The 138551-nt window shown below is 38.6% G+C and overlaps 6 protein-coding genes and 1 pseudogene across 9 annotated transcripts; 4 read left to right on the forward strand and 3 right to left on the reverse strand.

Moving 5' to 3' along the window:
* The first annotated feature begins 10156 nt into the window (after nt 1-10156).
* LOC103695541 (RNA-binding protein Y14A-like) lies at nt 10157-21145 on the forward strand. Its single transcript, XM_008776903.4, has 4 exons — nt 10157-10540; nt 11930-12066; nt 19086-19231; nt 20832-21145. Exons 1-4 carry the CDS (start codon nt 10240-10242, stop codon nt 20878-20880), a joined length of 633 nt encoding a protein of 210 aa, XP_008775125.2. The 5' UTR covers nt 10157-10239; the 3' UTR covers nt 20881-21145.
* Nucleotides 21146-22513: 1368 nt separating this feature from the next.
* On the reverse strand, nt 22514-50679 carry LOC103712329 (SUMO-activating enzyme subunit 2-like). 3 transcript variants are annotated; one of them, XR_604923.4, is made up of 12 exons: nt 50437-50679; nt 50242-50331; nt 44289-44372; nt 43954-44172; nt 40988-41089; nt 32408-32863; nt 32094-32323; nt 31690-31783; nt 31385-31567; nt 31197-31294; nt 23546-23697; nt 22951-23250 (listed from the first exon to the last, which is right to left on the reverse strand). XR_604923.4 is itself a non-coding variant. In XM_008776899.4 (11 exons), exons 1-11 carry the CDS (start codon nt 50467-50469, stop codon nt 22902-22904), a joined length of 1938 nt encoding a protein of 645 aa, XP_008775121.1. In that variant the 5' UTR covers nt 50470-50674; the 3' UTR covers nt 22514-22901. The 3 variants fall into 3 exon arrangements, 2 of the variants coding, with proteins under 2 accessions (XP_008775121.1, XP_026656367.1); XM_008776899.4 differs by lacking the exon at nt 23546-23697 and having other exon boundaries at nt 22514-23250; nt 50437-50674; XM_026800566.2 differs by lacking the exons at nt 23546-23697; nt 43954-44172; nt 44289-44372 and having other exon boundaries at nt 22514-23250; nt 50437-50667.
* Nucleotides 50680-59317: 8638 nt separating this feature from the next.
* LOC103712330 (protein trichome birefringence-like 11) lies at nt 59318-69158 on the forward strand. Of its 2 annotated transcripts, XM_008798818.4 has the most exons (4): nt 59321-59935; nt 64014-64403; nt 66541-66699; nt 68234-69158. In XM_008798818.4, the coding sequence occupies exons 1-4, from the start codon at nt 59328-59330 to the stop codon at nt 68622-68624; spliced, it is 1548 nt and encodes a 515-aa protein (XP_008797040.2). In that variant the 5' UTR covers nt 59321-59327; the 3' UTR covers nt 68625-69158. The 2 variants fall into 2 exon arrangements, with proteins under 2 accessions (XP_038971817.1, XP_008797040.2); XM_039115889.1 differs by lacking the exon at nt 66541-66699 and having other exon boundaries at nt 59318-59935.
* Nucleotides 69159-70544: 1386 nt separating this feature from the next.
* LOC108511492 lies at nt 70545-71117 on the reverse strand. Its single transcript, XM_017844083.2, has one exon. It carries the CDS (start codon nt 71115-71117, stop codon nt 70545-70547), a length of 573 nt encoding a protein of 190 aa, XP_017699572.2.
* A 2970-nt stretch (nt 71118-74087) lies between these two features.
* On the forward strand, nt 74088-114340 carry LOC103712331 (NEDD8-activating enzyme E1 catalytic subunit). The gene is made up of 9 exons (XM_039115890.1): nt 74088-74316; nt 74398-74561; nt 86270-86472; nt 90368-90600; nt 90684-90746; nt 90827-90883; nt 110137-110258; nt 111761-111878; nt 113586-114340. Exons 1-9 carry the CDS (start codon nt 74215-74217, stop codon nt 113874-113876), a joined length of 1353 nt encoding a protein of 450 aa, XP_038971818.1. The 5' UTR covers nt 74088-74214; the 3' UTR covers nt 113877-114340.
* Nucleotides 114341-116587: 2247 nt separating this feature from the next.
* On the forward strand, nt 116588-118581 carry LOC103712332. Its single transcript, XM_008798822.3, has 2 exons — nt 116588-116905; nt 118019-118581. Exons 1-2 carry the CDS (start codon nt 116786-116788, stop codon nt 118286-118288), a joined length of 390 nt encoding a protein of 129 aa, XP_008797044.1. The 5' UTR covers nt 116588-116785; the 3' UTR covers nt 118289-118581.
* Nucleotides 118582-124975: 6394 nt separating this feature from the next.
* LOC103712334 lies at nt 124976-130732 on the reverse strand (annotated as a pseudogene).
* Nucleotides 130733-138551: the final 7819 nt, after the last annotated feature.

A 138551-nucleotide genomic window follows, 5' to 3' on the forward strand; every position in this document is an offset into this window, starting at 1 on the left:
ACTCATAGAACAATATGTAGCATCTTCAACTTTGATAGTTGAATATGTTGAAAAACTTATTTCTGTAGTTGAAAGAAAATATGTTCAGCCACTATAGATTCCAGCATATCTTGTGGAAGAAAAAACCTATCTCATCCTCGTGAAGGATGAATCGGTTTTATACAGAAGCATTGTGGTCTATGAAGAACCTAAATTGAAGACTTTAGCTCATCAAGAGAAAATGACCGAAGACTCTTCAATAGAGTCCTTGGAATCTATTGACCAATATAGTGTAGAAAATACTCCGGCAAAGTTATGATAGACTGAACTCCTAAGGAATGCTTCGGTCAATACCTGGCCGATATTAGAGATTGTCGATCATGATGAATTGTAGAGGATCATTGGTGAAGTTGGCAAATCCATGCCAATAGTAGCTCAAGATTATTTGCCCAAAAGTAAAGAGAAAAATTGTAATGGTTTGTAGAATTGGTCATAAGCATCATGAGGGTTGGTACCTAATGGTACTTATAATTAAAAATCCTCATATGGATTATGGACAGTACGGATCTTGATGCTATACAAAAAAGCCACTGAAAGATTGGAGAAGTGATAAATTTGATCTGAAAGTGAGATAAAACAATGATATTATATTATCTAGTAAGAAAAAAATACATAAAAGTTTCAGCTAAAAGACTGATATAGATAATGATGCCCTACTATGATAGATTCCATTCTATAGACCTTTTGCAACTCTTTTAGTCTCTTCCACTTTTCTTGAAGAGTTTTGGATTCCTGTTCGCAAGGTATCCTTCTCTCTCCAGGAGTTGTACTTTTTAGCGGACGTCGATCAACTTTCTTCGAAGGACTTGATCCAGCTTTTCTGGGTTGGCCGATGAATGGTGAATGTCAAAAATTTTGGTTGACCTTTGCCAAAGATCATCGACCTGATCCATCAAAGGGTAGGTCAAACACTGAGAATGTTGATGCTTGAGTTCTTAATAGGAAGTTTACATTGAGAGAGAGGCTTGTGAGAAAACACAAAATTAGAAGCTTATGCTATTTTATTATTATCAGCTAATACAATTACACAGGTATAAGTACAAAGCCAAACGGATTAATGTTCTCAAGGTGCTCACTTCACTCCTAATGGCTCATAAAGCTTCAGGAAGATCTAGTGGTCTACTCACCACACATTGTCATCAATTGTAGCAGAGATAGATCAAGTGCAGCGAGCTCAAGGCTTAGGTGTAGACCCAATTGATAAAAGCAGAAATGAGAAAGGATCCACCCCAACCAGCCTGAAAAAGGTGAGGGAATGAGATTAAACAAAGTCTAGTTGAAAAGATGTTGACTTGCCGATTTGAAAATTTCGAGCCAAACAACTTGCCTTTGGTGATGGTATTCCAATTTGTAATGATACTCTAATTTGAAAACCATTTAGAAGTTGGTAAAATAAAAAAAATGGGTTGCTCTAGCTAATACTCAGTCCAACATACCATAATAAGTGAAAGGAGATCGAGAGAAGGCATGAATAGTTAGAAAATATGCAAGACCTATTTATGGAGAAAAAATATGCCTTATCAAAAGATAAATCCAAATCTTCATTAATATGGAAGATAGCATCGGAAACCATTAAATATAAGGGCCATTCTAATATGCAGGAGTATTTTCCGAAGGAAGATGCATGGGAAAAGCATAGAGTTGAGCAAAACCAAAAAAATGCAAGAAAATTATCAAAAATGAAAGTGATGGCTTTGGTAAAAGGGCAGTTTCGGTTAGTAAAACGGGAATATAATTATAGGACCGAGAGGATGACAATAGACATCCCGTCAGCCTCTTGATCGTGGGCCAATGAGATGTGAGGGCATTTCTTACACCTTATCTTAGCATCCAACTATTAACTAAGAGAAAACACCCTCTAGATCAAGTTTAATGGAATTACAATAGAAAAGGGTCACATGACTTGCTGAACCAAATAAGAGTTCGACCATGATAAATTTTACCAAGTAGGCGTAGACTGAATGAGAAGGGTACGATCATGGTGCTAATAAATAGGCTCAAAGGTTAGGACTTTATCATGATCAACCACAATACGTAGAAGTAGGCCAAGGTGACTAAAGCGATTTCAAAGATACTCCCAGGTACAAAAATTATATTGTAATCTAAAATAAAAGAAATGGCTAATATAAAACATGTCAGGATAAGCTAAGACGGATGAGATTATTGGCCTAATATTGAGGCAAGTGACATGCTAATAAACATGGATAGTGGAGGATAACCGGCATCCGTGTTGCCCAAGTACATAACTTGAAAGAGGGGGGACGTGAATTGGGTTCTTTTGAAAATTCTTTTGCAAGATACCCAATAGAAACACATTACATAGTGAAACGGTAAACAAAAACTCTAAATAGATGCAAGAATGGTAATTCACAAAAGAAACTAAATTAAGTACCAAGCAATTAATTTAAGAGAGCAAGAAGCAATAGCAAAAGAGCAAATACACACCAAACACACAAAATTTGTCAAGGTTTGAAGCCAAACCTAGATATTACATCCTCTCCCTGAGATACCCTCCTTGACAATTGAAACCCTAAGTTTATCCTAAGCGGATATTACATCCACTAATCATTCACAACAATTATATAAACTATCGGTTCTCCACTGACAATTAAACCCTAAGTTTATCCTCTAGCTTGTACAATCAATTTGTTTCAAGGTATGGTTAGGCCTATCCCCAAATTTCAATATCCGCTTGAAAAACTTGTACAAATCAACAAAGAAAAAGAAAGAAGATGTTACAAATGAGGTGCTCCTCGTTGTGAGCAAGATGGATCATTTTCAGCATTTTTTGAATGTGGAGGAAATCTAGAAATGTACAAATAAAGCTCCTTCCTGCTTGGATTCTTAATGCACTAGTAGTTGGTTGTTGTTCTTGTATTGAATGTTCTCCAATGATAAGTACTTAGAGTTTTTTCCCACTAAAGTTTTGATGTTTTTATATGAAGAGGAAGGGTTGGAGAAGGTCTCTCAACCATTGGAGTTCATAAGAGAGTTGTTGGAGGCCATTTAATGCACTCTGAACAACTGAAAAACTAGCCATTATAACCTATTTCATGCAGAGTTGTCAACTCTTGGTCATCGGAGGTCGACTCCTGAACTACTTCAAAAATGAGATTTTCTATCTTCTACCCCGATGGAAGTCTTCTTCCTCCCAACCTCATAGGAAAGAATCGGACCAAGGGTCGGATTCCAACCTTCCTCGACCCCATAGAGCCCTCTGTTCCTCTCTTTGATCTCACCGAAGAGCCTAGATCCCTCGATCAAAGCTGTCGCCAGAATCTTCGTTCTTTTTCCTCTTCGATAGTCGGCTGCCTTTTTGCACTTTTGCAACAGCCAACATCGCCAAGAATCAGGTAAGGACCCAGCCCCTTCAATTTACCCCTCTCCTATTTCTTCCGAACCCCTTAAAGCTTTGAATCTAGCCAACAATCGCCGAACTTTTGTGAAGAATCAAATGCCCTATTTTTGTGAGAAGTGGCTTCCGGCCACTAACGTCGCCACCTCTTGATGCCAAACCTTGATCGACTGCCTCGGCCTCCCACCCACCCTTCTCGGCAAAGCAATGGCTGCTGATGAGCAGCCAACCACCAAAAAAAAATGATTCTCCCATTTTGTTGGTTTTCGTGTTGTCGGTCGCCAGTTGACCGACCGTGGGTCCCTGACCCCGGGCACCACTTGCAGCCACCTTCTTTCCTTCCTCTTTCTTGATTAGAGAGAGAAGCTTATTCTCTCTCTTTCTCTCTCTCTTTTCTATCTTTTCTCTCACTTGATTCTCTCTCTCTTTCTTATTTTTTACTATTTTTATAGATCCAATGAATTAGCTTAACTTGGAGATTTATCATAGAAGAGCGATTAGGGACAAGATTTTGACATTTTTATTTAAACTAGATTTTGTTTTAAAGTTCATGCAATATTTTGGAATATTATTGATGTTGTAAGACTTTTTAGTTTTGTCATTTAATTAGAATTTGAACATTATTATTTAAATTATTTTCGTTGCTTGATTATGATATCATGATGAGATGCCTTGCATGCTTGTAGGAAGAGTTTTCTATCAGTGTGTGGCAGTTGCCGTGACTTCCGACTCACGATCTCGGATCGGACAAAATTATACTGATCAACCACAAAATAAATATCAAATATGTGTCTAGTAGTTCTCACTTTGTGTAATATGAAAGATCAGATTTATAGTACAATTTAGCTATTTCACTTCTATTTTAAAAGAATACCAGATTCGAGTTATTTGTGTTTTTAAAAACCAAATATGAAAATATTATCTTGATTCCAAATTATTTTGTTTCATATTATAGAGTTATCTTTATTTATTTAAGTATTATCGATATGCTTGATCCAACTAAAGGTGTTGGAGGCATCTTACTAGGTTGTTAACTCATCATTCTTCATTTCTTGCTATCTTTTAGATGCTAAGGAGTAGCTTGGATTTGAAATTATGGGTTGTGCACCGGAGAGACTAGGAATAAATCAAAGTTTCTTTTATTGGACCTTAAAATTAAAATTCTTGCCATAGCCGATTGGTGATCTTGAGAGACAATCGGTCTATGAATTACATCATGGATAGATGTTCTTCAAACATGATGCTTTTCAAATAAATTGGATGATGTTTAAAATTATTTTTTTAATTAGTTTTTTCCCTGATTGTGTTGTGATTATAATAACTCTTTCTTGGAAATTTTGTTATTAGATTTGAGAATTGCAAGTAGGCCTTACATGTTCTATGGGGCTATGCCCTATGGAATGTGTTGTCGATTATGACATGCCCAGCTTGCATATTGGTTAGGATGTGACGCCCACACTGTAAGAGGGTGCGACACTCCTTTGAAGTCACATGCATCGAGCTCATTGCATGCATTAAAGGCTCACTTATCTCTAATCATGCCCATCATATCATATCCTCCCATGCTTGAACTTATTCCTTTTCTCCTCCTTTCTTCTCTTCCTCTTTTCTATTTCCTCGGCTCAAAAGCCCAACGCCCTTATCTTTTAGTAGCAAAGGATGTAGCCACACATCCATGGATGGCCCATATCAATCAGAGGACCCCTTCAATGCTTGTGAAGCTCGTCATCGACCTCAGGGGCCACTTCCTCTAGATCTATGTGCATGTTTTGGGGTGTGTTTGTACTCATCAAAAGTGATTCTGGATCCAAAAGCATGCAAAAAATTTTGAGTGCTTGGCTCTAGCCCAAAATAATTTTGGACGGTATTGAAGATCTACCAAAATGTGGTTGACATAAAGCTGGCCCCTTCCCACTTCCTATAGATGCGGGCCGCAAACTAAATATCATGCTTGATGGAACTAAAAAAATAGCATACTATACTCAATCTGGTGCGGACACCAATGCCTAGTCACTCATCACTCGGGTCTACGCTCGCCGCAGGAGGATGTTCCAGCCAACTTGATTTTATTCTGAAAGCGATTTTATATTATTTTGGCTTATTAGGGTATTTTGTTATTTGACAGCTTTTAGGGCTTATTTTAGTATTTCGTTAATTTTTGAGAATTTTTTGTGAGACTAATTTTTTTTAGAGAATTTTTTTGCATTTTTTTTAGGTCTATAAATATGTTGGACCGCACATCGTTTACGATTATGCTGTGATGAATAAAAAATTGATTCTCTTTCTTCAAGCTCTGGCATGTAAAACCCTAAGCCGGGCTAGGTGCAAAACCTTGTTCTTCTACGTCTTCCCTCCTCTCTCCTTCTTCCCTATTTCTTCTATCTCTGTCTCTCCCTTTTCTCTCTTTCTTTCTCTCCCTGCTGTCCGGCATCACAATCCCCCTCACGTCTGCTTCTTCCCGACTCCTCGACATATCAGGACTCTCCCTTTCTTTCCTTCCCTTCACACAGAAGAAACGAAACCACTCGCCATGGGTCTCTTCTCGCCGAGGATCTCTGCTACGTCTCTTTCTCCTACAGGTCTCTAATCATCTCCATCACTAGTTTCTGCCTCTGGACATCCCGCTCTAAGCCCTTCGCCTGCATCACTGTCGCCCTCTCCACCAAAATAATTGAAGAATACAATAGCAGTTTACCTAGTGCCATGTATCCCAGTGTGCCTGCAAGTGTCTTGTATTTTCAGTCTGAAACATTAGTGTATTCTTGCACTTCCAAGTCTGAAACATAAGCGTTCAAGTTGGAATCTAACGAGATGTTTTTACTCAAAACACATCTCAGTGCACAATAGGAGGATTGCAACAAGATACATGCAAGATAAATCATTCGCAACATCTTCCATGATATTAATCTACTCTTGGGTGGTTTTTGCCTCCCTTACCCTCATATAAAGAAGATATTAATATACTCTTATTCCAACCCAACTCCATGGCTGCTTCTTGGCAGCTAAATATAGGTCACAAATTTTCCTTTTCCATGCACTCATCAAGGAGATCAGAACCCATAAAATGTCGATATGTTATGGTGACGCATCTTGGTTAATGCTTGATAAATCTCATTCGGAAGGCCTCTTTCATTGACTACATCTTCTTCTAGTGGGTGAAGCTTCTCTAGAGCTGCAACTTGATCAATCCAAAGCTGTGCTTTCTAGAGACTACCATATCCTCCCACCCAAATGCAATATTTCTCGTCAAGATTTTTTATGGCATCAATAATCTCTTCATATATGGTCTTCCCATCAAAATCTATTATGGAAATAGATTCTTGACTGTGATTTTCCTCTCCTCTTCCTTTATGGGTTTTCCTTTTCTATGCAATGGAATAACTACTTCAAAAATAACCCACAGCAAAAGCACAAACATGGTGGGAAGAACAATCAAAAGAATCATCTTGCAAGAATTGCTCATATGATGTTGGCTGATAGATGATAAGGCATGGAGGCAAAGCTTGCACATCCCTCCTGAGATTTAGTTGTTGCTTAAATTCAACTCGAGCAGCAAAGCTAGATCAGCCAATGTCTTTGGAGCCTCTCCTACTAGCTGATTGGAAGAGATGACAAGCGATGCCAATAGAGGCAGTTTGCCAAGTTCAAGTGGTATTTTTCCACTGATCATGTTCGTAACATGTATAGGGTAGTCAAATTATGGCATTTCCCTAGCTTGCCGAGAGATCCTCATAGAATCTATTATAATTTAGATCAATAAGGTCTTGATTTGGATACATCCCAACATCTTGGGAGACATCTGCTATCAATTGATTTCACTCTAGATGGACCCTGATCAACCTAGTACAATTTCTTAAGCTTTGCGGTATTGGATCCTCGAAATAGACACTTGGCACCATATAAACAAGAAAAAGGTCTCATGTTTCTCAGTTTAGATGTAGCAGTTAACCAATATAGGTCTAAATGAGGTGTTCAACCAAGCTCATACATCACTCTAAAATATTATGGAGCATATATTTAAAGTATAAAGACATACAGGGGTTATAATTAGCTGAATGCTTGCATATAAGCTGGATGCCCTTTTAAAAATTATTGGTACTAGCATGGCGATCTATAGCCATCGTATTGGAAAGCATGTAAAGCATGATGAGGAGTTTGGTATGGTTGATAATGGTGATGATATGTGCCATTTGTTGTGGACGATATTAGCCATGAGGATATTGTACAATAGCCCTTACCAAACATTGTGACATAAGATGATAGCTTCATGGTGCAAGTATGTGATGAAATACATGATGTGTTAATGCATACGTAGGTATTGGAGTAAGTTAGGGTAATCTTCTTTGGATGAAACATACTTAACAAATATTTCTTTTATTTTTTCCATATTAGCTATATGCAAAAAAAAAAGTTATATATTTTTATTATATTTATTTGCATCATGATACTTATTTGACTTTCATCCAAACAATTTTAAAATCATTTTAGGCATTTATCAACCACTAGTGAAGATCTAGTACAAGATGATGAGCTCGCTATTCCATCAACTGATGGATCCAACCTCAGCCCCATCACCATGATAGTCAACTTTCTCTTCTCATGTGCTCCAACGTCTCTACGATGTCAAGCCGTTGGAATGCAATTGGATCGAATATAGACCGGATACTAGCATATCCATATTTATATTTGTTTTGTTTAACAAATACAAATATGGATACAGATATTAGCCAGATATAAAAATTCATATTTATATTTATTTTAAACAGATATAAATACAAATTAAATATTGAAAGTATGGATATAAATACAAATATAAATCAAATAATTAAATTTATGACCACAGAATCAAGTATATTACAAGTGAATGATAAATCAAGTTAATAGCATGTCAATGTAGTTTTTTTTTTTAAAGTTTATGAGTGCTATATAAAATTAAATAGGATTATAAATAGAATCGAATATTCAGATATGGATCGAGTAGTTGTTTATCCATATCTGTATCCATTTCTCTTTGACGGAGATGGATGCGGATACGGATATGAGTGAGATCCTCAAATTTCTATCTATATTCGGATGGATTTAGAAACAAAAACAGGTTCGGATGGATATTATCCTATCCACTTTCAACCCTAGTTAAGGGCATAGTAGGTTTTGAACGAAGACAAATCACTCTGCTGGCGTAGTTGCTGCAGCAATTAACTTTTCTTACAGTTTTGTAGTTGCCTTGCAACTTCCTTCCCAACCTCGATGCCTCATGTGCAGTCCTCTCATCATCAATCCTGTGAGCATGGCAAGAATTTCTTTAAGGGAGAGGCATCGATCGAGTGCTTCATCGGAGCGATGGTGATCAAGATCAACAGAAAAACATGCCACTGGATAAGGCATTACTGTTTGATCAAATTAGTCTTATCCTCCATCTGCCAAGCATAAGTAAATTTACTTTTTGATCAAGTTTCTATTGCAAAATAACAAGATAAGTTTAGAAATTGTTGAAGAAGATGTATAGCAAAATCAAAGATTCACCGAAGCAAGTCGAGATAAGTGCAGATAGGTTCATTGCTTCATTACTATGTCCTATATAGCATGAAAATGGTCATTGAAAGTGTCATATGATGATTGAGAATATATCTACTGTTCTTTTGTTTTCTGCTAATTTTGATGATGAACTTGATTATATGAATAATATTTATATTGAGAATGTAGCGGACACACACACACACACAAGACAAAAACAACATGGATAATACAAAGAGTTGATTGATTTGGATAATGCAGAGTCTGTTGTAGATGAGAAAAAGAGCCTACAATACAAAATGACTCACCTATGCGAGCATCTGTGGTATGACAGTCATAGGAGCGGAGCTCAGGGCGGCATGGGAAGGCATCACCTATGCGAGGAGTGTTCTAGGAGCTGGTGAAATCACCCTAGAAAGAGACTCCGCTATTGTGATCAATTGGATTCGAGATGCTGAGTGACAGGTCGATGGCCATCTTCTTCTTAGAGTATACAACGGATGGTGGAGACCTTGACTCCTTTCAGATTGCTCATGTATACCGAGAGGCGAACAGAGCAGCTGATTGGATTGCCTCCTTTGCTGCCCATCACTCTGGAGAGATCTCATGGGCATAGGATAATACTGTATTCCCACCTTTGTGCCACGTAATGAATCTAGACTCAGTTGGTTGCACTCACGCCAAATTAATGTGAACAACCGTTGTACCAAAAAAAAAGACTCACGACTATGGTGTAGTTGAACAAATACCCTAGGATCTCTAATGAAATAGAAAGCATCTTTCCTTTATAACTGTACAGAGTGAGGCTTTCATCTCTACCACACTTGGCCTAAAATAGATACTAGCTAGTTTGCAATAGCACATTGATGGATGATGATATAATTGCTATCTCAAGCTTTATAGCATTAGTTGATATAAACTGATATATTGCAAAATATTGAACATGAGATATTAATATCATTTTTTATAATTTAAAGTCGGCTCTCAATTAACAAAAATATTCCGACTGAATCTCTCAAATTATAGTTAATTTTGAACTATCATATTGATTAAGATTTTAAAATATCAATACTTATAATGTCACCAATGGATCTAGAGAATCTTGATTTTTTTTTTCTTTTTTTTCTCCAAAGAGAAACAGTCCTTGATCAAAAATTCACAAAAAAACTTGTTAGCATTGGTTAATCACAGTCGCATGGTTGCCAAAAGTGGCCACTGGGCCTAAACCCCCCAAACCCAACCTAAATGGCTACGAGGAGTCCACCCTCATGCTCGCATCCTGTCGCTCTTCGTTTCTTTTTTGAAGCGAACGCAGAGAGGAGGCGGTGAAGATGGCCGCCCACGCAGGGGACGTCGAAGTGGTAGATTTCGAGCCGGACGACGACGACGACCTCATGGACGAGGATGCCGGCGCCGACGTGGACGCCACCCCCACGGCCCCTGCCCCCAAGCTCCGCTCCGCCATCACCGGCGGCGCCTCCTCCTTCGCCGTCGGCGAGTCCTCCGCCGGGTCTTCCAGGAAGACCAAGGGAAGGGGCTTCCTCGAGGAGGCGGTACCCAACCGAGGCAGCCGCCTTGCCGCCCGGGACTTCGATTCCGTCGACTCCGACGGCGGCCCCGGCCCCCAGCGATGTGAGTTTCATCCGTCCACCCTCCCTCTCCTTTTCTTTTCATTTCTATGTTGTTCGTTTTTGAGTACTTCTAATGTTGTTGTTGTTGCGTGTTTCTACTCTCTTCCTTTGGTTGCCATATTGTACTGTGGCTGGGGCTTATTTGTTTTCTATGGAATTGGTGGTAAATAAAGAAGTTCGCGAGGAATATCTAGTATTAAAGTTGTGTATTTTCATATCGAGACATAAATTTGGTGTATGTTTGTTCATTACATCATAAGTTAGACAACCTTTTTTTTTTTTTTAACTATCGCATATTCATGAATCTCTTTCTTTTTCTCTACATAAAGAATTTCAACTCAACATTGTTAATGACTAGAATTTTGTTGAAGTCGGACTTGTGAAAGAATAAATGAGAGAGATGGAGGGAAAGATTGCGACCTTAGGTTTCTTCAACCATTCTTTTTTGGTTTTTGGTAAGTTACAACCATTACTTCAAAGGGAGTGCTTTTATTTTTGAATCTAAAAGGTATAGCTTGTAATGTAGTGCCATGGAGAAGCCTTCAACCTAGTTCCATTTTAAAATACCAAGCTCTATATAAACGTGTTTGATGCTAGTTTTGGAATCTAAAAGGTATAACTTTCAATATAAAGCCATGGAGAAGCATTCAGTCTAGTTCCATTTTAAAATACCATAGATGGATGCTGTAGAGCTATATATCAATATGTTTGTGCTAGTTTTTATGCTGAACATTCACAAAATTGTGCCATCACTTGTAGGTGCCTGTAGTAGTCCCTTGCTGTTTATAATAGAAACAGCAGACTGTAACCTTTCATTTTGGCTATAGCATGCAGAAAAAAGTATGGAGCCTGCAAGTATCACAGTGGAGGGTAGAAAAGGTGGAAAATTTAGATTCCCATTCTTTGGATACAGCAGGCTGTTTTCTTACCTACAGTGGAAGAATTAGTTCCTACTTTATAATACAGTATGATAGCTGCTGATACTTGATAGCTTAATGACAAGTTTGACAAAATTCAACTTTTCAGGATCATTCCTTGCAGCGATCTAGTTATGTTTACCCTTGCTTCTGAGGGTCATTGTCTTGTCACAATACCTGCATGTGAATTATCGTGTGGCTCTCTTATTTCACAGCTTATTATCAGATGCATCTTTGCCTATATTCTAATGCTGTTGACGAACATTGCTAGTTTTAACTAGATCAGTATTTATTTTAAGTTTAGTACACAGAACTGTTACTTTTCTATTTTTCCTGCAAAAAGAAAGAATAGTAAGATGAGCTGATGCCATGACCTTGAGGTTGCATATTTTTTGTTGAACAACTAATTTTTGAAACAGATAGCATTAATTTAGCTAACCTGTAATACACAAATATTCACTTCCTGTGTACAGCGATTGAGGGATGGATTGTGCTGGTTACTGGGGTTCATGAAGAGGCACAAGAAGATGATCTCCATAATGCCTTCCGTGAATTTGGGCAACTCAAGAACTTGCATCTCAATCTTGACCGTCGCACCGGATTTGTGAAGGTAAGTAAATTTCATTCTGTTCTTTAGAAGACCCATCACTTGTATAACTGCCCTGTTAAGTATTGTTGACACTGGGATGTCTCTTCTACGTAGCTACATATGTAGAATATCCTTTTTGCTCTCCATGTTTCTTAAGTTGGGGGTCTCCCTAACTCTTTGTAAGTAGGAGATACAAGCCCGTGCCAAATGGCCCTCAAGCTTCAACTGCCACATGGAAACTCTTCAATTGGATTCTATCATATAGTATTCCAGCTTGATACATCGATACTTCTTTAGAAGCCAACTTTTTTTTTTCTCTTTACCCAAATATTAGTGGTAATTGATATAGTTTGTTCTTTTGTCATTCCTTTGATCATGTCTTCAAGATTTCTTTTGCATGGATAGGGAGTTAGGGACCTTAGGTAGAGGTGGCAATGCTTAACCGTTTAACCCATTTAACTTGATTTAATATGTTGTAGATTATTTTAGGTTACTAGTTTAATAATATGGTTAGGTTTGGATCTAGAGTTTGAGCCATTTAATAAACAGATTGAATTGGGTTTGCAGATTTTTAATCTATTTTGTATCCAACCCGATTCATATCTGGTCCAACCTGACCCAACTGCCACCCCTAACCTCAAGAGAATGGTTTCTTCTTTGCATGTGGTTTACTCTTCCTAGAGCTTTGTTGGGTAGACTGCCTTTGGAGGTCTTGGTCGACTCTAACAATACACATAATTTTCTGGCAGAGATGGTGGCCAAGAAGGTAGGGCTAGTGCCAAAAAGTAGCAGAGTGCTGCAGGTGGTGGTGGCTAGCAGCCGCCAAATCTCCAGCAGTGGAAAATGCATAGCATTGCCGCTGGAGTTACAAGGAACAACCTTCCTGATCGACTTTTTTCTTCTGGATTTTTAGGGATGTGATGCAGTCTTTGGATCTCAATTGTTGAGAAGTTTTAATTAGGACTTCAACACCATGGTCATGCATTTCTGCTAGGAAGGAAAAGAGGTGAGACTACAAGGAGCGAAAACTCCACCAGCATAGCTAGTTACAGCAAGTTCCTTCGACAAGGCAATGAAGTAGTCTAGCAACTGTGGGGCCTTGCTGTGGATGTTCTCTTTCAGTCGATTCCATGTTAGATCAGCCAGTGGATGGCAGGACCCAAGATGCATGGATGCAAATCATTGAGGAGTTCAGGGACATTTTCTTAGAACCCATAGGGTTGCCACTGGCTTGAGCTCATGAACATAGCATTTCATTAAAGACAGGGACATTTTGTCTATTTTCTGCCTCCAGTGCTTTCCTATTCTTCTTATTTTTTTCCTCCTATGTCTTGTCAGATTAATGTTTGATTAAAACTAGAGCTATAACAAACAACATCCTAAAAATTGTCAAAACCAAAATTTGTATGACCCTTTTGAACCGCGGACTGTGTTTTGGACCTTGGAAATGAATGTTCATGAGTTTTATAATGTTTATAACCTCATTTGTATCAAGGCATGAATACACTGTTCCTTTTTCCTGTTTTCTTTTTTAAGTTCACCCCATTTGATTCTAGTTATCAATAATCTAGTTACTGTTATACTATTTAATCAATTTTTGATGTTCATAAGGATCAAACATTACTCTTGATAAGATGATAGGTTATGCATGGGTAAGAATGATGTGTTCGCAAAAATTGCTCTCCCAAGTGCAGGAGAATCGCACAAGCAGTAAAACTCAGGAGTCTGAGGTCGATTCCTCAGAGAACGAAATATGGATTATTAGCGTAATTCCAGATAAACTTTGATTAATTAATTCAATAAACTTGTGGATTAAGATGATGTTTTCCAAATAGAAAATAAAGCAGTAAATAAAGAATCAAAGTTTGAATGGATTAAGATGGTGTAGGGATCTGGAATCTTCCTTGATAATATTGCATTCAAGAAATAAATTCTTCGGTTCTTGATTAAAGATGTAAAAGCAGAATAGATCAAAACATAGGATATATTTTATGGACATATGAACTCTATTTCTAAGCATTCATCGTGCCTATTATATCAACGACAAATCAAATACTAAAGCGGTCCATATGTCAATCAATATAAACCATTAAAGAACTATCTACAAAATAATTATGCAAGAATCCATAACACATTGAAAATATAAATCTATAAGAGTAAAGGTTCAGAATTTACTTCAAAGAAAGCAATACATCAAAGGTTCCTCCATCACCCTTCACCTAAGAAATCAACCCTCCATTAAAACATTAGCCTTTGCCTCTCTTATTCTTTTCTTTTCGGAAGAACAGGGCATCCCCTGTTTCTTCCTTCTCTTTTTTTTTTTTTTCCTTTCAACCGCAGCTCCTGTTTTTGTTTAAATCGAAGAGGCCGGCCGCTCCTCTGTTTTCTTCTTCAAATTAGAGCTCGAATGTCCTTAGGGGCCAACATCTAGTTGATTTTAGTTAAGCTTAGGATATTTATGCACTGGGGTGATTTTTGGGCTAAGGACGAGTGACGAAATTCCGATCTTATCTTTTTTAATGGGTTCAGCCCTTAGAGTATTTTATGCTGATGCCTTATACTATATGCAACAATCAAGAGATTTTTTTTTTAATGTTTTATGACATGACATTAAATTTCATTGAATAGTTGATCAAGCAAATTATTTCTTTCTTTCTTTTTTATTTTATTAGTTGAAGTTTGAAATTTGAAATTTAAAATTTGAAATTTTAGTTCTTCCCTCTTTTTTTTTAATTTTGAATAATCACCCTTGATCTTTTCTTAAAGTTTTTTTTAATCAATTTTCAATTAGCAACAAGGGTTAATGAGATATGATAACAATAAAATTCTGATTCTAAAAAAAAATAAACACAGAAAATTCAAAACAGAAAGCAGCAAAGTTTCATATTAATCTAATGGTCTTAAAAGTCTCAGAATGTCAATCAGACCGTTCAGATTATCGAACAATGTGTCTTGCACCAGCTGACCAAATTTAAGTCCAATCAGACGGCTAATTTTTATGATATCAGAGTTTGATGCAGACTGTGCAGGGAATTAAAAATAGTAGTAAAGATTTAAATTTTTTTTTTCAAAAGAAAAATACTAACTACTAAGGTACTAATTAAATCTAAAATTATACTAATAACTCAGCCGCTCCTCGGCAACGGCGCCAAAAACTTGATGTGTTCGCAAAAATGCTTTCGCGAAACTAATCTCCCAAGTGCAGGAGAATCGCACAAGTGGTAAAACTCGGAAGTCCGAGGTCGATTCCTCAGGGAGCAGTCTATGAATTATCAGTTTAATTTCAGATGTGATTTCAGATGGTTTATAGAAGTTTAGAGAAACTAATTAATAGATTAAGTTCGATAATATGGAGATAGCTAGGGATCCGGAATCCCCCTTGACAATATTACTTTCAACAAATAAACTCGACGATTCTTGATTAAAGATTAATTTGATAGAATAGTTCTAATCATAGAGTATATAATCTGAAAACATGAATTCAACATCCAAGTATTTATCGTGCCGGTTACGTCTACGACAAATCAAACATCGAAACAATCCATGCATCAATATATATAAACCATACAAGATCTATCTAATAAATAAATATGCAAGAATCCAAAACATACTAATGGATATAAATCAATTAGAATAAAAGTTTAGAGTGTACTTGAAGAAAGCAACATGACAAGGGTTCATCCATCACCCTTTGCTAAGGGAGTTAGCCTCCCATTACACACATCAGCATCTCTCCCTTTCTCACTTTTTTTTTTCTTTTTCTTTTCAGAAACCGGGCATCCCCTGTTTCTCTCTTCTTCTTCTTTTTTTTTTAATTTCAATCGCAAAGGCCTCCCAGCTCCTCTGTTTCTTTCTTTCCCCCCGGATGAGCCCCTCTTCCTGCCGAAAGAGCTCTCCTCATATAGATCCCCAGAGCCCATGGACAAGCTATGATTCCCCTGATCGCGCGTGGAGAGGAGCTGAGAACGGAGCGGACTCGGAGGGGTGGATCTGGGAGGTGATTGCGGGCGGATCCGGCGCTGATGGGTGCGACGCTTCACGGGATGCTGGGATCACGGGCTCGGACGGACGCTGTGGAGGAGGCGGACGGCTGGGAGGTGATTGCGGGCGAATCCGGTGCTGAGAACGGACGCCAAGGATCGTGCGTGGGAGGCTGAGGTCTGGGAGGTGATCGCTGGATGATCACGGAAGATTGCTTGCGCTGGGGGGTCTGATGCTGGTCCGGCGCGTGAGGCAGGCTCGCGGAAGAAGAGGAGGCAGACGGCTGGGAGATTGAAATGGATGAGAGCTGCGGCAGGTTCTTCGGATGCTGGGTAGAAGCTGGGACGCTTGGATGTGGGAGAGTGTATCTGGAAGGTGATTGCGGGCGGATCCGGATTCCATGAGCTGGGAGGTTGCTCACTGACGACTGCAGGCGAGATGGAATGCGTGAGGTGCGTGGGAGAAGAAGCTCGGATGCCGTGGATTGGTGAATCGCGAATGGGGCTCGGGCGGACGCTGGGATCCTGGGAAGCGGACGGGTTGATTCCTAATCTGGAAGCTGAGATGATGAGGAATGGACGCCTGGGATTGAGGTACGGACGTTGGCTCACGGATGAATCACGGACGGATGTGTGGGATGGTGGGCATGCTACTATGAACCGCACGGACCGTTGGACCCTCCCGGATCATGAATCTAGCCCCTTTGGTTGCTGTTCCATCAGGCTGAACTTGGTCTGCTAATGCTCCTTCTGGTGTGCAAATGGGGTTGACCCTATGCGCTCAGCTATTGGCCTGTGGTGATGCATCTTTATAGACCCAATGCGCATTTAAACTCTGATCTGTGCCAAATAAAAATATGAAATTAATGCAGCACTTTTATCATTATTTGTTAGAAATAATATTAATTTAAGCAGCGTGTAGATCGCACTTTTGTGCTCGCATCAAAGAAGAAGTTACAAGACATGACGGATTAGTCCCTTTTCTTACCCTATTGTATAATTAACGACTAAGACCCGTAATATCTTTATGTTCAATGACAAGTTTAATCTTGATTTTTCTGTTATAACAACAAAAGCTCCTTAATGATCTACATCTCTGTGCACCTTCTTCAAGGTTATAATAGTAGAATGTTTTAAAATTATGCCAACCATTTAACTTTAAAGAAGCAAGAGAATTAGTCATTAGTGGGACAGTTTGGATTATTCTATCCCATTTATAAATATTTTCTGTCCTAAATGCCTTTTCCTAAGAAAAGAAGCCTCACGGAATTCGTTCGAGAAAGGACTAATGTGTCTTAACCCCAAAGCAAGGGGCGTTTAGTATGAAAATGTACTTAAACAAATGAGGTCTTTTGGGTCCTAATAGGAAATCTTATGGATAATAGACTACGGACGTGGCTAGACAATATGGGGAGCTTGGGTATTCGAAGCCCATGTAACCATCTAGACGTTAGTTTGTTGTTTTCTTGTTGAACCAAGATAGACTTTGTTTTAGTCTTGTATGACATTTTTTGTAGTTCTTTTGATTTTAACTCTGATACTTCAAGGCTTTCGTCCCTATTATCAATTTAATGTTTAAACTTGAATTCCAAGACACTAGAGGTGTGTTTGGTGTTGCTTTTGTCTTTAAAATGTCATTATCAAAAAATCACATTCATTTAAGTTCTTAAATTTTAAATAAAAGGTACATTTTTGTATTTGGTATTTGATGATCACATATAGAAACCTTTTAGGATGAGCTTACATGTTTGGAAGACAAGGAGCAAGCTCACAAGAGCAAAAACCAAAAGCTAGTTTTTTCCAGTTTCTTCTAAAGGCCACTTTTTGGCATATGCTTCTTGTTGGACTTCCCAAATGTTGTTAGGAAACACTTGATTTTTTTAAGAAAGTACTTATTTGACTTTGAAAGTCGGAAAAGAACATTTTTTTGAGCAAAACCCAGCAAACTTCATGTTTCTCTCAAGGATTGAATGCTGGCGGCAATGTAAATTTGGCACTTTTACAGCAAGTAACATGTCATGCTGTGCTGTCCCATGTCAATGCTTGACAAGCATGGCAGCTCACCAAGTATTAATGCTGTTGATTTTGTGCTAATGGCATGTGCAGTAAGTTTCTGGCGTGTTACGTTTCATATGCCAAATGGCATGTAAAATTATGGTTCCTCAATGACTAGTACTGAGATGCACAAATGTTGTTAAAATCAGGATCAAATCATAAATCCTGGAGGGGGTTAGATTGGATTGGATCTTGGATCATAGATTGTAAGGTTTTTTCTGAATTCTTTGAAAAACTATAAAATATAATAGAAATAAGGACTGAAATATGAGTTTCTATTCCCTTGTTGCCTTCGCCCTCGGAAATGACTTGAAGATAAAAAGCCATACATGCAATAAGTCTGCTTTCCGCCATCATTAGCTTATGTGTAACGTCTGATGAAACAAACATTGTGTCTGGTTTTTCGAGATATTTGTATGTTACCTATAAATTCAATTATACTTTTATCTAGAATATATTTAGCAAAACAAGATTTTAAGATATTACTTGGAAAGATACGAAATTTGCCTCTTGTCTTTAACTCCTTGAACTCCAATTATGGGCTTGCTGATCTTACTACTGAAGACTTGTATAATTTTAGAAGTCATATAGTCAAATAAATTATAGCAAATGGACTTACACATAATGCAATATGTGAATAGCATAATTAAACTGGGTGTTATGATCAAATAGATTGTAGGCACCATAATACATTTCTATATCTTATGATCCTGATCTCAATCCATGGATGCGATTCAGATCATTTATTTTGATCTAGATTTGGATCTTGAATTGTAAGACATAACAGCAGTTGATGCATATGCGAGGCGTTTTTATAATTTTTTTCATTTGCGCATTTTAGGAATTGTTGATGACCACATCCACTGGTTTAGGTTCTTGTAGTTCATTGTGATTGCATTTGGTAGTGGGTTATATAGCCTCAACCTTCCACCCTTTGTGTTTGTATGTAATATCTGTCTTTCCTTAACTGCCACATGTGCATTAAAATTTGGATGTTTCTTTCAGGGTTATGCTCTGATTGAATATGAGAACTTCAAGGAAGCACAAGATGCAATTACAACGCTGAATGGAACTGAGCTCCTCACACAAACCATATATGTTGACTGGGCATTTAGCAAAGGTCCTATCAAGCGCAGAAACATGAGAAGGAGGTAAGCTTTTATTCTCAAGTAATTTATATTCTTTACATGTAGTATGTGTCATTTAATCAGATTTTCACTTTCAAGTTGGTTGCTCTGAGTTTTAAAATTTAATTTGATGTGCAAAGTTTCTAACCTCCAAGCTGGGTATTGCCCATATTGTACATTATTTTTGTTGCTTTATTTCTTTCTTTTCCCTTTTATAATGTGGATATTATTTCAAAACTCGAGTTTTCCAAATCTTCTCTATTTGTGACATTAGATAGTTTTTAGGCTCATGGTAACATTGCTCCATTGTGACCTAGGCATCACAGGATGTAAATAGCCTCTTTGTATGTAGAGTAAGGCTACGTGTATTTGACCCTCCCAGGTCCTTTAGTGGCGCTGGAGCCTTGTGCACCGGGGCACCCTTTTTAAAGGTGAGCCTTGGCATAGCAGTAAGGTAGCTCCACTGTGACCTGGGTATCATGGATTCAAAACACATACACCCTCTCCACACATGGGGTTAAAGTTGTGTGTATCTAACCCTTCCCAGACTCTGCAATGATGGGAGCCTTGTCTCACCAGGCCTCACTTTTATGGCTTTTTTATTTGTATGTGGTTTAACATTATCTCCTTTTGTTTTGTGGGCAAAGCATATGGAAGGTGGCTATTAGCCTTTTCGTTTTCAGTCATTAGGATGATGTCTCATTTGTAGGGGTGGTATTGGATGCCACTGGCCTGACCTGAATCCACCCAAAATCCGAGGTTTGGGTATAAAAACAAACTCCATAATCTACTGGTGCAGGTTTGGCTCCCCAAAATCAAATCTGAAACCTTGTTAGGTTGGGCTTGGATATAGGATGATTCAAACCCACGATCCATTGGCCAACTCAATTATATATGTGAATTTATGTATAATTACATGAAGAAAATCTCTCTCTTTTATTTAGTAATCTCGACTGAAACGACTATTTTATCTCTTGCCTTCCAAGAGTATCCCAGAATTTTTATTTCCTTCTCATGATGGAGACCATGACAAGTGATGTCAATGATCGTCTGTGCAACAGAGATGAGGACAAGGTTCAGCAATTCCAATGAGTATTAGGTTCCACCCACAGCACCTTGTGCTTGCAATTTTGCCTCACCTCATTTTAAGGATAGATCATAGAAACAGCCCAGCAGATCTATGTAGTAACCCGAAACCTGACCGAAGACCAATTATACTTTGGGTTCGCTATGGGGTATAGGATTGTCAATTGCATTCGGATCTGACACATGTAATTTGTGTTTGGATGTGGATAAGCAAAAGCCAACCAAAACCTGAATTATTGCCGCCCCTAGTTATTTAATTACCATATTGAAATTACCAAGATGAATTAGTGAATTTTCTTTGGTGTCGTTGTTGATTTTCTAGGTTTATCGAGCACCAGGTTACATGATGATAGTGATTCTTGTTATCTATTTAAGCCAACTCCACCTACTTCCATGCTGCAGCAATATTGCAACTTCCTAGTTTCCATTTTCAATGGTGTCCATTTAAGTTAGCTTTTCATTCAACTTTACATAGTGATAAGAAACCTCCAAGAAGTATTAAGCATTGCATGTATGACTACTTTATCTCTTTCCACAGGTCACCACGTGCTCACCGTTCCAGGAGCCCCCCAAGAAGGAGATATTGAAGCTTTGTTACTTATACTGTGAGCGACATTTGGATGTCATTAATATTTCCAACAGGTTGGAGGCCAGGAGGACACAGGGCCCAAGAGACAGGTGGCTGCACTGAGAGAAATTTGGAAACACAAACTGTTTGTAGGGGTTTCGGTAAAGAATGCAGTATGCTATATGACCAACCTTGTGATTATTCTCTAAGCTTCTTTCTCTGGCACTTGTCACCTGTTGAATTATATATTTAATGCATCCAAGATTTTCAAGGTTGGGTGTGTTTATTTCGCTTGAGTGGCATGCTGAATCTGCATTATCATTCACAAGTTTATCGGTCCTTTGTAGCCAGGTATTGTGTTTAAAATCTTTTCAGTCAAGGTAGACCAACCTTCATCACAGGAGCATAACTTGCTTCCATGCATTCCTTTCCTTGAACTTGAAAAGGAGGATGTTCCCTCTGTTAGTTCAACTGGGGAGATGATGCAGTTTTCTCTGGTGATGACCGAAACAGGTCATGGGTGGCGCTTGGGAGCATGGAACTAATGAGACCAAGTCTAAACTTTCGGGAAGAATATGACTAATGTCAAGATAATAAATTAGTAGAATGAGCATATAACTTTGTGGGAAACTCCTTGGATCAAAGATCCTTGAACTCAAAGCATGGCTGCCACTGCTGGGTGGGTAATGATGGATACGAATACTGAATAGATAAATGGTAGATCTTAGCCTCTGATAGTTGGGACATTTTATCTCAAATTTGCTTTTCGCTTTTGATTGATGCAGCCCTCTTGCATCTCTCAAAGTCTTAGGTGAACATAGAAAATCAAGTGAACCTACCATAAATATAGACTTTATTTGCAATGCGCATCCTTCACAATAGACTGCACAAGCTTCTGCGCAAACGACCACCCTCACCGGGGCGTAGAAATATTTCGTAGAAATAATTTAACTTATCCTAGTGCATCATAATTAGTATCTTTCTTCAATTACTTCAGACGGATGAAGGCAAACACACCCCGCGAGATGAGTAGTGTTAGGAACACTGGGGAACTAGTTAGCCACCCAGCTTTTGTGGCAGGTCCCAGCATTCCAAGCTTGCAGACCTGCAAGGAGAGCTCATTTCAAGTATCCGGTGCACCTGTTAAAGTGAACGAATATTAAAAGAGAAGCGAGCGAGCATGCATCTGAATGCTCACTGGCAGTAGAAACTTTTTCACTTACAGTGGAGCAGACCTTACAGACAACAAGAAGATAACATTTTAAGTATATTATGAGATATCCAGTGTGATCGTGCCAACAAATGCCATGGGGAATCCAATCATTTAATCTCGATATCAGATAGAAAATTTTCACGCTTATGCAGGAATCCATCATTCACTCCCTGACATTGCAGTAAAAAAAGCAGCAGAAAGAGGGTTTAAAACCAGCTGGGGAGGATACTGGTTAGAAATTCTCTGGTGTAATTCCCTAGATCAGTTCTGATAAAATTACCTATAATATTCATAGTCTACGCTATGATCCAGCATATGATAAAATCACAAACGGAACCAGGATAGCATTATTAAAGGATCATCAGGGTACTGAAAGTAATGTATCAGTCACTGCAATTTACAAGTACTTGATCCAACATTTTGCAACGGTTTGATCACATCTAACTGGAACAGTAAAAACAAATCCTTGCATACATAATTTAAAAAGTCAAAAAATTATCAGTAGTTAACACGTTACACCCATCAAAAAACAGATCACATCTTACTCCAACCAAAATGTCAAAAAAAAAAAAAAATTCCAATATCACCAGTCCAACTATGCTTACCAACCTATATGGTGGACACATAATCTTCACCATGCTTTTAAACATGCACTTCCATGTCCATGGACTTCGCCCAAGCAATTAATTACATTGACGATGCACCAGGAACAATGTGTTAGTGATGATATTAGAATCCTATAAGGTCAAAAGCTGTTAATAGATAACTGGATACCATCTATTCAGGTTGGAATAAGATGCATCATTTGAAATAATTGACAGTACATTCTATTGTAATTTCTTCCTCTTGCTTGGTCCAGGGTTCTCGTCAAGCATGACAATATCATCATCATCATCATCATTGTCTTCAACCTCTTGAGGATTTAGTTGATCACCAATGTCAAGGCTTGAACAAGGCTTCATATCATCAATATTGTCTATCATTTCCGACATCTCAGATTGTTTTCTCTTTGTCCCAGATCTGGCCGGAGCTATCCCATCCTCATCAGATTTTTCTGCCAGTTGCGCAGCTGATGTACTCTCACCATTGCTTACAAGCCGAGCGTCTTTCTCAGTAGGAGCTACCCACCCAGACAGGAGCATCCCATCAGGTTCTTTTTCCTCATCAAACTCCTCCCTGCAAATTTCAGCACAAGATATAGATCAACAAAAAATGGAATATCTAGAGTCCATAGAACCTCCATTACCAGAAGGGACTCCAGCTGTGGGAGCAGATAAGAGTGCAGATATGTGGATCTCTTTTTTTTAAAAAAAGAAAAAAGAAAACATTTAGAAAGCAGATGTGGCAAGAAGTCTCTGGGGAGACTATGAAGTGGGTACACCTCTATAAGTGGGTACACTTCCATATGTGGTATCCTTCTACACAAAAATAAAACAATAACTGTATTTGGAAAGGTAAATGGAGCATATACAAATCTGGTAGCCTTGCAATGCTCCCACAGGAGAACTCCAAAAGTTGCTCCTACCAATAGAGGAGAAATTTATCATCATGTATTGCACTAGATAGTTTTACATCAATGAAGATGATCTTCTCATTTGGTCCATGCATCAAATCACCTTTTTCCTGCAATGATTGCTTTAGTTTTTAGTGCATTGAATGCATAGGTTAAATCACAACTTTTAGAGCTGCTCTTATCTTTCTCTATTCAACATTTATTTAAAATTTTTTAAAAATTTTGGAGTACCAATACTTGGCCTTGGCGCAATGGCAAGATTACTCCATTTTGGCTTGGGGGTCACCGGTTCGAACACAAAAATAGCCTCTCTGCATGCTAGGGTAAGCCTGCGGTTTTAGACCCCGCAATAGTGGAAGCCTTAGGCATTAGGACATCCTTTTTGCAGTGCCAACACTTCTGAAATCTTGAATATCATATAAAACAGCATAACCCTATGAAACTCAAAAACTATGCTTACATCAGCTAGAAGTGTTGGCACTTAGCATGATTTTTGGGAGTGTATGATCCAAAAAAATACCTTATTACAACTGGGGGCTATTTGGCTGCTCGCAATTGGTAGCCTGCAGCTGCAATTGGTTGCAACAGAAATGCAAATGCCAAAAACAAGTGATCGGGTGCCTGCAATTGCAATTGCAGGCTGCAATTCAACTATTAAAAAAAACTTACAAATTGGAACTACAGCCAAAATTGGTTGCAGTTCCAGTTACAACTCTTAAGGAATCTAACAATTTTGAGAAAGCCAGTTGAACAGGTTCTATTCCCCTTCTTCACATTGTCATTGTAATTTAAAAAATTATATTATTATAAAGAGGTAAAATACAATCATAATATAGTTATAGTATTATGATATTATTATCCTATTATATTATGTCATATTATTATATTCTAATAGTAATATTATGATAATAATATTATGTATTATATCATAATACAAAACTATAATACTATGATAATATTGTCATCATATATTATATCATGATTGTATTATAATAATATTTATAATTATTGGAATGTTTATATATTATAACATTATTATGTTAAGATATTATTATAGAAAAGTATTATCATTATAACATGACATTACTGCTATGATAGTAGTAGACTATATTATATTAAATATTAATAGAATATTATAATAATATTATGATAATGCTATTATTACTAGAGTAACGTAGTATTATTTAATCTTATCATAATACTAATTGCCTATGGCAAATAATATATAATAACAATTAATTATCATAATGCATGTGATATTCATAGAATCAAGTTAGTTTATATTCATAGAATTACTATAGTAATTATCCGTATACTAATCAAATAATAATTTAATAGAAATATTATTTTTCTATAATATTATAAAAATAACATGATAAATATTACATTATAATTAAAAAAAGGATCAGTCTGTGTTTCTCAGCGAACCTTACCAGCTCAGCTACACTGTAACCATACCTCTTTCCACATCAAACAACCAATTTTTTGTAAATGCATTCCCAATTTTCAATTACAGACAACTAAACAAGACCCCTTTCCTACAATTGCAATTCTAATTGCAAGCAATTGAAGTGCAGCCTACTTTTGAATTGCATGCAACTAAACAGCCCAATGATGACACTATAATTCTTAAATATTTTACTACTAAGCACTATAATCTAAAGTGTCCGGGCTATTTTAGCAAAAGCATCAAACTTATTTCTTCCTTTTCTTTAGTGCTATTATGGCAACTGTTGCACACTTAAAGCGAACTTCTACCGCAAGCATGCAAGGCTTCCATTATACCTCATAATAGCGTAATGGAATAAAATCAGAACAATTTCCAATTTCTAATAATTAATAAACCCAAACTATAAAAAAAAATATCCAGAATTTCTTGTTCATAAGAGTCTTTACATCTACTGTTCTTCAATCACTAATTAAAATAAACTTTAGTAGCAATACCAGTTCTATGCTACATCGGTAAGGTTGATTCTCACTTCTAATGATATGCCCACAGTGGTACCCCATTAACAACTAATTTCCTGAATCTGTAAGGAAAGAAGAGACTAGATAATGAGCTCAACAACCCAGTAAGTAATGAGTACCTTAACTAGATAATTCAAGTAATAATGTAAATGAGTATTTTCAAAAATAATAATATATCCAAAATATCCAATACTATTCAAATGTTCATAATCATATTCATATGGTAATTCATATAATAAATATTCTTTACCAAAAATAAGCATATAAGTATAAAGAGAAAGAAGGAGGGGCGTACGCCCCTCCTAGCTAGCCAAATGATGGGATAAGGATGAGTTCCTAAAAAATAGGAACTCATCTTTATCCATTAGTAGTTCTAAAGGAGGAGGGATTTCGGCCCCTCCTCTCATGCTTTTCCTTGGCATTCACGGCAGCAAGAACTCCCTCCCATTCCTCCTTTCAGCCGCAAGAACAAGGGAAGAAAACAAAGGGTGGCGTGGCCTCCTTCCTCCTCTTCTTTTGGTTCTAGCGCAAGGAAAAGAAAAGGCTGCGAAGAGCCTTGTTTTCTTCTTCCTAGATCCCTCCTTCTTCCTTCTCTCAAGGCAATCAAAAGTTAATTCAAAGAAGAGGATATCGACCATCAAAAGCCATCTCTGCAAGGGAGCTAGCACCCCGGGGAGATCCAAAAGCTTCGATCGGTTCATTACCTTATGTGGATACCCGTAGAGGCCGGACGAGTATGCGGCTTCCATCGAACCTTCAACAAATCCACATAAATCAGATTTGCAGAGACCATCTACCCGCACAAGGTGAAGATCTGATCTTCTTAATCATCTAAAATGGTTTAAAATAATTTAATCCTAATCCATCTACAAATCGTTTTTAAAATACGTTCATACAATGAACGGGATCCGCGCATGCCCTTCCGCTGCAGATCTGAAAATTTTTGAAATTTTTCTGCGGCATGTGACAGATCCTAACAGTTTCATTTAAAACACAAATCCAAAAATATCCGTTCGTGCTACAGTATTCATATTCATATTTATATTCATAAGTCCGATTTGAAATTATCATGTTCAACTCAACAGCCTTAACTATAACCACACTTATTCTCTATGGCCAAGACAGAGAACCACACTAATACTTTGCGGAGTGGGCCGGAATACCTACTTATATCCTGCGGCATGGGCCAGAATAACATATTTATACCCTATGGGAGGCAAGAATAATGAACTCGATAATAATCAAAGTATCAATGCATAACTCCCAACTAGCAAAGTTCAGAACATAATCATGCCAAAAATCCAAACCCAATACGTATCAGAGCTCTTTTTACAGAATGACATATATAACATAATCCAATCAAAGTATGATATACCATATAAAATCAATATACATAATAATATTCCACAAAATATTACTTCAAAATTACATGTTTATTTTCAATTCAAAATGCAGTTTCATAAAATTTATAAATCATGTATAAACCGATTTACAATTTATTTGATGCCAAAAATAATATATATTTTAATGAAAAATCTAGAAAAGGTAGATCATTGCTTACCTCATGAGAACACAGACAGATCCAAATTATTTCTTGAAAAAATCCCTATAAACTTCGACTAAAGGACTATACTGTAGTACCCATTTCTGACCTCTTCTTGTCGAAACAATTGCAGCCCTACACGGATTCAAGTCCAGTAATTAAATAATATGGTGGTTGAAATCGAGGCAATGGTGGAAAAATATGATGAAAATGGTGGAGGAAGGACAAGGCCAACTAGGCGGTAGCATCCGATGCCCTAGGTCGATTCGATCTAGGCAATCCAATTGGTCAAATCACAGAACCAGAATCAAGTTTGAGTATAGATAATATAGCAGGGATCAATAATGATAGAGTTCCACGATTCGCAATGAGGGCCGAGCTGGGAGCCGATGTGCTGTCTGATCACTAGGGCAATTCAGGACCCCCCACACTGAGGTCAACCAAGGTCAAAGGGGAGGGGCCCTCTAGGTTCCACCCAACATCAGGGAGACAGAGAGCGCAGAGAGAAAAATAGTGGCATACAAGGATGAAAAAAATGGAAGGGGAGGAGGTCAGTGGCTAGGCAATAGTGGTGGTCGAAGGATCACAATCCACAATGTCAATGCACGACGGCGAACGGCCGATGATGATGGTTGGTCGGCGAGACAATACAAAAACAAGAGTTGGGCCAAAATAGGGGCCATCAAAGGGGCTCGGCATCAATTCGGGTTCTAGCCCGCTCGCTGGTGACTAGACTCCAACAACTGGTCATAAGAAGTTGCTTTGCTCATCGAAGGTCAGGCAAGGTCCCCGACTTCGAATCACGATGAAGGAAACGAAAGAAGGATGAGAATCAGAAAACATAGGAAGCAATGGTCTTGGCTCAATTTCCGACAATTCTTTGCCTCAATCTAGGTCGGTGTCGATGATTCTAGAAGGAAAAGATGGAGAAAGAGATTCTAAGGGGCAAAGGTGGCTCTTACCTCATCTCCAGCGAGAATCAACCGCGGTCACAATGATGGTACCCAACTGCGATGAAAATCGAGGACTAGAGGAAGAGAGAAGTTAGAAGCAAAGGCATGGGGTGCAATTCATCTTAGGGATGAGTTAGGGAATTAAATAGATGGTGGCCTTGCCAGAGTTGGAGATGGAGTTAGTCTCCATCCCAAATAGAGGTTCTTCCTGATTCCAGTTAGAAGCAAGCCGTTGTGAGCCTCGCTCCAGCACTAGGTCGGGACAAAGCCAGGCCTCATATGAACTAGACCAGCCAGTCAATTGACCGTGCTGGGCCTTACAAGCAGAGATCTAGAGATTGATCAGTCACAGGCTTTGACATTATCTGAGATAGTAGAGTTGTGGGGACTTTGGGAGAGAATGGAGACAACTAATGGACCTAGTTCTTGGTAATGGAAAATGGACCAAGCATCAAGACAACCCAAGGTACAAGCCGAGTACGAAAGGGTGCTGACCACGTATATACCCGATACCAGAAGGTAGACTGAACATAAATTAGATGCTAGGGCGTAGACCAAGTGAAAACCAAATACCGCAAGGTAGGCTAAGTAAGATCAAATGCTAGGATGTTGATCGTAACCGAGTGGCAAGAAGCCTTGTGATTGACAATCTTAGACCAAGTATCAACGAGTGCAAAGACTATGAGCGAGATAATGTAAGCTATCAATCAGGACACTTTTTTTTTTTTTTGCGCGGGGGGGGGGGGGGGGATGATTACCAAGACTAAGAATGTGCGAAGTGAAATGTTGCCCGAAGTTAAAGAGTCGTGGAAGAAACAGCAATTGTCACTTAGTAGTAGTGGTGGTGGACAACATGGCATGAACAGGCAAGAATAATCAACAAAGTAGAAGCATGACAATTGTCCAGACAATTAAAGATGCCACACATAAATACAAGATTGCAATAGTACAATGGATTTTTTTTTTTTGCAACTCAAACAAATTATTTTAATTTTCACCTTTTACTTTTCAATCAATTTTATGCAAGATTTACCGTACTAATCAGTACAGGTGCATACCACCATACCGTAACCGAACCGGTACATAGTACGAAGAGCATACTGACGCTCACTATGCCGAATAGGGTACCATACCAGACGTACCGATACTGCAACAGGATGGTACCGATATGGGTCCAATACCGAGATGGCGAACCTAATTTTGATCTTTCTTTAAGTTTCCTGCAATTAGTTTATCATTGTTGCCTATTTTTTATTGGCAGCATCCTAGTAATGAAAGTCTTTAAAGGTTCAAAGTAGTAGAATCCACACTCTCAAATCCATATCCCATTCTTCATCCTTTCCGGTGAGTAACCGATGGCATGTCTATGCATTGATCCGGCTAGCCAATCCATCTTTTTTCCTCATCCTCATTCTCAAGGGAAATAGCCATCAACATAATTTCTATGATGAAAGTGTTATTGACTAGTCAATTTACTGTAGTATACATATTTTGACATCGTATCCTGTGAAAGTGTTAGGATGTAGAGAATTTAGGGGATGAATTGGCAACACAATTGCAAACAACTGGATATTTCACATGGGAGTTACATATGGAGGTAATACAACGTAATAAACTTTGCCTTCTTCAGAATTTGACCAATGCTAAAGAAAATGGAGGTGAAACCATGACACAGAATGAACCATACCAAAGACCACTTAATATGCAAGCCCCATATGTGTCTGACGAATGGCTCACTCAAATAAACAGGTATTTTTGGTTCACGTTGCATGCGGATGATTAGTACCTACATGACAGCATGCATCTGTATGCAAAGCACAACTCTTAGATTATTAGCTTCATGTTAAACATATGGGTAAGAAAGAATAAGTTGACATGACATGATATAAATACTGACCTGAACAATGTCTGGGAATATATGGTTACCAAAATGACATAGAAATACAATTTCTAAGAAAAACATCCACATTACTAACACCCTATATATATATAGATATATAGATATATATAGATATAGATATAGATATAGATATAGATATAGATACATATTGATAGTCATCAAATTAATGTATATTGCTGTTTTTATTCTTCCTAAGACTATGCTATCGATACAAAATTGGTATTCAAGGTTGAATAACCAAACTAGGTTTGAGATGGAACGTTTACAGTTGGAAAATGAAAGCAGATGCAGATGCATTTATGGGACAACAAGGGCAGCAAAATTGGCACCTGCATGGAAATTTTATGCAGATCATTATGAACTTGGCCTTTCCCATAGCATTTACATGTAGAGACTAGAATGTTTTCGATTTCCCTACTTTTGTCTCCAAGAAAGAATTTTTTTTATTTGAGATGACTACCTGTTTAGGACATCCCTAATTTAGATATCCTCGTTCCAGACATTCCTTGAGAAATCTGTTACTCGAGATAACTACCACGTAGGTATTCAAATGCCTGCCTTGCATTAACAAGCCTTCAACCTGTTTCATTAAGCTTGAAGGACACAATTTACTAGCATCCTTGAGATATTAAATGCCCTTAAGTCATTGATCATAATAATTTATTGGCAACTATCCATTTCATTAGCCTAACTATTTCTAACAAAACTGTCTAAATTGGTCTCCCATTATTTTCTATAAGAGAAACAAAAGAAAATGGTGGCATGCTCTAGATCATCATTTTTTATCATGTCCTCAAAAGTGTTCACTTAAATGCATTTATCACTTAATTGCATTTAGACAATGTCAGCAAACAGTTAGACCCTCATTATTTAGTTAAGCAATTAAAAAAATGACTTTATTATGCCCTTTTCTGAAATAAAAAAGAAAGACTTCATTGAAATAAAAAAACCTTCAAAACATTGCCATGTCATCTTGTTATTTTCTTCCTTCCCATGTAATTTCTATATATTTGAAATAGCATGTCTATACAGACCCTTATGTACCTAAATTTAATCATGTGCCTATTAATCTAAGTTCGACTAAAGCTTGTGCAGACTACACATTACGCATATTAACATAAGGTACCAATGCAGACACCAAATGAAACTGACAAATAAGACAAGACCCAAACCTAGTGATAGCCATAAAGCTGTTATAAAAAGGAAAGGAAAGGCCCGGAATAGACACAATCATCAAAGATAGACCTGTGTTTGATGTTTATATTGCATGACAATTCCTGCTGCAAATCCTCAACTGTGAGCACAGTCCCACTGGTAACTGGAGCAGGAAGTTCTGCTAAGGCCTGCAAAAAATAGCCATGAAGGAATATTTTAAAGACCACAATAAAATAGAACCAGCTAAAGAAATCTATAAGAAAGAAATATTTTATAACCTTGTCAAGGTTCAACGCATAATTGGCAGCAACATCTTCTTCTAGATCATCACCAGCCTCAAAGATGAGGGTTGAGCCATGCATTATCAATGGTAAATTCATGCCCAGTTTGTTGTTCACTATCTTCTCAACGAAGTCCCGCAACTTTGAGGTTCGAGTATTTATCTCCAGAAGCAGGGGTGTCTGTTTCATATCATGTTATACATAATTATATTACAGCATTGAAAAGATATATGCATCCATAGAAACATATGCAAACACGAAGACAAACATACGCATACACATATATGAAGATATAAGAATACCTCAGAACAGACATAACATGATTTATTAGCCTCAAATGGCTGTACCGGCATTAAGAGCATCTTTCTTGATGGATGTTCAAGACAATATGTCATCCTGACAAATATAAAAACTATAATAGTAAGCATAAATTTAGTCAGCAAAAGACAGTTAGAGGTTGCAAGCAATTGGAATAAATAAAGACAGACCCATATTACTCAAGTACAACCAGGTGATGGAGCAGATATGAGAGTGAGGAAAGATGAAACAATTAAAAAATGCAAATGTGGAATAATACAAACTAACTAATCACAACTAGTGTCAAACAAAACATCTCATGTAACAAGAACTGCGAAGAATTTACTACCAAATGTAAAATGAGCAGAGAAAGGCAGCACAAAGTAGGTTTAGGTACATTAGGACACACCTGTAGTTCTGAAAATCGCTCTGGAGAACCTTGATTGCTTCAATTACTATCAAACCAGCAATAATAGCATTTGTTGTTGCAACAGCATGAACAATATTGCCAGCAATACCTTTAGCTTCAAACAGACTGTGCAAAGGAATGCCAAAAGAAGATGCCCTGATATTTGCTGCAGCAGTCACAAATTCTACAGCCAATTGGTCATCTTTGTCAAATGTCAGATTCCCAATATCCTGAAAACCAAAATCAAAGAGAATCCAAGGTAAAATAATGGAAAACAAAACTGATTAAAAATTCCTGAGAGAATGAAGATGGACCTTCTGTCGTTTTTCAATAAATAATCTCAAGGCCTCCAAAAAGATTCTTGAATTCTCAGCAAGACTCCAAATATCCTGAGGATTCTTCAGACCAAGAGATGACATAGCTGACACAGCTGACTCTTCAGTAACACAATTCTTCTCCAAACTTCCATTTTGCAGGATAAGTTTGTCTGGAAATACATCTCTGACATAGACAGGCCTAGGTTTGTTTCTATTCTTCCACGTTTCTTCATTAGCTAATGCAACTTCAATGTTATATCCAAAAACATGATCATAAATTTTACGACCATACTGTTCAGGATCCTCATCCGCCCTTCGCTCAAACACATTTTCAGTAGGATTCGTTGAATTAGTGCCATCACTGGGGCGCACGTCAAGATCATTCTCCTGATTTTTATCTCCAAACAACTTTGCAAAAAGCAGGTCCTTTGCCCAAACGATACAGTGAACAAACTGCCAATATAAGATACAGGCTTTAATATAACAACGGGAGAACAAAAAAAAAATAAGAACGAGCCAGGCATAAAGTGTGAATCTTCAAAAATCTAGCCACTAGAGTTGAAAATATAAGGCAAGATCACTATCTGTTAGTTTTATAATGTCATAAGGCATCAACAACTTGGCTTTGCACTTTCAAATTAAGCACATTTTTAGAGTCCTCTAGGGGAGAAAATGCTGATACACATTGCTCATGACCTTGCTGCAATTTAGAGTATCTTAGTTTATCAACTATTAAAATTCAGATGCTGGACCCTTTGGTCCACATTGTTTGCAAACAGAAGTACAAATATTAAAGTACAATAATCAAAAATGTGAATATCCCATTATTTTCTAATGGTACACAATATCATTTATTTTTCTCTCAAAAAATATTATTCTTTTCCAAATAATAGAAATTATACATCACTTAAATAGGCCCATCACTGCATATCAGCAAACAGAATTGATCTAAATTAGCATGGTGATCATTGACACAAATCCTCATGTATACAAGTAACACCGATACACCTTTAGTGTGTCCTACAATCAAAGTATTATTTTACTCTACAATGAGACTGCACAATGTTGTATAGTCTGCATGCATGTAACCAGTGTGGTGTCCTGCTTATAGGTTGAGTTTTTAATAACCATATATGATATCTTGAAGCCTTGACTGTAGTACATTCACTTCAACATCACCCCTTGAATTTCATGATATCATGCCTGCACATAGCTCATGCCCATCACAATAGTTTCAAGGACCTACTCATCCATCAATATACAGTCCTGGCATCACATGGTCTTACAGCAATGCCCCAACTAGTTATCGGTTACAATCAAAGAATCAATCTAACATCTCCAAAACTCAGCACACAAGCCATTAGCCAACACAAAACCACATCAAATTCTAGTGCACTCAGGGCCTTGTGCATGATAATTGGTAGGGAACAAGATCCTAGTTTGTTCTCTGATTCATCACCAACATTAACCTTTCATTGAAAAGAATATTCAGATGCTAAATTGTCGTTGAATTTAGTTGGGACGTGGGAGCATGTGCAGGTACGGGTGCAGGTGTGGATGTGAGGGAAGCAAATATATTAGAAACACTAATATTAAGGAAGCACTTGAAGTGGGTGTGCATTTTAGATTCAAGGAAGATTCTAGAGTGGATTATCCTAAGTAAAAGATTCTAACTACTAAGGCTTTGAATCGAAACCCCAGCCACACTCTCATTTCCAATTGCCCTTATCCCCTCAAAACAAATGGAAGGCCATGTAGATCTTCTCCACCCTCCTGCGGTGATTAACGAAGTCATTACATCGTCATTGAGGAGTGGCATTTATTTTGCAGACATCTGCATTTCTTTTAAAATGAATTTAAGCCAATTCCAATTTGGAACAGATTATTTTAAGCTTAGTTGCTTGCTAAGGTGTACTAAACTTATTACCCCCTTTCTGCCTGATGCAAGGGCTTTGTAGGAATTATAGTTCCTATGTTAGCTATTTATTCCATTATTTCGACATCATTAATCACTTCTACCATAAACCCCCTACAAACATTAGTTACTTTTAGCAAGGTCTGTAATCTCAATACCAATCCCCATACCAGTAACATGCCAGTACAGTATCAGTATGCCTAATAAAAGGGTTAGTTACCAAGAATGTTGGTACCGGAATAATACAGTACCGTCCGGTATGGGGCAGTACAAACAAGTACTGCAAACGTTAGCCTTATAATCCTAATTTTATTCACCAATCCTGATCGGTCGCATCAAAAAATCTTTCTTTAGGCCCTCTAGTTGATATTTTTGGATTTGATTCCTTGTTTTATATATATGGACCAGTATTTGGAGTCTACATCCTTCCAAGTGGTGAACTACAATCATATACCAATATCAACACATAGGGGCCCTGATGAACTCTGACATGGCTGACTTGCTTTTATTCTTGATTCATTGAATAATTCCATAGTTTTCTAGGCAAACAATTGCTTTCATGTAACCAACCTGTCTCCCATGAGTTCATTGACAGAAACCAATCTCTTCCAGTTCGCAACATCTATAAACCTATCTTCTTGCTGTTTAAAATAACGACAGTCTTCTTCATGACTCTCCGGCAGACCAATGTAATCTACTAGCATTGGACCTTTTTCCTTTTCATTACAGAGTTTTTCTTGCTATTTCTTTTCAACTTCTTCAAGTCCAAGCAAAACTAGATGAAACATATTTTCCCTGCTCTTTGACCAACTGGTGCATATAATGCAATGCCTCTATCTGGCATAGCCACCATGGGACGGGCCATGGTCTGCCGTACCGGTCGGTATGGGCCAGTATGGGCCAATACCGAACAGAACCGATACGGTACAGCTACATTTTTCGGTTCCGACCATTTGCAATCCGTACCGGTCAGTACCGGTACGTACCGGCTCGTACCGGCTTCAATTTTTTTTTTTGACTTTTGGTCCAAACCAGCCGAACCGGTACGGTAGTGGTTCAGTTCGGTATGGTACCGGTACCGTACCGGTACCGGTGCGAACCGGTACATCGGTGTGGTCGGCACGGCGGACCTTGACGGGCTCATAGCCATCATTCCATTTACATCCCTTTCACACGGCATTCAGATAGTAGGCCACTCTTGATTCATGCAAATCCTGATATTTTGACATCGGTGACATTTTCGGCCTTCCATCTGGTTTGATCTCCTTTCATGTGTCTTAAGATCATCATTGTACTTGTTCATCCTAGCTTTAGAATTGCTGTTCAAGCTCTTTTCTCACCTTGGTTCAACGAACATCTCCTTCATGTAGTGTTCTTTTGCAACTTCAGTCTTAAACCTTGGTGTTACTTCATGGGTTCACTTTGCCCTCAATTATGACCACAAAGTTAGTTGTATTAATATGTAGCCTCAAATTGTGTTATTGTAAGATACCCACAGCTTCTAAATGATCTACTTAATTGGCAGCGTCTTATCAGATCATGGTCCTAATTCTCCATCGCCTCAGCTGTAACAAAGTTAAGTTTTGGTCCCATGATGATTCTTAACATAGAAACTTTTCCCCACAATAAATCAAGGTTTGAGAAACTGAGCATACTGCAGTTTGTATCACCCGTACCAAACCCTGTACTGTGGTACATACTGGGCCATACAATCAACAAACCATGAGCTGATACAGGAGTGTATCATGGTAGATACTGTACCAGTATATGACTATTATGCACTCATACTGATTACTGAAGTATTTCAAAACCATGGGATAAATACAGAGGCCTTAGACTGCTGGACAGATATGTCGAACAAAATAGATCAACTAACAAGAACAAGAATGAAAAAGAGTGAGGGTGGACGTACAGACTAAAAAATAGGCCCAATTAATAAGCAGAATGAAGGTCACCAGGCTAAGCTTTCTTAAAAATTACTAATGAGATGCACAACACAAATTTATCAAATTTAGCATTATCAGCAAGCCTGAGAAACTGATGCCCTATCTAAAAGAAACAAAAGCTGAGAACTCAAGCAACGAGACCGAAATGATAATTGAAATTCTTTCAAGTTTCAATAAAAGCTTCCAGCTAGTAAATGACCATGCTAAACATCCTCCACAAACAAAAGGCAGCAGTAATCATCTGGTTATGATCTAAAAGTTATACGATGGAAACAATTCCTTATTGGAGTTACATTTTACAAATTGAGAGGCTGACTGTAAAGCATTTGTAGGTAAGAAAGTGCCTTAAACTAAAATATTTATAGACAAAACATTATATCTAAATCTTTAGAAAGTTGATACAAGATAATAGCCATACAAATTATGGCAAAGCATCATCCAATTAAGAAGGGTTTGATGGATCATTTTGGGGCATGAGCAATAGAAGTTAAAAAAAACAGACATTGAGCATACAGATGATAACACAAAATAACTACATAATGTCTCCTAAGACTTGAATGCTGACATTGATCAGAAGTAGGATAAGTGCACTAAGTGCTGAAAATAGACCACACCTAGCCTATGGTGTAAATCAATGACAATCTTGGTCATACATTTGAAATAGTTAAGAGTTTTACCTACCATCCACTCATTCCATTTGTTCCATAGCCACCACTGGAACTACTATTTTCGCACCAACCATGATCAACATTGTTATACTTTAAATCAAGGTAAACCGAACCGGACCGAGCCACCCGGTTCGGCCCGTAAAGAGCCGACCCGGTGGGAAACCAAGTCGACTGGCTCATCAAAAATGGTTCTGGCCTCGAAACAGCCAGAACGGGTTCCGAACCGATTAGAACCAGCCGAAAAAAGCCCGAACCGGACTAAACCGGCTAGTTCTATTAGAACTCGGTGCAAACCAGACGGTCCGTACCGAGTCGACCCGGTTCGGAATAGGGCCCCTCTCCCTTTGCTTTTTTTTTAAAAAAAGTTGCTTCGTTCAAGCCTAAATAAGGTATGCTTCCTCTTTCCTATCTCATTTTCTATATTTTTATTTGTTGTGGGCCTAAAAAATAGCTCAAAATTTGCAAAATAAGAAAAAATCATGCCAAATTTTCAATTTGGGCTAGATTTTATTATATGTTGTAGATCTATGGATGATCTACACGATGACATAAAAAAATTAATTTTCAGATTATATATAATTTTTAAAACTTAAAAATACATTTTTGGATAACAATAATATACATATATAATAAAAATCAAAAAAAATATAAAATCAAAAGCGCATTTAAAGGCATGCAAGCTACTCTGCAAAAAAAATGGTGTTCATTTATTCAAATTTTTGATGCGATCATGTGCGCAATGGCCTAGACTTAAATTTGAAAAAAAAATGAGAAATAAGTAGTCTTTGATGCATGCCTATGAGCCTAGAAAAATATGTAGCATCCATTGTTAAGTTCTACATGGATCTGAGCTGAAATTAATTTTTTTAAATAGTTATATTTATAAATTATTTTTAAATATAAAAAAATATTTAAAAATATATAATTAATACCAAAAATTATGAAAAATTAGTAGTACATATTACATAATTAGAAGTATTTTCTGAAGTAGAAAACATATTTTTTTGAATTTATGATATTTAAACATATTTTAAAATTTAAAAAATAAATAAATAAATAATATGAAAATTAGTATTATGTATTAGACAAATCAGATGTATTTTTGAGATAAAAAAATTATCTTCATTGTAACGAAATTTTACTGTTTTTAAATAATTGATTAACTGATATACTTGATAAACCTACAGGAATGGAACCATCAATGAAAAAGGAGCAAGAGCATAAAATTGGTAGGAATCATATGCAAATGCTCTCGGATCGGTACCATTTAAAGTGCAACTGGTGCAACATAGAGCTCAAAAAAGGAGGGATAACCAGATTGAAGCAGCACTTAGTTGGTGGTTACTTCCAACATATCTATATGCCGAAAATACCCAAAAGAGGTTCGACAGCTGATGAAAAAGCATTTCGCTAATTTTAGAGCAGCGAAGGAGAGAGTGAGTTTTCAAGAAAAAGGCAAACGTAGACTACCAAGCGGCAAAGCCACCTTCCTATCACTCCAGTGAGTCAGAGGAGGCATCCGCTTCATATGACGAGGAGGCACAGATCTAAACTACCATTCAGGCGAGCCTGGATAATTAGTGGCAGCAGGATGAGATGATCAGGCATAGGGCTCGATTTGGGCCTTCATACTACGACTCGGGCTCCAGTTCTACAAGCAGCAAAGCAGATCCAGAGTTTAAGAAAACTTCCTTAATGAGGGAGATCGTCAGCAGAAGCGGTGGCCATATTGCATCTATACGGAGGACTTTTGTAGCAAAAAGAAGTCCTCCAGAGAAATTCTACCGGGAGCCACCATCTATAAGTTAGATCCACATGCCTTCTCCAGCAGGGATTCAAAGCAACAAAGGGTTGGCACAATGTTGAAGAAGGATAAGAAGAAGGATATGTGGCGAGCTATTGGATCCTAGTTCCACTTCAGCCACATCCCAACGAATGTGGCAGACAATACGTACTATAGGTCTATCATTTCCTCCATACAGGTAGCCGGCCCCGATGCAAATCTCCAGAACCGAAAAACATTTACAGTGAACTTTTTGACAATAACGAGGAGATAGAGAAATTGATTGCCTCAGACAAGAGCAAGTAGCCCACATATGGACTGACAGTGATGCGTGGTGATTGGACCGGTCCTACCAGGCAGAGCATTATCAACTTTTTGACATATTGTGATACGAAGACTTTCTTCCATAAGTTGGTTGATGCTTCCGAACAAGTGCACGACGCTACGTACATCCTCAAATTGATATAGGTGATTGATCAAGTAGAAGAAGACAATGTTTTGCATGTCATCATTGATAATGGACCACAATATAAGGCTGCCGGAGAGATCTTGATGGAGCGACGGCCACATGATCCGTAATACTTTCATTGACGATGAGGATGATTCTATGATCGGATAGCTTGTAGGCCAACAGCAGAAGCCGGAGTTTGATGAGCGAGGATTGCCTCCATAACCGGCCAATTTCGTAGCCAACAAGACTAGAGTCGATGCAGAGCAATGGGCAGATCGCCATATTCCACACATCCTACAAAGATGACTGAGGAGCCAGTCATCACATAAATCCTTGTCCGAGATATCCTTTTAAAGATATAATCGAGAGATGCTTAGACGAGGCCACTACGCTACTCGATCGACTCGGTCAGAAAGATGACATCCATCCTCCCAATATAGCCAAGCAGAGAGGAGCATAAAGAGTAAGCATGCAAAGAGGAGCATTAAGGATAAGCAGACAGAGGGAGCAAGAAGGGTAAGCAAGCAACTACTCAGCAGACAAAAAAAGGAGAACAAAAAGCACTTGCAGCCCCCATGAAGAGTATGGAGGAGCCAGATCACTCAGATTCAAAGATCAGGAGCAGCAATTCTGGTGGTCATAGATATGCTGGCCAGGGAGGAAGTAGAGGACATAAGACCATCGTTTATGAGACAGCCGCAGGATGGTCTTCGATTCACCGATGAGTCCTAGTTTACGCATGTTACACAGGATAGAAACCACAGTATACGATCTGGTAGAGCCCGTGAGGATATGATTGCATATAGAAAATAGGCTCCTCAAGGTTATTCAGGAGGACACGATGCAGCTGCCAATGACCTCGCACGTAGACTAAGATTCATAGATGTATCAGGTTCTGAGTCGTATATGGATCCTATAACCCGCAGCCATAAGCAGCCTATGACCCATACAAATACGAATATGAATATGGTGCGTCTAAAGTATCGTCTTCTGGTGGCTACTATCCTACGTAGCCCGAAGCATTTTACGGATCAAATTTTGCTGTCGGCTTATTCAGATAGGCCCCTTTACGACCGTATTAGCAGCCAGAGGACACCTCTTAAAGTCAGAGCTTCAGCGAGATATCCGAAAGTGCTTATAACCCCGAGCGCATTCTTATGAAATAAATATACAAAACTACAACTGCTTGGTTAGAGGAATGGGCTGATGTGCCTCCTGACTATATTGATGATCCGAATATCTACGAGAGGCATCGCCACTCGACGAGATTTTAAATATTGGTATGTATGTTGTACTTTAAACATACGTAATTAATTGTATTATTTTATATTTTTTACCTCACTAGTTGATTTTATGATATTTCGTATTTTTTATAACATTCTACATCTCACTAATCATTTTATATTTTGTATCACTTTAAAACAACAAGATGCATCATTTAGGTTAAACCGAAATCATAAAAACATCAAAAAATATCAAAAATATCAAATTAGACTTAAAATCATTAAAACGTTGAAAAAAATTGATTACTAGATTATTAAACTTGAAAATTTAAAAAAAAATTGGGTGTGATGGTTCATAATCGGCACGCCCAAGCGTACTGCATGTCGGTATGGTACCAACCCACCCACCAACCGGTACAGATCCCAGTACCCGGTTCGACGAACCTTGCACAGCATTCTTTTAAAATAATACTTTTGTTTCTAGTAAAATGTTTCTAAGGAACAATATAAATTAAAAAAAACAATTCAACTAAACAAGCACACAGAAATCAAGATTAGGCATCTAGCCATAGTCACCAATAAAGATCAAACCTTTGAAGGAGTGCTGGTGATGGTGCAAACGGGATAGGTCTTTGGAGTTGGTTTTGGTTGGCATTCGTAGCACTCAGTTTTACCCTTGACATGGACAGTGACCTGATTCAATCATATTTTAAAATATATAAGAACATAGTTAGAGATGAAATGATACATAACCAGAATCACCATATTAGATTGTCAAACAAAAATATTCAATTAGTTCATACACAAGTAATTAGTGTATAAAGAATCAGGAACTTAAGCAATATCAAGGACATTAGACCAGCTCATAATTCAAAATAAAAGAATAATAAATACGATCATAAACTAGTAAAAGTTTAGAAACTTCAAAGTTACCAAACAGTGTAGTTCTTAGGAACAATCATTTGAGTATAGCATACATTTCCAACAGACTGAGAACAAGCAGTTCAACAACAGACTAGAGTCATATTATGCGAGGAAAAGACATAATGAGAGCATACTTCTTCACTGGACAATCAAGTATAACACTCAGGCAGGTCTGATGGAATGTCATTCTGTCAATCTTGGGTAGAATAGAAAACATTCTTTGGTGGAAGGCGGGGGGAAAAAAAGGAGCAGAGATTACTCAGCAACATGGACTTGAGCGAAGTAGGGATTGGAAAAACAGAAAAATGTAGCAACCTAGTGAAGCTACTACCACAAAAGGAAGAGTTAGAGCTTTGTGTATCTCGAGCTAAAGCTAATAGATAGAAGTTACTATTAGTAAAGTAATGATAGGGTTTATGCTTTATAATGTACCTACACCAAGGGATGTAAAATTTGCCTCTAAACTGAACTATTTTGTGCATTACAAGATGACGGAATGAAATAAATCTTGGTTTGATTTCAGGTTTATGTATTGTGAAAGTTTAGTTGCTCTGTATGATCAAACGCCCATTTATTTTATAATTACATGTCTCCAGGTTTAAATCGATAAGTATGTGCTTGTGCAAAAATTAATCAAATCAAATCTGACCATTGATTTGAATGAGATTGTAGTCACATTTGGGACTTGGCAAAGCCTGGTTTCGAGTCATGACAAAAGGAGTTCAAATAAATTGCTGACATTGACTCTTTCTTTATAGTATTCTTGTAAAAACAACGAAAGATGGTGCTTTGGTAGATTTGTTTTGTGCATTGTGATCATCATGAATATGAAGTCTATGCAAAGGTGATATACATTTTGGCTTCTTTTGGTTGCAGAAGAATTTGCGCATCATTCATCAACAATTGAATACTACATTATTTTGCCTTCATGAAGGTCTCTCTAGCTTCCCTTTTGAGCCAGCAACTAGTAAACATTCAAATAAAACATCAAATGGTTGCAATACTGAAAGCAAGCTTCTTCAATGAACAAGGCAAACCCATAATTTACAAGTGGTTAACAGATATTCCAAGTGTGGTTGCATAATAACTAGGTGAAATACAAGAGTGAATGGCGTAGGGCCCCGAAAGAGTATGTAGAGGTCTATAAATCATGTGCAAGTGTATTGAGTAGACTGACAACTAACAAAATGTAGGTTGTTTGTTTGTTCAAGTAAACAATACATAAAAATCATCAATTAAAATTTATAGTAGGAATGTACTTCAAAAGTTTAAGAGCCCTAGGTTTACTTTCATGCATGGAACTTGAAAGCCAAGATTGACAATCATTTGAAAATTTGGAAGCAAGCAATTTGCCATCCATGTTTAAAGGTTTTCCAATATAGGAAATTGACTTGTATGCTTTATTACAATATTTTTGCTATTTTTAGCGGCAGATAAATATAATAATTGTATAATTCACCAGCTCTAATACTTTTTGGTCAAATGAAAATCTATTTGTACTTCATATTTGAAAAGTAATTATCAGATTGTCTAAATTTCGCATGTAGGCCTTTGCAATAATACACTTGACAAGCTGTTGTAAGCTTGACTAGGCAAATCAAGTTGTTTCTTAATATTTGAATAATCTTTGTTCCGCCAATTTTGATTATTAAATACCACTTGTAGCATAAATTAGTATAAACATTACTTTCATTTTCGCACAATACTATCAACTGTTACAATGTTTACTACTGTTGGCCTTCTGTATTCCACTCTCAGCCACATTCTAGATGACCAATGATTTTCAACTACTAGAATGTCAAAAATATAGACAAAACCCCAGCTAAGATCATGCAAAATGAAGAAACAGTATCTTCCCTTACTACTTCAGAAATAGACTAATAGAAGCACATTGAGATATAACAAAAAAAAAAAAATATTTTTTTGAAAAAACTAAAAGAAACATATATTCATGAGAAAGTTAAATAGAAAGGATTGCCTAAAACAAATTATAGAGGAAAAGTTGGCCAGAAAAAGATAAGTTCGACAATCATCAGGTCATTGTGTAGTTCATTGTGTATAACTATGTTAGTTATATCAAACCATCTCAGTTTGCCCTTTTCTGCATATGCTGGATAATATAACTGTACTAATACCAAAAGCATTATAAAGGAGGACTATCCCGAACTTCAACTGATCCCAACTAGCTGGGACAAAGTTTATGGTTATGGTTATGGAGCCTAATTATATCAAACCATCTCACTTCGCCCTTTTCTGTGTATCCTGGATAATATAACTGTACTAATACCAAAATCATTATAAAGAATGACTACCCCAAACTTAACCTGATCCCAATTAGCTGGGACAAAGTTTAATGGTTATGATTATGGATCTTCCTCAGCTTCAGACAGAAAATAACACAACTTTTTACTACTCTCCCAATACCATAATATTGTTTGATATTATGTTTTCTATAAACATTAATCAAATCACAAAACAGAAGCAAACCTTTAGGAATATGCGACACTCATCCTTGACAAATCTAGTCTACAAAGCTCCATGCCAATAATAGAATTTTTGTATAAGAAAATGTCTATTGATCCAACAAAAAAATTAAATACCAAATTAACATGAAAAAGGAAAAATCAGTTAACCTGCCCCAGGAAACCTGTGGTTCCACTTTCAACCAAAGGAACTTCAGCAGCCAAGCAAAGGCGGTTAACATGTCGTCTAGCATCTAAGTTATCAAGGCCATTCAAAACCACATTAAATTGCTTAAAAAATTCCACATTGAATTCAGGATCCTTGACATTTGCATGGTATGGTGTTATACTGATGTGAGGCCTAAACTTTAGGACAGCATCTCGAGCAACCTGATATGAAGAACATTACGTGGAAGCAGTCAGGGCAACAGCATTAACACACAGGCCCACATGAAGCATCAAGTATGATTTAACACAAGATGACATATCAAAAATTAGTTTCTTACTTTAGCCTTAGATTGCCCCACATGACTCTGTCGAAATAAAAATTGTCTATTGAGGTTACTGACTTCAATTGTGTCCATATCTATCTGCAATTAACAAATAACGAGTATAGAAAGTAATACTGCATGTACAAACATTGCAAAATCTTAAAATATAGCTAAGTATTCTATAACTGTTAAAATAAAGAAGCTTCGCTGCAGTCAAATCATTAACACATCATAACAAACACAAAAACAAAGATATAAAAAAACTTAAATATAAATGAGAGAATGTAGAGTTTTTCTTCGAAATATATTTTAGACAATTATATTACCACATTATGGATTACATTTGTTCAAGGTGTATGTTGTTAAAATTCTATTATCAGAAATTCAGCAAAGTGAAGAAAAGAATGAACTGATGCTCCATTCTGCAATCTGGACTTCAATAAAGCAAAAGTTAAGAACTTGTACGTACAATTATATTGATGGTTTGAATAGGAATAGATCCTCAGCTTTACTTTAGATAAAGATATAAACACACACATATATGAATGTATATTATCATGCTACTGATATTGCTGACGGATCAAGGTAAGCTGATGGTAGTATAAAACTCTGGGGGAGGTTTATGTCATATTATGCACGCTCATGAAATCTTCAACAAGAATGAAATTGCTCCTGCACTCCAAAGTTACCGAACTTGATAATTTTGGACACATCATATGGACCGAATAGGATTGTTCAAAACAAAGGCCAATCATCATCATGCTGTCTATATTTCAGAACATGATTTAGTAGCGCCTATTACCAACAAAAATATTTCCTGCTTAATATTGTTGGACTTATGTAGTCATATCCCTAGCCCTTTAACTAGGATAGTCAATTATGAGAATTACAGGATTGCACTCTTGTTCTCTTGCACAACACTGGGCATACATAGTCGACAAATGATGAGCATAATCTAAAATTGTTTGATTCATAAAGCATTAACGAAAAATGAACCCACTAGAGCTGGTTTGACAAAAAATTTATGATTTCAACTTCAGATAGAGAAGAAGAATCTAAAAGGGTCTCAAAAGTCAGTGCTCAATGGGTCCAAAGAAATGTGAAAATTATAATATGGTATGAGAAGGGAAGAAGAAGAGGGCTGTGGTGAGGAGCGGGTGGGGGGAGCAATTGGGTTGTTAAACTTGGTGACTCCACTAAGTAATTTTGCCAAAACCTGTTCCATGAGTTTAAATTGATGTCCTAAGGATGGTGATAGGCACCTCTATTCATTGAGGTGTACAACATTTTAGAGTACTTTTAAGCCTTCAATATGTTGCACCAGTTGTTGCTTATGAATCAAACAAAGTAAGGGAATCCGGCCCAGGTAGGGAACATTTTAAATTTTTGGATAGCGGTGGCTATGTTATAATCCTAACATAGCACTTAGAACATTGAGAGTTGTTGCAAGACAGAAGTTAGCTATATATAACTTTCAAGTGCATGAGGTCTTCAGAAAAAGGTCGCAGTTCATGTCTTCGAACATAGATAAACCTATTTGAAAAAATCTATCATCTAAAAGGGGTCAGTGGTTCCATATCTGAGCCTTGGCCAAAAGATTTGCATGAATTGCAGCTTCAGTATTCGATCCATGGCCCATATTTCTTACTAATTTCAGAAAATTCCAGTACCCATTTTTTTTAGGAAATGTGTTAAGCGGTTTAGACTTTACCAGCACTGTACCTATCTTCAATTTATTTCAGTTTTGTTATATTTAGGAGAATTTATGGGAGAGAATGCAGGAGATATTCAATGCCCACTTATAGTCTTTCATCTTTCTTTATTTTGATCATTCTATAGTAAGTTTGGACACGAATAGTTTCAGTAAAACTAGCAGTTTTGACCTTAGTTTGTTTACCTGATCAATGCAACTCATTTCTGAGCTACCTAATCAGACCCTTTAGGGTCAGAACTCGTATATGATATCAGTAAACTTGTCAGATTGGTGGTTCAACCAGGTTCAAGTTATACGATTCTGAACCATAGGGGCCAAAACCTTAAATATTTTTAGCATATTATATTTTTAATACTACATATGTTATATGAAAAAATTAAACAGAAAGGCTAGAACAAGGAATAGCACCGAGTTAAAAGTGATAGAAGCCAATTGTGGCAATATGGGTACTTATAAATGTAAATCTAAATGGGCTCCAATAAAAAGGTGTACTTTAATTATGGAAAGAGGATTCAACAAAAGACAGGGAAGGCTAAAGATAACATGGATGAGAGTTGTGAAATAAAGATATAGAAGATCTCAAAATAACATCAAAGGTAGAAATAACTAAGAGTGCTTGGTGTATGAGGATTCACAAAGCAACCTCAAATAGTCTGGAAAAGGCCCAGTTCCTCCTCTTCCTTGCTCTCCTTTCTCTTTCCCCTTTCCTCTCTCATCTTCTTTCCTCATCCCTCTCCTTTCTCCTCCTTTCCTCCTTTGTTCTCTAGCACTTCTCGCATTATTTTCTCCTTCCTTATGTCCTCCTTAGCTCCACCTACTACAATGAACTCACTCCACCACCATGATAAACCCATCCAAGCCCCATGTCACCAATTCACCACCAACAGCCTCACCATGCAAAGGTCTAATTACCGTCACCCAGCCCCATAGCCACATCTATTGTTCTTAACAAAGCTGCTCATCACTATCCTGCTCAGACGTACCACCACCTAGGGTGGCAGGATTTACCACTAGAGCCCTATGGTAGTGATGGTTGGTCCCACTACTCCTTCGAGTGCCTTTTGCGCTTAGCGTCGGAAAGAGGTGCTTCTACAGCGAAGGTGCTAAAACGCCCCTTTGCAACCCAACCACTAATGCGAAGGTCTAATTACCATCACCTCACTACCAGAATACCCATTGCAAAAGTTGTCTACCAACCCAACCTATTGTCAATCATGGATCCACGTTCCCCCTCTTCACCGCCTTCTTGTATGCCTCTTCTCCTCTCACTTTCTCTTACCCACTACCCTCTTCTTTGGTTCAGATCACATGGGATCAACTTGATGGCAAGTTGAGCTACTCTGCACTAGTCTTAATTGTGGGGAGTGACCTAATCCCAACCAAAGCTAACCATCTTTAAGTTTGAGCATCCAAATTCAAGATTAGTAACTTAAAAGCAAGGTTTACCTTCTGCTTTTTCTCTTTTCTTGTCTTCCTTGGGTCATTTATTGGGAAGCCCCATCTCCTCATTGGTTTGAGATGAGTTCAAGGAATCTGCCATACCATGTTCAAGATTTTTCGTCCATGTACATTGCTTCGCTTGTGGAAGACTCTTCTTCTTAGTAATTCCTATTGTGGGAAGTAATTTCAAAGCTTGATTGGTATAAAACAATTCATTGCTACTACCCTCACTACTTTTGTGCTTGATGTGATTTAGATATATCTAATTAGATTATGATTTGGTCCCTGCGTATAATTAGTTTAATCTTCATCTTTCCAACAGCTGCTACAACTAACTTCCTTTTATGTTGTTTTTTTAATAAATCAAAGTAAGACACAAAAAAAGGATCCAGACTGATTTAGTACTATTTCTTTCACCAATTCTTAATTCATTAGAGGCCCCAAACACATACTTCCTTTCTTTTTTCCACCTAAAGTGCAGAACAGGGGCATAAAAGCCAAATAGCATTTCCATAGGGCATTATTAACCTAAAATCAGCAAATCTTAACCACAACAACCCTTAAAAATCCCCACCAATCTCCCTTACATGTTACATCCCTAAACTATAGTATGATCTATCTCATATATCTATATAACAACTGCGTCATAAATCCTTGTGATATCCTTTTCTTTAGGCCTACCATCATTCTTACTGAACCTAGCTACAGATCCTACCTCAGCTGGTTCTTACGTAACAACTCTCTTAATACCTACCAAGATATGACTTTTCCTATTTCATGTTGGTTAATCATATATGTCATTAATATGATGATTATTGCAATTAATAAGAGTTTAATCTCATTATTAGCATCTTTTTATTAAAAAAAGGACTTAGAATGCTTTAGAAAATGTTTGGATCTCCTCCTAGGTGCAAACTTAAGCAAGGCATCTATAGCTATCTGCCTCGGCAACTTCTTCAGACAACATAGACATTAAGCTAGCATAACCAATTCGGGTAGGTTAAAGAAGCAAGAATTCATGTCCTAGTGCACCCTAGCATGTCCTACTGGTACCATACCACTCCAACAAGAAAATGATACAGGAGCCACGCATGGGACACTAGCTAGTACCAATCAAGATAGACTGGGATCAGCGACTAGGTTGAAAAACGTAAATGTTAGTTAGACCTCCAGCCATCCATTTGTTGCTACAACCTTAGAAAGCATTTGGAACTCATGACAAATATATGATTATAAAATTGTTATAGATGAACTAAGATAATTTTGCCAAAATCATTAATAAATTTCTTGTCCCATGCAAACATGGCTATTTCAATTTACAAATAAGCCATCCTTACCCCAGTTTATCTCATAAGCTACACTTTCCATTTGATCTAGGCGCACGCCTAATGAACAAATTTATCTATTCTTGCCCCAACAAATGAGCATCTTCAAAACTTTGATTATTCATGCTTCATTGTGAACATGCTAAACTCATAGGCTCACAAGTGTGTTCTTAACTAAAGCTATAAGTACAACGAATCTCTTCCTTCTAACCCATACCCAAATCTCTACTAGCACATCACCTACATTAAAGGATTGTCATACTTTTAAAGGCCATCTTTGGTCCAAAACTTTTCACACGGCGTTCCCACCCTTATCATTTAATTCTTTATGCTCCTAGCCTATTAGCACTTTCTCTTTCGCCGTCCTTTACTCCTTTCAAGAAAGATGCATTTTGTATATCCTAGGTTCCCCATACAAATAGCTCCTTCATGTCATATAAACCTGCATCACCTCCCAATCAGTCACCTATCCTTTAAGTACACAATCCTAAATAAATTAAAAATCTACGGATGTAAAGTATAATCTATTTGTAAGAAACTAGTATAACAAGTGATTGGATGTTAACTTCTATTTCTAAAAACAGCATTTTCATGTAAATCCATGTGCCATAAAATCTTAACTTCATAGACTATCCACCACTATTCAGAAGTTATGACTCATATAGATACTCTTTTATTGCTATCATTAATATCCCAACATATTCTTTACCATTTTGGTATATTTTGCATTAATATGCTATCTCATGCCAAAATGCCTCTAGATCTTCTCTTCAGGTCTTCTTTGTGGAAGCATACATTTTTTTACTTCAAAAAGAAGTGCACAACACTTATGATTGGTGAAAATGTCCTTGAATCATACGAATTTCCTGAGCCCTCCCCGGGTCTATGTATCCCACCCTATGCAATTGGAACTTTCTTTGCTTTTCACAACATAAGCATAACAGCCCCATCCTGCCAATGCAGTAAGCAGAAACCTAGTCCCATTTATGTCAGTAACTAACACAACTCAACAAGAGTAGTAATTACATTTCTGAAAGATGCTTTTCTTCCTCAAGTTTTATTTTAAAACATGGAACCAAATTCTGCTTGTAAATTTTCTGTCTCAGATCTCATCCATCATTCCTGCAATCATATACTCTGCAGAACCAGCAATTGCCCTCATGAAAACATAACTGTATCACTATTATAGTCTCCAACATCAAAAATCCACCGCTACGGCCTCCTAAGAAGTTGAAGTGACATTGAAACTTCACAAACAAAAAAAAGAATAATCGACGGCAGTAAAACCAAGAAAATAATCCAAGATTCTCTCTTCGTATCAGAAAAGCACAACTATTCATGACTACAGCAAACAGAAAAAATGATGGTAAGGGGGTTTAACACAGCGATTCTTTTTCTTGTGCAAAAACCCTAAGCTACTGGAAAAACACCCAAAACCCATCTGAGGAAACCCATAGAAGAGCACTGGAAGCAAGTAAGGGCTGCTTACAATGTGAATATCCTGGAAGCCGGACAACGCTAGGGTTTTGAGGAGCTCGCATCCAATTCCGCCGGCCCCCACCATCAGCACCTTCGCCCTCTGCAACAACTCAGTTTGATTCGCCTCTTCTACTTCAGCGCAAAAATCGGCCCAAGAAACAGCACAGATAGAAGAAAAAAACGCCTGAGAAACCTAGAACAATACCTTAATCGCTTCCAACTGCGACCCCGACGCCATGGGAGCGATGGAGAGCAGCGAGGTGATGGAGAAAGGGAGGGTTTTAGTAGGGGATTAGAAGGGCGCGAGGGAGGAGGGGAGGAAATCCAGACGGTCGGAGCTCAGAACATGGTAGCCCTCGCGGCCGATGAGGACTAGTTGCCTTCGTGGAAAAAAAACAAAGAAGCGGAGAGGGGAATTTTAAATGGAACTGTTTACCCGGTGGCTCCTTGGGGCACTACGCCCCTTCGCGCACGGAGAAATTCCCGAGCGCACGCGGAGCTAAGGACTCCTTTGATTCTCACTAAAAAAATTTTTTTTCTGAAAAAACTAATACTTACCTATATAATACTTAAGAACTTTATCATGCATAAAAAATTATATAAAATATTTATTATATTTTTAATAAAAAAAATCTTATTACATTCTATTTAAAAGCTAATAGAAGTTAAACTTTTTCGTGTTCTATATAAATTTTTTTCTATAAATTAAGAAAATTTTATTTTTATTAAAAAATTGTTTTTTATTTTTTAAAAAAATCCAACCAAATATGGAATTTTTTTTATTTTTTATTAACGATACTTTTCTTCACGAACTAAACGAATAAAAAAAAATTGATGCCGTACATGCATGAGAGTGGGATTCAAGTGATCCATCTCTGTGAAATTTCTTTAGCTAAAACTTTTGGAGATGAGATTTTGCTGCAACTAATATAAATTTTTTATGGATAAAAAAAATTATACCATATTTAATTAATATTATTAATTGATATACAATCTCAATACCCCTGGCAAATGGTCGATTATGATGTAATGGATTAGATACCATTTTCCTTGTATATTGCACTTTTTTTAATTATGGCTAGAGAAAGGATGAGATTTTGATGTGGCTATATTTTAGTGATATTAGAATCTCAATTCTTAAAAAATGATGGATTGGGATGTAATGGATGAGGTTTATAGAAATATTTCTTTTAATTATGTTTAGAGAAGGGATGAGATTTTGATAATGTATGGTTTAATCAGTTCAAGCTTGCAGGTCAGGCTTGACAAGTAAGCTGGCAAGAATAATGGAGGGGTTTGAATCAAGTAGAACTTGGGTTTTGGTTGAAGTTTATACCATGGTACCTTAGGTTTAAGTTAAGCCTGGTACATAAGAGATGATAGGGCATGTACTGATTTATCATGTATAACTTATCATGACTCCAAAATCTGGTACTTAGCAAGATATGCCAAATAAAGCAAGATAAACTTTCTTTTATCCCAGTTCCAAATGAAGCCTCACTAGATTTTAACCTAAACAAAATATTTTATCTGAACCTATGCCTGCCTATAATCTTGGGCCTAGATCAGCTAGATCCAAACTTGTAAACCATGTCGATGAACCAGTGCTTGCCTTTCCATGAAAGAGGTGCAGGAGCTTTTTGCTTGCTAATTCATTGAGCAAGAAGGAAAAAATCATTAGCAAAGAAAGAAAATCATGGTCCAACCACTCTTTGATGGTATAAATGTATGGAGATATTAAGAGAAAAATCAGCTTTTTTGAAGAAGAGAAGAAGAAAAGGAGTTCACAAAAATAAAGACAATATTCAACTGCATTCATTAAGTACTGAATGATTATATCTTCCACTATTAAGAGAGTTGATGAAGAGCATTTAAGTTTATTCAAGGCCAACCAACTGATTCAAAGCTCCATTATTCTTTGTATATTTGTCTTTAAGAAGTTATAATTTATTTTTATCACTTTTTTTTTTTGTACTCTGTTGTGACAAGTTTCAGAAATTAAAACTTGGGAAAAGGTCTATCCAAACTTCGAATTAGATTACATTGAGCTTAGAAAAAGGCTCGAAAGTAGTTTTGGTTGATTTCTAGTAAAAATTAACTGAGTTGTTTATGAGCTCGGTCAAAACAATCGGACTGTAATTTTGAAAGAATTGTAGTAAAAATTTTCAAGAAGAGTATCTTAAGGAGTAGACGTAGGTGCATGGTTGGCACCAAATTCCTATAAATTTGATGTGTTTGTAGTATTTGATCTGTGTACTCTAAACTTCTGCATATTTACTTACAGCTAATTATCAATTGCAAATCACACATGCACATTAAGTTTTATTCCACTGCATTTTGTTTAAAGTTTTTGAAAAGTTCAATTCTCCCCCTCTCTTAGGCAACATAGCTGGGCAACACCTTGGTTGAATGTAGTGCTCTGTTGGAAACTTATTAGCTTTGCACTTTGGGCTCAACTTTACAAGATTCTCCTAAGTTGTTAATACAATAAAAATCTCTCTATCACCATAATAACTATGATAAATATATTTTTAATGTAGATCCAATTGACTAACTGATGTGGTGATTAGGATCCTTGCCTTGGTGACTCCAACTGTGAAGAATACGAGATTGCAAACATGGTTACAAATTGATGGTCTCCTCATTGTTGTTTCCTCTCCTCCTCTTCCCCAAATCCCTTCTCAATGCTTATTTCTAGATTGAAGTTGACGCTATCGTCAATGAGGTGGCAAGCTCTTCTTTTCTTGTTATTTGAAGACTTTGTTTTCTTTTCTTCTTTCTCTTCTGAATCTTTATGGTCTTAAATTTGGCCAGAAATGTCAGCAATTCTTGCTATATCAGTAATTTTAAGACTTTATTGCACAACATGGCAATTTATTTTTAGAGTTAACCCTAAACATGTATTCCAACATTTACTATAGATTTTTTTTTTGCTTCTTCCATTTTATTCGTGCTTCTCTTTGGCACTCAACCATATATATATTGATAAATGGGCTAGATATCCTTTCACTTCTTATTATTCTAGTAGGTGATAATGGTCCTTCTAATTTTGTTACGAGTAAGTCATTGCCAATTTACTTGCATAACCTACATATACATATAGTCTATCGAATATTGCCACAAGCAGCCAAATTGATCAAAGGCTTGTGATATTTCTACAATTATGCAACTACTGCTCTATGATGTTTTAGAGTTATTCATTGCCATGGTTTAAAGCTCACTTATTGAGCTTATATTGGCTATTTTTTACCGTATGTCATTTATTAAGCCGAAAAATATGCAACCATGCTAAAACTAGCCTTTTCATATCTTAAATTGTTTTAGAATGATAGTAGACATGATTTGGACTTCTGCATGAAATGTTTGGCTAGAATAAATCCAACATCTTTAATATGATTAAATAATCATGTTATTGATGGACATAGGTTTATGATTTAATGCACCAATCAACTGACAATCAAGATATTGGCATAATATAAAGCTACATACCCTTGTATCAGTCTAAGGATACAAGGCAGTACGGTGCCAATCTTCATGCACTTATATTAGTCCATCCAATTTGTACTAATCTAGCATTAGTTGATGTGAATCCATTTTAGTTGCCATGAGCCTCAGTACATGATTGGGCACATAAAAAGAATGGCTTGATACAACATGATGTATATGGTAAAGCTTAATCATTTTAGCAAAATCTATAAAACTATATACAATGTCTTTAGAATACTAAGTAGGAGTTTGAATTAGGATCTATTTTATATTTTGAGCTTCATTACTGTGACTATGGTAATACTAAGTAGAAGTTTGAATTAGGATCTGTTATATTTTGAGCTTCATTATTGTAACTATGGTATTGGACAATATAGAGATGGCAAGTGGTGACACACATATGTGCAAAACCATAAATTATAAGAATAAGAATGAGAAATTAGAGTAGTCGTTTTAATTGCAAAAATTGTGATCAAAGGCATGGAAACCATCTGAAAATTGAAGGGGCATGTGCAATGAAAATTTGAAGAAGCTCGCAAAGAGAGGAAGACCAATTATTAAACAAATAGTTGTTACGAGAGAGGATGGAAAATCATTGAATGAGATTGAAGGTATCCTTTAATAGGAATGATTGATGATGAGGGACTAATAAAGCTAGACCTATATAGTTACCACAAGACTAGGTATTACAGTTACATTGTGACTAGTACAAATGGAGGAATAGTATAACTAAATTATCATGTCAAGAAAGAATTAAAAAAAAAAACATGAGGCAAATAAGTGAGAGGTTATCACCATGTTGAATGGTAAGAATGGACTCTAACAAATATGAGTACTTAAATGATGTCTATCAACCTTTGCCTGTTTAACTAATCTCAATTGCTTTTCTTTCTATAGCATGTAGTTGTTCTATCAACATCCAAAAATTTTTAACCTCTATCTCAATGTGCACATCTGTACTATGCTGATCTTATGCTTTTGTATTTTCTATTATTTATATAAATACTATAGAACTAGTGTTATATTTTTTTTGTATATTTATTGTTGAATATCTTCCCATGAGATTTTTTTAGTCTCTCAAATCTTGACAAAGTTCAATGATTATGCCATGCATCCATGTCAGCCAACCATCTTGCTATAATATAATTTTGGACATCTCATCTATATCCCTTTCTTGTACAAGAGAACCAAAGTAATCTCAAACATTTTTTAATTGTTTTTTTCCCCCTTATTTGCATTCAAAGATTTAAATGCTCACTGTAGTTCATGCTAACCATAGACCTATTAGCTATTTATAAATATGTTAGATAAATTTTTATATATCTATTCATAAATTCCATAACAAAATTCATAATTTACATACCTGACATAATGCCAAAAATCCTTTGATCTTCAAAACCTCTCCGAATATTAGAACATAATATCTACAGGTGATTTGCTTGCTGCCTTTAGCTAGGCTAAGTTTTCTTACACGCCTCATTTGTAGAACTAATAGAAGTATTAACATACCTAAACTGTCATGCCAAGAGACCCTCTTTTTATGAAACTCAAGAACCATATTAAAACTCTATTCAAGGATGATAAATTGAGGTTCTTGAATCTCAAGACATAAAATCTCAAGAGACATAGTCTTTCCACCTCCTACATGGGGACACGAACTAGCCATAGTTCCCTATAATCTATTTAGACCAACTTATATACCAAATCCAAACCCCACATGCAAAAACATATCCCTTTTATTTTTCAAAACAACAAAGATATAGTCGTTTCATTTTCCAAACAATAAAAACATGGCCTTTTCATTTTCCAAAAAAGTAAATACTAAATCAAAAAATAAACTATTTTAAAATTTATCTTGAAACTATAAATCCAAGTACTTGGTTTCAAATAAAGATATATGCCTGTATTATTCAAAACAAAGGCCATGATAATAGGCATTATCTCAAACCCTTCAGTATATACTCATGTAGTTAACCCTGGCCTATACAAAATATATGCTTTTAGATTAGAGACTGGGAGTTGAATCACTACGTACAAGTCAAAACCAAATGGTTCACTATTCATATCATACTCAGAACCTAGGAACTCGGGTATAGCTCCGTTTCAGCTTGAGTATTGGCCACTAAGGAAATGTGCCCCAAATATTCCATAGGCCTGAACAACTGGAATCCAACCTTCGCCCCCTATTAGATCCTCCATATATACCTGCAAATGCATACCTAATAGGGAAGTCAGACCTCAAGGCATACCTGTAAGTGCTCACAAATATTTATTCAATGACTATTGTCATACAACAATAAATAATAATAACACATATCACCAAACATGCATTCCATGAACTTATTATTGATATTCATAAAATTAATTAAACTTCAATCTCATAATACATCAATAAAAGATTATGCCCATATTTTGTGCATAATAATGAAATATAGAAACAAGACATTTAACGAATGGATCTGCCAAGTTATTCTTAGATGACATTTTTGGAACAAAAACTTGTTTTTGTATCATATCTCTAATATAGTTGTATTTTTCTTCAATGTGTTTTGCTTTGGAGTGACACTTAGGATGCTTAGTAATTACAATGGTAGAAGCACTATCCCAAAGAATCACTATAGATTGCTCCACACATGAAACCACTAGAAGATTTTTCAAAAATTTCTGAGATACACAGCCTCCTTTATTGCTAAATTAATAGCCACATATTCAGCCTCCACTGTGAACTGTGTTACACATTCCTATTTTTTACATTTTCAAAAATTTGCATTACCACCGAACATGAAAACAAACCTAGTGATAGATTTTCTGGTATCTAGACAATCTTGAAAGTCAGAGTCAAAGTAGCCAACCAACTGCAACTCATCAATCTGATATGTTAAGGTATATGACTTGGTCTACTTCAAATAATGCAGCACCCATTTGACTCTCTCCCAGTAATTTTTTTCAAGATTTTATTAGAATCTGCTGAGAACCCCCACAACATATGCAAGATTTGGCTTTGTACATATTGAGGCATACATAAAACTTCTCATGGAAGCAGATGGAAACTATGATTTTTCAAGTTTATTCTCAAGTGAACTAGGATAATCTTTCTTGCTCAAAGTGTTTGTTCCATCATTAGAAATTTTACCTAGAAAAATAATTCATCTTAAATCGGTGTAAGAGTGAACCAATATGCTTGTCTGGAGATAAATTGAGTTTTCCCTATGCTCTGTCCCCGACAAATTTAATGCCGAGGATATAAGAAGCTTCACCAAGATTTTTCATCTTGAATGTGAGAAATAGCCAACCTTTGATCTTCATCACAAGGAACACATCATTACCTGTTGGAAGAATATCATCAACATATGAAGTAAGACAAATAATCTTGGCTCCCACTGTCCTGACATAAATACAATAATTTTTTAGATTTTATATAAAACCATACTCTTCAATTATTTCATGAAATCCAATATTCTGTTGCCTGGATGCTTGCTTCAAACCATAGATTGATCTCTCTAGCCTACATATTTTATGTTCATTCCTAACTGTAATGAAACCTAAAGGTTGCATCCATGTATATCTTCTCAATAAAAGTTTCATTTAGAAAAGCTGTTTTCACATCCATTTGGAATTTTTTTTTTGGTGGAGATTCAATTTAGTTTACTTCTGAAATTTGTATACTACGATAACACTGATAAATGCATGATTTAAAATAGCTTATTCATTGTGATTTTAGCTTGAAAGTGACAAAATTATTCAATAAAGTATATTTTTTCCTTTGAATTTCTTCTCTTGTATTTGTTTTCTATTTTTGGATGAACTTCATGGACACCAACTTTCCGTTTTTAAACTCCATAGAGAATTAAAATATTATTTTTATTTTTAATATAAAAGGATGATCTCTGATCACCATATTCCCAAAACAATTACATATTGCACATTGTCAATGCTATAGGTCTAACATGCAATTTAGAATTTTGTCATGAGCTCCCATGCATACATCATCTCAAATTGAAACCAACAAACCACCCACCCACCCTCTCTCCTGCCATCAAGGTGGTAGCACGGTTGGAACAGGGCTAAAATTCTACTGGAGTAGCCCAGATTCAAAATGCGCGGGCGTCAATTAAATATGGGGACCGGATACCCCTGCCTGGTCTGCCAGTGGAGTTGCCATCTGGTCCACCGGTATTGAGATGGCGCTAGGGTGACGTACTCATACTTGGGGTAACCCATGGGTCGGGGAGGGCACGTGTAAACTTGCGACCCGCATCGAAGATTCCATGGTAGAAGAGGGCTCAATGGAAATTGCTACGCGGGTGGATTCTTTCCTCCCCCTCCCTTTCTATTTTTGAAAAAAAAAAAAACCCTCCCACGTCTCCTCAATGCAACACGAATTCTCTAATCCTCTTGGGTCCGCCGAAGTCCAAACTCTCGCATCAGCGGCAAAACAGCGTATTGCGCCGCTCGCCCCTGCAGCCGAAAAATCCACCCCCGAGGAGTGTATAATTAATTCATAACCAGACTCGCAACTGATTTGTAGCAGGCTAAGAAAAAGAAGAAGAGTAGGGATTTTACAGACCAAAGAATGGAATAGGCGAGAGCCTCGTCTCAGGCCGGGTGTGGCCAGTCAGCTCTGATACCATACTTGGGTTGTGAAACCCCCTGCTTTAAGGTTTTCGAGAGGAAAGGAAAAAAAAAGTGATATGAGCAGCAGGAAAAAAAAAAGTATTTTAGTACCGACCTTATGGTTATTATTCTTTGATGGTTCACACACGAGCCGTGGTTCTGGAGTCGGCATAGCTCTTTATTTACCCATGGGGCCATGAGTTTTCTAGTTAGACTTCCCGACCAACATAGCCGAATATTAAGTGGTTTGAAGATGGGCTTTCGAGATGGATATTCCTATGGAGAAGATTTCAAAAACAAGGGATGAGAAAGAACAGCCTGGAAAGCTAATTGTGGACAACTTTTTGAAGTGCTTCAACCAGAATCATTGCTATTTAACTTGGACCTCTTCTGAAAAAGTCGAGGTATTTCAAATTGTTTGTTGACACGGACAAAGTAAGGGAAAATCTCTAAAATGATTTCAATATTGGACCTTGGACATATAATAGTTCCGAATCGAATCTCTTTAGAAAGAGGATTTTTTGTCTCATGGTAGCCTGCTCCAGTCCCCTTACGAAACTTTCGTTATTGGGTTAGCCATACACTTCACATGTTTCTAGCGATTCACATGGCATCATCGAATGATACAAGTCTTGGATAAGAATCTACAACGCACTAGAACGCCCTTGTTGACGATCCTCTACTCCGACGGCATCTAGGGTTCCTCGAACAATGTGATATCTCACACTGGGTAAATTCTTAACCCTTCCTCTTCTTACTAATACTACAGCATGTTCTTGTAAATTATGGCCAATATCAGATATATAAGAAGTTATTTAAAATTCAGAGGTTAATTATACTATGGCAACTTTATGTAAGGTAGAGTTTGGTTTTTTGAGAATGATAGTGGAAAAGTTGATAGATAAGTTATTCTTACTGCCATTTTGCATAACCGTACATGAGATTTTCATACCCATATGGCTCCTGGTTCAACTCTTTAGAAGGATTCTCCTCCAAATGCCCCGAAGACGCGCAAAAAAACAAACAAACAAAAAAAAAAACGCCATATGTTTCTCCGCCCGTCCTTCGTCTTCTTGTCGTCACGGTGACGACGTAAACAACGCGATCAGTGATTCTGCTTCCAATCCTCACCCTTTCTCCCTGTTTCTTCTACCCGTAAAACTCAGGAAAAACAGCATCTTCTCTTCTTCTTCTTCTTCTTCTCTTGAAGATGGATGCAAGAAGAGCAGGGAGATGATGCTGTTAAGGCGGCGGCGTAGTGCGGTGATGCAGGTGGCGGCGGCGGGCTGCCTCGTCCTTGCCGCTGCCTCCGTCTCCCTGTTCTTTTTCCTCTGCTTCCGAGGCAGAGCGGTGGTCGTCAACCGGGGGGTGGCGGGCGGCGACGGGTGGAGGAATTTGGGATTGAAGGTGGAAGAGAAAGGAAGAAGATTTCACGAGGAGTGTAATTTGTTCGATGGGGAGTGGGTATGGGACGAGAGATATCCGCTGTATGAGTCGAAGGGTTGCCGGTTCTTGGATGAGGGATTCCGGTGCTCGGAGAACGGGAGGCCGGATAACTTCTATACCAAGTGGCGGTGGCAGCCCAAGCATTGCAATTTACCCAGGTTTCGTATTTTATAATCCCTCTCACTGATTCTATTTTGAATTTTGATTCTTGTTTAGTTTTGTGTGGAAAGGTGTACTTTTTCTTGATGGAAGTTGGAAGGTATAGAATGTTTCTGCAGTAAATTATTAGTTGTTGATGCGATATCATGTTTATTGATTAATAATTGTTAGGTTCTTCAATCTTTTGAATGGAATTTGGCGTTTTTTCGTTGTTGTGTATGCGGCTTCATTAGGCTGCCTGACCTTTGTTGCTATTTTTAATTTTGATTCTATCTTTTATATTCACTTTACTGAAGTTTCCGAGTATATTGATTCCAAAAGGTAGGAATGTTAACATAAAATCATCGAAAGAAAAAGAACTGGCTTCTTGTTTTTTTTTTTTTTTTTTAATTGTTGGTTGTGCCTTTAAGAAAGCCTGTTTTTCTTCTTATCTGATTGGAGTTTCCATGTATTATAGTTTTCTTTTCTTCTTTTGAAGTAAATTTTAAAGTTGAAGTGTTTATCCACATTGTAAGCTAAAATAAGTTTCTCAATTTCCTTCTTTATCTGTCTGTGAAGAGCTGTGTGTAAACCTGAGGACTTGACATATAAAATCCCAAGATGAGAAGGTCAAGAGGCCCACCTCATGTTATTTTTAATTTATTCTGCAAGTATAGAACTCTTTTAGTTTGTTTTTTGAAACTAGTCTTGTGGGTGGGTGTGCTTGTGGTGTTCTTTTAAATGGCTTTGTACGTCTCTCTGTTCTTGCTAGTCTTCTCCCATCACATCCATTTATTATTACAGATATCTCCTAAAAGTTTGTGTGATTACATGATACTTGGGAAGTTCAACATTTGCAAGCCACCAAACTTTATCAGCCTATACTGCTTGCTGTCAGTTTTACTGCACTGTGTTTAGTTAGTTAGGTTCAATTGACAATTAACATGTCCAAAAGGAAGTATTTTGTGTCTTTATTCTTCCAAATTACATCACTTAAGTGATTGTTCAGTTTTATGAAAGTGGACTGTTTGCAAGTCAATTTACTAGCTTCAACAGGCAGCTTAAATTCTGCAATATCACACGCACTTGGAAGAGCCATAGGTAAATGGAGGCAATTAAGGGTCAATTTATTATCGCTACACCTTGATATAACCTCGCTGTTGTCTCTAGACTTGCTATGTTCCAGCACCATGCAAAGTTGCTGTTTAGAATATTCAGTTAGTGGCAGCGAGACAGACTCGTGAGACAATGTTTGAAGTGCCTAATCTTAATTATCTACAGGTCCTACAGAAACCCTAACATTCTTTTAAAACATATTATGTCCTCCCAATCTAGAAGTAAAAATTCAAAATGCAAACAATGAGAAAAAAGGGAGAAAAGAAATTTCTTTTATTGCTATCTGAGGCAAAACTTTGTAGGAAAAGACTAATCATAACTACGTATCTTGCAGACCTTTGGCATATTTTAAGAGTTTTGCCATGATAACCAATAATTACTTAATCAGGTCTGATTCTTAATTTCCTTCTTGCTTATCTCAGGGAGAATGGGCAAAACCAATACAAAAATTTTAATTCAACTCATGACACTAGAATTTCAGATCTAGTTTCTTCCAGAAAAATATGAAGAAATTTATCATTTGGATGATCCAATTAAAGGCAGACATTCTTCCAAGAGAATATTGCTGTAGGTATCAGTTAGATCAACTTTTCTATATATTCTTTCCAACTGTAATTCTTTTGCAAGTAGAGGTTCCATTATATGACTCATTGAGGCCATCATACTTATTGCTATTGGTGAAAAACATTTTGTTTGGCCTAAGACTGCAAGCAGAATACATCAATTGACTGCCAAACAAGGGCTGGGCAAAAGCAGCAGACTGGCATATTATGTGTCCATGCTTAATGCTGCTGAGGGACATTTCCTTGATGGATGACTTCTTGATGTCATTATCTCCACTATAAACAATATTTAGGTGGCTCCACGAATACCGTCTCCCACCTGTTTTTTCTTGTTTCTCATTTATTTGGCCAAAAATCAAGAAAATAAGGGTAAACTATGCCAAATATTTTCATTGGTATGGAATTATGGTATGTTATAGGTTGGGTAGCAACCTACACCACTATATTCATTTTTTTGTATATCTATTTTTTAAAAGAATTATATTATTTTTGGAATAAAATTATCATTAGAACAAACTAAAAATAATGTCAAGAAAGTAATTATAGCATATTGGCACTATAAATATGCACATTCTACCATATTATTATTGGATGTAGATCAATTTTGGTCACCTGAACTTGCATCCAAAATTTGCATGAAACTAAAAATAAACCAAATGAAAGTATGAAACGCCTTTGTTTGATGAGAAAAGTATATCAAGTACTCATGGGGGTGGGGTGGGGTGGGGGGTCTGTAGAAGCCCTTGAACAATTTTAAGTTTCAAAAATTCTATATTCTAATATTATTTTTTTGGACAAAGATTATCTAAAAATAATTAAATAATTAGATATTTTGGGGCCAGTGTAGATAATTTAGAGCTATTCTCTAAGGTAATTAGCATGCATTTCAGTAATTATCTGAATTGATGTTTCATTTAGATTTAATTTTTTTGTCAAAGTTCTTTCAAACCACTGGTGCTCATATTATTGCCAACAATATAGACCCAACCATCAGCTCAAAAAACCTATCCTAATCGTAAATTTTAACAAATAAACTCTAATAAACCTGTAAACAATCATTAAAAGAAATATACAACAGAAAGGCAAACAAAAGTCAAAAAGAAAAATTGGTGTTCTAATGAATCACCTGGATATAATCCATCCCAAGTGTTGAGACTGTACCTTCCCAGTGACATTCAGACAAGGCACCTGATCAATACAAGGCTGAAGATAGGGATTTAAAACCTTAATGAACTATCTGTTGAATGAATCAATTTACTTTGAAAAAGTACATACTTTTTAGTATTATGTTTGCTTTTATCCCATGCATAATGTGTGGAGTGTACTATTATTGATCTTGTAAAGGAAATTCTTTTCTCATATTTTTATGCTCAGACATATTAACTACACTGTACGATGACGAATTCCATTTTAATCTTATATTAGACATTATTTGGTTTTCTTACTTCTGATGGTATTGATCAATTCTACAAAAATAATTGTAGTATAATTTTACAGTTTATTGTCATATTTCTGGCTTCTTATGTTACTTCCCCTGCCTTTTCTACAATCACGTTGTTATTTGACTTCGAACTTTTTTTTCTTCTATTCAAACATGTAAGTGCTTTATCCATAATATCCGTAATATTTATTTCCCTCACAGTCTGTGTTTGACAATGTTTTGTTTGTATGAGTATCATAATGAAAAGCAACATTAGAACAAGTAAAATCTATGCCTCCGGTGATGATTTTTGTTCTTGTTTATAATCTCTATAATTAGTCCACTAATTGACCAAAGTGCCATGTTACCATGTTGTTATACTTTTCTAGTTTGAGAATGTCATCAATTCCTTCTTTTTTTTTAAATCCTTGGTTTTCCATTGTGATAAAAAGGAAAAATATTGGTCATTCATTTCTCATGGAGCCTTTTCTTTTAAGAGAATATCAGTATTGATTTCTCTTACCTTTCGAGAAATCAGAAAGTATTGGTCATGTTCCTTCTTTGATCCTTTCTGTTCGCTAAATCATAGAATTCAGAAGTAATTAGCTTATATCTCTTCCTAAAACTTTCTGAAACATGATGGGATGGATTTGGATGCAACCAACAAGAATTCATGTCATTTTCAACACAGGCTGTTGGTTTCCCCCCCTGTCACACATTCCTTCCCTCTACCTATTTAAATAATTTCAACCAAATGCATAGAGAAATACCAGGTGGTCACTTAATAAATTCTTAAAACCCTGACTGCACTGCCTTTTTTTTTAAAAAAAATGATACATTAGTGCTTTGTTTCCCTTTAGAAAGAGGAACACTCTGTTTTTTGAATGATAATAGTATTATTTTCCATCTGCGGAAAATGTTATATCACCACACACATACACACGCGCACTCACCCTTATATGTTCTCTAAATTCTTTTTTTTCTTATTCCTAATTGAAGATTTGATGCCAAGAAGATGCTTGAAAAACTACAAAACCGACGGTTGGTATTTGCGGGTGACTCCATAGGAAGAAACCAATGGGAGTCTCTACTGTGCATGCTTTCTTCAGCCGTCTCTGACAGGGGTTCTATCTATGAAGTGAATGGCAACCCTATTACCAAACATAAGGGCTTCCTAGTGTTTAAGTTCAGGGACTACAATTGCACTGTGGAATATTACAGGGCCCCATATCTGGTGCTCCATGGTCAAGCCCCAGCTGGAATGCCAGCAAAAGTGAAGTCAACACTTAAACTGGACGTTATGGATTCGAAGTCGTCCCGATGGAGGGATGCTGATGTGCTGATCTTCAACAGTGGCCACTGGTGGAATTATGAGAAGACCATTAGTGGGTAATTCTATAGCTGAAATTCCTTTTTCTTTCTTTCCTTTTTTTTCATATTCTCTTCATTCTTTTTATGGGTTTGGAACATGATCTGTGAAATTATTGTCCTTAATGGGCCTCAATCTTAAGAACAAGCAGCTGTCCTTTACTCTTTTCTCAAAAGGTTCATAGCTAGATAAATTTACATATGTTATTTATATTTTTCTGCTTGTTCATTTTTTAAAGAAATTCAGCACATTCATGCAGAAGTGCTTATCGAATAACTTTATCATATTATTTACCATATTATTTACATCTCCTTTTTCTGGAAAGCATGTTTGCATCTTTCTGCATATATACATTCACATAACTTATGGCCATTGGCTTGAGAGATGTGTTCCTAATTCAACAGGGATATTAGTGAACATGACACTGACATCTTTCTTTAGTTTCAGTGGCCTTTTTGGGAAAAAAATTATCTGAGCCACTTATGCTAGAGGTCAGGAATTCAAATCCCCTCCAAGCTGATTATTTATTTAATTGACCTGGTATTATCTTCACTCCTTCCAATAACTATGTTTGTTATCTTGATTCATTTGAGTCATTGGCCCCTCCATGTGAATGGAGGCTGCACGTGAGGGGGTGTTAAACCTGATGTACATCTTTGACCCTTTTCCCATCAGCTTAACCTTTTGAAGTCAATTGGTTAGTTAATAATTTCTAGCGAAGAAGTGTATAATGATATATTAAATATGTAGAAGTGTGGAGGGTTGTCTTTGTGACCTTCAACGCACTAATGGTTCAGTTGTTAATGAAATATGTCACACACATCATGCAGTCAGCCACCTTGTTATCATTGCAGCAGCTAATCAACTTATATGCTGTCATGATACATTTTTTGCTGTTCATTTTTTTAAATTGGAAGAAGTGACTATGTTTGATTCATGGGCTGTGGCATAATGCTCTTTTCTATTCAGAGTCAAGAACTCAAGATCATAACGTGCTTAGTCTTCTGCAAATTTGTAACTTAGGAAATCATTGCTGCTGTCTTTTAGTTAATCTGTAGTTGATAGATACATTACTTTCCTTGTACTTCAAGCAGTCTTTACCGTCTTTTTATGTCATGCTTTGTTACTTGCCGAAGTATGTGGCCTACTTGAGGGGTCCTTTGAGGCTCCTTTCTTGTGTCATGTTCTCCATATTAAAGATATTACTATATCTAACTCATAACGGAAAACTTAGCCACTACTTTGTATTATTGACAAACTTCTAATTTTAATGCCTACTATATCCATTCCTTCAAGACCATCTCTTTTTTCATCGTAGGTGCTTTCCAACATGTCTTTTGGTTGTCATTCTCGCGAGGTATTGGTCATATAAACTCTTGTTTACTAAAGAAAACTTAAAAGAATCTGTTGAGGTTTATGGAGTTGAAATGCAATAGTGAGCTTTCTCTAGTCGGGAGGTCTATGCAAGCCAACCACGAAAGGCATGCAAAGAAGGCCTCTGAGTAGACGTGCTAGTGTTTAAGTTCTCAAGACACCTTTTGATTAGGAAGTATGAATCTTTAGGTCATTGTCTGTCCAATTCCCTTCTATTATCAGATTAAGAATCTTATAAACTTTATTTTTCTTATAGGAGAGTCCTTGGGGAAGTCTTGTGCCAAGGTAACAGTCCATTAGTCATTTTATTAGTTGGCCACTTAGTACTAGTGTAAGAGTAGCAATATATTCCTATATTGACCACCAATGTTTGGAAAGTTTATTTTGATTGTAACTTGTAAGTTGTGTTGAAAGAGTCCTATAGTTACTGGGAATTAGGATTCCATTTTAGAGTGTCAGGATCCAAATATTTTGATCCATTTGTTGTGATTGTTTTGTAAGTTATAAGTAGGCCTTTCTGGACCCAAATTACCTAGGTTGACCAATCGATCCATCATAGCAAGGACAGAGCCTCTGTAATTAAGGATGTTCTCTTTGCTGCTACCTATTGCATTCTGATAATATCTCCACTAGCTATCTTTTATAGTTGTCTCTAAAATTTTCTTTTATTATTCCCTCGTATCTGATTCATTCTCTACTTAGCTGCATTAAAAGTCGGGCCATATTATGAATGAGTTGTTATATCGGCCTATGAATTTTCTAAACGTATTTTAATTTGCATAGTGGACATTATTTTCAAGAAGGGAGGGAGGTGAAGATGGGGATGAGTGTGGAAAGTGCTTACCAGAGATCAATCAGGACATTGTTTGACTGGGTCAATCGCGAAGTTAATACGAGTAAGACTCAGGTCATCTTTCGTACGTATTCTCCAGTGCATTTCAGGTTTGTTTAATATTCTATAGCTTGTTCTACATGTTTAATTAATTCTATCTTTTATATTTGAAACCTAGCTTCTTTTTTTGGCCATTATAATCAAGTGTTTACGTGAATAAGTTAGCATAGCTTCAATCATCTATCAAGAATTCAATTACTCTTGTTTTATGTGTTACTGTATCCTAGTAGGCTTGCCTGACAATATTTAAATTTTTTTGACTATTTTAATTCTCAATATGAAGAAGAAACATATGTGCTTGTAGGTGAAATTCACTGTGTTTTATATTTTGATCATTAGAATATATTAATTAGAAGTCCATTGCAAAATATACCTTCCACCAAAGACTTGCAACACTTCATTAGAGTGACAAGGGCCTCAATGATCATCAAGAATTATGTGATGTGTTTGCCTGTCCCTTTCTTTGAAAATTTGTGATACAAATGTGGCTGGACCTAAAGATAACATAGGATTGGAGAAAGTTAATTGTGGTCTTCGCACCATTTTACGGGCACAGGGAATGACTGTTTGATAGGTTATGATGCCATCAAGTGTAGGACAGCATTTACAACTTTCCTGCTCAATCAGATAGTGTGATTACTCTGATGACAAGTGGATCTCCCATGGAAAGTCTGCATGCATCATCATGATCCTTGGCCACAGTTTGTAGCTCTAATACCACGAAAATTCAGAAGCAAGTAAATGCAAGAATGATTATATGAGGAAGTCAATCCAATTTATAAACATAAAAGAAAAAATAGGAGGAAGAGAGCAACAGAACAAAAACAGAGAACAAAACACACACACACACACACCACAAATACACCAGCCAGGCTGAAAGGAGAAGATCAGCTGCTGATCCAGCACTAAGAATTTGTAGAGGCAACAGAGTCCAGCATTGTTCTCAGAGCTTTGTGGCGTTAAGAATTATTTTTGCTTCTTTAAGAAGTCACTCTTATCCAGTATGCAGCCAAAAATCTGACTCTAAGATTTCCTGGCGTTTTTGAAAATCTGAGCACTCCTTTAACCAAAGGGTCTTCATCCCAATCTTTTCTCCACTTGGCTTTGACTCTCCCTAGTCTCCAGGAAGTCTATAAGGTATAAACCTTTCAAACTTGTAGGAAAGATCTGAACTTTAGATTGTCCAAATCCCATCCAGCTGTTCGGTATAAGATGGTTGTCTCCTCATGCTGTGTACAGAACAGACAAGATGGAGTGGGTGGTTGGTGGAGGGGGGCATCCAAGTTCTCTTCCTTAAGTTTCCAATTTCTAAGGTCTTACTGTTTATATCTGTTCAAGAAAAGACAAGGGTTTTAGCTGGAACAAGACAGCTCCAAACTGCTTTAGCTGAGGGTGAATTTAGCTTTCAAACTATTTCAACCCCTTGAATTCTCTCAGTTATATATTAGTTATTACTGAATGTATAAAAAAGTTATTTCTCAAAAAAAAAGGATGTATAAAAAAGTATTGAATGATCTCATTCTAAGCAGTATTCAATAATTTAAGACATAAGTAGACTGCTTAGTAACATCACAAATTTTGCAGCGGCGGGGATTGGAAGAGAAGAGGACACTGTCACTTGGAGTCATTTCCTGAATTCAACTCTTCACGGTTTTCACTGAAAACACGGACCTGTCTGTTAGACCTATTCACAAATGTATCCATGGAGTATTCTAGTCAAGCTATGATGCCAGAGTTGGATTTGTTGAATGTGACCCTGATGACAGTGCAAAGAAAAGATGGTCATCAGTCCTTATATCACCTTGGTCCTACAGCCCGCCCCCAACATCACATGCAGGATTGCAGCCACTGGTGCTTACCTGGGGTTCCAGATGCCTGGAATGAACTCCTCTATGCCCTCTTCCTTAGATGGGAATCCAAGGTCCACCAAAATTTATTTGTTTCAGGCAGCAGTGGAGTGAAGCTTGATCAGTGAAGTGGTTGTGACTTCTATTCGAATCGACTTGCATCCGGTTCCATGATGCATCTTGCTGTTTAAATGGAATACTTTCCAAAGTTGTTTTTGAAGAAATTCTCTTCAGAGTCGTTGGAATGATGCAAGTCTTTTCGGCTGGTTTTTTCATGCACAGGACAACACCACTTAGATATTCATGAGACCTGGTGTTATGTGCTATAAAGTGTTTCAGAATAGAGAAATAATTGGCATGCCAGTGTGCATACCCAATTGGAACTGGCAATATCCAAGAATAAGGAAGCAATGTCAAACTATAGAGAAAGATTACATATCAATTCAATTTCAAACTCTCGCGATCTCATTCTATTATCTAATTCAAAACATAATAGAGTTGTCTTGTTTAGTTTGTTCTGTCCTTTTCTACATTCCTTCTCCATTTAGGGTGATTATATGATGTAAGAACAGATAGAAAAATGATCTTGGTGTAAAGCTCAAGTTTACTCCTCTTTTTTTTCTGAGCATAGTTGAAATGTTATGCTTCCCTCAAGAAAGAAAGTTGAAATATTATGGATGATCTGCCACAGTTTCTCAGGTGAGTTTTCCATTGCCAACTCAAAGTGCAAGTTTCATCTGTGGAGTGTCTACAAACCAAGATTTATAAAATGGAGATTATACAATTTAAATCAGAAAGATTAAAATGAAAAATTTATTCCTGCAATTATCTTATGTTTGCCATTACTTATTCATCATGCACAAAATGCATTCTGTATTCATCCAATTGATTCAAGTACAAGAACATAGTGAGAAAGTTATTTTGTCCTTCTACACAGTTGGAGATGCCTGAACATGCCAGGTAGAAGAAACTTCACTTATTACAGCTAAAGCACCGTATAGAATATATACAAAGTAGCAAAATATCAGCTTATGGTTTCTAATGATCAGCCTAATCTTCTCATATATAGTCCATAGTTGAAGGGTTGCAATAATATACAAGTCTAGTGCTGAATCAATTCCAAATAAGTATGCATCTCAGCCTAAGATTATTTTTATCGATAAGGATATGGTTGACATGCAGCCCTACAAAATAACAGTGTATCGAACCAATTGTCGTTGTTGAAGTAGCTAGATAAGACATTGATGTTTTGTTAAGAAAATTTATCCAGAGCATAATCATGTACCCAATGATCCTGCCTGCAACAAGAACTCGAGAGGAATGTTGTAACTTCTGCAAATCTGCTGGGAAATTCTCAATCTTCCTGTGTAGCTGTTACAGCAAGTGCAAGATTAACTGCCTTTTTAAGCATTATTTTAACTATTCAATTGTTAAAATTTATGATTATAAAAAGATTAATTAGAAAATTTTGGCTGATAATTTGATATCATTGTTAACCACTATAATGGAAGATAATGTCTACACTGGCTGATATAAGCAGGGCTGAGATATAGATTATATCGTATCGGCGAGTGATTTTTATTGACACAAACCAAAATCTTAGCTGCAACCTAGACCGAGATGTAGATTAACCTTAAGCATTGATTCTTGAACAACAGTATCACTAAGAACATCTAGTTTGTTTGGACCCTTTTTTTTCATTAAATTCATTATAACCAGTTAATGTTAACACATCTTGATTTATATTTATGATGCATTGCATTCAATGGCAAATCTAACATCAATTAGGGTGGGCATGGGATGAAATCCCCTCTCTAGGGTGGGGATGGACCCCTCCCCATCTACTAAAAAAAAAAAAATCTTTTTTGTTTTTTTTATACTAGCATGCCTTAACACCAAAATGAAAATAATGGACAAAAAAAATTCTCATGCAATCTAATTCTTTGCTAATTCAACAAAAACCTACCCTTTTTTATTTCCTGCAAATCTACTCGAAAAAGAAAATGATAAGGGAAATAATACAAGAAGAGTCCAATGTAAATAAATCATCAAAATCGCCAAGCGAAGGAAGGGATCCATCTCCAACCATTTTTTCTTCTCCGCCCAACGATCTCCCAACACAGAAGGCAGAAGGCAAACCCAAATATCAAAACCCCGACCTCTCTCCTCCAAATCCTCCTCCTTTTCAACCCCAGAAGCGCCGGCACCAAAACCGCAATCCCCGAATCCTTCTCCCTCCCCAGCACCGACGCCGCCGCCGTGACCGCCAGGTAGACGAGGAGTCCCACCAGTCCCCCTTCCTTCCCCGGCATCCGCTTCTCAGGCCACCCTCCGCCGCCGCTCCAAAACCCTCGCCGTCCGCCGCCGCCGCCGCCGCCGTTCTGGAAGAGGAGGAGCATATCCAGCGGCGCCGCTGGCGGCCAGAGCCGCCGGAACGAGGCCGCGAAGGAGAGGGCCTGCCTCAGTGCCGATATCCCTGCGGATTCGATCGCTTTCCTTCGCCTTCTCTTTCCTCTTCTCCGGCCGTTTCCGCCGCCGAGGACGGCGGAGCAGGTTATCTTGGGAGAGCGAAATGTGGGTTGGAGAGGAAGGGACGGCGATTGACGAAGCGAAAGCATCATTTGGCGATGGCGATGGGAATTGAAGGGAATAACAATGGGGTTGATGGTGGGATGAAGAAGAAGAAGAGATGGGGAGTTTGAAAGAGCCGTTGGGAAAGGAGGGATTGGATCCATGCCGTGGAGTAGAAGTTTTATGGCAAGCGGGCGCTTGAGAAACTTTTAAATCTATTCCAAGTCCATCCAAGGAGAAAAGAAGAGAGAGATGTGCTGAAGCCTGAAGGTAAAAGTTTGAAGTAAAAGTTTTTCAAAAAAAAAAAGAGGCAATATATAAAATAAACAACATTTATGTACTCATTTACCAGAGAATTAGTAGAAAATAAAAAATAAATATACTCCTGTTGATTAGGGCTGTTAATGAGCCGAGCTGCTCGGGCTCGGCTCGGGCTCGGCTCAGTAAAAGCTCGGCTCGGTAGTCAAACGAGCCCGAGCCCGAGCCCAATATGAGGCTCGTTTACACTCGAGCCCGAGCCCGAGCCCGAGCAGCTCACGAGCCCAAACGAGCTCTAGTCTTCCACTGAAAAATCTTATTTCAACACTATAATTTATAAAAATCTAATCACATAGAGAAAAATAGCTTGTTATCGAGCCCGAGCCTGAGCTTGAGCCCGATTACGAGCCCGAGCTCGGGCTCGTTCTAGAGCTCATAATTGAAACGAGCTTTACGAGCTCAAGCCCGAGCCTTTGCTTTGCCAAGCAAGCCCGAGCTCGAGCCCAAAATAGAGCTCGTCACCGAGCCCGAGCCCGAGCCCGAGCCTGAGCTTCTGTGAAACGAGCCGAGCCGAGCTCTCCCAGGCTCGGGCTCGGCTCGGCTCGTTGACAGCCCTACTGTTGATTCTTGTGAATATTTTGAAACTATATTATTCAAAGTAATCTAAATTGATATATTTTAATAAATCGATATCTTTTATTTTTAATTATTAAATTTTAAAATATCTCTAAAATAAAATGAAGGATATTTATTTGCTATTAAATAAGAAAAGAATATGTATAGCTATTAATAAATCGTTCTTTTAGTTATTACTCTATAATTCACATGGATCTATATTCTACACTACTTTTTAAATAGTAGAATAAAAATAAAATAGTCATAAATTATGTAACTTTGAGAATTTTTTTATAAAAGTTCAATATATGATGTAGACAAAAACTAATTAACAAAGTTTTGTAAATATCCAAAAGAATAAAATAAAGTATATATTTTATTAAATTTCTATCAGGAAGGAAAAAAGAGCTATTCAAATGTTTTAAGGTAGTACTATAATTCAATGAATAATCATTTTGTGGTTAGGAAATTTGCATTTTATTTGGTGGTTAAAGTCTGATTCAACTTTTTTTATCTATATTTTAAATTTAATTTTTAGAGCTAATTATATGAGTCTTTAAATTTAATTTTTAAATTAATTTTTAAGCTATATTCTTTGACCAGGCCATCTAACCCCAAGTGATGGCAAGGATAAATATGCAAACAAAAAAACTCAATCCAGTTCCAACTTGGGGGATAAATACATAAATGGGCAATTTTATCAGTATATATATGCAAAAATCATAAAAGAAATTATGAAATTTGAAAAAGATAGAAAATAATTGGTTTCAGATAATATTTTAATTTTAATTTTAATTTTAGAGCCGATTCTATGAAGATCAAAATGTTATCTCATAAATGTAATCTAACTTTAATGATAGTTTAATGGGACCATCTAATAGAGACTGATGCAGGGGTAAATATAAAATAACTCAATCAAACTTTCATTCAAAACACACATGCATACACAATCAAGCTTGATTTTACATAAAAATGTTAATTTCTTAGTCAAAAAAGCCAAGCATTGATATGTTTATGTCTTGTAAATAAATCCTTTTATGTTAAATATGAATATTTAACAATTTTCAGACTTACCCTGCCCAAGATATGGGCTCAGTATCATACTCAACTTTCTTTAGATGGGAGCACATCCAAAAATTGAGTCTATGCATTAGCTTAGCAATTTTTTTCATGTATTTGAGAAAATTTTAGTTCATAAAACTGCTTTCTTTTATCAATTTCTAATTCGTACAATCCAACTAACATATCCGAGTCTCGCCCAAGTAAAAAAAACTGTTACTCTTATAAATTGTTGAGATAAATCCATTCTAATTCATTTTTGTGTTCTGTTGGATCCTAGTCCGACTTTATCCACTTTCACGCATTTTGCGTTGTTGGGTCAACATGATCTACCAACGCAATGCATCAACTTCATGATTGGACCAAAACCAAATCATAATCAAAATATGATTATAATTATTGAATATTGTCCTAACTATTTAGTTTGATTTAGAAATGAATTATTTTAAAAAGAATCTTTTCTTTTTTTAGTAGAAAGGACATGCAAGGACCGTACAACAACGATAAGCCTTGCTCAAATACCTCTGTGGTTTGATTCAGTTTGGTGTCCTATTGGACCCTAGTTTGACCTAACCCACTTTCATATATTTGATATTTTACCTGTCTAGGTCAACATGGTCTACTAACACAATGCATCAAATTCATGATTGGATCAAAACCAAACTATAACCATAACTATGATTATAAGCATTAAATCTTATCCCACCTATTTAAATTTGATTTTGAAATTCTTTATTCAAAATTTTTCTAAATCTTTTGATAAAAATGGCCCATAGGTCCATACAAAAAGGTTTTGAGTCTTTTAACTCTCCTCCAAATGCCCTTACTCATACCCTAGTGAAAATACCCTAGTGAAAGCAAGATTCGAAATCCCAAGAATTCCTACCTTATAAGCTAGCACTTATCTAAAAAAATTCTTATTTCAATGAACATTCTTATTTATATTAACTTCAATGAATTTCAAGCCACCAAATCACATCATCATCATCATTATTATTATTATTAAAAATATTTGTTCGAATAATTAAGACCGGGGAAAGTCCGGTACTCCGCCGGTGCATGTTATCTCTCGGTCCTCTTCACAAGTGAGGGCCCAACAGGGAGGAAGGGGGTTCATATTCATTCTTCACTCCACTGTAAAGCCGCTGGAATTCTGGGGCTTGGAAGTATCAGAAGGGGAAGAACGCGAAGCTTTTCTGAGAAAAACCCGATCCAATGGCGAACCCCTTGGCTCAGCAAGGAAGATGGAGAGATCTCGACAAGCTTCTCGCCAGGCCCGGAAACATCGTCGGCCATGGCTTCGAGCACAGCCCCACTGTGAATCCCCCATCTCGGTGCCTTTTCCTTGTAATCCATGTTTTCTCCTTGGATTTCTCTTATTAGGGTTTGTTTCCATAGCTGAGGGAGGAGATCGGGGAGTTTGTGAGGGTGCTGGTCGTAGGGGCTGGCGGGTTGGGCTGCGAATTGCTCAAGGACCTGGCTCTGTCTGGCTTCAAGAACATCGATGTCATCGACATGGACACCATCGAGGTTTCCAACCTCAATCGGCAGTTCCTCTTTAGGTATGGAATAGCCCTTGTCTATGTCTTTTGTCTTCTCATCCAGTTAACGTTTGTTCTCACACAAACAATGTGGCATATGAGATACCCGATCGGAAACCTTACGTTCCCTAATTATGTAAACTAGGTTAAGCACTAAAGTAAGAATTTTGGGTGAAGCTGGCATTATGCATCAAAGTGTTGTAGATAGCTAAGCAACCTTTATAGCTAAGCGATCCTTCAGCTCCTCTCTCTCTCTCTCTTTCTCTCTCTCTCTCAAGAAAATGGAATGTAACATGAATTCCAATTACACACTAATTCTGATATGCTTACAAGCATCAAATCCTATTGGTTGTGGGGAACTTTAGCCAACCAGACATCAAAAATTTGAAATTAGGTTGCAGATGTGGGGAAGGCATCAAATCAGAGAACAGCGGTATTCTTGTTTACTACATATACTATTCTTACCTATACAAGCATCAATTCCAAGCAGTTGCAATGATGAGGTACCTTTCCCGAATTTTACAAGTTTACATTAGTGGTTAGGTGGTGAGTTCGCTGAAATTAGAGACATATTTGATCCCTTACGGACATGGTCAGCAGTTTAACTTGCCATCCTTCACCTATAGGGGATCTTCGGTTAGGCTTCCTTCCATTTCTTGTTTCACCTGAACATTAAAGAAAACAAAAAGTGCTATTGACTTGTGGGAGTTAATTGAAACCATTGTAGTGGTGCCTGAAGTGATTAGAAGTGAATATTATGTATAAACTCTGACATTGGAGGTAATTGTTTAAATATGAAGTGGCACTTCAATTAGAAATACATATAATGGTCTTATGGCCTAGCCAATGCAATAAGTACCGATCTAGTCACTTCTTAACATACCTTGATAAAAAAAAGAAGGTATGTACCAATGAATACCAAGTTGTTAAGTATCATAATGCAAGCCTCTTACAAACTTTTGAAGAAGTATGCGCTAGTTTCTCCATGTAAATTGTGGCTTGGAGGAAATCACAACAGTTTCCAGTATGTGGGGTGATTAGGTGGTCTTGCATGTTCTCGCAAGATTGACCTATAATTTTGCAAGGGACTAAAATTGTCAAATCTTATTTCCTTTCTGGTTGGGGAATAAGCATGAAATATAGAATCTCTAGCTTGAGATACTAGCTTTGTTTGCGTCATGCAAATTGACTGCTTAGTAACTCTAGAAAATAAGATCAATGTCCCATTAACCACTGGGGGATGATATAAATGGTTATTAATGAGGCAATGGTTGTGGTCTCATGGAGCATTATTGGTTGAAAGGATATTATCTTCATAAATATATATTGGTTGCTATTGATCTTTAAGGGGATAGCAATGTTGCAAATTATCAATTTCTGTAGGAAAAACTCATTGACATTACAAGCAATGTTGTCAAAATGCCTAGATGGTTCTAGATAGTGGCTCCTTTCGATGCCTAAGCAAAATGCCTATGTCGCTAGGTGGGTGCTTATAGTTAAACTCCAAAAGATATTAAATTTAATATAATAGACTTGTATGATTAAATTAGCACGAATATAATGACTCCAACCTCCAAATTTCTTGGTTTCTCTTGTTCAATGCCCATAATCATCTTGCCACTCATATGGAGAAGAGGATATAAAGTCAAGAGAAGGTAGCTTGATGGACAGTTGTCTTTAGGTGGATGAAAGAAGATTAAAAATGGATGGTTTTGATCTTAAAGTAGTCTTAGTGCTTTGATAAGTTTACTCCATGAATATAATCCAAACTGATGGATAGCAAATAAACTTCCTAAAATTTATGGAGAAAGGTGGCTGAAAATGTTCAATAAAATTAGAAATAGGCATTCACCTGATAACAAATGGCTAATAGATGGCCAGAGGCTCGTCTAGATCCTAAGTTAGGTGCTTGACTGGCCGTCCAACCTAGTAGCTTGGGTGTACCAAAAAAACCTAGCAGCTTGGAAAATATGAGGCACCCAGGTAGTGGGGCTGCCCAAGCGCATAGCTGGGACTGCCTAGGCACCGTTATGACAACCTTGGTCACCATACTCACTTTGATTCCATATTAGAAGCCCTTATCATTTTGCTAAATTCCAGTCAACATACTTGTATGCACTGAGTTTAACAAACTACTGGAGTGCGGAAAAATGCGCAAGATGATGGACTCTAGAGAAGGTTGTGAGCAATGCAATAGGCTTAAAGAATTGATGAAAACTGCATCATACATGCTTGATTTTTTTGGTTCAGTACCCTCTTAATGGGATCAATTTGCTGCCTGCTCATCTTGATCTAATGATCAATGCATTGGCACAGGCACTTTTGCTGGAAGCGTAGGAGAGAGTAGTGCTTTATACTACCACATATGCGCCCACACATGCATATACGGTCCCTTAGCTGCATCACATTGCCTATATATGGTCATAACACATATGGATTAAAAAGGCAGTTCACTTAGCATTGTATGGCTGCGTATATGGCTTGCTTAATCTCTATTTGGCATCACTTCTAGTTTCTAGTTTTCAGTTTTTGTTTTCAAAACGTAGAAACCAAGGGAAAAAAATGGTTTTTGGTATCCCACTTTCTATTTTCTGTTTTTTGATGTCTTTCTCAGTTTCTAGAAATTGTGGAATTCCGTTAGGGATTTGATGTCGGTATTTGACTAATTACCTTTTTTAGGGTGCTTTTATACTATTCCCATTAAAAGGTCAGCGATCCATATTTGCATGGGTGGATGGGTGGCTTTGATTATAAAAAGTTAGTTTGAAATAATATTCTAAGGGACTTTCCTTCAATTACTCGACATCCCAAAATTTCATACTCCAGTGAACTTCTCAAATACTCCAACCAAGTATGAACTCTTCCATAAACATAATTTTAAGAAGGAAAGAACAAAAGATCGAGCAGAAAGTTTAATGCTTTTTGATCTGAAGGAAAGTTAGCAGAGGCCTCCTCAAGCTCCTAGCAGCCTATTTATTTCACTACTGTAGTTTTCTTCTTCATAGCTTTTTTTTTTTTTTTCATTTTTGTTTGCTTTTTTCTTGTCACAAAAAAGGTGAAGAAGAAGAGCAACATGAGGGGGAGGGTTTTGGTTTCTTGTTTTCTTTTACTATTTTCAGGTTTGATATTATTATTTTACTATCTAATCTGCATTTTGTACTTTCATAAAAAGACAAAATGGAGAAGCAGCAGTAGAAGAAGAGTTTTTTGTTCTTAGTGATTCCATGTTTTGTCCTTAGAAATTCTGATTTTTTCTGCTTGTTAATTTATTTTTTGCAATAGCATAATTTCTTTGTTTTTTAAATTATTTTTGTTATATAAAATTAAAATTATAGAACCATGATAGTTTGATCATATTAAAAATTTATTTCTCAAGTATGAGATGCATGTCTAAATTCTAATATGAATATTTTCCCAAGTCATAATCATATATTTGCTTAATAAAATAATATAAACTTAGGGCTGTAAAGTTATATATAACGACAACTTGAAATAACTTTTATTTAGACTTGAAATTATAAAAAAATAATGACCTAAGTTGACTGTTAAAAGTAATCAATTGATTTTTTTTAATATTGGTTGCCCCCCTTTTGAAAATTTTTGGCTTTGCCACTGCTAGAAATGTTGCCAAACGCTGTCTTCATATTGTGTGATTGCATACATGGGCCTGCTTAGCATTTTGGAGCCACATATATTGTGTTGGTTTCCATCACTTTATCAGTCAAATTTTTGAGTTCCAATTCCTTTCAGATGTTTCTTGTAAGACATCGAACATGCTTAAGAGACAGTTGTTGCTATGAAGTCAAATTGGAAGGGGCATTCAAATGATCTACAATCAAATACGAAAGCATTTGCTTAAGATGAGGCTGAAATTAAGGCCGTTGCCCTTTATCTAAAGGAGGCATTACCCGATACTAAGGAGTGTTAGGAGGAAATGATATCACAAGCCAAATAATTCCTAGTCTGCACTATTGGAGTTGCATGATGCTGAATTATTGATGTCTTGAAATATATGGGATTTGATCTTGAAGCACTTAGACATTGATATAATCTACATGCTCATAAAGTCATACATATATATTTTATAACTTTTAGGCTGTATATGTTGCATATGTTTTGATATGCTGTGATGTTTTGTACTGAGACTATATTGGTAATAAGCATTGTGAAGTGTTGGTTTCCATCCCTTGATAATGATGCTTGTAAGGTGCAACACTAATTTGTCTTGAAGTGGGAGGGCTCATTTATTATGCATTAATACAATGCCTTCTATAAAATTGCTTCTTTGGATGGCAAGTACAATCGAATAAATGGCAAAGACTTGAAATGCTATTATACTTGAAGAAGAGGATGATTTTCTCCAAGCTTTCCGAGCCTATAAGTTACAAGAATTTAAAGTATTTCAAGATTTCCAAGAACTCATAATCCACATAAATTCCATCTCTTCACAATTTCGAAAGAGTAGTCCAGAGTTGGTTTGCATTTGCTATGTCAAGCAAGAATTGCCTCTACTGGATGGAGATTATGCTCCTCCATGGGCCACAATAAAATCCTTGATACTTCTTGACTCTATTGCATGACTTTTTTTTCTTTCTCTCGAGGCTCCTTAAGGTGGGCCTGTGCCTTCCCTTACAGTTTGACAACTTCAATTTTTAATTCTTCTTTAATAGTTTAATGCATGCTTTTATAACCTCTTGCAGATCATTTGAGTAAATTCATTGACGACAATCCTCTCTTGAGCATATGCAATTCTAGCCATTGACATCTCAAGAGATTTGCAACTTGAGAATTTGATTAATAAAGTATTGTTTATTTTGATGTAAGTGTTGTCACCATTGAATGCAAGCAATTCATCGTTTCCTTCTAATTGATAATTTTGAGGAAGAGAGATTGGAGTGCACCAAAGTGTCATATGAAGTTGCTTTTGTAAATCTTTGGGTTCATCTACTCTTTGATCCATGGTCTGCTATACCGGAACTGGAGCTCGGACCGGTTGTTCGACGGCACGGAACGGTACACCCCTGTACTGTTTCGTGCCGGCCTTATACTGACATAGTAGAAGAGGCGGGGGAGAGGGCAAACGGGGGAGAGGAAGAGAGAGAGAGAGAAGGAAAGAGGGAGGGAGGGAGAAGGAGGGTGGCGGAGGCCGGTGGAGGGCCGACGACCCGTGCGAAGAAGGCGGAGGAGGGCTCCGCTGCCGGGTCTCCTGTTTTGTTCGAAACAGGGGTTCAACCCTTTTTTTACTTTTGGGACTTTTAAGTGACGTCGGCAAGCGATTTGCCGACTTCACTTAAAAGTCGTGAAATAAAAAAAAGGGGCTGGACCTCTATTTCGAATGGCAAAGGGGACCTGGCCACAGAGTCCTCCGCCGGCCGGCCTCCGCCTCCCACTCTCTTTCTTTCTCTCCGTCTGCCTCCCTCCTCTGCTCGCTCTATCTTTTTCTCTCTTTTCTTCTCCTCCGTCGACGGGTTTCATTTCCGTTACCGGAACTGTCCCGGTCCGCCGCCGGTATGGCTCGGTTTGCCCCAAATTGCCTGGTTTGGAACGGTCTTGCCGACCCTACTCGATCATTTAATGATATTGTGAACATCGCACAATCTCTTAAACATGTTTTTCTAGAATCTTCAATAACTCCAAGAAGATTGAAGAATCTTTCTAAGGAGTATGGTCTTTGCTTGCACTGCACATTTTGTTTGGTTGAGTCTTGTTGGCTCGTGTTAGAACATGGATTCCTCTTGTAGATGATGGTATTAGCCTAACAATCTCCTTTGCCTATTGCCCTATTAAAACTGGCTAGAAAGTTAAGCAAGACAATGAGCAAGATGGATAATTGCCTTCTCTCCATCGGAAGTTACAGTACATTACCAAGGTCGGCATTACCATCATGGATTGTGAAAAAATGTCAAGCGTCAATAGCATCTATGGCATTTTATCACTATCGTAAACAATAACCTACCTTACAACTAAAGCAATAACTTTGGAATATCTAGCTCTAGCTCCACCTTGGAAAGAGTGTTCATTGACACCTATAGTAAAATCATATTAGGCATCGAGTTGGAATGCAACTCGAATGGAATCTGATGACTTCTGCTCCATGCTCAAATTGATGATTGTCGGTGCTCAAGGAAAGTTATCCGAGGCATGACAACTGGTAACAAATTGTTATGAACCTTATGATTTATGGCTTAGTGCAAGAACTTTCTAAGATCTACAAAAGTGTCTATCAACTTTATGACAATCAGATCAAGATGAGTAGGCTACAATTCCACTCTATCAGATGGTAGGAAACTATAAGGTTCAAGCATACAACACACTGGATGCTATCTCTATTATTGTCTTTATCAAGGAATGCGGAACCACCCCAAACTGACTGGTTCAGGCGTATTGAGCTGTACTGACGGCAGACTGGGATGATTCCAGCATAACTACGAGAAACCGGCGGAAGGGGGAGAGGGAGAAGGAAAGAGAGGAAAAGAGAGAGAGAGAGGGGGGAGGGTGGGAGAGGGAGGGAGAGAGATGGAGGGTGGCGGAGCTTGTTGGACGGTCTCCCTCTCCCTCCTTCCCCCCTTTCTCTCTTTTCCTCTCTTTCATTCTTCCTCTCCCCCGTCCTCCTTGCCGTGTCGGGCCATGCTCTGCTGGCCTTTGCTGACCTTCTCTCTCCCTTCGTTCCTTCCTCTCCCTCTCTCTCTTTTCCTCTCTCCCTTTCTCCCTCTCCCTCACCCTCTTTGTTGTTTGGAGTATGAGCTTGGTATGGAACGGCATGGGGCGTACAAAATCATGCCGCTGGCCAAGTGGTATTGGCCCTGGTACCAGCACAACGATCCTTGATCTTTATATATGTGGTCTCACTCTTGGCCTTCTTGTTTATTGCCTGGGTGCGCTCTTGACAACCATCCCAAAGTTTGCTAAAATCAGTCCCTGTAACAAACAAAAAATGAACAATAAATTGACTGCCTTATTTTGTTGTCGCAAGAGATGATCCATCATTTTCCACCATTGTGTTTGGTTGGCTTGTCATTGAGCTCTGCAACATTTTTGTGTGGTTGTACTTGCATGGATGACAAGGCAAGCTTCGTCTTTCATGCAACAATCCTATGCAACGATAGGTCCTATAAAAGGAATTGGTTTGGTGATGTATTTTCTTTCTAAAAGCAATTATCATTCATAATGGGATTCACTGTAGGTAGGATCTTTGCAACTATAAAAAACATAACCTAAATGGATCTAAGTCCTTCAAGCCTCCGCCAGAACATCTCGTGAGAATAACTATATAATAAATATGTCAAGCAATAGCAATGCTGATATGCTACAAAGATCCTTCAAAAGATTAACTTTATCTCAGTGTAACATCCTGAAGGTATGTCCTTGGCAAACGGTGTCATATAGGATGCTTGAATCCCACACATATTTGGGCAAAGTATGAGGAAATTCCATGTAGCTACTCTTTAAAGTTTTAGAGGAAGTTTATAATTTTTAAAATCATATCACCTTGACAACAAGTGTTGGAAATATGCTATAGTACATAAGAAGAGATTTATAATCTGATTCTTGCACATCATTATAATAGTCATATGCTTACCATATCTTAGGCATACCATGATACAAAAGGCAAACAACATGTACAACATGCTATGCAATCAATTTGTTTCACTTAACATCTGTGAAGGTGCAGGTTGAAGGTTGTGGAGCAGTTGCTGTAGTGAATGCAATAGTTTCAAGAATCCATTATTGGGGCAAATGGCCAATTTATATGCTTATTTATTTAATATATATCTCTACATATATAACATATCAGATGCATTGAATTCTGTACATGTACATATATGTTTTACAACTGATACCTGTAACCCTGGAAAACTCAAACATAATTATGGTGTTCAGTTTGTTTAATTGCGAAAGCTCTTGGTCACGAATTTTGAGCGCGTGCTTTAATTTGTCATCTTACGGAAATGTTAGATCTTGGAATAATAGAACTTTATTATATAAATATTTCTATTCCTTAAAAAATTAAAATAACAATTTTGTTTTAAATAGATTTCCAATTGTATTTGCAAATATTGTCTAACATCTGGTGGTGTGTACTGTAATTCATGATGCTGATGGCTTGCTAAATGTTGTTGTAATACCCGACCCTTTTGAAGATGGTATACGGAACATGGCCTGGTCCACTTGACCAATCCAGCCCAGGGATAGCAAAGCCCTTCGTTAAAAAAACTGATGCATATGCGTCGCACGTGCTGTGAAGTGGCAGAATCCCGATGGGAGCCACCTTCTTCTCTGACTCCCTTATGGGAGTTCGACTATGGGAAGACTTCCAGGGCTGAAGGAGATCCCGACTGTGCTCTATTTAAGAGCCTCTCAACCCTCCATTCACCTACCACCCAACACTGCGGACCATCATTGCCACTCTCTCTTCTTTTTCCTCTTGATAATTGATGGCCACATTCTATCTCTTCATTGGAGAAAGCCATTGGAGCATTGCCGGAACAAGGTAATGATCCCCTAAACTTCTAATTAATCCTTGTCCACACCCTTATCTCTTAAATCACGGATTTCGGTTGGCTAGTCGTCGGATTTTTGTCATGAAGGGGATGCTATGTTGGTTCCCTTATTTTTGGATTGACTTTCGATCCTATTTCTTTCTTTTCTAGTTATCTTTGCTGCTGGCACTAGTTGCTGAACCTTTTGGCCAGTCTCCCGTGCTGGTTTGTGCCCACTGCCGGAGCCCTAGCTGTCGGCGAGTGCCCACTACCATTCCTTTCGCCGGACACTCATCACTGCCACCCGCTCTCCGCCTTCCACCACTATTGCATGCTATCGCTTTCCAGCCACGGCCACCTACTAATCAGATCATCCTCTATTTCCCTAGTTGGAGGAGGCCGAAGCCCCTCTGCTCGTTAGAAAAAACAAAGAAAGAAGAGGGAAGAGAATCCTCTATTTCTCTTTCTCTATCTAAGTTCTCTCTCCTTTTTCTCTCTCTTTCTCTCTACATGATCTTTGGATCCAAAGGGGGGGTTCCTAAGCCCTTTGCTTTGAACCGGAGTTGACCACAGTGAAGGGGCCTTGAATTGCCCTGTTAATTGGGCAACGTTGCGGCACTACCCTGGCCTTTATTGAGCACCATGGGATTTAGTTCGCATTGACCTTTATCGACTTCTTGTATTTTAGTCCGATCTTGGTCAAATGAAGTTGCTCTGATCGGACCCACCCGGGCCGCCAGGCACCATCGCTTGGTTAGACCTATCCCCCCTCCACCTTTTCCTCTTACTTTTCCATCATTGTTCGGATTTTCCGTTGATATTCTCTGATTGCTGAAATTGAATCCATGTAGGGGATACTATGATCTGGTCTGTAAATTGAGAATTTTGAGAAGGATTTTTTTTTTGGATGATATGGATTTATTAGTGTACTTGTAAGGTAAGTAGTGTAATTCTTTTTCTAGATTTATCAGCAGATTATAAAATATTTATGTCATTGAATTTTGAGTCATATTGTTTATGATTTATAAACTTGAAGTGTAGTATTTAATTATTGAATCTGTCTTATTGTGGAACAATATTTGAAGCATAATCGACAATTTTGATTTCGTTGTGGATTATGATCGATTGATTTCAATACCGTATGGCATTATATATTTCGCCACTTTGGAATATGAAACGTGTTTTATGAAAAGGAGCTTTGATTTTGAGATGGATGTGGACTCTCAGTTCGAGTATCTTAAAGATCATTCTAGTGGCTAGTGAGGGTTGTATGTTGACACTTGATTAGTCCTAAAGGGTTTACGTTGTGAGAAGAGGCACGACATACTGCAAGCAGATATGTGGTCCTGAAGAACTTCACCGTAAGAAGATGCGTGACATACATAAGAAGATGCACGATATCATAGCCCTACCATAGAAAAAATGTGGTCATAGCTCTTGGCTGACGAGATGAACTTGATGCTTTGAAAAAATCTGAATTTATGAACGAAATTTGATTTTTGAGAAAGATTGAAATTGGCATGTATAATATTTTGATAGTATTGTATATCTAGTTTTGGTTTTGAACTGATGAATTCCATATGCTTATTTTTGGTAAATAACTATTTATTGTATTGCCATATTTATTTAGTGAAGATGGTCATTGCTTAGTGGGCTATCCATATTCGATATCTTACCATTTTTACAGATCCTGTGAAGTGTGAACTAAACTGGCACGTGGTTACCTTTCGGGAGAGTGATTAGAAGCACAATGTCGGTCCTTTATTTTAGATTGGAAATTCATTGAAGTTTGATGCAAGATTATTGGATACTATTGAGATTTTGTGGTACTCTAAGTTGGATTTTAATTGATTTAATTTTGGACTTAGTTAATTGACTATTTAGTTCTGCTGCTTGCTTTATGATAATGTGATAAGATGCCTTGCATGCTTGTGGGGAGAGTTCCTTAGGAGTTTGTGGTGGTTGCTGCGATCCTGGCTCGCGATCTCGTTCGAGGGCGTGACAATTGTAGTTGAAGATCTTCCATGAATAGGGCTCATTGTTGAGGCAAAATGTCAGATTCCTCTACAATCAATCACTGATACCTTGCAGTGACAATAAATGGATTGATTATTTAAAAAGAAAAAAAATGAGGTAATAATATAGGAAATTCAGTTAATGATATATAAGGAGGGGGACAAATAGAGTGAGATTAGGAAATGGAGTTGACTGCACGGACTCTAACTCCTTTTGTACTACTTCTATTTAACATATTGTTTTTCACTCCCTTATGAGATGTTAAAAAGACTTCTTACAACTAGTGGTACTGCTAAATTCAGGTACATTTTGCGACGGTCTTAAACATGGGACCAAGGTATATTTAGAAAAAAGGACTGGTTTTATGTTCCCCAAGAAACTATTGGCTGCACAGCAGATTTCACCCAAGCTTTGTTTGATAGAAGTGTAAAAACAGTTTCAGCGGTTGGTATCTAGGGTTTGATGTTTTGATAGGATATTGTAGTTGAATATCTTATGGCACTAGTCTCCCTGAAAGGAAAACATGTCAGTGGTTTCAGTTAGTTACTAGCCCTGTCAATGAAGAGGGGAAAAAAAGAAAAATAAGGGAAATATATATAATTGGAGTAGCTGTAGAACACCAGCTGTCCCTTAGAGGGGATGGATCAAGAATGAAAGGACTAATTAAAAAAAAACAGAGGAAAAAGAGAGGGAAAGTGACTAGCTGGAGAGAGCATTCAGCCAGTTCATGCAGCACCTTTTGTTATCCCACTCTAGGTTGAACTCTTAGAGGGCATACATGTTGCCATTTATGTGTGGCCTTGCATATTAAACTTGAGTAGGAGCATTCCTACAGGCCTGGTACTGTGATGAGTTAAGTAAGAATTTCGACCAATGCTTTATCGGTCATGTTAAATTTGTGGAATCATGGACCACATTCACTCTAAATAAAGTACCATGTGCAATGACGCAATGGGATTAAATCTGTTTCTGGAATCATGCGCTACATTATTCACATAAATGAAAAATGATGTTAAATCATGTAATCTCAATTGACTGTCGGATATTCCTTACGCTAAGTCAGTTAGGATGGAATGATAGCCATCTATAAACCAGTCATGTTTGTATCATGTGCCGTACACTGTCATATATCAGAAAAAGGTAAATGCATGGAAACGTGCTGTGCTTCCATTATTTGAGGTTCATGAAGTTTACTTAGAATGTATCCCTCAATGTTTTGCTTTGGTACTGCAGGCTTCAGGATGTTGGCAAGTCCAAGGCGGAGGTAGCTGCGAAGCGTGTTATGGAAAGAGTTAGTGGTGTGAATATTGTACCTCATTTTTGCAGGATTGAGGATAAGGACCTAGAATTTTACAATGATTTCAACATAATTGTCCTTGGTCTTGATTCAATTGAGGCTCGAAGCTACATTAATTCTGTTGCTTGCAGTTTTCTGGGTAAGTTGCTCTTTCTCATCCATTGTGGGCAATTAAAATGCACTTTTTCAATGATTGACTTTGAGCATTGTTTGGTGTTACTCCAAAGGATGCTCCTTACATGAAGTGCATCCTTTCGATGTTGCATTGCAAATTTTTCATTTTGTAGGCATCTATAGAAATTGTGATGCTTATTTTAAGATGATTACTGCAGTTATAGTTTGAATTAGATCCCTTGTAGTTGTACTTTATGATTGACAAACCAATTTTTAGCTTATTTTGGATAGTTCATTTGTTAGTGGGATTTTAAGGTAAACTTACAGGGTGTAATTAATGAATATTATATAGATCAAGATGTTGGACATTGGAAAGGTCACCAAGCATATTGTAAGTATCACAGACATTAGGATGTTTGCTTCGATTTGTGGTGAAGCTTGGAGGACAGATAGAGACTGGACATCAGATTAAACTTTGAAGAATACTCACAAAGTAAACATTGGAGATTGCCTGCTCATGTGAAAATATGAAGATAAATGGGATAAGCTAGAGCAACAAGATGGCCGAATATATATTTTTATACATGTGTATATGTGTGTGCGTTTCATATTTTTCCCAAATAAAGAGGAGCTAGATGAACCGGAGAGACTTGGTGAAAGAGGAATTTCATTGACTGTTGTTCCTTAATGTTCATAATATCCATAATTGTTTTGGTTCTTACAAGTTGATTGGATAAATAATGCCTATTAAAGAGCTAGACTTGCTCTTGTTTCTGAAAGTATATGATCGATAGTTATCTGGAATTTGCTAAGTAGGTTGTCAAGGAGCTCTATCTTTATTTAAGAAATTGTTATAATTTTCTTTAGACTTTTCTTACCAAATTTACTTCTGCAATTTTTTTAACTCTCAAAAAAAACATGAGAGGACATCAATTAAAGTCTTGCTCCTGAGAGAACAGATGGTTGAAGAATATCAAGATATTCTATTATTTACTGGTGTAAAAATAACAGTTTTTGTTATATTTTATTGGAGCTTGTAATTTGGATTCAAGATAAGTTGTTACAAAATATTGTATACCATTTGATGGTAAGTCTAGTTAGTGGATGTTGAGAACTAACCTACTCCCCAGGTTGTTGTGGCCATTGCACTTAGTTCTGCTTACTTGAACAAGAAATATTAACAGTTTGTGGAGTGTGGACCATTTAAAAGATCTAAGTTGTGCTAAGCTAGCTTCAAAATCCACTCTGCCTAATCAACGTGAATACTTGCTATCTGGTCCTGTAGATATGTTTCTAGGTGATTTATAATTGCATATGGCCCCTTAGTGGAGGCAGTTGGCATGTAATTCTGAACTCCCTAGAGGTTGCGAGTATTGGCGAACATGGTTGACAGCATAAGTAATTTTGTATGAGTGACTGCCAAAAGTTGATTTCTATTACTTGGTGTATTCTGGATGGAATAACTATCAGCTGTGAAATTCATTAGTTGAGTGCAGTTAATATGGAAATTAAAAAAAAAGTTCAAAATGCTGGTTTTTCATAGAAGATCTTCAATATATTTGAGGCAAACAGAAACTCTTGAAAGCTGGAGGGACATCATTACCAAGATATAAGGAAATGCCATAAAACTTATATTGCAACAGCAATGATTTGATTTGAGTGGAATACCATGTCAGTGTCACAGCTTTCCAAAATTATTCTGACAACAACTTGTTGGATGATGAGGAGGTATTGTATCTTAGGTTTTCACGGATATGCTTGTGTTGCAGAAATGATGGTCAAAGATCAGACTGCCTGAGCAGGGAGTCTTAATAATGATTCCTGTAATGAGAATCATGCAGTATGAGATATGCAGGAGCACTCCATAAAGTAGTGTGCTTTAATATGCTTTGCTTCTTACAATGACCATTTAACAGGTCTGCATATTTCTGACATATTTAAACATCAGTGCGTGCAATTGTTTCATCCTTGCTTGAGCCTAGAATCAAGGTGCAAGCCATGCTGTGTCCAAGTCGGTCTATGTTGCTCTATCAAGTTGTTCTAGTGTGCCAGCCTGTGCCATGTGTCAACATGGGCGTATAGTGGGGCACATACCTTGCTGATTGGGGACCAGCATAGTTACCAATGCCAGCTTTTAAATTCTCAGAGTTGGAGTTGATCAATTGCCAATGTTTTTGAAGACTAGTTTCATAATGACACATAGCACCAAGGACTGTTGTGCCGGTATCGGTCCTCGGACTGGTTGCCAGGCGGCACGAGTCAGTGCGGCCTCCTGCCGGGCTCGTACCGATATAGTAGAAGAGGCGAGGGCAAGGTAGGCCGAACCGGACCGAACTGCCTGGTTCGGCCCATACCGAGCTGACCTGGTGGGGAACTAGGTCGGTTCGCCTATTAAGAACGGTTCCGGCCCCGAAACAACAGGAATGGATTCCGAACTGACCAAAAAAGGCCCGAATCGGCCGGTTTCGTTCGAACTTAGTGCGACCCGGTTCGAAACAGGGCCCCCTCCTCCTTTGATTCTTTTGTTAAAAGAAGTGTTGGGAAGGCCTTTCCAACACCTTCTCTGCTTCATTTAGGCTTAAGACGCCTAAACGGCTCCCTCTTCCCTCCAATTTGTGAGATCACACTGATTCAGCGCAATTGAGGTCCTGGTATACATTCCAGTGCTCTATAACCATGTCGGATACTTCTTCTCAAACCAAACTTCTGCATACAAGTTTCAAATGCTAGCAGAATTAGTTAAACCAAAATTCTGTGATGCTCTACTCTTTGCTGGAGCTAGTCAGATTCCTTATACCACTGTGTCAGTGACAGAGCTCTGAGCTGAATCAGAGGGCCTTTGTGTTGCTGTCCTTGTTTTGCATGCCACTAAGGTTCTGCTGGAGGGTGGTTCTCTAACCATTGTTCGCTGGAAAGGGCTCTGATGTTAATGCCCAACTGGTATCTCTCTGATATTACCCACATCAGGAGCACCTCTCATTGATTTTCATGTGCTACATGCGTATTGCCAGGCCAATCAGTGTGCCAATTGGCTGGCTCACCGTGCAGCCCAGCATGGAGGTTACCACCATTGGCAGGATAATCCTCCCCTCGGGTTGGACTATGTTTTGTTGATGGATAGAATGGTATACTAGATGGTTGTACTCTTTTCCGTTAACTTCCAAAAAAAAAATAAAATCCTGTGATGCTCTAGAACCATCAAAAGTTCGTAGTTATTGGCTTCAAAATATTGTTTGTAGAGGCATGAATAAGGGAGATATTAGCTTAGTAAGTGCATTTCATTTCCTTTTGGAATCATGCACTTACACTCTATTATGCATACTTGCACGCTTAGGAGTCTCCAACAGATTTGCCCTTCTACCATATTTGATGAAAATACTCTTGTTTTTTTCAGTGAAGGATGAAAATACTCTTTAGTTCTCACATTCTTTACACTTTTAATGAAAGTCCGAATGTGCTAGGTTTCTAGGAGGCTACCATGCGAGAAGCACAAACAATTGCAGCAATGGAATGCCTCCAGATAACAGTGATTTAAGCTTCTGTTGATAATTGCTTTGGACATTTTTTGTGTTTGTTAGTTTGATGCTGGTTATCAGTTGCAGGGTTTTATACATAATACTGAAGAACACAACTACGGGCAAGTTGTGGACCCTACCTACTAAAGCTATCCATGTTATGCTACTTCATAACTAAATTAGTTTAAAAGAAACATTTCAGATTTCATCTTTTTCCTCCTTAATTTTGGTGATTTATAAGATACTCCTTTCTCCATTCTTTTTTAGTCTTTAGTAATATGTCAATATGGCATATGCATCCAGTATAGTTTCATCTCAGTGTGCTGATATAAACCATTTTAAAAGTGATCCCATCTTTCTGCCCTTTATCTGATGTAGTATATCTCATCATTTTTGGAAATCTAGAGTATGATTGTGATGACAAGCCAATACCCGAAACCGTCAAACCTATGGTAGATGGTGGAACTGAAGGTTTCAAAGGTCATGCTAGAGTAATATTGCCTGGGACTACACCTTGCTTTGAGTGCAACATTTGGCTGTTTCCTCCACAGGTGAAGTTTCCATTGTGTACCCTTGCAGAGACCCCACGAACTGCTGCCCATTGTATTGAATATGCACATTTGATCAAATGGGATGAGGTACCAATGATTTTCCATCATTTTCTCTCTTGTGATTTTGGATTGCCTCAAATTTTTCATTTTTATTAGTTAATTTTTGGTAGGTACATAATGGGAAAGCTTTTGATGCTGATGATCCTGAGCATATGCTGTGGGTCTACTCAGAGGTTTGCTTGGACGCTTTTGTTTGATTCTTTCATCTAGTTTGATTTGTATTTTGATTTTTCTTTGCCAATATCTCAAACAGGCTCTCAAGAGGGCCGAGCTATTTGGTATTGCTGGGGTTACATATTCTCTGACTCAGGTACCTTGAGCTATCTAAATTGCTTATTCAAAATTATTATTTAGTTTTATATGGTTAAGTGCTAATGCTTTGCACTTGCTAACTAGCATCCATTGTGTTGATGGAGTATCAGTTTCTCAAATAACACAATAATTTGCTTTCAATACATCTAAATAACCACATGACATGCCAAATGCCCATCAATTCATACATGTGAATATGTTTTTTTATTATGCATACTTGTACGTATTGCTTCTTGTGAACATATTAGTGCATGTATATGAATGAATATTTACATACAAACACATGCACATATACATGCTAGTAAAATGCATGTGGAGAAAAATGTGGATAGGTTTTAGGATAAAATCTTTAAGTAACTAAAATGGAATCTTCAGAATCACCCTAAACTTCAAAAATATTTAAGTAAGGTTTGACAAGATTTAGTATCAGGAAGCATATGATTATAACGACATGCCTTTGCTACAAAAAACTCTCATAACTGCACCCTTTTAAAATGAAATATTACATTCTTGGCAGTCCTCACCTATCGAAATAGAAAGAGAATTGCCTGTCATTATAGTATTGCTTTATAGCACAGATTGCAAGCTAAAGAATCTAATAAGAAAACAATTCTGTTGGGGTTCATAGTTGGAAAATGGTCCCCTAGGGCCTCTTTGGTTGTGGGATATCCCTGGAATAGGGGTGGTTTATCCGGCAACCCCACCAAACGGCTTTACTTTTTTGGAAATAAGATTAGGCTGGTCAATGCCAGATCTCCTTATCTTGGGTTAAAATTTTGCTTGGGGGAGGTGAAATAATTTGAACCTAGTAAAGGGTAATAGTTATTGCTTCTCTCTTTTAACTTTTCTCCACCTTTTTCCACTTTTTTCAGTTATCCCTACCAATTCTGAACCAAATAGCAATTTATTTTTAACCCAGGGATAAAGGAATCATGGAGGGACGGCTCAGGTTACAGACAGCTAACCCCAAGTTCTCTACTCTGCAGCCAAATGCAGCCTCAAGATCTATGTCAAGAACCCCATAGCAAAAATGATTATAAACTCAACTAAATTGTAGTCTCGCTTTGATTGTTGTTTGCAGGTTGGGATGATGTGGGTCAACTAGATTTAGTATTGAACCCAAATGTAATCGGTTTTAGAATTTCGACCTGATGAATAAAACAATCGATACCTGGGGCATAAGTTTAGAATCTAGATGGGTTTCATGGTTTCTCAAATATGGGTCTAGCAAAAATAAACTTGGCAAGTTTGCCCCAACCAGGTCACATCAAGCTATATTAGTTCAAAAACTTCGCTAGTGCTCTAAACTTGATCCTGTTTAGACATGACCTCAGTCTGATTAAATTTCAAATATGATTGAAGTTCTATATCTATGTATTTTTACGTCTATGGTGAAAACACTGCTTATCTTTATCCCATCTAGTTTTGAATCAAGAATTCATCCACCTTATTGGTTTGCAAATGCATGTCTTTCATGGTTATACCAGTTGGTACACGAGTGAGTTTTATACACTTGGGTTCAATCCAAAGTCCAAAGCTCAAATACGGCATAATTTGAATTTGACTTTGATTATAACTCAAGTATGAATTCTAACCTAAAGGACTTTATTTATCCATATAAAATCTGCACATGCAAAATGCACAACAGAACTCATATTATCCAACATAAAATAATCCAAAAAATAATCTATCAAGTTTCCTTTTAATGAATGTTGCAACCCATCAAGTTCTTGAGTTCTCACTTCCTAAATGAGAATGTGTGGATGGAAACAACCTTAACTATTTAGTTTAGAGTTTAGACATTCAGCTCTTGGTTGGCATGGGCTTTAGTCACCCTGAGGCATTTTGCCATGTATTAGCGCATCCAAAATTTTTTCCATTGCCTATTCAAATGACCTTCATAACTGACATAGTTTTAGCACAAAATGTAACTTAAAGCAAGACAATACACAATGTTTTAAGGATATCCAAGATCATGAATGGCGGGATTATAAACATGTTGACTATTAGTAGAAAATATGATGGTAGACGCCAAGGTTTTAAGTTGCAGCCAAAACCATTCCATTTTGGCTGAAATTAAACCGAAACTGATACCTAGATTTGGTGGGTTGGGTCAGTTTCAGCCCAAACTGGCTAGTTTCTGTCTAGTTTGGCCAAAACTGATCGAAACAACTGATAGATGCTTTTTAATATTATTTTTTGGAGTTTATAATATTTAGATTCATTTTTTTATTAGAACTGCATAATCTATAAAATATCATTTGTTCATTTTTGGTTCTTGTTGTTGAGTTAAAAGTGGAGCTAGATATTAAGCTGAAGCCTTGATGGACCAAGGTCGAAAGAAAAAACCCTTATTATGGTATGCTATAGAGAGTAAATACTAACTTGAACAATTAAATACAATGCAGTTAAAAATAGTAGCACCTTTTTATATGAAATATACGCAACGCTCCTCAAATATATGAGAAAAATTATCCAAGATTCAGTATATTGATGACTTCCACTAAATATGAAATTTATGGATTTTTAAACAACTGCTATTCAATAAGTATTTTTTACATGCATGCATAGACACACACACACACACACATATATTCACCATACAAAATATTTAGCGTACCTAATTTAACCTCACATGCAATGCTAACTTCAACCTTAAATTGTAGAAACTACAAAGGACCTATATAACACAAATAGTTAAAATGTTGTATAGGAACTTTTATTGGCTTCTTTTATTTTTCTTGTATTTTGATTTTTCAATTTTTTTCTTGATTTTTTGATTGAAACTTTGAAACTTGGAGTGAAACTTATGAAACTGCCAAAACAACTGAAACCAAAAGTCTATTCCAAGAAAGCGAAACAGAAAATCGAGTTTTAAAACCTTGATAGATACTAGACTCAAGCGAATCATACAAATGTTTTCAACAAAGGTAGAATGCATAAACCTCTTTTGTGTTAGGCTAGTCTGCTAGGAGGCTTTGACTTTCTCAATGAAGTGGGGCATGAGATTAAGAGAGCTTTGCATCATGTTAGACTGGGACTCGGAAGTCTGGGGGTAGGATAGTGTTGAGCACATAGTTGTGCAGCCAATAAAAATGCAAATGTGATGGGTGTTATAGTTATTCAGCCTTCTGCCATGTGCCTCAGTCTTGGTAATTTCCAACAAAAGAACTTCTATGATTCTAGTGGATCTACTCTCCTTAAATCAGGAGGTTTCATCTTTCTAAAACAACTTGAGAGTTCTATCTCGGGTGGATTATGTCAAATTTTGCATGTGAAATGAGATTGGGATCCACATATGAGAGGCTTGGCATGGGATATACACAGCAGTGGGGTGTGAGAGCAAGACGTGGGAGTTTCCATGTGAGATAGTCTAGACATCAGGTCCAAATTTCAGTCATCATGGGTTTCGAAATATGTTTCAAAGGTTTATTTTATGATGTCTAGGATGTTCTTGTCTAAAATCCAAGCACAATGAAGGCCTCAATGGAAATTATTCATGCTTGTGGTGTTTGTGCATACATGCTCATGCTTGTTTATCCCCTAGTCTAAGGTCTTGAATTATTCATTTGCAGTCTTATTTTCTTCCTTTTAAGGTTCGTTTGGTATTCTTGGATGGGATTCAGTTGTCCAACTCATGCAGTCTCCTGATTAAATATTTCCTTTGTTCTTTTACCAAGACATTTCATTTTTTCTACTATTTTGATTATTGGTGACTTGGGTATTGACTTTGACATGTTTATTAGACAACTAAAGATGTCTGATAAAATCACCATCATGTTTAGGGTGGATTTGTACCATTAGTTACATCATTTAGACTAATTGTGTTAGATCTTCCTGCTGGAATTGTTTATTTGCTAGTCCATTCATCCCCTTTACCTATTCAGTTTTATTAATGACATGAACACTAGCACAATGTGATCAAATGGTCTTTAATTAAAAGAAAAACAAGTATTCATATTCTGAAAGCAGATACAATTTGGGAGTTCTCCATTTAGTCATGAGGATGACTAGAGGGCCACAGCTGGCCTTCCTTGCTACCTATGGTCATTTCATGTGATCGATAGACGCCCCTAATAAGCAATGATAAGGGGAGAGGATGATTACCTTTTTTCTAATGGTTTGCAAATTTCTCTGAAAAAAGTGATACCCTTCATTTTCTGCTGCTTCTTAAACTATCCAGCTAAATCCTGCTAACCTTTCTCTCTGTTTCAGTCTAATGGGAGATTTGATTCCCTTAAGATAGTCCTCTAGGTAAATTAGCCACCACCCTATAGATTGGTCCTATATTTCAACTTTGGGTGACTAATGGTAATGAGTGATCAAGTCAGGACCAGAAAAATCAATCCATCATTTGATCACATTATAGATTGCGAATTACTACAGCCCACTGTTTAGGGAAGCAAGAGAAGATGGGCTTCAATTCCCAACCACTTCTTCAAAAAGGCCTATAATAGCCCTCTTTCTCCTTCTGAAAGATTGTGTAATAGATAAAAAGGTGGGCAACGAAACTCAACAAGCAAACCTCGAGCATGGTCAAAGAATTGAAGTGTCCATAACAAATGATTTAAAATAGATTAGATGATCAAGTCATCACTAGAAAGCTTGGATGTAAGTTGACAGAAAGTACAGTTTTCCACAAGAACTAAGATGCTATAAAAAGGTTCAAAGGGTCCTAATAATTTACAAGAAAAATCGTAAGTCAGATATTTTTTTGAAATCAAATGCGTTAAGTATAATTATAAATTTTAGAAAAACTCTTTTGTTTGATATAGTTTCACCTTTTTTCCCCCAAACATTCCCTTATATCCTCAAGACCGTATCCTTATGAGTAAATGGATGAGGCCACAAACTGTTACTGCTAATGCAGCTAAGGAAACACGAGTTACAAATGAACTAGATGAGGTCATTATAAATCATCGAGGTCAACTAATACCACTTGGCCTAGTGTTCACATAAATCCTTGTTGATGATCTGAATGAGGCCACATATACCAGCTGGCCAGAGAGTGAGGCCAATTATATCATCTGGGTTGAGGTTCCCATGTATCTTTGAAGTTTGATATTTCTTTTTAAGATTTGAAAGGGCTTCATAAATACCATAGTTTAAGTCTTGTTAACAGAATTTCCGCTCTGTAAATCATATGCTTTTAGAATTTCCATATTGAAACCAAAACATAGTTTCAAATTAACATAGTAACGAACTATTAAAGAAGAAGACGTCAAATTCTTTGCAACTAATTATTAATTCTGAAATATAGAACAACTTGATAATTGAAACTAATAGTGGAGTGGAAGAAAACCTAAGTTTTAGAGATAACCTTGAGGTTTGAAAATTTAAAACAACACATAAACTTAAATCAATACAAAATTCAGAGGTCATAAATGAAACCTGAAGCTTTGAAAACTGGCTGGTGTTTGTTAATTTAGAAACAATATTTAAGTTCTGAATTTGGCTATTTGAAAGAAGAAATAAGCTTAAAAAATGTAAAAGGAAAACCTTAAATTCCGGGGAACATAAAAAGATTACCCGGGAAATCATAAGACTTTAGAAAAGATAATGTAGTTTAGAAATTCAAAACAATGCATAAAGTCATATGACTTAAAAACACCAATGATATCTTAAATTTCAAGGGCATCAGAAAAGCTTAGTCTCCAAAGATAATACTTATCCAAGTTAACCTTCTTCTTCTTCTTCTTATCTTTATAGGACCGCATAATCCTTTCCTTTTTCATATCCTCTGCGATTTTCTCCTATTGATCCTTACTTATAGATAGGGAAAGGTAGTTAACATGTGGGCCCACTAGTTTGCCTCCACAGTCCACACACCCCTCTCCAATCGGTTGGTATTGCTAGGTGGGTTAAGCATAAAACTTAGCAAGCATATAATGAAGGCAGATAGACAAACTACTAAATGAAAACAAACTTACACAAATATTATTTATGTAAATGTCCTCTTTTCTTATTTTTTTTCATTGAATTAAGGCATTGAGTTTTTCCTAGGAATTTGCCTATATTGCATATAACACCTCTCCATATCCCAATTTGCAAATTGATGTTGATAAGCTTATTTTTATTTGCAAGAAACCACTAAGTTTAGGTTAACTCTAATAGATGATTGGATGGTCATTTTTTTATCATTTGGGGGGTCCGTTATAAGTTGGGGACAAAATTACCCATGTCCTCATTTTAAATGTAATTTCCTTGTTATCTTTTTCCTCTTTCCTTTCTTTCAGCATTAGGACTCCATTGTTAAGTGATCCACTTCCTTGCTCGCCCAACCGTTAGGGCTCCAAGCCTCCTTTCTTTGGAAGTAGTGATGATGATGAGGTGCTTTCTTGGAAGACACAAGTGACCCATTTGAGGAACTCCACGATGCAGTTGAGCTACTCGATAGACTTGGGGTTAGGGATGTCCTAGAGGTTGTCGAGATGGTAGCTGTAACAACTCAGGATCTCACCCAAAATGGCTAGCCGGAGGATATTATTTGGGCTCCTTAATCCTATACAAGTACGCAAGATCTCGAATAACCGATGTGGGACTAGACACATGCCTGCACGGGTCCTCACATACTTTTTTCATTCAAGCCTTGACGTCTTCGTCAGGCTGAGGGTTCAAATCCATTCAAATCTAATCACAAGCACCACGATTGATCTATGGTCAGCCTCAAAGAGCCCGTACTGCAGTGTTCCTTAGTCCATATGGGCTATGAGCTGAGTTTGCTCTGATACTATTTGTAACAACTTATGACCTCATCCAAAATAGCTAGTCTGAAGATATTATTTGGGTTCCTTGATCTTGTATATCCAAGTTCTTCTCGGCGAATAAATGATGTGGGACTAAACACATGCCTACACAGGTCTTCACAGTAGCGCTTGCTGTAGGGCAGGTAGAAAGGGGCAAAAGCGGGATCGTGGCTGGCCTCCATCTCCTAGCGGACAACCTCGTACTCCTTGTTGATCCATATTAGCTCCCACCTGGGCGCCATCATCTCTTGGGGGCATTGACCTAGAGCTCGAGAAGGCCCCCCTCTCATCACTTCTCCAGGTCCTGGGGGAAGATGAAGAGGTCCTCATGGTACATGCATTCCCACTCCTTTTGCTTCTTGTTGTCATGGTCCTTCGATGCCTTTGTAAGCTGCTTGATATTTGCCTTTGGGGAATTCTCGTCCTTGGATCTTTGCCACTGCTATCCCCCACATGACAATCATTGGACGAGTACTCCAGATCGCCATTGGCGAGCAAGATGGATTTGGCTTCGGTGATTCACCATTTGAAAGACGAGAGAACACGATCGGCACAGAACCGATCGGATTTGTCAAGAACGAGCTGACAACTACAGGGGAAGCGGCTTAAAAGTAGGAATGCTGTCACTAGAACGGACCACACAAAAAGGGGTGATCAGTGACATCGATGACAATGGCGAGAGCGGAGAAAGTTGGGATGGGAGCTGATACTAGGATGGGGTTTTTTTCTTTTGAGGGGAAAGGAGAAAGTTGGAAAGCATACCTTTTTTTGCCTTTGGCCAAGGTAAGATAGTCATTTCTTACCCTTGATTAATTGAGACCAAGGTTCACTGTACCGGTCGGTACCGGTCGGTACCGAGCGTACCGTACCCGTACCGATGGGTACCGGTATCGGTACACCAATGTCGGTACGGTCGGTACCGAGCGTACGGTACCGTACCGACACTCGGTACGTCTATACTAGTGCGAACCTTGATTGGGACTATCGTTAGTGAAGGAGATGGAGGACCAATAGAAGGGTCATATCACAAATAAAAATAGCTTTATTTGGGTCAACTTGTAAATAAGGATAAGGGGAGGTATTATATGCAATATTGGTACAATCTTGAATTTGATATGCTCAAAAACTTTTAAGATGTTATGTATAAATAAGAAATAAGCTGTCATCCGAGTTCTACAAAATTACTGAAGATTTAAAATACCCTAAAAATAAAAAAATTTAATTCTTGAACTTTATTTTTCCTTTTGGGTAGAATTTTAAGCTTTAGTTTAAAATCCAAATTTTTTGTGTTGGTTCAGATTTCAACGTTTAAATGCTAAGGTATTTCTTAAATCTTAAAGGTATTTCTTAAGTGTCATGTTTAGGCACTTCAAACAAATATACAAGTAATTTTGTGAAACCACACACTGTAAACAACTTTAAGACCTATTGGGGACATGTATAGAAACTAATTAATATTACTAAAGAGAAATTATAATCAACAGTCTATAAACCTATAAAATTTAATAGTCGAATACTTCTGTTTGACAAATCATACATTTATTATTTTTATTTTATACTCCTCTTTCTATTTCTGTAAGGGATGCATGTATATTTAAATGTGTATCTCAGTACTTCACTAAGCTTCTTGCAAATTAGTATAGTGCGCTGTTTACACATTGACTAAAGGATTTTTGAGCAAATTTACATAACATACAAACATAAATTAAAGCATATTTTCTGTTGGAATGTTGATACATACTTGAGCTAATGACAACCATGAACCAATAAGATACATACACAAAAAAGGTACTAAATTATAAAAAATATAGTTCAGGTAAAACATAATATAAATTAGAAATAGACATTGAAGTATTGACATAGAAAAGATACAATTAAAGATCATATATATATATATATATATATATATAAGAATAGCTAAAGTATTAGACATTGAGGGTGAGTCGTGGGGCGACGGTAATGTTGCTCCTTTGTAACCTGGAGGTTATAGGTTCGAAACATAGAAACAACCTCTCCATATGCTAGGGTAAGACTACGTACATTTGATCCTCCTCAGACACCGCAATAGCGAGAGTCTCGTGCACTAGGCCACCCATTAATTGAAGTACTAGACATTGTAGTAACTAAAAATAAAATTTGAAAAGTAAAGGAAGGCTTTGAACAAATAAAGCAAATATCATATTTCTTAGAAGTTGAGATACCATAAAAATAAAAATAGTTAATAATACAATGCCTATGGAAAGGATACCCGAATCATACCAAATTGCTCGATTCTGAGCATGCCAAACTGGCTGGTTCGAGGCATATCGAACTAGACTAGTTCAGGATTGGCATGGTTCAACCTAAATTTTTGAGACGGCTCAGCTAAGGCTTGTTTTTTTTTTTTTTTGGTAAACACTGATTCGTTTCTTAAATCTCCCTCCTTGTCCTGCTCGTGTTGTTCAAGTTCTCCCCCACCCCCTCTCACAGCTCGCGATGCTCAAGTTCCCTCTTCCTTGCTCTTAACATTTGAGTGCTCTCAACCCCTGCTCTTGAATACCCCCTCCTTGTCTCTCTCACTCCGAAGGTTCGGGTTAGGTTTAGGATTTCCCTCTCCCCCATCCACCCTCTCCTTCTCTCTCTCTCTCTTTCTCTCTCTCTCTCGTGCTCCGAGGGTTAGGGTTTTCCTTGGCCCCCCTCCCTCCCTCCCTCCCTCCCTCCCTCTATCTGCAAGGGTTGGGGCTAGGATTTCTCTCGGCCCTCCCCCTTCCTCCCTTTGGTCCTCTCTCGCTACCTCCCTTTCTGTCTCCCTCCCCTCGTCTCTGTCTGTTCCTTTCTCCTTTTCTTCCTCTCCTTCTTCCTCTCCCTATTTTTGGTATGCCTCAGAATGGTACGGTGCGGACCATTAGTGTTGCTGGTGGTCCAAACCGAGAACGATTGGCACAGCGGTGTGAACGGGGTTCCTTTGGAGTTGGGTTGATTGCGCTCCACCTTCCACCGGGAAACCTGCAGGCAAGCCTCGCACCACCACTGGGGTAGTAGGGGCCCTCCGACGATCAAGTCAGAGGAGATTGAAGGAGAAGGAGAGATAGTAGTAGCGGATAAGAGAATACTCTGGAAAACCTTTTCTTACCCTCTCCCTTCTCCCCCCCAGCCGCATATATACCAGGGTGGGGGGTCTTTCTGGGGGGTTGGTCATCGTGTGGCACGATGGAGTTGCCACTGGCATGGCCGTTACAGGGCGTCGTGGGGCAGCGCTGGGTACGGCCATGACAGGGCGTAGTGGGGCTCCGCTTTGTACGGCTGTTACAGGAGATCGTGGAGCAGCGCCGGATGCGACCGTTGCAGGGAGTAGTGGAGCAGGGGGCCGCGGCGTGCCTCAGGGGAACAGCCTGTCGTTGTCGGGAGATTGCCGACTCGGGGTCGGATGACTGGATCAGGGGGCAGCCGACTCGGGGTCGGGCTGCGGAGCCGAAGATATCCGACTCGGGGTCGGATTGCTGGATCAAGGGGCAGCCGGCTCGGGGTCGGGCTGCGGAGCCGAAGATATCCGACTCGGGGTCGGATTGCTGGATCAAGGGACTGCCGTAGTCTTCCTGGGCGCGCGTGCCGGTCACGTGGGGCATGGTGGCTAAATTCCCCCGTAACAGTAGCCCCCCACTTCCGAGCCTGGAACCAGGAGGGGAACGGGTGAAGGGAGTGATGCTTCGAGATTGCCGCCATCCCTCGGAAAGGCGCGCACGCTTCGAGCTCCCCGCCTCCTTTATGGCGTATAGCGGTTGTCGCTGATCTGGCAGTCTGCGGATTTCGGCGGACATCCTTCCTCTTTTTAACTTTTGGTAGCGTCTCGCCGACTCCTAACTCTTGAAGTTCTTCCGGCGCTAGGCCAGGCATCCGAGGGTTAGGCCTCAGGAAATTCTTCCGGCGCTAGGCCAGGCATCCGAGGGTTAGGCCTCAGGAAATTCTTCCGGCGCTAGGCCAGGCATCCGAGGGTTAGGCCTCAGGAAATTCTTCCGGCGCTAGGCCAGGCATCCGAGGGCCGAGCCTCGGGAAATTCCGCTCGTCGGTCGGCCAAGGATGGCGCAAGCCGAGGCGACCGGTCGGGGCTTCAGGCTAGTCTGCTCCCGGGATGATCATCGGGTTAGCCCGGCATCCGAGGGCCGAGCCTCGGGAAATTCCGCTCGTTGGTCGGCCAAGGCTGGCGCAAGCCGAGGCGACCGGTCGGGGCTTCAGGCTAGTCTGCTCCCGGGATGATCATCGGGTTAGCCTGGCATCCGAGGGCCGAGCCTCGGGAAATTCCGCTCGTTGGTCGGCCAAGGCTGGCGCAAGCCGAGGCGACCGGTCGGGGCTTCAGGCTAGTCTGCTCCCGGGATGATCATCGGGTTAGCCTGGCATCCGAGGGCCGAGCCTCGGAAAATTCCGCTCGTTGGTCGGCCAAGGCTGGCGCAAGCCGAGGCGACCGGTCGGGGCTTCAGGCTAGTCTGCTCCCGGGATGATCATCGGGTTAGCCTGGCATCCGAGGGCCGAGCCTCGGGAAGTTCCGCTCGTTGGTCGGCCAAGGCTGGCGCAAGCCGAGGCGACCGGTCGGGGCTTCAGGCTAGTCTGCTCCCGGGATGATCATCGGGTTAGCCTGGCATCCGAGGGCCGAGCCTCGGAAAATTCCGCTCGTTGGTCGGCCAAGGCTGGCGCAAGCCGAGGCGACCGGTCGGGGCTTCAGGCTAGTCTGCTCCCGGGATGATCATCGGGTTAGCTTGGCATCCGAGGGCCGAGCCTCGGAAAATTCCGCTCGTTGGTCACGCGCCTGTCGCTTGCCGCTCGACGAGATTTCTCCGTGGCCAGCTACGATCGTGTTTCTCCTCTTCTCCAAGCGTCGCCTGGGGAACACCAGAAGGGTATTAAATGCTAATTGAAGCGTTACCTGGGAAATCGGATCGCCAGTTGCTGTTTGCAAGGAGTGTCAGTTAAGCGGCCGCGATACGCGCGCTCTTCGAGGCGGATGCGGCCTGGGCGCGAGCGGAGATACGTGGGCCGCGGGATACACGCTGCCCGGAGTGTCCTGCATGAAGAATGCAATTAAGGAGAACGACTCTTAGGAGATCGTGGGAGGATACGCCTCGAGAGCCGGAACGGCTCCGGATTCGGTGCGCCCGCCTTTATTGGAGCCACCCGCATCGGAACGACCGGGGGGCCTCAGTTTGGCTATAAATATAAGTGCAGGCGCGGTGGAGCCTGCCAAGCCGGAGCTATTCAGGTTGCCATGGTTCGTGGACCTCCTCTCCGGCGTGTGGCTGGGAAACCCCAGCCGGAGGAACGGGAGGCGCGCCCCTCGCGACTTCCGCCAACTAGCCGTTTCATCTGGGATCAACAGGGAGGTTCTCCCCGGCGGAACTCCGCTCTAGGCGTTTCATCCGGGATCACATCCCCCCTCCTTTCAGCCCCGCCTCCCGATTGAGCTCTGCGCCAGACGCTTCATCCGGGTTCGCGCCTCCTCGCGCTCTTCTCCCTTGTGTTCCTTCCCTCCCCTTCTCCTGGGGAGGACCGGAATATCCCTTGGAGGTGGCGTTCCTCTGGAGGCAGCGGGAACTCCTCCTTCGTCCACTTCTTCTTCGTCCGCGCCGGCTCTTCGTCTTTTGCGTGAGGCGTCGATGGCGCCTCCGGGGAGAAGCACCCACGCCCGGTGGGATTGCAGCTGCTTCGGATGGAGGGTTCGGGATCCCAGATCTTCAGCTCCACGGAGTCTCCACCTCTTCCTTGTTTTCTTTACTCCCCAATTCCCCTCTGGAAATTCTTTGTAATCACACGAACACACCGTTGTAACCAGGAATTATTGAAATGAAAAGAATTGTACATTTTTCGAACTGTCTTCCTGGCTTTGTCGTTCTACTGGTAATACACCCGCAGGTTAGCGGAATTCCAGCTCCTCGGAATTTCTCGACCATCTAGGGCCTCCAACTGGTAGGAGCCAGGTCGGTTTACCCAGCGAACCCTATACGGGCCTTCCCAATTTGGCGCCAGCTTCCCACCTTCCGCGGGTTGAGATGCTTTGGCTCGCCTTAGCACCAGATCTCCGATTCTGAAAAGTTTCGGTCGGACCTTGGAGTTATAATATCGGGCCACCCTCCGCTGATACATCGCCATCCGAACCTGCGCCATTTCTCTTGCTTCTTCCAAGAGGTCCAGGTTTCCTCGGAGTTGCTCCGAATTGGCCTCGGGTCGGTGCGCAGCCACCCGGGGCGAGGGGAGTCCGAGCTCCACGGGAACAACCGCTTCCGTGCCATAGGTTAGGCTGAAAGGCGTCTCCCTGGTAGGGGTCCGATGCGTGGTCCGATACGCCCAAAGGACATTCTCGAGTTCTTCGACCCAAGCTTGCCCCGTCCGACCGATTCGCGCCTTAATTCCTTGGAGGATTGTCCGATTTGTGACCTCGGCCTCACCGTTGGTTTGGGGATGCGACACAGATGTGAACCGATGCTCGATCCCGAACTCCTCGCAGAAGTCACGGAAATGCTTGTTGTCGAACTGTCGACCATTATCCGAGATGAGGACCCGAGGTACCCCAAATCGGACAATGATGTTTTTCTTCACGAACTTCCGGACTTGCGCCTCCGTGATAGTGGCCAGCGGCTCTGCCTCCACCCACTTGGTGAAGTAGTCGATTGCAACAATCAAAAATTTCCGCTGAGCTGAAGCGACGGGGAATGGTCCGAGGATATCCATTCCCCACTGTGCGAAGGGCCAGGGCGCGGTGATTGGTGCCAAAGGGATAGAAGGGACTCTCTGGACGTTGGCGTGGCGCTGGCAGGCGTCGCATTTCCGTACGTGATCCTTCGAGTCCTCCAACAAGGTAGGCCAATAATAGCCTTGCCTCATGATCTTGTGCGCTAAGGACCTAGCCCCCAAGTGCGATCCGCAGACGCCCTCATGGACTTCGCCGAGGACGTAGGCCGCCTCCGAGGGGCGGAGGCACCTTAAGAGGGGGGCGGTGAACGAGGTTCGGTACAGCCTCCCTTCATAGAGTACGTAGTGGGCGGACTTCTTGACAAGTCGCCGAGCTTGATCTTCGTCTTCAGGGAGGATCCCTTCGGCGAGGTAGGCGACGAGCGGGTCCATCCAAGACGGCTCCGGATCAATCGCCATCACCGCTCCAGCCTCGCCGATGCTCGGGGCATCCAGGGTCTCCAGGTAGATTGTCCTCGACAAGTTGTGCGCCTCTGTGCCCACCAAGCGGGACAACCTGTCGGCCCTGGCATTTTCGCTTCTGGGGACCTGCTGGATGTCGACACTGCCGAGGTTGGGAATGAGTGCTTGCACCTTCCGGACGTAGTTCTGCATGGTCGGACTCCGGGCCTCGAACTCCCCACGAACCTGCCCGACCACCAGCTGGGAGTCGGTGAAGACCTTCAAACGCCGAATGCCGAGCTCCCTGGTGAGTTTGAGTCCCGTGACTAGGGCCTCGTACTCCGCCTCGTTGTTGGTCACTGGAAATCCAAACCTCAAGGCATACTCGGCTATCACTCCATCAGGACTGGTAAGGACCAGCCCGGCCCCTCCACCCTCGGGGTTGGACGACCCATCAATGTGAAGCGTCCAAATCGGGAGGTCGAGGCTGGGTGTGTCCGGCGGTTTAGGTTCCGCCTCCTGCACCGTGCACTCAGCGAGGAAGTTCGCGAGCACCTGGGCCTTGATGGCGGGTCGAGCCTGGTAGCGGATGTCGAACTCACCGAGTTCTACTGCCCACTTCACCAGTCGTCCCGCATTCTCGGGGTTGCTGAGGATCTGCCGTAGTGGTTGATCGGTTAAGAGGGTGACCGAATGAGCCTGGAAGTAGGGGCGAAGCCTCCTGGTCGCGGTCAGCAGCGCGAAGGCGATCTTTTCAGCCTTCGTGTACCGCGTCTCGGCATCCCGTAGGACCCGGCTGATGTAGTACACAGGCTTCTGGAGCTTTGCCTCTTCCCGAACCAGCACCGCACTGACCGCGGTTGGGGAGACCGCCAGATAGAGGTAGAGCATCTCCCCTTCTTGCGGCTTGGACAGTAGGGGAGGAGACGCCAGGTATTCCTTGAGCTGGTCGAATGCTGCTTGACATTCGGCCGTCCAGAGGAAGTCTTTCGGGCGTTTTAACACCTTGAAGAATGGTTGGCAGCGTTCGGCCGATTTTGCCACAAATCGTCCAAGCGCGGCGACCCTTCCAGCGAGCTCCTGAACCTCCTTTACTTTGGTCGGAGGGGACATACCTTGGATGGCCTTGATTTTGTCTGGGTTGGCTTCGATACCCCGCTGGTTGACAATGAAACCGAGGAACCTCCCGGCCGAAGCGCCGAAGGCGCACTTCGCTGGGTTCAGCTTCATGCGAAACTTCCGCAAGGTGATGAAAGTCTCCTCCAAATCCGCGATGTGCTGGTCTGCATGGCGGCTCTTCATCAGCATATCGTCCACGTACACCTCCATGTTCCGGCCGATTTGCTCTTTGAAGATTTTGTTGACGAGGCGCTGGTAAGTGGCGCCAGCATTCTTCAGACCGAAGGGCATTACCTTGTAGCAGTACAGCCCCCGGTCTGTTATAAAGGCAGTTTTCTCCTCGTCCTGTGGGGCCATCATTATCTGGTTGTAACCGGAGAAGGCGTCCATGAAAGACAGCAGCTGATATCCGGAAGTCGCGTCGACCAGTTGGTCTATTCGCGGAAGCGGAAAGCTATCCTTAGGGCACGCCTTGTTCAGGTCGGTATAGTCGATGCACATCCTCCACTTCCCGCTCGCCTTCCGGACAAGTACAACATTTGCCAGCCACTCGGGGTAGCTTACCTCCCTTATGAATCCTGCCTCCAAGAGCTTGTCTACCTCCTGGTCGACCACCTGGATCCGATCCGGGGCACAGTGTCTCTTCTTCTGCTTTATTGGTCGGTGGGTCGGGTCGACGTTGAGGGCGTGAGAAATGACCTCCGGGTCGATCCCAGGTACATCGGCCGCCGACCAGGCAAATACATCGGTATTGGCTCGGAGGAATTCCACCAACCGGGCCCGAGCTCCCGAGTCGAGATTGGCGCCGACCCGGACCGTCCGGTCCGGGCGGCCTTCCTCGAGGGGAACTTCGACCACACCCTCGGCTGGCTCCCCCGCCACAAGGCCACCTCGTCTCTGGCGTCAAGGGACTCGACGCTTAGGGCTTCCACGGGCTTCTTCCCTTTGAGAGTCGCTAGGAAACATTGCCGTGCGGTCGGTTGGTCACCTCGGACCTCTCCGATCCCAGCCGCCGTTGGGAACCGCATGAGCAAGTGGTACGTAGAGACCACCGCACGAAGGGCGTTCAGTCCGGGTCGTCCGAGGATAGCGTTGTAGGCCGAGGGAACACGGACGACCAAAAACCCGAGTCGCACCGTGGCTTCTGCGGGTGCAACGCCCGCAGTCACAGGCAGCTCGACGACTCCTTCGGCCGGGACAGCGTCACCAGTGAATCCGATGAGGGGGGTGGATGTTTTGTGCAACAATTGTCTGGACAAGCTCATCTTTTGGAAGGCCTCGTAAAACAAAATATCGGCTGAGCTTCCACTATCAACAAGAACACGCCTTACATCATAGTTTGCCATAGTGAGGGAGATCACCATGGCGTCATCGTGGGGAGTCTGAACCCCCTTTACATCCTCATCAGAAAAGGTGATTACATTGCCGACCCTCTGCCTCTTTACGACGGCCATCCCTGATGCTTCCGCCGAGCCCCCTGCGTTCCTCACAGGCCGAGAGCAGCCCTCAGTGATAGTATGGATCACGCCCGCAACGGGTCGGTTCTGCTCCCGAGGCTCCGGAGGAGCCGGGTCGGCCGGACGCGGGTCCGCGGGGGGACGTCGGTCGCTCACATATCGACCGAGACGCCCCCGACGGATGAGAGCCTCGATCTCGTCCCGAAGCTAGAAGCAGTCCTCCGTGTCGTGGCCGTGGTCTCGGTGGTACTCACAGTACGCCCGAGAGGGCCTCTTCCCAGGGATCTTCCGCATCTGTCTCGAAGCCGGGAGATCCTCCCGCCCCTTGATCTCCATAAGGATCTGGGCCCGGGGAGTCAGGAGAGGGGTGTACCGGTTGAAGCGTCGAGGCGGAGAACGAGGGCGTGGGGCGCCGTGGTTCCTCGCCGGCGACGGGCTTCTGCGCCGACGCTGGGGCGTCGGGCTCCTCCTCTGGCGTGCCTCTTTTCGCCTTTTCTTCCCAAGCTTTGGAGGGATCTCGGCGGCCTCCTTGCTCCGGTGGGCGGCCGCCTCCTCGGCGTCCGCATACTGGTTCGCCCGGGACAACAGCTCCGGGAAGCTCCGTGGCAGGCGTTTATCCAGGGAGAAGGTGAGTCTGCCCTTCCGGAAGCCACGCTTCAGGGCTGAAAGGGCCACCTCCTGACTCAGGTTCCGGACCTCCAGCGTAGCCTTGTTGAAGCGGGTAAGATAATCCCGCAGGCTCTCTCCCTCGTTTTGCCGGACATCAAAGAGGGAGTCGGAGACCAGTCGCCGCCGGCTACTGACGGCGAAGTGAGTGATGAAGAGGCGAGTGAACTGGTCGAAGGACCGGATCGAGTCAGCCTCCAGCCCGGCGAACCACGCCCTCGCCGGGCCACGGAGGGTTGCCGGGAAAGCTTTGCAGAGAAGGGGATCTGATGCTCCGTGGAGGAGCATGAGGGTCCTGAAACTCTCGACGTGATCCCGAGGGTCCGCCGCCCCGTAATAGGGCTCGATCGCCGGCATTTTGAAACCCGGCGGATTCGGGGTCCGCAGGATCCTCGAGGCAAGCGCCGGCTGGGAGGAGATCTCCAAGTCGGCGAAGGGATCTTTGGAATGGCCCTTCAGGACCTGGAGTTGTCGGTGGAGATCGTCCACCCGCCGATCCAGGGAGCGCGACCGGTGGGTGGGAGACAAGGAGCGGCGAGAGGGAGACCGACTGGAGCGCGGGTTCCTTGAGGACTGGGGGGTCTGGGAACGCGCCCGGGCCCGCCTCTCGTACCCCGCGCAACTCCGATGGGAAGGTCCCGGCAGAATGGAGCGTGCTCGAGAATCCTCCTCGCGCCGGCGCTCCTCCCCATGGGAGAGGAAGGAGCGCGGGTTGAGGAGGGCAGGCGAACGCTCAGGCAGCAGCGGCTCCTGAGCCCGCTGCGGCGCCCGGGACAACGCACCCTGCAGATTCTGCACCGCCTCCGCGAGGGTGCGAACCTGCTGGGCTAGCTGGTCGAACTGGGCGACTTCGACCGTCTGAATGGGCGGTGGGGCGGTGGAGTGTTGCTGAGAGCGTGTTGGAGATGCAGCGGCTTCCCGGCCAGAGGCGCGAGAGGCCCCGCGACCGGAAGCATTGGAAGCTCCACGACCACCTCGCCGTGCCATTACGATCGCTCTAAGATCCGTCCCTTCCTCTAGCGCCAACTGTTGCTGGTGGTCCAAACCGAGAACGATTGGCACAGCGGTGTGAACGGGGTTCCTTTGGAGTTGGGTTGATTGCGCTCCACCTTCCACCGGAAAACCTGCAGGCAAGCCTCGCACCACCACTGGGGTAGTGGGAGCCCTCCGACGATCAAGTCAGAGGAGATTGAAGGAGAAGGAGAGATAGTAGTAGCGGATAAGAGAATACTCTGGAAAACCTTTTCTTACCCTCCCCCTTCTCCCCCCCAGCCGCATATATACCAGGCTGGGGGGTCTTTCTGGGGGGTTGGTCATCGTGTGGCACGATGGAGTTGCCACTGGCATGGCCGTTACAGGGCGTCGTGGGGCAGCGCTGGGTACGGCCATGACAGGGCGTAGTGGGGCTCCGCTTTGTACGGCTGTTACAGGGGATCGTGGAGCAGCGCCGGATGCGACCGTTGCAGGGAGTAGTGGAGCAGGGGGCCGCGGCGTGCCTCAGGGGAACAGCCTGTCGTTGTCGGGAGATTGCCGACTCGGGGTCGGATGACTGGATCAGGGGGCAGCCGACTCGGGGTCGGGCTGCGGAGCCGAAGATATCCGACTCGGGGTCGGATTGCTGGATCAAGGGGCAGCCGACTCGGGGTCGGGCTGCGGAGCCGAAGATATCCGACTCGGGGTCGGATTGCTGGATCAAGGGACTGCCGTAGTCTTCCTGGGCGCGCGTGCCGGTCACGTGGGGCATGGTGGCTAAATTCCTCCGTAACAATTAGTTTGGTACTGGTTTGGCGAACTATGGGGATCATGGCCAACATTAAATAATGCTAGCATTTGTATAGACTGACATGGAAAGATACATTTGTAAGAAGGTTTGCATTTGGCATGCTAAAAAACTACTACATAGTCACAAGGTTACAATCTCATGGAGAGAAAATGAGAGCATTCAGAAAAATTGATGATAGATGGTCTTTTAAATATCACAGATTTTGTATTTTTAGCTCTTTTTGCTCATAATATATGCCATATGCCATTTTTGTTTTGATTTAGTTTTTATGAATCAATACTATGCTATCTGCTGCCTCTGTAATTATGTTAATGAATCTTTCCTTTTCTTAAATTTTTCATTATTTTGCATCAGGTCATATAGTCTTTCTGCTTCTGTACAGGGTGTTGTGAAGAATATTATTCCAGCAATTGCTTCAACGAATGCAATCATATCTGCTGCTTGTGCCTTGGAGGCCTTAAAGATTGTATCTGGGTGCAGTAAAACTTTGTCCAATTATCTCACGTGAGTCCGGATTAATCTTCCCCTCTCTTACCACAGCCAAATCTATATTCGATGTTTGATGGTTAAGTTGTAGCATGCCTCCAATGAAAGTGGCTTCTATACATTTATATCAAACATATTTTCTAGGACATGTTTATGGAAAGAAATTAGAAAAGGAATCCACTTTAACTAAAATTCATTTTAATGCCTGCTTTATCATTTTAAATATTACCAACTGAAGCATTTTACTGCTTGTTCCTTTCATTTTGTCAATCCAATGGAACGTGCACATCTACTTCTTCCTATAAGGACTTAATTTGAATATAGGTGTTGACTTAAGAAGCTGATATGATTATGGGATTCAGATGTGACATGATATGGATATGCTAATTCGTAAATCTTGAAAAAAGAAGGAAGGACACAACTAGGATAATGGTAAATATTATTTTTACATATACATAAAAAGCATATAAAGCATAGTGGATTATCATGAGAACATATTTTACACTTTATACAATGGCATTAGCATCCATAATTTCCATTATTTAGTCATCATTTGAATCCATAGATCATAATTTATACTAGTAATATTGCATGACAAACTCCAAAATTAAACATTCGTCATTAAAAGGGTAACACTTATCAAAAAATAAAAGAAAATGAAGCCCTACCCTCATTGTGAGAGGTATTAAGGAAGTATCTCAGGGTATCTAGGAAATACCTAAAGCCTTATATACATTTTTGAAAATTAAGATACTCAATATTGTCTAGATAATGCCTAAGCATCTCGGCAATGTGCCTAGGCTCTTCAATTGGCCAGACTGCCTAGGAAGTGGCTGCCTAAGGATTAGTTCATTGAAATATATAAATTCCTTTTTTTTTAAAATTTATTTTTACTCCCTTGATTTATATTATTTCATTCCTGTGACTAAAATAAAATTGTTTTAAATAGACGGGGAGTTAAGGTAGCATAAGTTATTGTTATGATTTTCTTATCTCATCCACCCTCTAGCTGAACCCTAGAAATGCCTCCCTAAAAGCTAGAGCATGTAGCAACTCACCATTGTCAGTTGCCAACTCATGCACCAAGTCAGCTTTCCATTCTCCTTCTTCCTCTTTTCTTCTCCCTAGAAACGCCTTCCTAGAAGCCAGAGAAGAAGATTCTACTAGGACTAGCATGAAAAAAGATGACTGGGTAGCTAATACCATGTAGATAATATTTGCCAGACAGGTCTTGCAGGTGCTTGAAGTTACTTCAATTTCAGTAACATGCCTGTTTTAACAACTTCAGATGTTCACTTTGCGAGTACTGAAACATATATTAGAAGGAATTCTGGTTTTAAGTACTTTTTGTTATTTTTTTTGGTTTGGCTGAAAGATATTTGAGCTTAAAAGCTATATCCGACCATATTTGGAAGAAACAACTATGCATATTTTTTGTTTTGACCTTAATTATTAAATATGAGGTAGAGTGCCAAGTATTTCTTCTTATTATTTACTAATTAATCAACATGTATCTGTAGGTATAATGGCCTCGAAGGAACTCACATTAAAGTCACTGATTTTGTCAGAGACATGGATTGTCTTGTGTGTGGACCTGGTACTCTTATTGAGCTGGACACTTCAGTTACTCTTTCACAGGTAATTTCAAACTTTTCATGTCTTTCTTTTCATTAAGCTTCAAGCTACCAACTTTTTATATTTAGTTGGTCATAAGATGCATATTGTTGTGGTTGAAATTCGGCCTAAGGTTGAACACACCAGAGGAAGCCGAGAAGACGCCTACTGGGGGGGAGACAGAGAGTGCCACCTCTTGCTCTCCGATGTACCTTCATGAAGCCTTGGTCGGGAATTCCGGCGAAGGCCCTCCGATGGCTAAGTTAGCTGGATTTTTGAAGGGGTTTAGAATAGCTTTCTTGTAGCTCCTCTTGTCTTTTTCTTGCTTACCGAGGGCCTTTTCCTACCCTTCTTTTTATAGGGTGAGGATTTTGGCTGTTACTTGTAGCCTTTTGGCTAAGCTGTGATTAGCTCATGGCTCGAATCACGGAGACTGATCCCGCCGGCGGAGGATCTGGGAGACATCATTTCAGATTTGTCTAAGGATCCGCAGGGCCTTCGATGAGGATTTAGGAGATATTTCTCTAGTCTTGTCATGAGGATCTGCGAGATTTTCGATGAGGATCTAGAGACAGCAGGATTAAGGTTGACAGGGCTGAGGTCAGATAGGCTTGGAAGCCGTGGCATGCGCTTGGCGAGGTCGGCTCGGTCTTTGGCCGAGGTCAGCTCGGTCTCTGGCGGAGGTCGCCTCCTCTGGTCGAGGTCGACTCGGTCTCTAGCTGAGGTCGGTTCGCTTGGCGGGTTTGGGTGGTTCCATGCTGGAGTAGGACGATCCATTTTACCTCCCATCACATATAATTCCAGATTTAAGTCAGAATGCATTTAGCTATACTTTCAGCTGTGGCTTTTTATACCTCTTTATCATATGATTTCAATATACTTTAAGTCCTTATTTTCAGGTCATAAATTTTATTTTTTGCTTTTTTCATCATGAGACCAAGAAGGGCTAATCCCTAACTTTTCTGCCTATTCCCAATCCGCTCTTGGGGGCTGACTCCAACTGGAATTGAGTCCATTGCCCAAGTGGCAATAGGCAATACCACCAGAGCAAGTGTCGGTGTTACTTTTTTGCTTCTGTTTGAAATAAATGTTTTAACTAATTCTTGCATGCAGCGGTAGTTCTCTCATAGAAGATGATTGTTTATCAGTCTTAGTTACATTTGGAATATACTCTACTATGTTTGGCGATGTTACAATGATAAAAGTGAAATTTTAAGGGGTTTGAACATATTAAATCTGCAGAAACTACAAAACATAAGCATAAAAAAATGGTGAAACTGTCCATTAAACTTATTACCATGCCTCCTGTTGATCATTCCACTGTTTAGACGTCACTAACATAGTATATATGCAACTCTAATTTAACAGGGTTCAATTTACTCAATAAATATCTGTGGAGTTTTCCATTTGATTTATAATTTAACCTTCTCATATGGCACTAATGGAATTAAAAAAAAGATACCTATCCTACAAGCTTGTATGCATTTCAATCATGACAAAGATTAAACTCAGTTATATATCTATTTTTTATATACGTAGTGCTTGGAGATATCCTATATTCAGGCTTATCCTGATGTACAAACAAACAAAATTATATTTATGCATGTCTCTGCCTGCATGTGCTGTCTGCTCCATACTAATAGAGAAGATATATGCATTTTTCCACAAAACCATGTACTATTATCATTCTTATTTACTTTTGAAAGCTTTAATTTTCTTGAAATGTAACAGTTCATCGAGCTACTCGGGGAGCATCCTAATCTGCATCTGTTGAAACCTAGTGTCACATACCGAGGCAACAATCTGTATATGCAGTCTCCCCCAATACTAGAAGAAATGACACGTTCAAATCTCCATCTTCTGCTGTTTGACCTCATGGGCAAAGTCCCAAAGGACACTATTCATGTCAGTGGCACAACTGAGAAGAATGGGAAGAAGACATCCTGCCTGAGGAAACTGCGTGTTGTCTTTAAAAGGGTTGTTGGAGGGAGCACAGACATGGATATAGCCGGGAGCTCATGAAAATTACATACAATGTGCAAAACAAGGGCATATAATATTGCCAATATCTGATCATAAGTTTTGAGGTGATGCTATAATATTGCCAATTTCTGAGCATAAGGTTTGAGGTGATGCTTTCTTTTGATGTTACACTGATCGACCATTTTGGAACATATTTAGAATCAAATCTCTACCTGAAGATCTTTTAGTTGTGTTCCATCATTGCAATGATGGTTCTCAACTCTCAAAGTCACTACTAAGGTGTGCTTAAATGTTCATAGGAGATAAGAGTAGGAAACATAAGTTTATAATCTCAAGAGAAAAAAAAAAAACTATGCACAATTTCTTTGTGTACCAATATCTGTTGACAGGTTAAGCTAGGAAATGCTTCTCTTTTTAAGTACTATGAAGAACATAATCAATGTGTAACATTTTTCATGATGAACAGTTCAGTTTGTGCGAAAATGGGCATCAATATGGTTACGCATGTTATTTTGTAAGATTTGTATATGTGTTGCTGGATTTAATATTTTGCATGGTAGTGATAATATACTCCTTATCATAACATCTATCGTTGAGCACCCCCTTTTTTTTCAATGGAGAAAAAAGGCTGACCAAGCTGACTTCTTCAGGAATTCCGGACTCCATATTCAGTGCCTAGAAATTCTTTACTTTGGTTAGCAGCTGATTAGCTGTTTGGTTTCCCCTTATGCATGTTAGTTAACCTGACATGGTTGTAATCCCATCAGCTGGATAACTTGCAATTGGATTGCTGACTGCTGCATCTCCAGTTGATGGTTGCGATCCTTATTGCACTCTATGTATCCCGTTGTAGGGATTTTTCTTTTTAGGAGGAGGTGGTGGTAAAGCCACCTGAATTTATTCAAAGGAAGAGAGCATCAAGATGAAGTTAAAGAAAAGAAAAAGGATCAGACATAGTCTAATCGAGAAGAAAGGGAATGTACACAAAAATTAAGCATTCCAACTATGTGACTACAAAGAAATAGAGAAGCTCTCATTCCCCACCACAAGAAAAAAAAATGAAAAGAAGAGAAGCTTCTTCTGGTTACCCAAGATGGACCAGTCCTTGAATGGGTTGAGGCTGATCCCAGTTGCATGATCATAACTCAGATGCATGGTAATCTTGGGAGAATAGGTACAAATATGTTTTGAAAAGTACTAAATGACCACATGCATGATAATTGTGCAATTAATCCTTATGCACAGTTCATAGTGTTTCTAATTTTCGCTCCCCTTGCTGAACTTGTTCATCATCTCATTTACAGTTTATAGCATGGCTCGCCGTACCGGTTTGAATTGGACAGTATGCTCTATATTGTTTCAGTATCGGTATCCGGTATAAATATGACACTCGATACGTCTAAAATATTCCGTACCATAGGGTACCGACACAGTACTAATATAGCACCGGTATGGATGGTTTAGTACCGAGATGGCTTATCTTGATCTATAGGTTTACTTCTAGTCCTAATACCCTATGGTTATGACAACCCAATGTATGATTAGAAGGAATAATCTGGGGATCATGGTTTAAACAGGGCATTATTGTCTCAGAAATGTTTGAGATTGAGGGAGAAACAACATTATATATACGTACGTACGTGTATATATAAATTTTAGATTAAGAGAGGTCATTCCTCACTTACTATAAATCTTATACCCATCCCACTTAAGCAAGGCTTGAGCTAACTACAATCGGGAATCAGAGTGAGGTCCCATATATATGGAATTAAACCCCTGTTTCTTGTCTAAAATGGTAAGGGATTGTATCATCTGAACCAAATGGTTACTGAACTAAAGAGTTATCTCATTTTTTTATATATATAAAAGGACATCCTTGTGCATGCCGCAATGAATTATACGGTCATGTGGTCTAAATAATTGGGCTAAAAGGCTGCAAGATGCACACAGCATGGTCCATATGCAGACAGCTCAAAAGGCAAAGCATTTCTCTAGTTTTATTTGGGGTCTGCAAAGACAGCTACTGGTCCAATCATAGTGCCCTTGAGAGTTTAATAACAGTTCATTTTGCTTCCAGCTCTCAAAAATACCCAAACATAAGCATGTCACTCAGAGCTACACTTGGATTTAGCTGGCATCTTGATTGAATTGCAAGACAATGTGGATGGATAACACTAGGATGTTCCTGATAGAAATCAGCCGTGAAGCTGACCATATTCAGATAAAACAGTTGATCCAATAACTTGATGGGTCTACAATATATACATACATACATACATAAATACAACACTTGGCAGTGAAGCTAGTAGTAGTCCAAAATCCCATATCACTCGCTGATGGATCTCTTACCCATGCGGACATGTGTTTAGTCCCACATCGGTTATTTGCTGGGTAGATCTTGGATGCTTATACAAGATCAAGGAATCCAAATAATACCTTCCAACTAGCCATTTTGGGTGAGGTCTGGGTTGTCACACCTCCAGTTGTAGGATTGGAGCCCAAACACTAAACAAGTGACCAAAAGAAAAGGGAGTGGTTGCCCTCTTGGTGGATTCAGATAGGGGAGAAGAGCCAGGCCAAAAGACATCCCACATGAGAAGTGGATGCAGTGGAGGAGCCTAATCTTGAATTTGATAATGAGAACTTTGTTGGCAGTGTGCTCACCATCCCTTCCACATCCCTCTCCAAACTGAACACTACCATGCAATTCCCTTCATAATCTATTTTTCTGGTGAAAAGGAGAGGTTGGCCAACTGCCAGCAGGACCCACCTGCCTCCCTAATCCACATGCCCTCAACCTCCACCCATCCCTTGCCTCACCTATTAAAGTTCATCGACAAGCAAACAACTACCAAGAGATAAGAGCAATCGACTACTCTTGTTCAATTTCTTTGCTTTTCAGGTGACGCTCGTAGGATTAGTGTGGCTTTTCCTAGTACTTGTGCTGCATGGCCATGGAGGTAGAAGATGATGCTTTCTTTGCGGACCTAAGCAAGCAGATAGCTCTGCTAATTATGGATGACGACGACCAAGAATTCCCGGTGCAGCGTCCCTCGCTTCCAATTCAGGTGGGTCATCCTGTTTCCTTCTCTGGATCTTGTGGGTGCTATAAAGTAATTAACAACGAAAAGAAGGATATGGGAGCAGTCCTCTGCGCGCTTAATAGATTAGTTGTTGTTGTTGTCAGATTGATTGTTTTCCATCTCTTGCCTAGTTTTGTTAGAAAGATCATAAGAGAAGATGTACATGAAATTCCTCGCACCTGAATAAGCTGTAAACAACTGAAGATCCGAAATTTCAGTCGGTGACCTCATGCTCTTTCTACTTTTCATTTCCATTCCCACAGATTGGGGCTAAATTTTTTTGAGATTAGTTTGATGTCATGTTTGTGGGAAATTGGACGTTGCATACTGCTTCTGCTAAACTAACACAAGACAAGTACTTCGACATGTTCTAATAACAGTGTTAGATCTACTTTTGTGATGCATCCTTTGTTTTCATGAGTCCCTCATGGCCTGTACTTGTCCAAAGTCATCACAACTGTCTCTTAATCCTTAATATACTCAGTTCTTACTTAGTCCTTCATTTATAGCACATAATTAAACCGTCATCGATGCCCAACATCATAAAACAAAAGGCGTTTTAGATTAAAAATTCCAAATGTAACTTAGATGGAACAAACTCTAAATGGTTTTAATTTGCTAAAATAAATGAATTCTATGAAAATAATTGTTTGTTTACTTTTCATAGATTCCGCTTGCAGAAAATGAAAGCATCATAAAAAAAAAAATTATCTTTTAGAAAAGAATTGCTAATATACACGGTTAAAATCACCACTTGTCCCGAAAGCTTAAGCTGATAGGACAAGCTAGATTTATTTATATATTTTATTTTTTTTACACTCTTCGTTACATATGGGCCGGACTTTCCTTTAATAGGTGAGCTCAACATGTGAAATTTTTAATAATGGGTTAAAGAGTGCGGAGATAGGGTTCGAACTCAGGACCTCTGCTCTGATACCATATTAAAATCATCACTTATCTCAAAAACTTAAATTGATAGGATAAAGTAGATTTATTTATATATTTTATATTTTCTTACATACATTACTATCTGTGCATATTAATTTATCCCACCAGATGGTATATCAACAAGTGCGGTGAATTTGTTCTTGCCCACAGGGATTCCCTTATATTCCCCAAACCATCATGCCACCACCATCCGGGTGTGAGGTGGCCTACAGAAGAGAGAGCAAGGGGACTGGAGTCTTCATTCCCCGGTCGACGCTCCCTAGAGGGAAGAACAAGCCTGGAAGATCCACTCCAATTAACACCAACTCCCACAAGCAGCCTGCCAAACCAGGAGGTGCAGTTTCTAGTGTCAGCAGCAACAAAAATATCATATGCTCTAGTTACTACAGTAACTCTGCTGTGCTCAAGAGGCATAACTAGGAGCTAAAGAGATCCTTAGCTCATACTAACCTTAATCTGGTCTTGGATTGTTGACAATGTCAAGGTCTTCTATGGTCACTATATAAATTCAACAACAAACCTCTTCCATTTGCTGGAATAATTGAGAAGAGGGCTTAAAATAAGCTTCCACCATCTTCTACAAATTGTACAGCTACACTGATGAAGGGCAATGCAACAGGTAGTGGGACAAGTGATCACTGAATGTATTCATAGATTATTGAATGTATTCTCCACCCTCTTCTATATAGTGACCACTAGATGATTTGGATTGATGTACTGGTGGCTTTCACATGTGTTCTCTGGGAAGTAAATCAAACAGCCAATCTAGTGGTCACTTACAAAATTTTCCTGTTTTTATTTTTTTTTTGATTGAAAGGAGGCGAAGCCACCCAATTTTATTGAGAATAAATATGAACAGCTGCAGGTAGTTCTAAGGAATGTACAATATAAGCTATGGTAAAACAGTCTAGCTAAAAACATAAAAGCCAAAAAGAGAATGGGAGGTCTCAAAATAGCCGAAACAGAACTGCTAATACAGTTTACATCTAAAAAAAAAGGACTTCTAATACAGAAATAAAAATTGGAGAAGTAGGAGAGATCAAAACAGGGATGCAAGTGGAGGCAGTGACTATGATAAGGAAGCTTCTTGTAAAGAGAGAAACAGGTCAGCAGCCGGTTTGGCGACCGTTCAAAGCAACATGGCATGCGCCATTATATGACAGCTTAGTGAAATCATGACTGTGTGCTGTCTTTCTCTGATGCTACAGGATAGCATAATGAATACTATACATGGGAGCCATAGCACCAGCACTAATGCACCAGATGACATCAGACTATGTACTGTCTTTTATCTAAGGTTAACAGTACATCATGTAAGGTTTGCTCATATGAGGTGGATTGGTAGGACATAGACAAATCACATCCAAAGATCAAGTGGCGGAATCTTCAAAGGATTTGCTGATATCTTCCGAGGATCAAAAACACAAGCTAGATCTTAATTACATCTGTCAACTTCTTTTTTTTTTTTTTTTTTTTCCGTCTCCTACTCTAACTATTACATCTGGGCAATTGACTGAACTAGGCCTAATTTTTTATTAGCTGGGCTGGGTGTTACACAATCCTAATATGAATACTTCTAAAAAAATCAGAAAATAAAATATTACGAAGCACGGTCGGAACAACTGATATAGTGGTCTACAAAAACTCTCTAGAATGCTCTTCTACATGTAACTATCAAGATATCAATGAATTCACATCTTTATTTAAAATGGTTGGAAAATGCAACTATCAAGTATTACTTCTCAGCTCTTGATAAGAGGATGGGGGTTCGAGTGTTGGCCTTCAGTCTTTTCGGCCCTTTATTATTTCGCTCGATATAGTCTCTAGTTCTGCGAGTTTAACTCGGTTAGCCTGGGAGCCTATGAGATCTTCCCTTTCCTTAAAAAAAAAGAGAAGGAAAAAAAATATTTTTTGTTTTATTATTTTTTTCTTCTTTTTATTTTTTCTTAATAGAAGGGCTCGTAGGCAATGAGCTAGATGATGGAGTTTGCTCTTCCCAGGATTTAATCTCATGTCACTTGGTCTAACTTGCTTGGTCCAACTGTCAAGGACCTTACCAGCTTGATAATCTGATTGTGGGGTCCTAAATGAATGCACGGTTAATGCATTGGTTACTACTCTAGTGAACAACTGGCAGCTTCATTTCAGACAGCATCCCATACAGTATAGCCTCGCCGTATCATTCTCCCTTTAACGTTAGATTCTATGTTTTGCTGAATATTTTTTAGCATGATTGGCTGCAATGTCTGATCCATCATGATATAAACTTATATCATTATACAGTCAATTGGCCAACCTGATATGGCATAAGATGTGTTAATTTCATTTGGTCATACGGATTGCAAGTTGCTTATAGTCTTAGTTGTAAATTTGCTAGCATGGAAAAGTTTTATTACCAAACAGGAAAAAGAACAAAAGGATTGTAGCCTGTCTCAAAAATGGATATGTGACTGTCTAATGAGCCATTTTGTGAGGATGATTACAGCGTACAGGCAGCTAAACTATAGATTATCGTCAACCTTTTTTTTTTTTTTTTTTTCTTTTTTTCTTTTGCATAACATGGTGTATAGGGCAGCCAAACTATAGGTCTATTTACTCTCCGTCTCATGGTTCTAACTTGTCCACTTGAGGGAGACCAATCCCCATGTATAACATGCCAGCCTCTTGCAGCGAATGAACTGGTGTTTGATAGCATTGTTATTAACAAATGCTACGTTTTATAGAAATAAACTTGCTTCATGCAATTTTGCATCAAGGTTATTGTAACAAAAATGAATTCATATTCTTTGTGAGAACATAATTCATGTCCAGGCAGACTTCGATTTTTTCTGAGGTAACAAGAATACGTGACAAGGATCTGTGATGGAAACATTAGTATGCATGGCATTTTTGATATCAGTTGCATATATCCAATAAATAAATGCCATCTTTGATTTACCTGCAACATCTCAATTTTAAATTTACTCTCACATAACTCTTTATAAACTTTTAAGGGAAATATAAACATGGTATACTTAATTTACCTTGCATTTTGTGATATCTTTGATATGGCAATCATAAAGTTTAACTATCCAACTTATATCTATATTTGCAACCATACTTTCAATATCTGATTTGTATCCATATCTATATAAGATAGAAGTTGATATAAATTTTTTCCATCTAACTAGCATCCACATCCACATCCTTTTTTTTCAGCCCTATCCCATTATGTTTTTGCCTGCTGTCTTTTAGCCTATTCCCATTTCTTTCTTTCTTTCTTTCTTTCTTCTTTTCTTTCTTTTTTTTTTTTTTGGGCTGCTGCTAAGGCTGGTAAATCATACCTGACGAGTATGGATACACCTAATAAAATCAAAAAATAAAATACCTCGGAGTGCCGGAGGCAACTTTTCATTACCAGCCCATAAAGTACTAGCAGAGTGGCTGGCTACATAATTAGCCACCCAGTCTACAGCTTCATTAGCTTCACGAAAAATATGCTTGGCCTGGAAGGCCCCTCCATCTCTCACCATTGTCCAGATATTTTGGATTCCCGTTACATTTCGGCTGTTGTATTTCAGCCTGTTATAGTATTTTGGCCCGTTATTTTCCCCCACAGATGTGAGGAGAAATTTAGACCTAGTGCAATCAAATAATGCTAGGGGGACGCACACAAAAAGTTTTCATGCTTGAGAAGAGTTGTTACTTGCAGAAATGATGCAACATATATACAAGGAATGTTAAAAGAGGTTGAACATTGAATTGCCAAGGTGGCACAAGATGAGCCTATTTATGTGCACTAGCAGACACCTTAATATATTTAATTAACCATGTGTGTTGCAGACTTGCAATATATTTTGTGAGCAGTACGTAGCATATGAGGAATGTGGCAATGTGTTCTATTTCGACCTCTAAATCGACGTGATGTCACCTTCAACACCATGATACTACTGCCCTTGTATCAAAATATATTGTGTCATCGGTGTTGCTGTCAAGTTTTAAGCCTCAAAGAAATTAAGCAGTAACAAAACATATTGGCATCAAAAAAATAATGTGCGCTAGGAATAGTAAGAGGTGGCTTCACCCAGCCAGAGAGGAGGGAAAAACAAATGCTAATAAGAAATAGCGAGAAAACCTTTGACCTATGGTTCCTCTAGCTCAGCCCCACGGTGGGCGTTCTAATTTTTAAATAATTTTTAGTATTTAAAATTTAATATCTTCCATCAAAATTTATTTTTCTTGATTCTTATTTCTCGTGCATTAATTTTTTTTTATGATTTTTAGTTTTAAATTTTATCTTTTTCATCAAAATTCATATTCAAAATAAAATGCTAGATTTTTCTATTTCTTCATAAATGTTTCTCTTCCTCCCCTCTCCCCCAGTCTTTATTTTTCTCATCAAACTTGAACCTTCTAATCCACTAGTTATCCACTGAGGAGTTTTGGAAACAAACAAGTGATGAGTTTTATATATTTTCATCTTCACTTCCTATAACTTGACACGATGGCACCTATCCTCTATTAAAAATAACAAAAGGAGAAGAAATACATTAGAAACTACAAACAGGTGGAAGAATTTGAAAGATCAAAGAAGATGGATTATTTTTCAATATTCTGCAAAGTCTGTTCTTTAGACTGCGAAGATAGATCGAGTATTCAATCTTCTTGTATTTTTTTCCCATGAAACAGATACTATTCATGCTATGATATTTGTAATGGTTCTTAATTTTTCAAGTTTTATTTTTACATTCGAATTTTACATTACAGAATAAAAGAAAACATTTTCTTAATTCCCATTTTCCTGCACAATATTTCTATGATTATTAGTTTTAAAGTATTATCTTTAGTTTTAAATTATTATCTTTTCATATTTTTATCAAAATTTATATTACAAAATAAAATGTTAGATTTTCTTAATTCTTATTTCTCTTACACCATTTTTTTTATTTTTAGTTTTTATTTTTTTTCAAAATCCAGATTACAAAATAAAATGCCAGACCTTTCTATTTTTCTATTCCTCCCTCTCTTCCCACCTTCTCCCTCCCTCCCCCTCGCCTCCCTTTCTCTAATAAATTTGTCAACTTTTCTTAATACTTATTTCTCTTAAACTAATTTTTTTATATTTTTAGTTTTTAAATTTATTTTTATCAAAATTCATATTACAAAATAAAATATCAAATTTTCTATTTTTGCATATATATCTCTCTCACTCTCTCGCTCCCATTCTCAAAAACAAAAAGAAAAAAAAGAATCTCCTCCCTTTCTTTATGTTTCCAATCGAACTCAGCCTTCTAATCCACTAGGTATCTGAGGATTTTTTAAAACAAAAACAAAGATGAGTTTTATACATTTTCTTCTGTAAAACTACAACTTGACAAGGTGGAACTTATCCTCTACTATAAATTATAGAACAAAACGAAATACCTTAGAAGCTACAAATAGATGGAAGAATTTAAATTATCGAAGCAAAACAAGCATTTTTTATTTAATATTCTGTAAAAATATGTTTCTAGACTATATAAATAGATAGAATATTCAAGCTTCTTGTAGTTCTTTCAAACTATCCATACTATAATTTTTTTAATAATTCTCAATTTTCAAATTTTATCTTTTCCATCAAATTTTACATTACAAAATAAAATGACACATTTTCTTAATTCTTATCTTTCCCCCACTATTTTTTTTATGATTCTTAGTTTCAAAATATTATCTCCATCCTTTGATCAAAATTTAGATTACAAAATAAAGTACCATATTGTCTTAATTCTTATTTGTCCTACCCTAATTTTTTTTTATGATTTTCAGTTTCTAAATTCGATCTTTTTCATCAAAATTCACATTACAAAATAAACTGCCAGATTTTCCTCTTTTTCCATAACTCTCTATCTCTCTCATCAGAATCCCTTTCTCTTCCCCGCCACCCCAACTCCTCTTCCTTTTTTTTGACTCTTCAAACTTGAGCCTTATAATCCACTAGTTATCAACTAACGAACTTTAAAAACAAAACAAAGATGAGTTCCATTTGTTTCTGTTTGTACTTCCTACAGCTTGTCATGGTAGGCCTATCCTCTATTACATAAAACAGAAGGAAAAAATACCTTAGGAACTACAAACAGATGGAAGAATTTGAAAGATCTAAGAAAAAGATGTATTACTTTTTATATTCTGTAAAAACCTGGCCTTTAGACTGCATAAATAGATAGAGTATGAAAGCTTCTTGTAATTCTTTTCATGAAATGTGAGACTAGCCAAGCTTCATAAGAAAAAATGCATAAATCAATATGACAATACAATGAATTGAATATAAAATATTTGAGATATCTAAATATCAGAAACATGCAAACTGCATGAATTGTAAGAATTAAGAAACATAAGAAGAAAACATCGAGGAACAAAATTCTTGATAGTTGATAACAAGATAAGCAATATTGGCTCCTAATGTGACAGATTGATCTAAATTATAATTTCACCTGGCTAAAGTCATTAAGTATTTATAAAATGATTTTAAGATTTTCTGGAACCCATAAAGGTAAATTTGGTTGCAAAAAAAATTGCTCAGAAAACTTTTTTTCTGAATAATCTAATTATTTTGTTTGTTTGTTTCATTGCAAAATTAAAAAATGTGGAAAGCATATAACTAGTATTCCCAAAAAATATCCCTGTTCCTTGGAAGAGTCCCCTTTTCCCATGAATTTCCTTTTATGCAAAAATACCCTGAAGTATTCCTCATTATAGGGACTTAATGTAGATGATCAAAGATTGTTTGGCTGAATAAACCTAAATAAAGCTATTTAGTTTTATTCAGGCATACTCAGGAACCAACAGGTTAAAAGTAAATAATAGCGGCAATATGCCATATCCCAAGCAGTCAGGCAAATTTAAATGGTTAGGTCCACCAATAAAAGCCCATATATTAGATCTGATACACAACCATCCGTGGAAAAGCCTACAGGGAGCATCCTTCGCTGACAACGCACTCGCCGCAAATATTTCAGTTCACAAATAAGATTACATGTCTTAAAATTTCGCAGATCCAGGATAAATTGGATGTGTGCGCATTCACATGCGCACGCACACAGATAGATAGATAGATAGATAGATAGAGAGAGAGAGAGAGAGAGAGAGAGAGATCCTTGAATTGTGATCTTCCTATTAAGATCTCATGAAATGCATGAGATATGCCTGATCTGAAGTACAGAAAGCAAAATTGGTTACACCAAGATGTTAAAAGAAAACTTTCACTGCTGTCAGCCTGTCACCCAGCTATCTCCTCAAAAGAATAATAGATGCCCACCCAAATACTGCAAGTACCAATTTAATAATACACTACAAAATTTTGCAATGAATATTACAAATTGTAAATGGACGTGGGATTGCGCGATAATTGATAGTCCCCATTTTCGCTTTTATGATTATACATGCAATTGTATCCAATCAAAGCACCTGGGAATATGATGAAGCAGTGACATTTTCATGAATAATGCCCTGGCAATCATGAAAATAATTCCATGAATTTAATATAAATAGCAGGATAAAGTGATTACAAGCAGAAGAAATCAGAAAGCACGATGAGATTACTAATTTTGTACTACTTTTGGTCAATATTTTGACCCTTATTTAAGCAACAACAGGTGTTGGCTGATAGTAGAGACATGCCATTTTTAGTAGAATATTAGATGGAATGATCAACCAGAAGAAAACCAAATAGTGTTCTTCTAAGTTTCAATGATGATCAATCTTGAAGAAAAGAAGTTACTGCAATGATTTTGCTTGTACCTCAACAAAAATGGACCCTTCTTTTTCATGTTGAATCCTAACACAAAAATGTCGGATAGGTTTCACACTTCAATTCACAAATATTTGTATTTTCCATAAAATATCTATGCATTTATGTGAGCCAACAAATTAAGAGTTGATCTTACCATGACTGGAACAAATCATCAGCAGAACCAAAAGTTCCCAGGCAAAAGCTAGTCATTTCCACAAAAATGGCTTTTGGCATATAAGCAACCGCTGGTCACTATCACTTTGTGACTCAATAACTCGTGCATCCCAACGAATTTGAGTCACAAGAGCTCTTGCTTTTTCTATCACCTGAACTTTATCATGTAAAACAATCCATCCCTAAACCAAGACAGAACCAAAAAACAAACTAGTTAAGAATAAGCTAAAATGCAGATCCAAAATTTACCCGCATAAAATGGGGGAGAAAGTTTGATTAATGATCAGAATGCAACATGAATTGAAAATACAAAAGCCTATACTAGACACAAGCATAAGTGTCAAAATGTAAAGATAAAAAGAAAATAAGGAATACTGTCTACTACAGATGTTGTGCATGTATGGTCCATGTGTCATTAAGGAATACTGTTGTCAAATCTTCTCTATTTAGGCATTAGGAAAAGGATAAGTGCCAATGTGATAGTTTGATTTTTGTCAGACACACGGGATAGTGGAATAGATGGTCCTGAAATTTTGCTGAACTACAGAACGAGAGTTATATGTATAGTAGGCAGAACTCATAAATTTACATGTTAATAAGTAAATAACTGATCTTTGTAAATTAGGCATAAATGTGAGAAAATCAATGAGCTAGCCAAGTTGAGAAAGAGGAAGACTACAAAGTCATGCAAAATGTTTTTTAAATGAGACAAACTTGATATAAACAATGGTAAGTAGCATGGCAAGGTTAATAAGAGATTTTTGTTAAGTTGCAAACTGGTGCAAGGGGTTTATCTTTGCAGCAAAGACGCCACATTTTATGACCTGATAGCATCTTAAGATAAGTGTAAATAATTATTATTGATATAAGGTTGGCTCCCGATGAACTTTTTAAACGAGGTACAGAGAACAAGATGCCTCTGATGACTGAAAAAAATGTGGTCACTCTAATTTCCAAGAGTAAGGCAACCTAACAAAACTACTCTAAAAATTAAGGAACAAAATTATGGGGTAAAACATGAAAAGATGGTTAAAGAAATGTTTTAAAGGAGTGATGTGAATGTTAGATCATCACTTCGTATACTTCAGTTGAAGATAAGAACAAACCTAAATTTGACATTATTGATAAGGAAGTGTATACTGCGATTACACAATTGGCAGGTTCCACAATTTTTACGTGTATCAAGGAAAAAGAATGCTTCTAATGCTTCGTCAAGTTTATCAAAGAGTTGTACGAGGTTGCTAGAACAAGTTCAAAGATGATCTGTGGCATGATTAATGAATTTCAAGTGGCTGAAGGATTACATCAAGGATTGATACTCAAGCCATTACCAATTTTACACTTGTATGGGTGTCATGACTTCAAAAAAGAGACAAGCCTCTGGTGCCCATATTTGGTGACAATCTAGTCTTAGCAACAAGGCTAAAAGTGAGAGCGACTAAATTGAAGACAAATTTTTAAGGGCAAAAAGCCAAAACAAAATGGGGAACAGGGTATCCAACTACCAGAGTAACTAAATGTGAGGCACCTATCATAACTAATAACAAGATAATCGAGGGCCTATGATAGTTTGGTCATGTAAAATAAAAGATGGTTGGGGTGCCTGTATGAGATGAGGGGCACAAGCATGTGTCTAAGGGGAAAGTGTAAGGGTTTGGCCTAAATGATTATGTCAAAGGAAATGGTTTGATAGATTTCCTAATGGCTAAATTGGACTGCAGATATTGTTATAAGCAGTCAATCGGGATCAATAGACAAGACGTAGACCTAGTCCAAGTAGTGATGGTAAGTGGTAAATGCAGGGTTAGAAGTGTAAAATAGTAGCAGCAGCATAACAGATGAGGTATTTGAGTTGGTGAAATGCTCATGAAGCCTTTCTTTAATGCCATGCCCCATAATTAAAGTTATGCACTTATCTTAAATTGATAATGCTTTGTTGCCACCGCTACCACTGCTTGCGTATTTGTAAGCTAATGGTGTCATGTGCCAAGTTACAGTTACCTACTTCACTTCTTTGTTGAATTTGTGTTTAGATTCCTATTCCAGGTTAATGATTCACAATATGCTCATAGGAAGTTGATAGCTTCATTTATCAAGTTTATATATGTTTTTCTTAGCCTATTTTATAGCAATTCTCAATTGCATACTAATATATTGGGCCATGATCAAAGTGGGTCAATTTGAAATTTATCAATGTTTGTGCATATGAGAAGCACTATATTCCTGGAAATGGGAATGTTATGAAAGTAAATTTAGGAATGAATTAGGAAAAAATAATTTTACACAGCATTTCCAAGTTGCCATCATCATTGAACCTAGGCAAAATAAATCATCATAAATTTGGACCATTAACAATTGAGAATTTGAGATATCGCCTATGGTTGGTAAAATTAGGTAAATATATGGGATAAACAAGTTGACAAAGAAAACCAGCAAAAAATGACTCAGCCAGGTATTCCCCCCTCCCCTCTCTCTCTCTCTCTCTCTCTCTCTCTCTCTCTCTCTCTCTCTCTCGGCACCCACGCTCCTGCAATCGCATGCAATACAGCATGGTTCAACATTATTTGAACCTAGCATCACAATAGAAGAGCATTGCCTTTGACTAAACCAGCTGGCTTGCTAACAAAAGGAAAAACATTCATAGCCTATTTTGGATAAAGGCATCAATGAGACAGTTAATAAGTAGAAGTTACAACTGGAGTACTCAAAAATAAATTTCAGCTTCTTACCATCTAAATTTTACAGGTGAATTATTGAGGTGAGAAACTTACTAATATGCTAAAATTAGAGAATAAAGAAAACTTGATGCAGCAGCCCGACATCTTCTATAAGAAATCAACTATGAAGAGAGGAATAACTCTACCTCTGGACGCAAAATACGGTCCATTTCTAATAATAAGGCTGATAGATCGCACTTCTCTAAAGTGAGATGATGAGAAAGAAGCCCCATAGCATGAAGCCAAATCATATGTTCGGGGATATGTGGGAAAGGGTTCACACCTGCAAAAGAACGAAGAGCACCTCCACATAAGCAATTGTTCCACAAACTGGATCCTGCAACAATATTTTTATAGCTACATGTGATATGTCAGCATGCAAAAGTTGCTCAAATAGCTAGATCCAGCAAATAAAGAGAATGAAAGACAAAGCTTGGAATTCATCGCATTAAAATTTTTGATTCATTTTATTGTAAATGTATGAAAAAGAAATTAGTGCCTTTGTTTATAGATGCTTAGAAACATTATAAGTCTCTCTCTCTCTCACCCCTCTCCCCGCCTTGCATGTGTGCATATGTTCAAACACAGATGAGCATACAGTTGGCGTGCACGAGTAGCATGCAAATGCACAGACATAAACACAAGCTCACAAATATGCGTGTGAATGCATTAACATACACGTAATGGATTTGACTAATAAACACTGCCCTCAACATTCTGACCTAAAAGATCACCAACAACATTCAGACTGTCAGAAGGAAAGCTCATTCCAGTTAGAGGATTTCATATATAGGGTCATTCATGCACAGGCATATGTACCTTAGCACAAGAACCATTTATAATAAGAAACTAGTACTCAATTCTACCAATATGTGCTCAGTAATCTAGTTAAGAGACTGTCTCTAAAAGGATTACCAAGATCCTTTGCTAGTATTCCATCTAATCCAGCTACTTGGTGTTTAGTTACTTGAAAGGGCCAGTTTGATCACAATCAAATATATTTCGTAAAAAGTATAGGATAATCAATCTTGCTCTAAGTTATCTAATACAAACATGATTTAGAAATTACCATACAAACATTTTATGCACACCAAAATACACAAAAATCCAAGAAAGCTTGACATAATCTAACCCAACTTGTTGTGTATATATTTTTCAAAGCCATAATCAGCTCGTTAAAGTGTTCACAGATATTTAAGTCTTTGACATATTCAATTCCTGATGCTTCCATTTGTTACCAGTGTGGTATTTGACATTGTTAGAGATGAGGACAAACATAAAATGTCAAAATGCAGTTAATATTTTCTCCAAAAACAATCAAAACCACAATGCAGTGAACCAGGGCACCTAATTATTCTACACATAAATATTAACTTAAACAAGGACTGAATGCGCAAAGAGAAGGAGAACAAAAGTTACCTACCAGTTATGCAAAACACCAGCAAAACCTCGACCAAGTATTAGGGGAAGTGTATTACGAACCCCAGTTGGTACAACATTCATCACCCAAACAGACTTTCCAGCCTCCAAAAGTGCAGCGTTTAGTCCTCCAAAGTTAGCATTCATGTCCATGACATTGCGCACCATGTTAAATGGAGGTAATGGATCTTCATCACCGGGCCTCTTTGGATGGTCCGAAAATATCAAGGGTGTAAGCAAAGACCAGTAGTCTTTTATAGCTGTTTCCCATGCATTCGAGTCCTCCATAAGCTCATCAGGATGAACTTCTGGAAAGGGAAATGAGGGTCAATCATTAACCAAGGCAATTTCAATCGCAGTTCGGGTACCAAAATATTGTAAGAACAAATAAAAGGCTAAGTGGAATAATGAAAATCAGATATTTTAGAAACAAATACTTTCCATGAATGCCAAGTCCTTCTAAGTTCCATTGGGAGCCAGAAAGCCATTTGATGTGTTTTGTAAGGGAACCCACTGTTTTCTTGTAGTTCCACTTAAACATGCAAGGAGGGGTTTATTAAATGATTCCTCGTCTTCCTCTGTACAGAGAGGTACAGCACCCTGCTTGCTATAAGTAAATGCCAGAAAATGATGTTACAATTCTTTTCTCAACATGAATGGTTTCTAGCCTATAGATTAGAATGAGCAAGCTATAATCACAACAACAACAAAATATATGCAGGAAACTCAGCATTTTTATCCTCTACCGAGATGCATAGCAATTGAAATCTGGCAGTCTTCTGCCAAATGAAAGTCCATCTTGGCTCTGCCTAGTAGACGCCAACAGATTTTCTGGGCCAAAATTCTCAATAAATGTTGAAGATGATGCTGTTCCTTGCACCAAGGAATTACTTTGGAGCTTTGCTGGTAGGTGATGTCAAGAACAAAGTAACCTCCTGGCTTAAGTAGCCGAATCAACTTCCAATTAGGAAAGCACCCATCTGCTTCAAAGGGAGTTGATGGCCGCATTGACATGAAGATATGATGCACTTTCCATTAATTTAACAAGTAATCATCTCAAGCTTTGTATTCAATTATTTTTTGGCACTTTTACGGATACTCATCAAATATGACACATGCAAGCATGACTTTAAAAAAATGTCATGCTACCATATTGCAGTTTTTATGCGAATAAGTGGCCCAAATTGGCAAAAAAAAAAGTTAAAAATAGTCTGGTTTGAAATTGATATTAAAGTAGGGTGCAATTGATATTAAAGGCCAACATGACACCAAAGATTAAATAAGCGAACTAAGTCAATTGGGCATGCAAAGGCTGGGTGTAGAATTAATGATGCTCAGAGAAAATGGAAAAAGAACTCTAGTAGCCACTTGAATATAAGAATGGAGGAGAAAGATAAATTTGGCTGTATAAATGTGGATTCCTTGATAAACAAAATCATATGGCCCATCTGATCGGAGAAATTTTCAATAAGCATCATGGGACATATTATCCAGTTCCCAAAATTGAGTATACTAATGGTCCAGTATGGTGAGAATGGAGAATGATTTAATCAAAAGTTGGAGACCTAGCACAAAGTTTTTAAGAACTTGAGATGACAATCACAGGCTTTTGGTGCTATGAAACTCGAAAGCAAGTTAAGAAAGTGAACTAAAGGGCATTAAGCCAAACATGAACAGGTATAAGAGTAAGAGACATACTTTGCCCTTTAGTTTTTTTTTGCTCTTCATGTCTCACTTCATTTATCAACGAATTATGAGGTGGCTTGCCACAATTTTACCCAAAAAAGGGGACTAAGAGACACAAGATTTTGCATGACACTGCAGTACGGATTGCATGGGCAAAAAAGAAAAAATACAGCCTGAATATATTACTCGGAGTAGAACTCGTGCATAAGAATGAAAATGCACATGGAAGCAAACAGAACATATCTGTATGCTATTACAGTTTAAAAAGGTAAACTAACTTTCTATAATGATAAAAAAGTACTGCTGTATTCATAATGACACAGGAGAAGTGACATAAACAAAAGAAAAATGTTGATGGCCTCTTTTATCATGTTGCAAATTATGGTATAATTTCAAACCAAGAGCAGAAACAAATTTTCTGATGATTAGAAGTTTGTAGTGAAAGAGTACCGATTACAATCTGGGAAACAACTGTAGAAGCTTATATTAAGCTGATGTGTTGAATGAATTATCTATTCAACGTAAATAGAGGAAAAGTAGGACAGTGATTCCAGTACCCTTTTTGTCCCCAGATAATTCCACACTGAGCGCAATGGACCATATCAAAGAGAGTGGTGGATATGGAAGTTGCCTTGAAACAAAAACTCCCAATTATTGCAGGAAAACCCCTTTCAAGGGTTAGTTGAACTTGACTCCCAAATACCTCATAAGCTGCTATACAAATGGTCATTAATTTCAGTGAGAATAAATTGAGCTCCAAAGCTCCCCAAAACCGCATTCAATGTCCAAACACTGTCCGGATCTGAAATTATCAAAAGAGACTTATCTTCTTAAAATTTATCACAGGAAATAAATTATGAGAACATGTCTTGTTTCCTTAGAACAAGAAGAGATGAATGATGCCACTTTAACAAAATATGATTTTCAAAGAATGAAGAAGGCAGCAGCACTTCATGGTGAAAAGAAAATCATTTACCTAAATTTTATTGTGTTTTTGGTACTTCTGTTTGTTTATGTAATTTTTAAAGGAGGTTCTAGAGTCCTATTTTGAGAATAACTGGTATTAAGAGTCCTATTTTAGTGTGCACATTGGGTTGGGCAAGTTATAAAGCAATTAGGATTTGATTTTCAGCTGTTTGAGAGTCTTTCTAAATAGTGGTGGTGTGGGATTCTAAATTTTCCATTTAGGGAGAGGTTTTGGTGATTAGTTTCTTGGTTATTATAGTCCTACTTTACTTGTAAAACAGTTATAGAGTATTATAAAAGGGCCTATGCCGATTCCTCATGGAAAGCATGGTACATGATTGTTCGAGAGAAGAAAGGATTTCTTTAGGTCCCGGTTTGACCCTTCCCTCTCTTCCCCTCCCCTCCCCCCCCCCCCCCCCCCCCCCCCCCCCCCCCCCCCCCCTTCTTTCAGATCTCTTTCTATTATATTTCATTTTTTTTCCTTCTGAACCTCACGTTGCTCTTGCTTCCTATATAATATACTGTGATCCAAATTTCTGTTTATAGGACTACTGGATACCCACCAATCTACAAGTTTTCTTAGAAACTTCTTTGGACCTGTACCTCATCTAAAGACCAACAATAGAGATGTTTTTTTGGCCTTTGAATGTTGCAAATCCAAAAACATTCTCTGCCTTGCTTTCCATGACAAGACGGACGGTGATTTGTTGCCCAACCCAGGTCTCCCTCCATTCCCTAGGTTCTCCCCCGCAATGCAGGCCATCCCCAATTGTCCTGCATCAGCACTCCTCATACTGCAACAACATCCAGATCAAGTATAATATATTATGTAGGAGGTGAGAGAAAATACCAAAGCATGCAACAATAATCCAAAGACAAGTAATGAAGTAGTTGAACTTGAAAAAATGTACAAGAACTAAATGGTAACACAGAATTAGTCTAACACAGTTCTTGAAGATCAAGTTTGCTTTCCAGAAGTACTGCATGAAGCTCACAATATGGAGCAACTGTAAGGGCACAAACAGTTGTGGCTTTATCTTTATTTTCAAAGAACCTATGTGTGTCTGGCAACACAGTATTAGTCGAACACGTTCTTGAAGATCATGTTTGCTTTTCAGCAAGTACTGCATGAAGCTAACAATATGGAGCAACTGTAAGGGCACACAAAGTTGTGGCTTTATATTTAATTTCAAAGAACCTATGTGCGTCTATGCCAACATAGAGAAACAATATTCAATATTGTCTGTCCAAAGCCGGTACTGCAAAGTTTCCATCCATCAAGATTTGTGCCAAAGCTAGTATGTTAGCAACAGTTTACTGCTCTTCATAATTGTACTTGGATTATGGTAATCATTCTAAGTATCAAATTCACCATCTTTTATGACCTCCAGTTATATAAAATGCATATTGAATTTCAAACTGCATGATCAAACAACTAGAATATTTTAGCATGTTTATTTGCATATGAAGTTTAAAGTAGTCAAAGATCTACCTCTTTGTCCTTTTAACCACAATCTTCATTAATCCCAATAGTAACAATTTACTCAATGGTTTTAGGCAATCTATTCGCCAAACTTAAAAGAGCGTCTAGCCCATACATAGCTTGCAAAATTGTCACAAACATATACAAACAATTTCTCCATCATTTCCTCTATTACAATAGTCCTATCTTCATTCTTCCATGCAATGATTTACCTTACCAACGATAGCTCCAAAACCGCCTATTCATATCCTCATCCCACAATCTGGTTGCCAAATAAGTTTATCTTCACCTATAATATCCAGCCTTTGCTGAAGAAGAAGGGACCTTGACATGTTTAGAACACTCTTCGCCACCTTTCAGCTATCAACCATCTATAGTAGCTCATGCAATCATGCTAAACAAACTCCCAAAGCTTTGGGATAATAAATTGGGCTGAGAGTGGGAGAGAGAAGCCCTGTTTGCAGGATAAAATCTTGCATAGACTAGTTCCTCTTATTGTGTAGATTTATCACTAGTATAGAACAAAATATAGCCACTAACATTGACAAATGGTTCATCATCAAAATTCTTAATCAACCAAGAATCTTCATGGAAGTTACCAAAAAAAAAGAAGTAATTTACCAAACCCTGAAAAGGACATGATGTTACAATTCACTTCTTTCTTTTCTCTGGTTTTATTATACAAAAATAAACCTACAAAGTGTGAAATATATGAGCCTAGACCAATTTAAGGGTGATTTGGATACCTAAATCCTTCCACATAAGTAAACAAAGCTCTAGGCTTGATTGCCTTTCTAGACTACCAAGCTTCATTTTGTTGTCCCTTTACATAATATCAAATGTGTTCTTAGAAAAAAAGGATTATAAATACTATATTTGTAAGCATTCAACATGTGGCCATATTTTCTTTGAAGCTCCTCTTGTTATATTGTCAGAACAATATTACTCTTCTAAATTCAATCGTCAATAGATTAATTATTTCTATTATAATTCACATATCCAATTAGCAAGAAAATGATAACAAAAACAATAAACAAGGGGCAACATAGTTATTTATGATGTAAAGAGCATAAAGATTTGTTTGCTGTTATATATGCAAATGATCCTTAAATATGCATAATTGTAAATAATCTGGACTTCCACAATCTGCCGATTCATACAACATCTAGAACTTTAATACTTTGAAAATTTCAATATAATTGAATAATCAAGAGAAATGCTGAAAATTGAATTTAATCAAGTAAAAAAATTCAACTACAAAGGCTGGACTTCGAGCTAAAAAAACACTCAATTTATTATGAACAGGTTTTAAGATTTGACTCTGGATTGTGTGATGCCTACTTATCAACCTAGTACAATATCATTCTAGTACGAGTTCAGTATGCCCCATTGATGCATGGTATGTTTGTAATGACTCCAATAGTTACCATGTGCTAGTATGGCATATACCATACTGATAAGGTACCAAATATAGAGACTAAATCCTCGACCGTGTTAGTATCTAGAAATTAATCAATATTTCACAAAAGATATAGAAATGGAAGATATAAGACAGTACATGGCAAACAGAGTAAATGCTTCTGCAGTGAGCCAAGAGACAACTTGTATGCCGTATAGAAGCAACCGAAAAGCCAATGTTGTAATGTTAAAATGCCAAGCATAAAAGTATGTGCATGTAACAAGAGGTAGCACATAGGAAGTATTTATATGGAGATGCAGAATAGAATTGAATTATTACTGCTAAAAGTGCAAAGGATTGATTGAACCGTACATATATAACATTTACTTTTGAGAAATGCATGAAGTCAGATGAGGTGATTGACTGTCCCAAATAATAGAGATACAAGCTGGTCAGATAAAGAGGCAAGACAAAAGAGAATTGGATGCAAGTCTTGAATATACAAAATGGAATGTTTGGAAAGTAAGCCTCTCGATATTAAGATGTAGCAAACAAGGCTTCAAAAGATAACCCTCGGTAGATAGGATAAAATTGTTGATTGTCTGACATGATCTTGATACACGAAGAGACTAGGCATTTAAATCTTATCAATTAATTACTTCAAACTAAAGACTCTAACTCAATGAATAGCTACTTGATGATCAAAAGGCACTATGAACAAAGCAAGCCAACAAACACTTACCACTCTACCTGTTCACAATAATTCTAATTATACAAACATATAATAAATATCCAAGTCACAAGTAAGACTCTGAGAGTGTTCTATCTAGCAAATAATGAATGTAATATCAACCATAGCATCAGATGGAGCAAATTACTATTTGGTGCACCTTGCTCGTTTTCCCAAAAGTGAGCTTTTTCTTTTTTGCGCATTCAGTGTTAACAAAATCTATCCTTCCATATTCAAAATTAATGCCTCTTCACCCTTCAAACTGAAGAAAGGCTACCGCTTCAGCAGAGCCATTCTAACATTTTTCCCATGTTCAAGAAGGATGTGCTCTTCCTGATAACATATGATAACCACCATTTGAGCTTTTTTATACTTTGTAACATAATTCCTACTTCCCATGTATGTCCACATACATAGATACATACATACATACATAAATACATATATACAAATATACTATATGTATGTATGTATTTTCAACACTAAGCAACGTTGTTTGATTCTCTAGAAGTAATCTCTGTAGCTAAACACACAACAACTTTTTTTGTTTCTCCTTATCTGCAGCAGGGAGGAACCTAACTGAGAATAAAGCTTCGAGAGTGAAGAGGATGCAAACAACAACAATCCACCAAATTATCATAATCTTGTCTTGCATCTGGAAGATGATGAGTGAATTATGTTTTATGTTACAGACAAATAAATGAATGCATAGATATAAAACAAACAGCACATTAACATCAATAGCTAATGCCAAAAAGATTTTTTTTAAAAAAAAGAAAACTTACACCAGCTTGAAGGAATTCAGAGTCACTTCCTAAGCCTATCATTCTGCAATTTGACGTGAGTAATCTCTGATACCATCAAAAATCACACCATCCTCAGAGTGGAAGGCAATTTGATTTTCCTCCAGAGCATCATCCTGAAAAATTGTAACAAAATTATTATACCATCAGATGAAAGAGGACCAATCAACCATTCCCATATAGTCCATTATATGTACAAAAGAGTTTCAATATCAATGCTGGTGCATGTAAGTTAGGAATCTTTCAAAATGTGAGCTGGGACAATAAACAGTTCCGGAAAATCAACTGAGATTGCTTAAATGTTCCAGCATTGCTATATATTCCTTGGCTGCATATCAAATAAACATTTCAGTGATACAAGGCCTACTTTTTTCATGCTGCCAGAAGAAAGAAACTGATCTTTTGTAATCTTCACATTGCCACTCCAGATTACATCCTTACCAGTTGCCACTGCAATGATCTTTAATCCTTCGAGACAAACCAAACAGCCTATTTCAACGTCATCCACTCACAGTGTCTATCAAATTCATCCCCATCATGAAACCCAGCTAACATGTTTCCAGAACATTGTAACAAGGAACATATTCTCTCTTTCTTTCCCACATAACTGAGCTCCCCCAGTGGAGTTATCCCAAGGGAGATGCCTGTATTCAAAAGATCACTTGTTGTTCTCCCTTAACCCCTGTATTCCTATATATGTAAGGTACTGGAATTGACCTACAGAATCCAATAGCTGGATATGGTGAGCTTAAACAGTGATAATGCATAACAATGATGAGTAAAGAAGCACGAATTCAATGATGGCCACCGCCAAAGTGACAAAGTGCTTGTCAGCCCAAGGTTTCTCATGTCCATAACCAATGGAGATTACAGCGCTCCTTTAATAACTGAAATCAGCCCACTAGCAAAGTTTGGTCCTCTCAACCTAAATCTCGATAAATACATGAATTAAAGCAGTCCAGAATGACATCAGTCGAAGGTTTCCTTTTCACGCGATTGACAATCAGAACAATTCGTACTCCACAAGCAGATTCACCAGAAAAACAGATACTTTTCACTGATAACGACACTTAATACGAAATGTAAACTATAAAGTGGAGTGAACTACAAAACAAGAAGGAACAAATGGCAATTAGGTCTACAAATTAACCTCGCTGCATTAACCAATTGTCGAAACTCTGAGCTCAAATCAGGTCACATTCAACTTTCATACCATATAGTCCTCAAATTGTACAGAACTTAACTAGAATCAGGCCAGAAGGGGCATTCAAATTTCACATTGTGACTAGAAGATTAAGAAACAAGACTGGAGCACATAAGGCCAGATCTCCAGATAACGAACAGAAGATCAGGAATCCATCACAACAATAACCAAAGAGCAATTCACCAGCAGGATCGAAGCAACCCCGCATCCAGATCACCACCTTTGTCAGAGTAAACCAACCCTACCACCCTGATCAACCTCCCACGCCATTAAGAACCGAATCTCCCGGCAATCCCCGACAACCATCTTCCGAAACGGCAAAGAAAAACGATCAATCAAAACAAGAACAGCGAAT

Source organism: Phoenix dactylifera, unplaced genomic scaffold, assembly GCF_009389715.1.
Source record: "Phoenix dactylifera cultivar Barhee BC4 unplaced genomic scaffold, palm_55x_up_171113_PBpolish2nd_filt_p 000026F, whole genome shotgun sequence".
In the NCBI taxonomy this organism is placed as follows: domain Eukaryota; kingdom Viridiplantae; phylum Streptophyta; class Magnoliopsida; order Arecales; family Arecaceae; genus Phoenix; species Phoenix dactylifera.

Coding starts and splice junctions, on each gene's coding strand:
- LOC103695541 (XM_008776903.4), top strand. CDS start 10,240: ATGGCCGCCCACGCAGGGGACGTCGAAGTGGTAGATTTCGAGCCGGAC. Junction 10,541..11,929: donor CGGCCCCGGCCCCCAGCGAT/GTGAGTTTCATC, acceptor TCCTGTGTACAG/CGATTGAGGGATGGATTGTG. Junction 19,232..20,831: donor CGCAGAAACATGAGAAGGAG/GTAAGCTTTTAT, acceptor CTCTTTCCACAG/GTCACCACGTGCTCACCGTT.
- LOC103712329 (XM_008776899.4), bottom strand. CDS start 50,469: ATGGCGTCGGGGTCGCAGTTGGAAGCGATTAAG. Junction 32,864..40,987: donor TCACCAGCACTCCTTCAAAG/GTTTGATCTTTA, acceptor TTATATTGGCAG/TTTGTTCACTGTATCGTTTG. Junction 23,251..31,196: donor AATATAAACATCAAACACAG/GTCTATCTTTGA, acceptor TGAAATTTGCAG/GGAGGAGTTTGATGAGGAAA.
- LOC103712330 (XM_008798818.4), top strand. CDS start 59,328: ATGCCCCGAAGACGCGCAAAAAAACAAACAAACAAAAAAAAAAACGCC. Junction 59,936..64,013: donor AAGCATTGCAATTTACCCAG/GTTTCGTATTTT, acceptor TCCTAATTGAAG/ATTTGATGCCAAGAAGATGC. Junction 64,404..66,540: donor TATGAGAAGACCATTAGTGG/GTAATTCTATAG, acceptor TAATTTGCATAG/TGGACATTATTTTCAAGAAG.
- LOC108511492 (XM_017844083.2), bottom strand. CDS start 71,117: ATGATGCTTTCGCTTCGTCAATCGCCGTCCCTTCCTCTCCAACCCACA.
- LOC103712331 (XM_039115890.1), top strand. CDS start 74,215: ATGGCGAACCCCTTGGCTCAGCAAGGAAGATGGAGAGATCTCGACAAG. Junction 86,473..90,367: donor TGTTGCTTGCAGTTTTCTGG/GTAAGTTGCTCT, acceptor TTGGAAATCTAG/AGTATGATTGTGATGACAAG. Junction 90,747..90,826: donor TGCTGTGGGTCTACTCAGAG/GTTTGCTTGGAC, acceptor TATCTCAAACAG/GCTCTCAAGAGGGCCGAGCT.
- LOC103712332 (XM_008798822.3), top strand. CDS start 116,786: ATGGCCATGGAGGTAGAAGATGATGCTTTCTTTGCGGACCTAAGCAAG. Junction 116,906..118,018: donor GTCCCTCGCTTCCAATTCAG/GTGGGTCATCCT, acceptor TCTTGCCCACAG/GGATTCCCTTATATTCCCCA.